Source organism: Sphaeramia orbicularis, chromosome 3 (genome assembly GCF_902148855.1).
Source record: "Sphaeramia orbicularis chromosome 3, fSphaOr1.1, whole genome shotgun sequence".
Lineage (NCBI taxonomy): Eukaryota > Metazoa > Chordata > Actinopteri > Kurtiformes > Apogonidae > Sphaeramia > Sphaeramia orbicularis.
This window is the reverse complement of record NC_043959.1, coordinates 32740905-32885083: the sequence shown is the minus strand read 5'-3', so window position 1 is coordinate 32885083 and position 144179 is coordinate 32740905. Positions and strand designations below refer to the sequence as shown.

The window sequence follows — 144179 nt, the reverse complement described above, 5'->3', positions numbered from 1 at the left end:
ATTCTTTCTTTCTATTCTTTCTTTCTTCCTTCTTTGCCAATTCAAGCTCTACATGTGACCCATCCTTGTTCACTAACAGCAGTGTTCCTAGTTTTGTGATAAAATATTAAAATGCACATCGAACTGTTAAGCCACTATCAATCTGTCCTTTCACTCAGTTTGTAAAAATACATTGGTATCTTCATGTTTTTCACAAATCCATGTTTCTTTTTATCTCTAACACGAATAAATTGCCAGTCAACCCTAAAATGGGTTGTGGAGCTTTAATGGGTTGCCACTGGTGTTGGTATTTGTCAGAGTAAAATACATAATAATAGAAGAAGAGTGTTCTCTGGAAGGGTTCAGAAAAAAGTCAGGTGAAATGCAGAGGAGAGGCTTTAGCTGTAAAAGATGTAAGACAAGATGTAACAAGACAACAAAAGCAGAAAGTGGTGTGAAACATGCAAAGATGACACAAATTGGAAAAAATTACCTAAATAATGTAAGAACATGCAACATCTTCAGGGAACACATTCCATAAAAGGCATAAAAAAGAGGCTTGTAAGGAGTATCAACTGCATAAAAGTCAGCCAGTCATGTTTGTATATGGTAAATGATAGAGCTCGACCGATATGGGATTTTTGGAGCCGAGGCTGATACCGATATTGAGGGCTAAAAAAAAAAGCCAGTATCTGATATATTGGCTGATATCTGATATATTGGTCGATATATGAAATAAGAACATTGATATACACAGGATATAATAGATGTAAGACAAGATGTAACAAGACAACAAAATTAAACAATAGTGGGCATGTGAGTTAACAGTTGCATCTTTGTTTATCTCACAAAGATAATTTACACAACTTTAAAACACTGTATGATAGTGTTACATTAGACTAGTATGAGACCCGTGGAGAACCATGGGTTGTAGATGTGGTCCGTGATTGTGTGTGTGTCTGTGTATGTGTGTGTGAGTGTGAGTGGTCCGTGATTGTCCATGGCTGCCAGTTTAACACAGGACCGACATATAAGATGCTATGGGAAGCTAAGGTGATCAATTAATATGATCAGTTAAAGTGCATGTTTTTGGGCTGTGAGAGGAAGCCGGAGTGTCCTGAGAAGAACCCACGCAGACATGAGGAGAACATACAAATCTACAGGCTATCATTACCTTTGCACCATCATACACCCCTTTTATCTATATTAACATGTGAATTGTTTTGTATGTCTGTTAGCTAGTGAAGCAATTGCTATTTATACGTGTCTTAGGTTCTGGCATTCTTCCAAGGTACATTTAATTCAACATTATTTTGATTATTGAGTCTTGAAAAGCCTTGACATTTATTTTTGGGGTCTCGAGTTTAAAAATTTGGGAACTACTAGTTTAGCAAATAAAGTTAGCAAAGTGGTCTTGTCTTGTGTGATGAATCTTCTTCAGTTTTCATCATTTTCATTATTTCGGGTTTATAATATGATTAAAATGAGTCTCTCAGAAGATTAAAAAATAAAGCTTGTGACTGCATGATACTTAGAATAAATAATGTAAACAACTAATCAGCATATTTTCACGAAAGACATTTTGATTTGTTATAAAACAGGGAAAGCACAGGTGTTTATAAATGACCCTAATTTGTTCTGGCATTCATTTTTCTTTGTTCCATGATCCTATTATGTTCTGCCTGTAAAATGTTAAAACGTCATTCTAATCTTTCTTGCTAAACAGTGTTGAATCTGTAATATACAGTGTTTTTCCAGTCAGTCTGCAGGATAGTGTGCATCCTTGGCATGTAAACAAGCATCAGGCCTGAGATGATGTCACGTCTACAGCGGTAAGAGTGTGTCATTTTGCCTCCACACTGTGAACTCAAAGAAAAAGAGAGATGAAGAGATTCAGCTGAGCAACAGAATGGCCACTCATTCAGTCCAATCAGGGCGGAAAATCGAGAGACAAGAGACCCCTTCCCCTCCTGTACACACACACACACACACGCACACACATGTACACACACACATACATACACACACACACACTTGCACATTGATGATGACTGGCTTCCTGTGGCCCTGGCAGCAGTTGAAAGTGGTCGGCGGGATCAGACGAAAAGAGTTAGGCCTCTATTGTAACAGATGACTAGAAGAGCCGTGTCACCGCTCTGAAGCTCGCCGCCACTCCGCTGTAGTGTGGGCTGGGCTTGTCAAGGATGAGCTCATGTGCGTGGTGGTTACTCTTGTTGTCATTATTTACCGTCGCTGGTGTTCGGTTGCGCTGACGTGCAGCTTCTTTGTGGACAGGAGCGCAGATCAAAAACCATGAAAAGTCTCTGATGCCACCAGTGTATCTGTCAGAGTCAAAAACGATTACTGTCAAGTCAGCCTCATCCTTTAGAAGCCGGAGGTTCCTTTTGTTTTCAGCTGAGACAGAAACACTGCCCTGACTAAGTGCATTGCAGGACATATCTGTCTGTATTCGTGATGGTTCTGAGTGAAATCATAATGGACAATGGGCCTGTTTGGGCAATTATGATGATGATGATGATGATGATGATGATGATGATGATGATTATTATTATTATTATTATTATTATTAAACATACAATGTGTCTTTAAAGGGGAACTAGGCAACATTTTTACCTTAATGAAACAGTTTCAAAGTAATTGTGATGGTTAAATGGCTTGTTAGGGGGAGAATGGAAGCCCTTTGCCTTCCCACTAGCGCCTCTAGGGCCGAATATGCCACTTGCAACTTCTCAGAGTTACTAATGTTTGTTCTTGGTAGCCCCGGGATGATAGCACGCTAATGCTGACGGGGCTGGGACACAGAGACCCTGACCCCTTTAGCAGTGGCGACTGCTTATCTGTCAGAGAGGGGAAGCTCATTGTCGGCTTACATAAATAAAAAAGTCAAGTTATTTAAACATAAATTCAGCCCTCCGTTCCTTTTTAAGAAAATGGTCAGTGACCTTATCGTACCAAGTAAACATGAAAACATTGAAATTATGTTAAATTGAAACAAGGAAGTACAATGAGTGTGTTTTATTTACAGTGCAAGAAATGAACAAATAATTTCGTAGTGGTTTCTCTCTTGATTTCACAGCAGAATGCACAACGGTATTAAACTGAACTCTGTCAGTGAAGGAGTAGATCTCAAAGTAGCTGTCAGTCAAATGGGATTCAGCCTTTCAACTGATCCTCCAATCAGCACGTGGAATCCTGGCGTCCAGCCCAGCCGAGCTCCGCCCACAGCTCCATTCACCCCCAGAGATGCCGAGTGTCCAGGGGCGGGACAACATCGTGGCATTTATCCAATTACTGTCCAGTTTTGAGGCAATGAAAAAAACTGTTCCACTCAGTCCCACTGAAGTGCACGGACGCTGAGCGTCTACAGGCAAATGCACTGAGCAGAGATTGTATGAAAAAGCAGCACAACAGGAATGTATGAGAAGTGAACAACATCGAGTCCGTCGATTTGTGATAAAGCTGATTCTGAACAAACTCGTCTGTGAGATGAACGTGTTCTAACACATTTGTAGTCAATTAATTGTCAAAACAACCGTACATATTTGACCATTTAATTTTCATAATTTTAGGGGAAGCTGAGCTTCCCTTGCAGTCTATGAGAAATCGCCTCTGCCCTTTGGAGCAGCTCCGGTTCCGTGACGTCCTCCATGAAGTGAAAACTGATGTCCGAAACTTCGATGTCCAGCTAAAGTTTCCCATTCTGCTCTGCTCCAGTAGTGTATTTGATCACTATTTTTTGCCTTCTCGTCGTCGGCTTCATTGAAAACAAATGCACATGGTCAAAGGGGGAGGGTTAACGTTGGATTTTACGACAGTAAATATGTACTTGAAACTGTAGGGGGTGCTCCACCAAGACAAATGCTACAAAAACAGCAAAGAAGAACCAAAAACAGTGAAGAAGAATCAAAACAGTAAAGTGTTTTGTAGTTTCCCTTTAAACTAAACTGAAGCGTATATCTACCTGGATGTGAAATGATTTCTATTAAAACATAAGGTCAGTGATTTTCTTCCAATGGAAAGACCTGTTTGTAATTTGAAGTCCAAATTTGGGGTACTTACACTGGATTTGACTATTTCCATCGTTATTTTTTATTACTTAGTTTTAACTTATTCTTCCGCCACAATACACATAGTTGAAGTATTTTTTGTTGGTTTTACTCTAAGGCAAGGCAAGTTTATTTGTATAACACATTTCAGCAACAAGGCAATTCAAGGTGCTTCACACAGGACATTGAAATACAATGACAAGGGAAAAAGAAACACATTTAAAATATTATAAAAGAAACATGTAAAAGGTGATTAAAAACAGCAAGTAGGACAACAACACATAAAATCCAAAAATATAAAATACACATATTTAAGTAAGAGTTGCAGTGCAGAGTTTCGAAGGAGAATATAAAATTTAAAAAATAAAAAGCCTTTTAGTCAAAGGCAGCAGTGAACAGGTGAGTCTTTAACCTTGACTTAAAAGAATTCAGACTCTCAGCAGACCTGATATTTTCTGGTAGTTTGTTCCAGATATATACGGAGCATAGAAACTGAATGCTGATTCTCCATGTTTAATGTTTAGTCTAAGGTATGTTCTTTAGCTATACTCAATTTTCACTTTAGTTTTTTATCCCTTTATCCTGTCCAGTGAAAGCTATGTATTTCAAAATGCATTCATTGTGAATGTGTAAGTAATAATTTTAATAATGTGTTACATTTCTATAGTGCTTTTCAAGGCACCCAAAGCACTTTACATTATTACTAAGTATTACGTAGTATAGTAAGTATTCCTTTATAAGTTGAGAAAGTCTCTCATAATCCAAACAGAGTCATTATGAACCCTCTACCTAATAAAGTGGCCAGTGAGTATATGTTAATGTTATAGAATATGAGACATTGCTGTTACAAGACCCACCTAAAGGCATATAAAGTAGCTGAATTGGACTTGATATTAAAGGCCTGCAGTAATAAAATGGTGGAAGACACATTATTGCAGAAGTGATACTGATCCAAATCCTTATATATGCTGATAAAACACTGACCACTGCATGCCCCTGAGGTAATTTCAGTGTGAAATTAGTTATTTTATTTGGATAAAGCATCTGAATCCTTTGGAAACTGATGAATTTGTCTTACAAAATGAACTCTATGTGTCTCTGTATTCCAATTTATCTTATTTGTCTGTGCCAAAGAGCTCCATTGTTTCACTAATATAAGCAGAAAATCACCGGCCTTATCTTGTTGCTTCTGTGTATTGTAATTCTTAAGTGTTAGCAAACAGTTGCCTGTAGAACACCACTGCCAGACAAATAATGTCTTTCGAGGTAATGTGATAGCATCTTTCATTAGATTCTTCCCTGATTCCCACTTCTTTCAAATCCTCCTCTTCCACTTGGTATCACAGGCTCTTAATTTAAAACCTGCAGTAAACAAGCCAAGACAACCCTGACGGCATCACCACAGGTCTTTTCTCAGATGTGACAAAGCCTCTTCAGAAACACAGAAAACTTTTTAAGTAGCACTCATTAAGATGCTTGTGTGAACCATTTTTGGTGTTATTTCTGGATTTAGTCTTGGCGTTTACATTGATTAAAGGTATAAAATTACACTGTTTGATTTAAAGCTGACTACAGGGTTCTTGTGGAAGCAGGAATAATGTGGCATTGTCAGACTGACAGCGTTGTTACCTTCATTAATGAAACCTGTCAACGATAGTAACGGGGGAAAGCCTCTGCTTTCTTCTGCTGACTTGGCTTCAGTGTGAATGAATGAGCCTCAGTTCTCTGTCTCTTTGATACTGATATTAAATCACTCTCAGCTTAAACCACTGGAGGGGTAAAGCCTCCCACAATGCAGAAAACTCCTAAATCTTCAAAGTTTCTCCGCAACAATAATTCACCAAAGAATCCCTGAATCCCCTTTAAATCTGAATTAAAAAGTGTCAGATTTTATGTGTAGATACTTTGTGCCGACAAAGAAAAATTCCTAAGTAATGAGAAAAAAATGGTCAACACGATGTTTTAACACTGTATTTTATAGTTTATGAGTGTGTTGGTGTCTCTGTGCTGGTGTTAAACTGGGAGTGAATTGGCTGAAGGATCTTAATTGAGAACTCATCTGTTAAATGTGCTTTTACAGCTGCCTCGGCCCGGAGCATTACTATGATTTACAGAGGAAGAGGCGATTCCTCCTGTTCTAAAGAAAGTTTTTCAGACGGGCTCTTCAATAAAAAACAAACTCCCTAAATGATATAGGGCATAGTAATCTTCCCTTACATTATAAACCATGTAAAACTTTGATAAATGCTGTAGAATTTTCACACAGAAGTTCAATATCAACAATAAATTAAACATAGAGAACTCTATTTTCATGTCAAATAGGACACACCAGGTAAAAGAGGTAAGCTGCAATTATTTGCATTATTTGCATTTAATAGTAGTTTATCAAAAAGTAAAAAAAAAAAAAAAAAAAAAAAAAAAAGCATTTACATTCCCAAAACTAGTGGGTGTTTAGCTGACAATCTGCCTTAGCTGACATGAATACGTGTCTGCACATTTGATTAGTCAAAGCATTTTACTGCAACGTGGATGTTTCATTGAAATGAAAGATGTTGGTAATGAGCAACAAGGTTAATTTTCTGTGATTAAACTGTTTACTTAATAGGAACACATCATTCTTTTCAAGGGATATGAGATTTCTAGCCAAATACATCTTAACCCAAAAAAGGTCTCAAATGAATTCAATTTTGTTTATTTTGAATCCCTGAATTTCTAAATGTAGTATGTCTTCAAAAAAAAAAAAAAAAAACAGGCAGTGCTGCCTACAAAAAGTTATAAGCAACAAAGTAGCCATCATTAGTAATGTTTTGGCTAAACCGTGGATTATATTCAGTGATGTGAACAGTATGATTGTCCAGTAAGAGCCAGAATCTGCCTGTGTTGCATCAAAATACGTTTTGACAGATTTGCAATCTGTCATCCATATGAAATATGGAGAAAAATCAATGAGACAAAATACAAAAACAGCTTTGTTGAATAAATCCAGACAGCTCAATGTCAAAACGGAGTGAAAAATGTGTTTTAGATTTTAACCATATTAATGTGAACGAGAACCTGGGCTGTTAAAACACTTGACCAACACATCAGACCTTTAGTGAGTACTTCATTCAAACGGTATGTCCTCTACAGGCCATTCTCAAACGGTCTGTAAAATAACCAACAGGTTCTCCTTATCAGCTCTGTTGGATGGAATGCAACAAAACTACAGCTCTTTAACCCACATGACACTTGACTGGCACTAATTTTGTGTTAGGACTCTTTTTTTTTTTTTTTTTTTTAAAGTAGCACAGTTATCTTTTAATGACCTGCCTTACTTCTTCTAATGGATATAATCCTTTTTACTGACAGCACTACCTGTTATTTATTGTGAACTTCTTAACCCATAAAGACTCAAACAGCCACTGGAGACCAAAATCATCAACTGATCTAAACTGTTTACTACCTGTTGATCCACTAATTCTATCAATGCATGTAAATAATTGGTGTAAAATACAGTTATGCATCGTTTCATGGTTATCAGATATGACCCATTTGGACGTCCAGAGGCTCCATAGTGAACGTGGAAACACCATCATCTTCTAAAACATTGACTGACCAGTAAAAACCATAAAATTGGATAAACGACAGTGGATGGAGACACTTGTTTTTATGTTCAGTTGTTGATATCTTTGCTGAAAAAGTAAGTTTTTCTTCAGTTTTCTCTGTTTCTGATATAATAACCCTCAAGTTGATCTACAGGGTTAATAAATTAAATATAGGAAAATATATGATTTACACTGAAAGTAACTCAAACTAAGGATAATATTACAATCAATGGTGATAAATCACTAAAGAAAGGTTAAATATAGAGAAAAATTCATTTCGGAACTGATGTAAAAGTAGCACTGGGTCTTTATGGGTTAATTCTATCTTTCATAATATCCTCAGGAAGCTATGCCCTGTTGGAATTCACTACCATTATACACAAGTGTTTTCAACAAATGCAGCATTGGGCAGTTGGATAAAGGCTTGTTGTCATGGTAGATTACTATTATTAGATACTGCTGTTTGTGAGTACTGCTAAGTGTATTGTCTTGCTGGCTGAGTGTCACTTAGTGATAAGTGTAGAAAAATCTATCGTCTACAAACAGTGATAGTCACTGTGGAGATGCTGCAGGTTGAGGATGTTGAGGATGAGTGTGTAAAGGTTTACCAAATGGTATAAATACAAATAAAGCAGGATATACAATATGCCAAGTCCTTATAGTTCAGAGTTTTTGTAAATGTGTAAAGGGCAGAGTCGGCGCTGCAGTTTTCCGTTTCAATGTAGCCGTTTCGATGAGCCGTATGGAAAATCTACCAGTCTTTATTGTTGACCATGTCGTTGGTAGTCGAACAGTTGGTGCTTTGTTTTCTTTCCAGACAAGCTTTTGATTCAGGTTGGTAATTTGCGAACACCATGTCCTTCCTGCACAAGGCAGCACTGTACCACTTGTGTTTTGGAGTCATTCTCGCTGTCAGCATCAAGCTTGAGTGGCACTTTGACCTACCACAGAAACTTCAAGTGTCACGGCATCTGCCAGCTTCGTGACATCACTCATGTTGTGCGATGCATCTCTGTTTGTTACTAGTTTGCTTAGAAAAAGCATCACTTTCTGTAACTTTTTATTCAATAAGGCACTCTGCTCTTGGATGTTGCACTGGCTCAGAGAATAGTGCTGTCATGAGGTAGTCCCATGACTGATGGTTTGATATTGTTTTATTCATATACAGTGGAACAGAACGTCTTGTTGTTAGACAGAAAAACAAACTCCTCAGATTTATGGCCTGCAGGATACAACTCACCGAACAAAAGCCAGAGACAGAGGGGTAGGGGTAGGGAGTAGGGAGTGGGGAGGGGGTTTCCTTGTATCATTGAGGTGAAGGTGAAGTGCACTTGTAGCCTAATGCTATTCTTCTACTCCCCATCTGTTCTATGATTCATTATAAAATCCCCATGGCTTCTTGTGTGTGGATGTTTTAAGTCTTTCTACTGGTCTCTCAGCAAAAAGCATCTCAGCTGCTAAACACGCACCAGTTGCCATCTTTATTTAGCATTTATCAGATAATAAACTGTACCAAAAAAAAAGCAGTGTAATTTCTAATGTTGGCTCACTTCCTCACTGACTTTAAGGGACCTTTCTGTGCTTGTCCATCCCAACAAACCTTGAGCTTTAGCTTTTGTTAACTCAGCAGGCTTCAGACCACATAGTGAAAAGACTGCATGGTGCAGCAATATCCTGCTCAGTATTGTGTAGGTTGAGTGGGGTCAGGACAATGAAGCTGGTGTATGCATGTGTGTGTATGTGTGTGTGTTTAATCCCATTTGAAATGATCTCACCTCTCTTCAGGTCACTTCATCATTGAGGCCCTCCATCTTTTGTCCTGCTCCTCTCTCTCGCTGTATTTCCTTCTGTGTTTTTCTTTTCATTGAAAAAGCAAATTGGCTTACACATACACTCACGCTGACCCGATACACACACAAACACACACCTATACACACACACACACCACACACACATCACTGAGAAAAGATTGAAAAGTCAACATCGGCAGTAATAATCCTCTGCTGTCCCCTTGGAGGACGGGGTGTCAGGGGTTTGTCTTTGCCCATTGTCCTTTCGTGGAGGCCAGAGACAGGGGAGGGTTTAGAGCTTCTGCTTCCAAACACTGGGGCCCTTGGAAGGGTCGGGACTGATGGGAGAGTGCAACAAGGGGCATGGTTCAGGTTGAAGGGGTCAGAGAGGTCACTTGACTTCACACCTCAGCAAGTTTAACACTTAGATTTGGCTGCCTGGAAGTGAACTTGCTGTGTAAATCCAGTTTAAGGCCAAGTTTCAGGCAAACTACAGAGGCTGATAGCTCTGTCAACTATGTTAGATTCTAATTTCACCGTAGAGTAGTGGAGTCATTGCAAATGTGAAATGGAAAACCAGTGAAATCATTGGAGATTTGAATGATTTTCTCCTTTCACAGTGCCCCAAAATATTCCCTCGTTTCGATTTTTTTCCCTAATACTGCACTTTAGTTTGTCATCTTTGCCAAAAAGACAGCATTTAACATAAAATAAATGACATCCCTGTGGCTCAGTATTCTCTTGTGCTCTCTGCTTCCCTTCTATTTTGTGGTGCATTCTACAAACAAGCAATACATATTTAGAAATACATCAAAGGGTGGCCCTTCCACCCCGTCTCCGTCACAGAAGCCACAAATTGAGATCCATGCCCTTGCAGAAGTCACAGGATGAGATTATGCCTTGAGAGACAGGTTCTAAATACAGAAGGCCAATGTGCCTTCCCCCCGTCGCACCCTGGTGAACCTGCTGGTTTTTCTGCTCCTGGCCGCTTGGTGTATTTTTACAAGAGATGTTTATCCTCAAAATGCCGGTTGTGCTGTAATTTTGGGTCGTCCATCCGTCTCTCTGTCTGTCTGTCGCTCTCTGGGGGAGGAAGGAGGTTGTGGCTGCTGACCACTAGCACAGACTGCGGCTCAGCTACTCATACAGCTTTTCCTCTGACTGATATGGTAACACCGATGCACTGTTTATCACCTCTGACGTGGTTAAGCCACAGCTTCTGTTTGTTACTGAAAGAAAGACAAGTACTGGCTGGTTGGAGTTTATCACTGCGTTTGCTGATTTTAGATTAACTGACATTAAGGTCTTGTCCACACAGAGTTGAAAATAATCTATTTCTATTTTATTTTGAAAAAAGGTTTCCATAAACATAGCATTGTCTCAAGAAATATGAGTGTCCACATAAAACCGCTGACAACACTGTAAGTATATATGCACCTACTGTAAGTGGTGTTGTAATGCTGCCCCAGAAATACACCAAAAACAGACAAGACATGGATATGTATAAAACTTGTGCAATATAAACAAACACAAGAAGAAGAAGATGACGGCAAATATGAATGTACAAGCATTAAAGGCGATGTTTGTGTGCATGCAGGTTAAGGGAGAGGTGGGGCTATGGCATCATCCCTTACGTTCGCATCCACATATATTGTAAACACAGCAAGAGATTGTGTATTTGAGATTTGTTCACACTGGGACCCAGTTTCAAAAATTAGTGTATTCAGGCTCCCAAAATGCAGGTTCAGTGCAGATGAAATGCTGAAGGGCTAAACAACTTTTGTGGATACATCTGACCTCATCTCCCATAAAGCATGTTTTTTTGTATCCCATACGGTAGTCCTCTTAGGTGTTCTGGCATCATTGCAGACCAACAGAATGTGTTGCATTAATATGCGACATCTATGTGTTCTACTTTTTATTTGCAGTGAGTGAATGAATCAACAAACCGTACAAATGAACATAGACACATGAACATTGTTACAAACTGTAACTTTGAATTATATTTCAGGGCACATTCTTTGTGACAAATGCACTGATTTGTGTAAGATAACATTTACTTAGGACCACTGTTGTAAATGTCAGCATTGCCTTATGCAAGAAGGTACAATAGAAAAAGATGGATTCATGTTTTATGACTGAACGGTAAAACTGCGTCCATTGCCCACATTTTGACATTTACTTGTCCATGACACAGTTTCACAATGTTGGACAAATCCCACAGCTGAAAACAGGTTTTGTTTGAGCCAAGGCTTTCAATGTGGATGTCAGGGCAGGGGTGGCTCTCAACAGCAATCATATCAATCTGTGTCTGTGGTGTAAAAAACAAACTGTGACAAGAAGCAATTAGCCCATTTTACCGTGCCATGGCAGCACAGTCACAGTTCTGGGCTCTGTCACGTTGCTGCAGGATGCGAGTGGGCCTGACTTGGCCTTCAGGAACAGGGCAGGACAGGGGGCTGTGGAGTACAAGGAGCACTGGGGCTGGCCATGGGAAACCCCAGCACGCAACGCCAAACCAGTGGTCCTGCACCCTTGACGAGCCCACAGACAGTGGACCATGTGTTGAGAGATGGGTTTGGGGTGGGTGTGGAGGAAGAGGGAGAGCAGACAGGGACATTGGCAGGCGACACATCCCAGATGGAGAGAGATGAGTGCTGCCAGTTGTCACGTTGTGTTTGTAGGACAGTGGAAAGCACAGAACCGCAAGTCTGGGGCTCCTGGCCGGACCTCATTATCCCATCAGCTCTGAAGTGACTCACTGAGGCAGACTTTGTCTGTTGATGCTGTCATAAACCTCACTTTCCTTTAGCTGCTGCACCTTCTTTCTTCTCTGTCTTTGTTTATTGAGACTAAAAATGCCACGCAGAATATTCATTTTTACAGATGAGTGACAAATTAAAAGAAAAAAAAAACATAATTGTAAATAATTTATCAATGATTGGTCTATGTGAAGTTAGAAATGCATCCAGACTAGTATACCTAGGAGACTGTAATATTTATTGCGACTTCATCTGCTGCCTGCCTTTCAAAACACAGCCCAGATCCTCACCAGAGCTGCTAATGCATTTATCTATGCCCATACCACTGCGCTGTATTTGTAAAAAATATTGAATATTGGATCCAGTAGTCAACCCATCAAAACACCAAATGAGGGAATGAGAATCTTTTGGCAGAATTCTGATCCATCGTTTCAGTAGCTCATCTCATTCATCTCACTTAAAAACCAAATAACTGATACTTCCACAAAGATAACAGATACAACCAAAGTCTGCCAAAGTGTCCTGTACCAGGGCCAGTGCTTACACACCTTGGCACACTGACGTACTAAAATATTTTGGCAACACTGCTTACAACATCATCATTAGCAGACGGCTCACAACAGGAAACAAACTCTGGAAAAAACCTTTTCTTACCTTCACATTGTACAGACTGTAGTGCATCAGGATTTATTATCAGGGGAAACATGTAGTCAGTCATAGAGCAGATGCTTTAGGTTTTCTCCAAAGGGAAAGATCTTAAGACGCATCATAAAGAGAAGATATTTTTTTTCCATGTTTAAACTGCAGACTAGTGTATTCTTCTCCATTTGTGTGGGTGTTTCTATGTATTTCTCTCAATGTCTAACATCACCCAAATCTTTTGGAAACCCTCTCCAATAGTTTATCCAACCTGTATCATTTCCATTCACAGTTTGTATCACTTCAGGTCCTCTCTTCCAGCTTAACATCTATTTTGATTAATGACTGTTTACTCTGATGGTAGATGAATGAAAAAAGAAAACAAATTTGACCAACTTGTCAAGCGTTCCTACAAAATCTCCCTTCAACTTTGTTGACTTTGAGGAGGAGCCTCACCGATATTTAGATATTTCTGGCCATCTTGCAGTGGCTTTCTTTGCTAACCACATCCGTGCAGTGCTTGGCTGCTCTCAGCTTCATTGCAGATCTGCTAAACAAACCTTTACTAAACAATGGAAAGTATTTTTCTACCACTACCTCTTCTTGTGGTAAAGTCGCTCTCTAGACCACGCTTGTTGGGACTACGGTGTGGAAGATCTGCACTGATTAACCCTCATCATGATGTGTGTCTACATGAGATGCAGCCCTCACAGTGTCAGTAGTAAACTTGGCACCTGCTGACCCCTAGTGGGTTAACCTCATACCTAGCTGGAGGTATACTGAAGTGGGTTATGTGGTTGGGGTTGTAAGACACCAACACCTTTGAGCACACCATGACTTAGAAGAGGGGTCTCAAACAAGCGGCCCAGGGGCCAAATGCAGCCCGCCAAAGGTACCAATCCGGTCCATGGGATGAATTTGCAAAGTGCAGAAAATTCCACAGTCAAGGCTGTCAAACTCATTTTAGTTCAGTTTCTACATACAGACTAATATGATCTTAAGTAAAATAATAACATAATAACCTACAAAAAAATAATGACTCCATATTTTCTTCTTGGTTTGATGTGAAAAAAAATATTACATTGTGCCTATAAATAATGACAACTTCAAAGTTTTGTCTTTGTTTTGGTACAAAAAATAACATTAAACTATGAAAATATTTACATTTACAAACTATCCTGTAACAATAAAGAGGGAATAACATGAACAAATATGAACAACCTGAAATGTCTAAAGAAAATTAAGCACAATTTTAAGCGTTTAGTGTCTTTGTAGATCCCATCCATAATGTACATGTATAAATTAGTTGAGGCCTAATATTTTAAAACTGCATTTATTTTTCTTAAGAAATTCCTGTTTTCTCAGGTTATTCACATCTTTTTCTTTTGGATAGTTTAGAAAAGTAAGCATTTTCATAATTTAATGGGGGTTTTTTTGCCCTAAAACAAAGACAACAATTTGGCGTTGTCATTATTTATAGGTTATTATGCTATTATTTTACTGGTCCGGCCCACTTGAGATCCAATCGGGCTGAATGTGGCCCCTGAAAGAAAATGATTTTGAGACCCCTGACGTAGAATTTTGAAGCAAAATAGTAAAATGCAGCTGAGTTTAGGATCAACATAAAGTGACCTGTTAGAGCTGACAGAAAGATCATACATGTTTGAAACAAGAATGTGCAACAGACGTGAGACACATGAAAAATTGTGGTAACATATGACAGGATAGTTGTCATTACTACCATAAACCTCATCATATCACATCTGCACATCTGCTTTACTCGTACTGTAGAGGCCGTAGATGACGACAAGACAGGTCCAAGTAGGTCCGGCCTATGAACACATCTGCTTTGTTTCATGTCTTTTGTACTGTACATGTCATAGGGTTATTATGCAGCTCGTATAGTTCCAGTTTAGATTTTAAACAGCCATGTTTCCAGCGAAGGTTTTGCTTGGGGTCATTGCTATTATAGTAGAGCCATAAAACGCCTGCTGTCTGTAAAGCTGTCTGTGTGCTTCAGAGACAGAGATAATACAGACTTGGCTCCTCATATATCTCTCTGACTCGTAAATGACGATAACTATTTAACACTTCTGTCTTCTTCCAGTCTTTCTTATCGTCCACTCCTTTCTTTTCACATCCATTATATGATTTGTCTTAAAGTATTAGTCAGAGGTATTGATTGCATGCCTATGTCAGACTTTCCACACATTTGGACACATTTGTCTATTCACAAATCGTGATATAAAACATGCAACAAAAGTAAACAATTCCGTCATAATCAATGACTAAACAATAGACAACAAAACACATAATACAGTTTTGAGAGTGAAGTTGCTCAATCTTAACTTCAGCCATATGTCTGTTACATATGTTGATCATTTAAATAGTAAATATCTAAAACATAAGCGAATATATCTGAGCACAAACTCTGCTCTTTCCTCTACAGATGAGTCTACTACAGATAGCAAATCCAGCTGTCCTCTGCACCGACACTTCTACATTTTTGAGATGTTTTTGTGAAATGCTGAAGTGAAGGGACACATGGATAGAGCAGTGGTTCCCAAATACTTGAAAGCCAAAAGAAAAATGTAGTGTGTCCTCAGGACCTGAACTTACAAAATACATTATGAACTATGAGATCTACATTTTTCATTCTTTCAATGTCAAAACACTGAAAGACCTCTGAACCTCTTTTAATGCCATTTTTTATGTCTCTTGCATCATTTTTATCTGATTTAATCTTTTAAAGCAATTTTACCTTTTTGCATGTTTCATATTGTTTCCAGTCTTGTTTCAACATTTTAGTCTTGACAAATCTTAATTAATTATCTTGCCTATTGTTTCAAGCAGGAAAATGGATCATATTATCTCATATTATTACCTCCGCCAGGAGGTATTGTGATCACTTTGCTTTGTGTGTGTGTGTGCGTGTTTGTTTGTTTGTTTGTTAGCAAGATAACTCAAAAAGTTATGGACGGATTTTCATGAAATTTTCAGGAAATGTTGATACTGGCACAAGGAAGAAATGATTAAATTTTGGTGGTGATCGGGGGTGGGCAGATCTGTCTTGGTGGAGGTCTGCACTCTCCGAGTGTTTTTCTTGTTTCCCTCTGTCAACTGGCCTCCCAGTAGAAACAGCTGTATGACTCATTTTGGGTCCCAACCCACAGAATTTAAGGATAAAGATCAATGTTCTTGTGTAAAAGCTTTCACACCACTGCGTTAGAGATTGGTAATTATGTAAGTAATTTCTATCGGATTAACTGTGTCTTGTCTTTGTTTAACAAAGTTAATCCAATGAAATTGGGGATCTTTCTTTGAGGTCTGTGCTAACAGAAAAAAAGGTGTAAAAAAATGTGTGAAACCAAGGAATTGTTAACACATTTGCAAGAGATGTCCACTGTGCTAAGGAGGTTTTACTCATTACATCTCCTCAAAAGAAAGATGAATAAAAGCACAGTTCTCTATATACATACAATAGACTATACATGGTCATGTATAAAGTCTAGCCAACTATATTGGACCATTCTGTTTTTAGTGTTAATGTGGACATGAGAGTTTACTGCTACACAAAAAGCATCTTGAACAACCAAAGAAAGAAACTTCTCCTGCAGTCTGATCCAGCCGTCAGCTGTTTATCAGTGTTTACAACGTTCCAAACATTTACAGGCTGGAATAACAGCGTTAGTGACATTGTTCAAGAGACACCTCATCAGGAGTGACACATGTTGGAGTGAACAGTTTCCTGATTGAAAGACTAATAACATACTTCACTGACCCAAGGCTAAGAGTGCGATTTCACTTCCTGTCATTTTCCGCCGTCAGCTCATGTTTTCTCATTGTTTACTTCTCATAGGCAGGACTGTCATTAGCAACTCTGGGGCAGGTACCATGGTGTGGTGTAACCTGAAGGCCTTTACTGTCAGCTGTCCCCGGTGCCTCACCCATTATAACAGAAGACCGTTAAAAAAAAAAAAAAAAAAAAAAAAAGGGAAAGCTGTCTGCTCCAGAGGTTCTGAAAAGACCTAGATATGAATGGAATAGTGCTGACTGGGAGGTTTTGCAAAACATTAGCTCTTTTTATCACCTGTCACCTGACGCCTGCAACTCTTTGTCTGTGTGAAACCATTAAGGAGGTATCTGAGGTCGCCCAGGCGCCGTGTGACACAAAACAAACGCCCTCTGTTATTCTTTACATGTAGTTCCTGGGGGAAATGGAATGAGGTAATGCTGCTCCATTTACATGATATACACTCAGAGATAAATGCACCACCAGTTTCATGCACAAACACGTACAATCTGGCATTTTATTTACATATTACAGATAAATAAAGTGCATCAGCTGGATAAACTTTTTCTGTTTTTTTTTTTTTTTTCCTTTTCTGAGACCAGTTCTTCTCAGTCAGTCTGCAGCTGGAGGTGCATCCACCAAATCCACCTACTCTTATCTCCGGCTCAGGCTTGCCTTTTTCTTGAGTAGCATTAAGATATCAAAAGATTACCCCTATAGTCAGACCTGTAAATATTTAGTCCAATAAGGGTTTATTAAGGGCTTCCTATTTTCACTGCAGAGCGGATGAGAAGAATGCTCGACAGCTGCTTGGATTTTGTCTCATTGGCATCATTAAACGCCTTTCAGCCACATTTTCATCCTCTTCATCTCTGGAACAATACTTGGCCACATATACTCTGGGATCAACTACTGAAAGAGTTTCTATGTCAGCCAAATTTCTGTGTGTAGGTACAGTGTGTATGTTTGTTTTTGTGTGAATGAGTTGCAATAATTTGAAGGTATTTTTAGAAATCTAATCTATGATTTTATGTCAGAAGACAGAACAGTTAGAGTCAGGGCAAAAAGTCCCAGGGTAGATATGGCTTAACTTTAACTGTCAATATGATACTCATCACATTATTGTATAAACAGGATTTCTGGGATATTTTCCTTTCCAAAGCCAAACAGTCAGTCAGACTGTGGCTTTGTGGCTGAACAGAATCAAACAAACCTCTCAAGTGTGATATACACTGTGTATACTGTACATTGTATTAATGATAACATGGGTGTAACCGGAGAGTACATTTAAAAACATGGTTTGTAAGAAGCCGTTTTAACAGACAGATGGGTTTTAATACTGGGTGGGTGGGCCTAAAAGTGTTTAGCAGGAAAATTCAGGTTGCCTTTTGAAGTTAAAGTGTAGGTTCCGATTTTTTTTGAAGTGGGGACGCATTGGCTATTATTTCACTCTCTTCAATGCCACCAATTTCCTTTGACAAAAACAGTATTTGTACATCTTAGAACATGGGAGTTGATGGACTAACACAGCTTCAGTCCCAACTAGCATTTTATCAACAAAATAAATTGTTTAACTCAAAAAAAAAAGAAAAACTTTGTTAAAAAAGAAATTAAAAAAGCCAATATCGCAAATAACACACTTCCATATTTATGCTGGATAAAGAACAAGATGAGGAAGAAAAACAGGAAGAACATGTTTTATTTGAAGAGTGGTTTTCAAAATAAACACTTCTCATTGGTTGAAAGCAGTAGAAAACAGAAAAAAATATATAATTAGATGCAAAAATGTACAACGTTTATTAAAATATCTAAATATATCTGCGCACTTCACTCCAAGGTGACACAGTGGTGCAGGGGTTCGAAGATTTTACAAAGTATTACAAAACACACAGATATACCCATCTATACTTAATAACCATATACATATTTCCTCAACTGTATATACACCCACTCATAAAAATATACCATTGCCCATGGTCACAATAGTGAATAAAAAAATAAAATATCTGTATATACACTCACACATATAAATATGCACCAACACATATGTTTACAATAACAAATGCAGACGCGCTTGCACTAATACACATACTAATATGCATACATGTCTACATACACACACACACACACACACACACACACCAAACACATATATCCAAACATACATACACTTTTCTTTTTTAATATGACAAACAGGCTTAGAAGTCTATAATATTCCATGGGACTGTAATCTATCCCAGGGTTTCATCACTGACCGGCATGGACCTATCTGTGTGGAGTTTGGATGTTCTCTCTGTGTCTGGGTGGGCAATCTCCAGATGTGCATTAATAAGTTAAATGGTCAGTCTAAATTACCCATAGGTGTGAGTGTGAGAGTGAATGGCTTTTTTGTCTCTACATGTCCGTGGTGTACCTTGCCTTTGAGAAATAATATAACATAATAAAACAGTTGACTACCTGTCTTTCTTAAAATTGATTTGGCAGCTTTTAGGAAACATTTGCATTTCATTTATATATTTCATTCACAGCTACTTTAACAGTAAACACTTCATGACCCATACAAAGCCAAAAAAATATCTTGAAATTTAACAGCTCTTTATAGTTGTTGTAGAAGTTGGCTCTAAAAGGACATTTTTCACAGGGCATTGGTTATGCAAAGAGGGGGGCAGTGGATAGTGTAGGGCGTGTGTGTGTGTGTGTGTGTGTGTGTGTGTGTGTGTGTGTGTGTGTGTGGGAAGCTTGCCACATATAGTGAGACCCCAGGGCAGCACCAGACCGTATCTAATGGGAATTAAACAGCATATTAAAACATCGCCCAGTCATCTTTCTACCCAGCCCAGTCATAACAGTTGGAAACTTCCTATGCTTGGCTACTGGACAAGCAGATGGAGATTATCATCGAAGGACAGAGGAGTGTAATCAAAATGGTATAAGTTCAGAGATGCAAAAACATAAGACTGCAGATGTGCTGACGTAGAAATATTAAAGCACATGAAATAAAAATCAGTGAACTTCTTCTGAGGAAACACTGTTCAGTTTTGTATGTATTTTTCTCTTAGCCAGTAGTTTCTGTTACTTCAATAAATAGATGGCCTTACTTCTGAAAAAGACGCAGCTCTAAAGGCAAGATATTTATATGCCTAATAAAAATGAGTATTCCACCATTATTCCTTTCAGTTCAATCCAAGGAAAAGTGAGGATCTTTGTGTCTTCCCCAGCTGAGTGTAAACTAGGGCTGCAGGTCACAACCTGTGGTAAAACATACAAATTAGATTCATTTTCCAAAAACATACATGTCTATAGAATCGTCACTGAACCATAATAACATCGGCATATCCATTGTGTTGTTCAGGACGTGCTCAATTTTGATCATGGCCTAATTCAGGCTACGTTTATATGTAGCTGGATATTTTTTTTGAAAACGGAGATTTCCCCTTCTCCATTTAAAAAAAAACAAAAAAAAAACCTTGTGCAGACGTGATCGTATTCAGAAAACTCTGTGTTTATACAGCCCTGTATATCTACACTATCAATAGCATGTCAGGGCTGTAGATAGCAGTGTAGTGGGACGATCGATTGCCAACGAAACACAATGATTCACAACAAAACATTACTTCTGCTATGTACCTATGGAGATGTAGTTTTCCTGGTTCTGCGTCCGAGATGGTAACCAATACAATGCAACGCAGATGGATGAGCTGGTGACTTTCTTTACAATCACAAACTGCTTTTCTGATGTGACAGAGGGGATGAAAAAGGGTTCGAACTCTGAGTCGAACTGTGTTAGTTCTGTAGTCGTTACCAGCTACGTCTGTTTTTAATCGTGTTTTGTCTTTAGTTCACGAAGAAGACTGTGCACGCATATAAATGATGACTTCATTTACCTTCCACTAAACTGGACAGAACAGATAAAGGATAACGTGTTTAAAGTCTGTTTTTTATTAGCCAATGCAAAAACGGAAATTTGCTGAAATCTGGCCACAGTTTTTAGAAACCTTCGTTTTCAGTGCACATGCCCATCGTTGTCGGGTAAATGAAAGGCACAAACACAGAGAAAAGTCTCTGTTTTCAAAAATCCCTGTCTATGTGTAAACAGCCTCTCAGAATATCAAGATAGTTAGATTAATGGTGTGAAGTATTTGTGTGTATGTAAATGTAGAAATGCAGTTATTGTAGATTTTCAAAACGTTGCTACTTCTGCATACCATCATTTTATCCCAGCATCACTGAAGCACATGAGTAAAGTTATTTTTGTGACTTTTGTCAAAGAAAAGACCTTGTAGAAGTTTTATCTGTGCACTTTATTTGAAGTGAGTTAACAGTTAACAGTAATTTGCCCATTCAATACTCTGGTATTCATTTACTCTTCTTAATTTAGCCGTCTTTGTTTAGTGAACACTTGTCAGAATCCTTTTACAAATTGCTTTATTAGACAAATAAAGATAGGAGTGTCAGAAACATATGCTGTTACAACATTCTTCATTATCTGACAGAAACTGGCCCGATCAATAGTTGAGCATCAGAGGACAGTGGGTCATTTTCAGAACAGTCTTTAAGAGCTTGGCTGGATTTAATTGTGCTGGTCTTTATTTAGCATTTCTATTTAGTACTAAGGCTTTTTTTGTGTTGTTGCTCTGGTGGCTATTACATCTCCTTTATACCCATTTACTTGTTTTTTTTTTTTCCTTTTCTGGTTTTCTTTAAAGCCTGAAATGGAGCATCATTTTCGTCTGAGTCCTGAAGTTGCACGTCAGTTGGCTTAGCAACATCAGCTGTTTGCAATCTGTGTGATTGGCTCCACAGCTGTGTGGATGGAAACATGCAGTCACATTCACACAGGTGTGCAGCTCATGCACTGCCATATTCAGCTACAAGTCCCTGCACCAACCAAGCCTGATTCTTATGTGGTTTCATGTTAACTACAAAGGCAGTGTGCACATTTGTTGTTGTTATTATGTAGGACTGGCTCAGATTCATTTCATTTGTTTGGAATTGCATATGGGTTCCCGCATACTATATTTAACTGTATACTATATGCATATGCTGCATATTGCACTATCTCTATAGCAGTGTTTTCAACCTTGGTGTCAGGAATTAGTAATAGTAATTGATATTACAAAAAAAAGCTTACTAATAAAAAATACATGGTGAGTTGAGAGACAGTCCCAATACATAAAAGACATGACAAACTGTGAAGCTGAAACTGAAGCACTGTGGTACTGTTTATCTTTCAAATGTTCATTGTGATCGGTTTCAGATGTTGCAGCTCTTTCATAATTCATAGTTTGAGTTATCGTTTGTTCAGTATTAATTGTCAGCCTTGTAAATCCAAGCTGGACTGACTGTACATATCCTGACCAAAGAAAATAAAATTCTCACTTTGTGCAGTAATCTACACCTGGTTTTTCTGCCTCCGTCCATAATAATATACATTATATAGACTAAATGTCATCTAAAATTAATGTTTATTTGCAACATAATATAGCAAACTATACAATGCTATACTATACTATACTATACTATACTATACTATACTATACTATACTATATACTAAAGTACTATGATCAAAAACAAATTAATTTTAGCAAAAACAAGAAGTCTTATTTTTGACTGTCTGGGGTCGCCAGAAATTTGTGATGTTAAAATGGGGTCAGGAGCCAAAAAAGGTTGGGAACCACTGATCTATAGTAATTATTTTAAGGTCCTATGTTTTGGGTGTGACAAATGTCAGCTGTTTGTGTGTATGTGCAGATATATGTCAAACTTGGAGTATGAATGACATGTACTTAATTGGAATTTCACAGTGATTTCAAGGCTCAAAGTTACAAGAAAAGTTAATGGAAAAAATATTCTGGCTTTACGCTGCAGGAACAGTAGTCTTTATTGCACCCGACAACAAACACAGACACATCAAATACCCAGTCCGGGTAGTTAGCACCTCCACTGGCACGAGCCCACTCCACGTCATCAAAGACAGAAATCCCAGGTGCTGATGGGATAGGAAATGGTCTCTCTGGCTCTCCCCCGACTCCTGGCACCTGGCTGACAACTGATGACATCTCGCTTTTCATGTAATGATCCCCTTGACTTCAAAGTGAAAGTAGGGGAATCCCACCTTCACATCCACGCACACACATGAAAACAAAGCATATGGATATGCATTTATCTAATTTTCTTCCCTATGGCGAATAGTGAAGTGATTATAACGTGGTCCCTCTTTAGATGGTTACAGGAAATGTGAGTTTAATGTCATTATGGCTACATTATATGAAGCCTGAGACAACACAGAAGAGATAAATGAAAAAACAAATTTAAAACTGAGTATGAAAGTATTGTGCATTGTATGTATTCTTAAGGCAAACATTTAGATAATTGTGGATAATTTCCATGATACACAGTTACACAAACACAAATACAATGCAGGTAACTTTTGTAGACTACTGTAAAAACAATAATGTAAATATTGCAATGAACTAAAAGCAACGTCTCTTCTTACAGACATTTTTGATCATTAGCATAACAATTCTTTTCAGCTAAGCAATAAACCTCTAAAGTCCTATTTAACCAACACTAGGCCCTAATGTTAAAGCTCTTCTTTGATTTCAGAATGACATTTCTGTTGTATTTCCATCACTGAAAGGCTTCTTGTGTGATGACATACCTTTACATCAGTGTTTTTCAATCTTGGGGTTTGGGCCTTCACATGGGGTCACCTGGAATTTGAATGGGGTCACCTGAAATTTCTAGAAATTGATAAAAAAAAAAAAAAAAGGACTAAAAAAAATATATGGTGAGTTGAGAGAGACAATCCCAATACATAAAAGGTATTACAAACTGTGAAGCTGAAACTGAAGCACTGTGGTACTGTTTATCTGTCAAATGTTCATTGTGGTCAGTTTCAGATGCTGCAGCTCTTTCATAATTCATAGTTTGAGTTATTGTTTTTTCAGTATTAATTATCAGCCTTGTAAATCCAAGCTGGACTGACTGTACATATCCTGACCAAGGAAAATTAAATTCTCCCTTTGTGCAGTAATCTACACCTGGCTTTTCTGCCTCCGTCCACAATAATTTACATTACATAGAATTATGTCGTCTAAAATTGATATTTATTTGCAGCATAGTATAGCAAACTATGACATGATCAAAAACAAATTAATTTTAGCAAAAAAAATGTCTCCGTTTTGAATGTCTGGGGTCGCCAGAAATTTGTGATGTTAAAATGGGGTCAGGAGCCAAAAAAGGTTGGGATCTAGTGCTTTACATGGTCAGCTGTTAAAGTCAATGTGTGAAAGGAGTTCTGTAACCCCTTTGTAATTGCTAATATTTTCATGCATAATGTTTATTTAATTGCAGTATTAACTTTCCTTGTAACTGCAGTTCATCACAATGATATTTAATTACATTCTCTTACATGTGACTAGTTACTCCCCAGCGCTAAATGCAGTCTAAAAAGATGTTGCATGTATAGCATAACAATTCTTCTTTTATAGATTAGTCCAAAATGTTTTTCATAGGCATGTATCCTGAGATGATAGATTCACTTCAGAGCTGTAGTGTTCTTCTCTCCAACTTCATAGATGACTGATATCACAGATGCTGTTTGAGAATTTTAGATGAACCATCTGTGAGCGTAACTATAGCATTTCACGTCTTTGATGCTGGTGGGGGGTAGAGAGAGACGCCAGAAGGCCCGACTGCAGAAGAGCTCCTCAGAAAAAGACGAGACTATCGATGACACTGACTAATACTATGTCATACAGTGTCTGCATGCATGCACATTCATCACACAATTGGCTTCGTCAAAATCAAAACTGTGGGTTTTTAGATTCCAAGGTTATCATAGTCTTACAAATACAACTATATGTGGTTGACCAGTGCTTGGTCTATTCCTACGCCCTCGGAGGAAGAGATCACAGAGGCCTGTAAAGGGCAGGATGTGAGTGACAGGCAAACAGATGCCCTCCACCGCGGCAACCGCTGACACAGCCAAAAATAATCCTGAAAGAAACAGACAGAAATTCACCCCGAAATGTCTCACAGATACAAGAGGCAAGGAAATTATAAGGTCTGAAATGAGGACCAGATACAGGCAGAGAGGAGCAGTGTCTCGAGCTGGCATTCTGGAGCTTACAATGGAAAAAGTAGTGCCACATGATGGGCAAAAACAAACAAACAAAAGCAAGGGGGAAAGGGGAGAAATCAAGAAAAGCTGACATATTCCTGAGGTAACAGCTTGCTCCTCTTAAGGCTTCACTGAAGTGTTTGACTGTTCAGTAAATAGGCCCCGCATCTGATTAGAAACAGAGTGCATCCACTTTGTCAGCCAATGCTACACCCAGCCTCGAAGAAAAGGCCTCTCCCATGGGTAAGCCTGTGGCGCAGAGCACTGAGAAACGTGTAAGTGGTGATGAGTGATGCCTGTACTCGGACCAGCGCAAACTAGTCCATGCCATCAACCAAGGACTCCTTTATGCTCCTGGGCCTTAAGGCAACTTGAAGCCTGTGAAATCGCTTCCAGAGCTGACAGTAAAATAAAAACAGCCTAATGGTGCTACATGTAGCACTTTGCCAGTAGTTAATCAATAAAGTATTAAAACATTTTGCAGCATTGTTCTGTGAAAGCCAACAGTTTGAGATGCAATTGAGTTCAGTTGTACTGCCTTAAGGCTTGAACCAAACAAACAGCTTACAACTTATATACTGATAACAAACGCTGGCACAGACAGGTGTTTGCTACTGCATCCTGTATCTGTGAAATGTGTTTATGTTCCAAACCTCAACCACAACAATTTGGCATGTTTAACCCTTATAGGGCACTCATAAAAAATACTCTGAAATTCAAAATGTCAACCTTAGTGTGTTATTGCAAGACATTATTACTTTTGTGAAATTTTTCAAAATTTTTTTATTATCTTGTAGGAAATCAAGTTTAATGGAGTTACCATATTTGGTTCCTTACTCATAAGTGGCAAAAATGAAAAAAATCAAATAAGTACGAGGGCCGTTCAATAAGTTCATGGCCTCACCCAGAACAGAACAACACAGACTGATCATTTATATTTTATTTTTCAACATAATCTCCATTTACAGCAATGCACTTGGTCCATTGATGTTCAAGCATCACTATCCCATCACGAAAGAATGTAACATCCTGTATTATAACGACCAGTATTTCTGGGTGAGGCCATGAACTTATTGAACAGCCCTCGTAAATATAAAAAATATAAGAAAAAAAAAGGAGTGAAGTCAAGGAAAGGTTAACATCTGATCAAAAAAAAATGCAATTACAATAGTCTACACCAAACTTATATTTTTGGGTAGGTAATTACTTATATTTTCAGGAAAATGTATTTAGAAATGAGAAAAAAATTAGTGAAAAAAATTGGAGTTTTATGAGTGTGAATGGTTGGAAAGCGCCGTCATTCTGGGTTGATTTTATAAACTCACAAATAAACTAAACTTATTCCAAATACATTGATATTGACTATCATATTATTTATGTCATATTCTAAACACACAGTGTTTAAAATGAATAAATGCATAAATCTATGCAAAATACATTTGAATATAATGTTAATATTATTTGTATGTTGTAAATATTGTAAAAAAAATAAATAAATAAATGTATATGATATTGATAATTGAAATAAAAAAAGTTTAATCTGATAATTACTTTTGTTGTCCATCCGTGACGCTGCCATTTGTCAAAACTCTTGCTATTTAGGTACGATAAAATATTTTTTTCCTCTAACCAATTATTAGGTTGGAAAATGGAGGGTTTAAGGTATACACTGAATACATTTTAGGATGAAAATGTCAGAGGAACTTCACTTTTGAGAACTTTGTAATTCTTGCAAAAAATAGACATAAATTTTTTGTCCATCCATGACACTGTAGTTTTTGATATTTTTCGTTAAAAAATATCTGAAACTAAATTTTTCCCTTTGAATATGTTTAAGATGGCATTTAGACCTTTACAATTATGTGTAATATTTGTCTTAAACTAGTCTGGTTCAAAAGTTATGAATTAAAAATTAGTGGGCTGTCCATCCGTGATGTCTGTAGAAATGACCAGAAATAGTCACTTGCCTGATAAACGGTCAAAGGTACAATATGTAACATACTGTTTATGAAGTCTACATGTAGTAGTTGTTTTATGTTCAATGTGTGAACAGATTGTAATACCTGTTAGAAAGGACCGTCTCAGTTGCCTACATTCATGACAACACTTTGTAGACTTTGTGATTTCTTTGTATAAAAATCCAAAATGTGAATGCTTCAGTGCCTCTTCTTCTAACTACAGTGACAGTATTAGCTAACATTAGCATAGAAATGAAGTCTGTTAATATCAGCAAACAGCCAGACTCCAACAAAGACTCATGTCAGCACAAATGCAAACTTCAACCTTCCACTTTTAATACTGTTTACCCAGAACATGCAGTATTGTAATATTTGGCATAACATTGTGAATGGGCTTTTTATTATAGTGAATAGGGTCTTTTTCAGCAGATGAGAGTCTCTGTGAGTTTATTCTGAAATGAACTGAACACAGTGAAGGTAAAAAAAAAAAAAAAAAAAAGTGGTTGCACTCGCATACTCACATTAATTGTGAATGTGCTGTATGGTATTAATTAGCACATATGATTTACTAAGCTGATTGTGCAAAACCCCTGGCACGGTGCAGACAGCATTTCCTCGGTTAACAGAGCGTGATAGATACTGCCGACTGACTGAATGACTTCTGATCTAATTCACTTCTTATTAGACCTGATTAACTTCAAAAAATCATTTCATCAGAAATCTAGGTTGTAGATTTCCACCCAAATATTCTAAGCTGTGTCACTCTAGGACAGCATTTCTGCCATGTTAGACAGAAATAATTATAACAGTGAATAAACAGATTGACTTCGCCCATAAAGACCCGTGCTACTTTTGTGGCAGTTCCCAAATTTTTTTAAATTTTATTTTACTATCACCATTTATGATAATAGTATCCTCTTGATTTTATGTTTTTCCTGTGAAAATCAGGTATTTTTGTGTATTTAATTAACTGATCATGTAGATGTTTATAAAAGCTCAGAGCAAAGTTGAGGATTATTATATCAGAAATAGAGAAAACTAAAGAAAAAGTGACTTTTTCAGCAAAGATATCAATACCTGAATGTAAAAACAATTGCCCGCATCCATTGTCATTGATCAAACTCAATGGATTTTACTGGTGAATCAATGTTGTAGAAGATGACGGTGTTTCCACATTGACTACGGACCCTCTGAATGTCCAAATAGGTCATATCTGATGACCATGAAAAGATGAAAAACTGTATTTTACACCAATTATTTACATGTATTGATAGGGTTAGTGGATCAACAGGTATTAAACAGTTTAGATCAGTAGATGGATTTGGTCGCCAGTGGGTGTGTGGGTCTTTGTGGGTTAAAATAGGTCAGAAGGAGCCTTAGAATAAATAGTATTTAGCTATACTTGAGTTTTCTTGAGCCAATGCCTTTACATTCCTATGGTCTACTTGTTGTGAGATACCATCAACTTGTCAGAGGCTTTTACTCTGGTTCCTTTCACCTCATGTTCCCAGGACAGAAGGCTCAAGGGATACATCTCATCTCAGTGTGGTCTCTAAATCTTACAATCTATTTCCATCCCCGGCCAACTGCTTATATTTCCAGCTGCAACCAGATATGTTGTATTGCTTTTGGGAAACAAACAAGAGGCCGGCCTGACAGACCCTGGTACCTCAACAACCCAACCGGGGGAGAGACATTATGAGGGAAGGGAAAGAGAGAGAGAGCACGACCGTTAAGGGCTTTAGACAGTCGGTTTAAGTGTGCTGTAAATAAGCACATCGTCTGTCAACATAGTGGCACGGTGCGACGGGTTGCGGTGTTCTCGGGTGTAACTCTGTTCAGATTTGAAAACATCTATAACCTCCGCCGGCAATACAAACTACATTTTCAGATGGAGACAAAGAACTTGCACCCATATGGAAAGAAACAGGTCAAGATAGGACAAACAAAGGGCAGGAACCACATGAGCCACTCTTGAAAATGCCTCTCAGCCCACAAATCTTTCCACTTTCCAATCTTAGTGTTGTGTATTTCTGTGTGGCTTCAGACATGGAAGCCCGAGCGGAGCAATCAGGTAGTCCGCCTAAGTGTCAAACATGACCTAGTGCAAAAACTCATAGTTTACTGGGAAATATGGAAACAGTGTGGCTGTGTTTCTTTACTAACACTACATCACACTATGTAGATGACAGTGCAATTACACTCCAAAGTACAGTGCAGGAAATTTCCCAGCAACCTCAAATCACTGACACTTACACTAACACTTAGGCCAAGTACAGGGCCACAAAAATTGCATCTTAGATCTTAATGACAACCAGACTCTGTAATGAGCCAATGAGGTATAATATAACCATAAGAGTGTCTATTCGCCTGAAGAGTTTTGTCCCATAATGAGATATCCTCAACTGGAAAAGGGGACAATGTTTTAAGTCAATAAAAGCACAGTGCTGAGCGTCCCATTATACACTGAAAACAAAAAAAGGTCGGTGATTTCTATTCCTCCGCTCCTTCAAGAATGTTTTCTTTAGGAGGTGAGGGTTTTAAATTATCCTTGTGTTTTATTGTCAGTAGAAAAGAGTAATAGCGTAATGGGACAATTTAAAGAGTTCTTATTCTCTATTGTTTGGTGCCAAAATGTTCAACTTGCCCTATTTACACAATGATGGCACTACCTGGGTTTAAGTCAGTGTTGCTCTAACTGTGTTTTCTTTGGTCTCCTCAGGCTTGCGGCTTGAAGATGTTTGGATATAGACTCTTTGGAGTCTTTGCATGAGGGCAATTTTGTAATGAATACCGTAATAAACTAATGAATAGCTGATTAGCAACTTGCCCAGAGCTGCAGCCAAAACATCTGTGCTGATTGTGTGTTGTGCATGCTTTGGCCTGCTATGTGGAATGTACAAGCTTTTGGAGATGCTTAGAGCCAACCTATCCACCAGAACAAAGTGTTTAGTTGTCATTAAACAATTCCACAAATCATGGATGTGTGTAATGCACACAATGCAGTTGTTGTTTCTAGATCTGTACATATATCAGCAGTATCATGTTATAACCTTTCATGGTTTTTGTGTTTTGAGGGAGTATTGGGCTATAGCTGGAATAAAAACAATGGCATTGTTATTATTTTTACTCTATGATAAAGTTTAAGAAATGGCAGCGCTGGGATAAGGTGAGGAAAAACTCTCACTGTAAACTAGGTTCAATAGAGGAAAAAGCCTAGAAAAATGTGATAAAAACAAAAAACACACAATGTATTTATTAATCTTTAAACCTAAACACAAAGTGTCCCTAATCTTATCAAAAGAGCTTTATCCTAAAATCTACAGGATGCAAACTACCCTCTCTGTTTTTTCTACTCTAACCACCTCCTGTCTACTGACTGAAGGAAAACAGGTAGTGGTTCCTTCAAAAACAAATCACATAGAGATTATATGTATCCATGGTTTGCAGAAACATGCAACATTTTATTCTGGCGACTGGGATTCAGCGTGTCATCTTTTTTCTTGGCACAGCTGTGTAGAGCAGATTGGCGATGAGTTTAAAATGAAATATAAGAAGCACGCAGATCCTTTACTTAGATAAAAAAAAAAGAAAAGGCATACAACAGTGCAGAAATACTCCTTTACTTTATAGAATCTGAATGTAAAATGTTACTTAATGAAAAAGAACAGAGATAGAGTCAGCTAAATGGACCAAAGTATAAGTATTCATTATGCAGAATGGGTACTTTGAAAGTGTTAGACTATTATAGAACACACTGAACAGCTGGTGCAAATCTGGAATCAGAATTTCCCCAGTACATGAGGATATCGACTTATGCGAACATGTAAAAACAGTGATTTTCTAACCTTGCACCTTATTGTGAATTCACACTATCCAGATAATATGTACTAAATTGGTCAAATTTACTTACAGAAATGAACATCAAGCCCATTAAAGAAAAAAACTAAGTATCAGAGTCCCTTGGCTTGGGTCCAAATTGATCAAAAATGTTTTAGTCACTTTTGTTGTTGGTATATATTGGATCGGGCATAACACCAAATCTTGACTTGCTGAAGAAATTCTGATTTCAGATTCAGAATCAGCATATTTGACGTAAAATTAGGTATTTTTACACACATGGTGAAATCAATGTTGACCTGTCATATATTATTCTGTTTTTTACATGTCGGGGTATTTGACATTGTAGTTTATCTGTGTCAAGCACACTTTGTAGTATATTCATTCATTCATTTTCTGAACCCGCTTTATCCTCTCTAGGATCACGGGGGTCACTTAGGAGCCTATCCCAGCAACATAGGGGCAAAGGCGGGGTACACCCTGGACAAGTCACCAGTTCATCGCAGGGCTGAACATATAGAGACAAACAATCACTCTCACATTCACACCTATGGGCAATTTAGATTAACCAATTAACCTATCAGTGCATGTCTTTGAATGGTGGGAGGAAGCTGGAGTACCCGGAGAGAACCCACGCAGACACGGGGAGAACACACAAACTCCACACAGAAAGGTCCCACCCCCCGTCGACTGGTGTTGGAATCGAACCCAGGACCTTCTTGTTGTGAGGCACGAGTGCTAACCACTGCACCACTGTGTCGCCCACTTTGAAGTATAGTACTAGATTATTTCATATAAACATATACTTTTACATGAAGGGTAACTAAACAAAGAAAGACAAACCTAGTTGAGTAAAAGTACAGTCTTTGATGATGCAGTGAATTGGAAGTATAAGGGTGTTTTCACACTGGGTATCTGAGTCTGTATCCGAGTATGTTGGACCCCAAAGTCCACTTAATTTTATCAATGTGAATGCAAATGTTCTATGCACCAGTACCATACCCGAGGCCAGCAGAGAAGGTAGTCCTGGGTATGGACTGTGTGGATTCCAGTACAGAACGTTGCCGTGTGAAAGTGATCCGTACTCAAGACCAGAAGTGACCTAATCACCACTTCGACAACAGAAATGACCTAATCACCACGAGACCATAAACGATGCTCCTGTTGTCTCCTGAAAAAGCCTTGGATCCGCACAGCACTGGCTCATCTTATCGGCTGAACCACTCAGTGATATATCAGGGACAACGAAGGTCATTCTTCTTCTCTTTGCTTCAAACAGGCTAACAGATAGAAAAGTATCGCCTGCCAACAGAACCGTCGCTCAGTTGATGATGTAAGGGTTTGTCACTTCTGCGTTTGTTGGATAGCTACAGAATTCCTTCCACACCACCACCTACTGTTTTGGCCCTGTAACACCCACTCATTCTCAGGCACCGACCACAGTACACGCTTGTGAACGCAACATCTGTGGGAAAGGTGTGAGCGTATCCAGGTACAGCATGGATCCGGATACCCAGTCTGAAAACGCCCAAAGGCAGCAGAAAATGGAAATACTACATGAAGTGCAAATATTTCAATTAATTCTTTGCTTAAACGCAGTAGTATAAAAGTAACCCTCCCATGTTGGCACCAACAAATCTTCATATTAGATCAAATTCACCAACAACTAGGAACAACTTGAGCTCAGTGTCTTGCTCAAGGACACTTCAACATGTGGACATGGGATCAGTCTGCCAACCTACCAACCTTCTGGTTTGCGTTGACCCACATAGTTAAATACTTTGCTAAATTCCACTGAGTTGACTCCACATATCCAGTATTGTGCAAGTTACTTCCAAACTGTAATCCATTACAGATTACTTGTTACTGTTATTTAAAAGTAATTTCTTACCTTACAATAATACTTTCTCAGAATTACAATGTGTTACATGACGCCTGTATTACATCTGAATTACATACAGACTCTTGACTTAAATGGCGCGTGTGAAGTAGAAACCCCCCCCCCAAATACAAAGACATAGAAGATCCTTGGGGTGCATAAATTTGTGCCCTGAAATACATGTGGACAGATTGCTCAGTAAGTAATGCTACAGTCTATATGTTTTGAATCCCAGCAGGAACGCGTGCATTTTTTTCAACATTTTACATGTTCGAACAGGGGTGTGGCACTAGTCATAGGACTGTTAGCTCACCTTGTCATTGCTGATCACAGGGATCATGCGAACTATCCTTGAAAGCAGGGTTAGGGTTAGTAATGAGCATACGTTCATGTGGCCAATGTACTGTCTTCTGCCGTCTTCACCCATTGGCTGAACACCAACAGGAAATAGATCTGTCCTGATGCATTTTTGCTCAAGGTCTCACGGTCTCCCTGTTTTTTTGTTTGTTTTTTTTTCATTTGAGCAATTAAATTATGGGTAAAAAGTGTGTTGTAAGTCAAGTGCTATTGAACATGTACCGAGTAAACTATTACTGAAAATTGATTAGTAATGCCTTACACTACTGCGTTACAGCAAAAAGTAATCTGTTACCGTAATGCATTGCTTTTGTAACATGTTACTCCCAACTCTGTACATATCAGAAATCATCAGTATCAGAACATTTATATTTATCACTTTACCTTCACAGGATTCTGTGAAAATACAGCAGCTAAGTATCCTTAGAGCTCCCTCCTCTCATGTCCTTGGTCCCTTAGACGGATTATATTAAATGCCATTAAAGGTGATTTGGTCAGTCTGCTCTGAATACACAACTAAGAACTGCAGACATTCACAAGCCCCATGAGAATATTGAGGGGTTATTAAGGTGATGTTTTATTTGGGCAGTGTTTTGTGCCCTGCCAGAAAAGCTGGCAAGAGCTGTGAGAAGCCTTATTATGCTCAGCAGAGTGTGAATATCTGTGTAGTGAGTTGGCTGTATACTTCAAATGTGTGTCTGTCGGTGCATTCCAGCAACCTATCCAGGTGTTTGCCAGCTACCGGAATGGAAAGGCCACTGCACGACCACCTGTTCATGACAATTAGGATTACACACACACTTTAACAGTGTGAGCCGTCGAAGTGTGTGCAACCTGTCACTTTAACACAGCAGGTTTAATTAAAATGACACTAAAACGCTTAAACATTAGGACTCCATTTTGGCAAGTTTAATTGCTTACTCAGTAACCAAGCGGCAAGTGGGAGGACAGAGAAAAATGGTGCCTTCACATGTTGTCAGAAAAGTTACAAACAGAAGGTTGGTGGCTCTGGAAAGTGTTATGGACCATGCTTACAGAAAACACAACGTGTCAGCTTTAATTTGAGCACAACACTAAAATATTTCAGAAAACACATGCAGACCATTTTTATTTCAAGGCCATAAGCCGTGCAGTACCATTAATTCTGTTTTTCTTGAACTATTTCTGTGTTTGTTTAATTGTTACCCTGTGCATCCATTCCCAGTTGATGTTGTTTTGGCACAGGCTATATTTGTATGTGTTGTTGTTTTGTTTTAGATGGAACATTTGTACAATCTGATGAAAGCATGATTATATTCTTAACTCCAGATAAAACATTTTGCTTACAGTTCCACATTTTTTGGATGAAACAGTGCCATAATATGGTTTGACACACTTCAGTGACTTCTGCAGATGATCATGTTACACGAGAGTAGTCACTGAGCCCTGAGCACCATTCTGGAAATCTGCATTATTTGGTTGTTCATCATAACTGTTAGTTATTTATGAACAGTCCAACCACTTCAACGAAAATTATATGACAGAAAGATGACATAGGAAATGAAATATCCTGTGAGTAAAATTTTGAGTAGACAAGTGCAAATTTGTAAGACGGTAAAAACAAAAGTTCTTTTTGCACATAGACTGTGACTAAATGTGTGGGCAAGGCACACCCTCATGGAGACTGGGTTGGAAATGGAAACACTCTGGTTTCCAGCTGGTTTCCAGTCGGTTTATATAGAATCAACAATTTACTGGGGCAAGTGTTTGGGATTATTTATGACAATATGAAGTCTAACAGTGACAGCATTTCTTTGAAATGACTCTTGTGGTTGCATTTAATTTAATTTTACAATAAAATGACACAACTGTTCAAACAGGTCTTTAACATTTTCCACTAAAATATTCTGATTTGCATTAATCGGGGTCTACAAAAGTTAAATAAAATATGCCAGAGTTCTGCAGAATAAGTTAAAATAATTGAATTCTAGAGAAGAGAGAGTTTTGCATTACAAGAGTTTGTTGTAATGATAATTTCTACCACAGGGTTGTGACTGAATGTTATATGTATATTATGAATGTTATATTTTATTTGTGGAGCGTTACGGTTTATGATGTGTAGTGCTGGTTCTGTGGTATGTACACTGTTGCCCTTAAAGTTGGAATCAAATATTTTAACCTCTTTTCATGAAATTATTGTGACAATGTGATTTATTCTTGGTAGATAGAGCGTAACTTAGACTCAGTGCGTAATCATTGCACCTGGTCAAAGATGATTACCCATGTGTAGACATAGGAATAAAAAGAGGGATGTGTCTGGAAACCGAATTATTCCAACTTTATGGACAACAGTGTATTTTGGAGTTCTGTATAATGTAGTGTTAGTATATTTGTCATTTAAAGGCTTGTTGTGATGAGTGTGCATATGTATTTTATTGGCTTGTATGGTGAAAGGTTAACATGTTGATCCTAAATTATGTGTTTATTATATTGTTTATGTAAAAGCCCAACAAGTGTTAAAATGACAGCCATAAACTCATCAACACATCAGTTGTTCTATTCTATTCTATTCTATTCTATTCTATTCTATTCTATTCTATTCTACAGAAATGTCTGTCTATGTTTATATGTCCTCCATGTCATGTCCACCTTGTTCCTCCCTATGTGTCCATGGCATGTGTGATTTAACCTGCTGTCCTCTGTGTGCCTTTAATATGTATGTCTAAATCTAATGTTACTTTCTGTTTGTCTGTCTGTCTGTCTGTCTGTCTAATATGTCTATGCAAAGTGAGATGGAGATGTATAATGATCTGTAAAGATGAATCTCCCTAAGGGGGTAATAAACAAACTAACTAAACTAACAAACTTTCTATTCTATTCTATTCTATTCTATTCTATTCTATTCTATTCTATAGAAATGTCTGTCTATGTTTATATGTCCTCCATATCATGTCCACCTTGTTCCTCCCTATGTGTCCATGATATGTGTGCTTTAACCTGCTGTCCTCTATGGGCCTTTAATATGTATGTCTAAATCGAATGTTACTTTATGTCTGTCTGTCTGTCTGTCTGTCTGTCTGTCTAATATGTATATGCAAAGTGAGATGGAGATGTATAATGATCTGTAAAGATGAATTTCCCTAAGGGGGCGATAAACAAACTAACTAAACTAACAAACATTCTATTCTATTCTATTCTATTCTATTCTATTCTATTCTATTCTATTCTATTCTATCACACAATTAACTTAAACACACGCTAAATCTGCTGCTCACTAAACTTGTAAAAGTACATATTTCCGAGCAGTCCGTGAAGGCAGCAGAGCCGTAGCCAGAGGAGAATCTCTTTCTTCTTTTATCTGCTCGTGGTAAATGATGCTGCTCGCTGATTGGCTGCTGGCCTCTGACTTGTGCTCCATCCTACGGGCCGACCCTCAGAGAGCCGGGCTGAGTGCTCAGTCAGCACTTCTCTCGGTGATCCCCGACACACACACACACACTACCTGCTGCTTCTCACACACACTCACACACTCACACACACACACTCACACACACTGATGAGTGCACGTCTCGTCTGCGCGCACCGCCGGCTCCTGCAACCTGCAGAGTTCACCTGAACGCGCAAAGTGTGGACCAGAACTACTAAACGATGCGTGCAAATTGCGTTATGCGCTACCGCAGGTTATTATTGCTACTTTTGCGCTCTTTGAGGAGGTAACGGGGAAGGTGTGAGCTTTGCATGCCAACATCATGGATTGCCTTTTCCTTCTGATATGGACTTTCCCCATCCCGCTGGTCGGATGCACTGCTTCAGTCAAGCTGCTGTCCACCTTGTTGTCCTGGAATATTATAAAGGCAGGTGCCACACTATAAGTATGTTTATAGTCTTAAAGTCAGGAACAGAACCAAATATTTACCTTTCAGTGCGATTTACATGGAAAACAAACTCAGCTGTTGTTATTACTTGTGGTAAAACTAAGACAAGTTGTTGTCATCCCAAATTAAAGTCGAATCTAAAAGCTGTGCTGACATATGTGTCTTCAGGGGACTTCATTTATCGCTTTTCTTTATTTCTTTTTCTTTTTTTCTTTTTTTGCTCCCACTCCTGTTAGAGTTTGGAACCTGTTGCTACCTGTCTATTTATGATTTTTCTGCAGACGCTGCATATTTACTGCTCCCACACCGTATCGGCCAGCCACAGCCAAGGATTAAATCACGGTGAGTGCTTGTCTTCTGACATGTACTGATGTTTCTTCCAGCTGGCATGACTGAAGACAGAGTGGGAATAAAATGAGATACATGAGAGCAGTGTGGTAAGTCATTGTACCAGAGTTACCCACAGACAATAAAAGCTCCCTAAAGAAGAAGTTAAAAATACTTCAGTGTCCTGTGTTCCTTCTTAGAGATTGTTAATAATGAAAGACATGCAAAGTTAACAACTTTTAGTCCAGATTTATCTTGCAAAATCATTAAAAACTAGAAAAAAAGAGAAAGAAATGCAAGGTCTTATCACAGCTGATCTGTTCCTGTCCCTGTTTGACTGTCAGAGTTATCAGTGACTGGAGTTTTTAGTGTTTCATTTGACCTGAACACCATGACATCTGCGTGAAATTAGGACATCATATATTTACAGCCTCTGCTTGACTTCTATCTGACATGCATGGAAGTATCATGATGGTGTTCAGCTTCTGTTAAAAACCATCTGTGATCCATATGATTTCTTGTCCTCTGAGTAACTGTTCAGATTTGGTGTCAGAGATTGTGTTTCCTGTAAGCAGTTCTGAAACATAACCTGCAAAAAAAAGAGCTGGTGCTGTATTTTTTCTTTGTCTCCAAGTTTTTATACCAAACTAAATGTAAGATGAGACCATTTTCAGTTATTTTGATTGCATTTGCAGTGTAGTTGATACTTCAAACACTTTTCAGTTGATGTGTTTTCTTGTCATGATGCACTGTATGTTTTTCACACTGAAAAGGAGGCGTCTGAAAAAACCTGAGTGTCATGTTCACTTTCCACTGACAGGTATAAAAGTAAAGCTAAATGCAAATATTCACCCTGTGGACTGGCCAAAACCATTCTGGAAAAATTGGAAGTAATTAAGTGAAGCAGTCTGAGAAGATGGAACATGAAGGGGGAACTTTCCTTTTAACTTCTTCTCCATTCTTTTTCTCTTCAGATTATGTGTTTGTGACCCCGGTTGAAGTAGACCCTGAGGGGATCTACGTGAGCCACGATGTGACCAGACGAGGCCATCGCAGCAGGAGGTCCCTCTCTACGTCTCTGCACTACCAGCTCTCCGCCTTCGGTCGGAACATGCACCTGGACCTACATCCGTCCTCCGTGGTTGGACCGGGGTTCACGGTGCAGACCTTGGGCTCAGGTGGCATCTCCACGGTGATGAATGATGCAGGATATCACAGCTGCCTGTATCAGGGATTTATCCGAAACCTGTCCTCCTCCTCGGCGGCCATATCAACATGTTCTGGGCTGGTAAGTGTTAGTCAGTAACTTCTGGTTCCCTTGGGTTCATGTTGACGTGGCAGAGATTTCCCCACTTGTATTATTAGCTTAAATAGTTGTCTCTTTAAATGCATTAGCTCATTTCACCATGGTTTCAGAAAACTGTCTCCCGTTGAGCTGATGGAACTTTTCCAACGCTTTTTAAATGACCTCAACTAATATGATACTTCTTCATTTTCTGAAAGGTTTTCAGGATATTTTGGAAATAAAAGCATTTCCACTCCTCCGCCCCTACTTAATGCACCAAGCTTTTATGCTTGTTCAAACCCTTTGTCCTCTTCACATGTAGATTGCTTGGATGCACCATTGTCTGCACCGTTTAGATTTGGTCATTTGGGTGAATTGTAAAATGACATCATTGCCCATGAGTGTAAGCATCACTTTCTAGGACTTTGTCAAACGAGTCTTTGAACATGGGGAGGGGTGGAGAAAATAATGAAAGGATAAAAAGACCTGAGGAGGAGGGAAAAGAAACCTTACACCACTGACACTACAGAACAGGAAGAAGGGCCATAATTCAGTTTAACTGTTTATTTTAGGGTCAGCAAACACAACACAAGAAGGTATTATTGATCAGAGGCCACAGCCAGGTATGAGTTATTGCGTGCATTTGTCAACTCAACTTATTTTAAAAGAAACACTTCGAGGAATTCCCATGTTCCTAAATTTGGCAACTTGTTGTCAGCCTCATGTCTGCAAGGAACACAATGATGCACGTTGGCTTGCCACAGTGTAGTTGACCCAGGTTTTTGCTGGACCACTAGTCTAGTCCAGCTGTTGACAGTGTCTGATAATTGTATGATTGTCTACAACTGGAAGACTGTGTGTGCTGCCTGCTGGAAAAGTGTCTTCATCACATTTTCCATGTCATTGCCTTTGTTTACATCTCAGTGCAATGGTTCAGTCATTGCTATTTCCAGTTCCCTCCAGTCACCACACCCGCTGATGTACCGTGCAAATGAATATTAAAGATATTAAAGTTTAGCATTGGAGGAAATTACGCTTACTTGCTCACTCTATGAGCATGAGATGAGATGATTAATATGAAACTCATTTCTGTGTCTTCTGGATTCAAGACTTGTTAGCATTACGGGTGTGCCACCGCTTTCTCTGTCAATGCTTAGACTTTGGATATTCTACTTAATTGATGATCCATATGTATTGCTGTTTTATGGATATTAAACTGTTGACCAAGTCCCTGTTTTACTGTTACCAGCGACTGGATAAATATAGAGTTATGTCTGTGTACAAACTCAAAGACAAACCAAGTTTCACACTGGTGATTTTGTCGACCGCTGCTTTGACTTTAGCCATCTCTTCACCGCCAATTCTGCTATAGATAATGCAAAGCTAGTGACTTGGAGGAACAAAATGAACTTTTTCTTTGTTGGAAGTTACCCTGCAGACATTTATAATAGGAATCAACGGTTCCTTAGAGTTTCAACACTGCCTCATGCTATTGCTATGCTGTGTATGTATGGAATATACAATATAGAACAGAACTTCATTGTCATTGTTACAATACAATGAGAAACAGTTAAGCAGCATCTATCTTCATGTATGTTAGCTCTTCCTGAAGCAACACGTAAGGTATGTCTTTTGAGCAACAGGTAAAGCTCTACCGACTCACATATCATAACACAGAATAACATACAATTGACTGGCTATTTGGGTCAGTATTGGACTGATATTAAATAATGATATCAGACTTGTCCTTCACTACTCATAAAAAAAAAAAAAAAATCCCCAAAAACTCCACTAAAACCTCTTGACTAATATTGTTCAAGTTCATCAGCTACTACATTTTGGTTCTCTTGATTGTAAAAAGTTTCCTCATGAAATTACGAACCTATTACTCATACAACTAGATAGCTCACTAAAATACAGATGTCTTAATCGAAACCATCAAAGCTACGTAAAGAACAGGTGGTCTTTTTTTAACGTGTTCTACTCTGGTAAAACTATTTTAGGCGAAACTGCATAACTAATGATGCTGACATCTGTGGTGAAGATAGAACTCAACTAGGAAACTGCTTTTAAGCCTTAAATTGTTCTTAAAAGTGATGTCTGTGTCAACACATCACGTCTGAGATGTACTGAGGATATTTTCCCCAAACCATAAGGACTCTATAATTACAACATCCCTTGCTTTGTGGTTTATGAGGTGCCTGGACCCTCTGGCCCACCAGCACATGCATCCATGACACATCCCACACCAGTCTCAACTAAATGGACATGCAACACCTCCATAAAAGCCATACCTCCATCTATCATCCAGCCTCCATACTTCTTCTTACCTCCTCCTCCTGTGCTTGCCCTGCTCTTTTGTCCCCTGTTTGCCCTGCCTCTACATCTCCTCTTGTTCATAGCAATTAAAGCCAGGGTGAAGTTTCAGCCGCCTGGCTGGCACTGCTAATCTTCGCATTGTCCCTTTCATTAGGCTAGCTCCCTCTCACAATAAAACACCACTGACCCGTTCTCTTAAAAGCGCTGCGAGAATACAATGTGATTGGGTCGTGATTGAATTTGAATGGGCCATGACGAAGGCTTTGATCTATTTTTTACTCCTCCCAAGCTTTTTCCTATCTATTTTTTCCCTTCTCCCTCTCCCAAGTATGACCTCAGGGCCGTCGTTGGTTGGATGTTCAGTCTGCCTGTTAAGTGGACTTGCGTTTTGATGTTTCTCAAGCGGATGATGTGTAATAAGAGGCAGTGTTGTTTTAAAAAAAAAATACAGACAAGGAATGAATGCATTCAAAGCAAATTCTGGCCTTTCCTTCTTCTTTTAGTCAATGTGTGTTCCGTTAGACTGCTCTAAGGCTTAGAACAACGAAGCATTTAACCCCTGCTTTTCATCTTGCCCTTTGCCTAGAATATTTGGATTAAGTACAAATGAGGGAAGAGTCATTTGGGCTTGCTTGATGCAGTGCTGGGTTTGAGAAAGAGATTAAGGTGGGATTAAAAACAACACAAGAGGGGAAGGAAGTCAGAAAAAGACAGGGAAATCCAGAGAAAATAGACAGCTCAAGAGAGAGGGAGAGAAAAGCAAAGAGGATGAAATAATGAATGAGAAGTGAAATGGGCTGAACTGAGAGCTGAGAGGGAAAGTGTTGCGTAAGAATAATGTGAATTCATTGTTTGGTGTTGAAGCTCCCAGGGAGGTTGGATGGTCTCTTTTTAAGGAGTTGGAGAGATGGACTCTGTTTCTGTCAAAGGGCTTTGGAAAAGAAATTGGGTGTGAGGAAGAGATGAGGCGAAAGAAAGAGTTAGAGCTTTCCCTTTCTTGACTTCATTGTCTCCTTTCAACAGGGACTAGGAAAGAGTAGAAGGAGGAAATGAAACTGTGAAAGAGCTCTTCAGACTTGAACTTGCTCTCTAATAGCAGCCGAGGTGTCAGCACCAGCTACTCGTCCAAACCGAGACCTCTATCCCTTCTTTTTTTTAAACATTTACCCTGGCCCGGGCCAAGCAGATGGAAGTGGGATTCAGCTGTTTAAATGAGGACTAGGACGGGATGGTATTAAGAGCAGGGCATGGCGGGATGGATGGATGGATGACTAGCAGAGAGGGATTTTCTACTGTAAATCTCCATTAATTGAACATGCTGCTATTTCTTGGTTTTTAATTACTTTCTCCGTGTCCTTATGAAGCACCACTCGTGGTTTGAGTGAAATGAAGTTGTCTGTCTCGCTTTTGCATGAGAGATGAAAGGATGTCGTTTCAGATATAATGCTCTCTGATTTGTAAGAGAGGAGAAGGGCAGGGGGTCCTCTCGCCTCTTCCTTTCTTCTTTTGAGGTTTTCTCTTCTGAGGTCACTGTGCTGGTTGACCCCAATCCTCTCTGCTCGGGTGTGGGGGTGGATGGGTAGGTGGAGGGTGTCAACCTGGACTCTCACAGGTTCTTACTATGCAGTGCAAGTTCAGAGTTGTTGCCACTCGTGTGAATGCAGAGAAGCAGTGATTTACTGTTCTTCTCTGTCCTGCCTGCCCCTTCCCAGGATAGTATTCTTCTCCCCGGGGTTACGAGGGCAGATCTGAGACCTGCTCGCCAGGAGCGCTGTGGTAGACTATATATCCTCACAAAGTTTTTTTTTTAGAATAGACTGTAAATGCAGAGGAATGAAATAGTTAAAATGCAACACATGCTTTGCAATGCAACACAGAAAATGTTGTGTATATTTGTCATACCTTGGATAAACTGCATACTTTTTATTCACTTAAACAGGACACAAAACATATAGTGTACTGAGAGGAGTACTTTTGAAATGTAATATGACACAGATTATAAAGGTAATAACAAATAACAATATACGATAATAACAAATAATCACTTAATTTTAAATAATTCAACATTTTTCCATAATTTGCCTGCCAATATTTGAAGCAAGGTAATAAACAGTATTCAACAGTAGTTGCTTTTCCATTGACCCTCAAATTGCGCAAATATGTCTTGCGCCTAAAAATGTACCTAATGTAAAAACGACAATTTCGCCAAAAGTCTCATTTTTCGATTAAAAGTTTTTGCACTGGCAAGAGGTGTTTTTTCAGGTGTAGCGCAAATGGTATATCATGCAAACTGCAATGGAAAGACCTTTTTTTGCAACTAGATTCAGGTTAATTAAAAAAAAACAAAAAAACAGATGTTGACATATGTCACAGCAAGCAAAGAAGAGGAAGAAACATGTTGCTGTATGTGTGGACACACCAGGAAACCCAATCATTTTTCAATTTAGTGTGAGATAGAGGAATAATATATAATAATAATAATGATTATATCTGTAAATCAACACCATATTTACATTCGTCGCCGTGTTTATGGAATGACTTCTTGTGTCATCTCGTGATAACAAATAAGCAAATCATCGCATGTGTGATTTAATGGAAAAACCGTCGTTACGCACTTATGTTTTTTCGACATTTAGTAAATATCAGTAAAGTTTTACGCCGATGTCCAATGGAAAAGTGACTGGTGATACAACTTAGTTCTTTAATATAACTAGTTTTATAACTGTAGCTAGTTAACATAGAAATGTGGATTTTAAAGCACAACCAACAAATAGGATGTATAGATCACAAATAATGAGAGTTATATTCTACATATACTTTTTCTCTTATTTATTGTTCTGCTAATTCCAGCTGTTTAATCTGCAGAGGTGATTAAAAATGTATCTGAATCTGTGATGGGCACAGTTAGCTGTAGTGTAGATGGGGTTAATATTTAGCAGTAATAATGGAATATACAATAATACTAGTACATATTGTATGCACTTACAACAACTAAAACTCTTTTCTCTAGTGAAACATTCAGTCAATGGATTCTCTCCTCATCAGTCAACTTGTGTCAAGCTGACCGAGACCTTTACTATGACCTTTCCCAAGCCCCTGTAGGCCAGGTCAGAGACATGTTGGGGTCTGTGGAAACTGAGCTCTTTGGTTTCAGTTATCAATCGGCACACTTTGTGGCATTAGTTTTATCCTTCTCATATCAGAACACGTGCAATGCATGGAACTCTGGAAGGTGAACAGGTTAGATAACAACCTTACAGAAATGTGTGATTGGCTTATATTAAACATACCTTCAGATATCAGTGTAATAATACTTACTTCAGATGACATTTTGACTTGTGAAGGCAGAGAACACACCCAAATGGCTGCCTCTTATTTCAGTGCTACAGTCTTAAAATAATGTTTTGAATGCCCACCTGAGGCCGGTTCTAAAAGTAAGCCAGTCTCTGTAGACAGCCCCATGGTACAAGTGTTCCCTACTCAGCAGAAATAAACATATTTACAGCCTGGCGCTATCCCCATTTTTTGTTGACTGTCATCCATTTTTACATAATTAGCACGTTATAATATCAAGGATCAATTTGCACATGATTAAGGCTATGGCTGCTGTGATTGACGGGTGCTGTCTGTGCCATATTAGGTTTTATTGACTAGCTTGGCTGCTGAGTCAGACATACTTTTTGGATGTAAATTAGGGAATATACATATTACTTACTATGCAAATAAGCCTTGCAGAGTGCTGGTGTTAAGTCTGCACAAACTCACCTCTCAGTCACTGTCTTCCAGTTTGTAAGGCTCGGATGAACATTTAATTAACATTTAAGGATATCAAGTGTGAAATCTTTAGTCAGTTATCAGAGGGATCAGTTTAGAATGCATGCTTCTGGTATTTAAATACAAACACTGATGATGACTGATGACTACTTTATTACATATCTCCATATCCTTATTATCCAGAAATCCTGGAGTGTAACATCTGCAGAATACACAACATTAATGACTATCAGATCCTCACTGATCTGCTGTTAAAGAAGTACTCACTGCTCAAATGCACACGGTCTCTTTTGGAGTTCAGAGATGCTGTAATACATATCATGCTTTGAGTACTGAATTTAACATCATTACTAGATTTTTCAGGGAAATCTCAGGCATGTTCAGTGACATATAACATTACTTAGGAGTCACACGTTAATTAAATACAGGTCAGACTGGCCTTAATTACCATAAATAGCCACAGCTTATTGTCATGGACATTTTATTAGATTATATTACAGATGTGAAGTAGTGCAGACGCGTGAAAGTTAGTTTGATTGTGGAGAGCTCTGTGTATATGTGTGTGTGTGTGTGTGTGTCTGTTGATTAGAGACATACAATCTGAGAGGTTTTGAAGTTTCTGGAGTTTTCACTTTAAAACTTTATGGGTGTGTTTGCATCAACCTCCCACTGGCACAAAATCTTTTGTGAATAGGTGCATAAAATGGAGCAGATTATAAGCACAAAAGCTGTGAAATTCCCTGTGCAATTATCAGTTGCCATCCATTCTTTGTGGATTTGGTCCTATGTGTTAACATTTATTAAGTAGCTGAAATGACTTTGTTGTTGTAACAACACAGTGTCAGTCGATGCGGTCTGTATTTTCAGTAAGTTAGTGTCAGCATGGTGAATTTCACAACTCTGTTCCCCAGCTCAATCCCCTTATCCAAATATGGTCACTTAAGAAAAAACAAAAGCAAAACAAAAACAAGATGGCAATGGCTATTTTGAGGCTTCAGAATGGGAAGTCTGACATCACAGGTTTCATCCACAATTTTATGCACAGTCTGCCAACCAGACGAGGGGATGACAGCAAATCATGCATTTTAGTGACAATGACCCTCATGAACCCTCTACAAGAAGCAGAAAGCCACTTTTTGCATCAGCCTTTATGTTGTGGTTCAGTTTTGGCTAACCTTGTCTGACTTATTAGATGCTTGTTAGATGCTGGCCATCCCACAGCACCTCCCAGATGTCGCTGCTTAAATGTGTGAGTGTTCACCCATGTGAGAGAAAACACACTCAAAAAACGTGTTAGTACACACCTCCCTTTTTGTCCCTTCCTCCTTCATCTTTTGAGGTTTAAACCTGCAGTCTGATTGCCGTCGTTGACACGGTGCCGTGTGTTGTGGTGACTGTTGTAAGAGGGGAGCATAACCTATGACCTCTGTCTGTGTCTACCGGCCTCGGGACCCCCTGTGGAGTGAAAAGACATTTGCTCTTTTCCCGAGCTGTTCTATCGCTGCTGGATCTACTTCAGTCTCTGGAGGGCTTGTGCTTGTAGAAACCGTTGTTTTGTAAACATATGAGGGATTGATTATCTGGAAATTGTGACATGTACCATAGCAAAACTGTTTCTATTACTGTATCTGTAACTTCTTCTATTCGCTGTTGTTTTGCTAGAAATTGTAAATGTATTTCAGGAATAAACAATGACTTTAAAGGATTTTCAAATGATTTATGCAGATGTCTGCAAAAAGTAAGTAAACGACATCTGGAAAATCAAAGAATTTGGCTAAAAGGCACATTACATTTAGACACCCAGTCTGAATATTTAATTTGTGTAAATGTTGTAATCCATGACACTCCTCGAGGAATTGAGACAATATATGATTACACATCTGCAGAACTGGGAAAAGAGACAGAATGTGATGTCTGTGTGTGTGTGTGTGTGTGTGTGTGTGTTTTTGTCAGTTTGCTGTAAATCCCTCAGGCTTTTGCCGAGTTAAAATGACACTTGAATGACTGATTTCCAACCAGTACTTGGGTCATTTGTACCTGTCCGTTTTCTGTAAAAGCCAACAAATTGGAACGTCTCCCTGCTACAATATGCCTCTCTGACTTGGCTATAATTCAGCCCCTGGGTTGGGCCACAGAGGAGCTCAGAGCTTGGCGCTACAAGAGGAGAGTGGCCCGGAGCCGTTCCCTGGTGGTCTAGATGCTGACAGTGATGTAGTGCCCACTGTTAGATGCCAGCGGGAGAGGGGGGTCAGGCTCTCAGCATGGGTGTGGGATGCTGTGTGTGTGAAAGAGAGAGAAAAAACAGAGTCTGTGTGTGTGTGTGTGTGTGTGTGTGTGTGTCTGTTTGCGTGAGAGTCCTTTCTAGTCTGCACAAGGTCTTTCTCACACAAGACTAATGGCTGGTGTTGAAGTCTTCAAGTGGATGCTGCAACTTCCACAAACAGAGCCCATGCGTCAAATATGACCTACTATTGTCACTGCTGCACTACATTTACCGATGCTGTGGTAAAACAGCAACCCTGTATCAGTCTTTTCTGATATGAATCTGCATGCTTTGTGTTACCGTATGAATGCTGTGGCTCAAATCTCACACATGATAAAGGAAAACACCATCCATCAGTGCTATTCTGTAAGCGCGGCTGGTGAGAACAGAGATTTTAGTCTCACACCATCAGTGCCAATATGGAGGTGAGCACTGGAATAAAATAGTGACCACAAATAGCAGCTAAAGTAGGAACATATGGAGTGTAGTTTAGAGAAACGAGTATATTTATAGAGCTCTTCTCTGTTTTTACACCTGTGCATACCTGGGCACTTCATCTTTCACATCTTACAATTAACCCATAAAGACCCAGTGTTACTTTTATGTCAGTTCCTAAATTAGTTTTTTACTCTATTTAACATTTCTTACGCAATTTATTACTGTTTCTTATACTGTTATCCTCTGTATTTTGTGTTTTTTATTTGAAAACCAGATATTTTCCTATATTTGCTTTACTGATCATGTAGATCACAGGTGTCAAACATAAGGCCCGGGGGCCAAAACCGGCCCGCCAAAGGGTCCAATCCGGCCCCTCAGATGAATTTGTGAAATGCAAATATTATAAGGAAGATATTAATAATCAAGGATGTTAAAATCATTTTAGGTCAATTCGATCTAAAGTGGGTCAGACCAGTAAAATACTATTATGACAACCTGTAAATAATGAAAAATGCTAATTTTTAATATTTGTTTTAGTGTAAAAAAAAGTAAAATTACACAAAAATGTTCATATTTACAGACTATCCTTTTACAAAAAATGTGAATAACCTGAACAAATATAAGCAATATGAAATGTCTTAAGAAACGTTTGCAGAATTTTACCAATATTCTGCCTGTTACCAAATATTTTGTATATTTGTAGATCCACTGTGATCTGTAAGTTATGATGCACATGTATAAATGATAAACTGAGGTGTAATATTGTTAAAATTGCACTTATTTTTCTTAAGAATTTTCAGGTTGTTCATATTTGATCATGTTATGTTCGAGTACAGTTTGTAGATGTAAACATTTTCATTACGGAATTTTTTTTTTCACTCAAAAACATAGAGAAAACTTTGGAGTTGACATTATTTCTAAGTTTTTATCCTATTATTTATATCATTTTACTGGTCCGGCCCACTTTAGGTCATATTAGGCTGTATGTGGCCCCTGAACCAAAATGAGTTTGACACCCCTGATGTAGATGTTCATAAAAGCTCAGATTACAGTTGAGGGTTATTATATCAAAACCATAGAAAACTGATGAAAAGGTGACTTTTTCAGTCAAATCTATCATTAATTGAACATAAAACAAGTGTGTCCATCCACTATCATCGATCTAACTCCATGGGTTTTACTGGTGAATCAATGTTGTAGAAGATGACGGTGTTTCCACGTTCACTACGAAGCCTCTGAACATATCTGATGACCATGAAAAGATGACGAACTGTATTGTGCACCAATTATTTACATGTATTGATAGGATTAGTGGATCAATAGGTATTGAACTGTTGACATCAGTAGATGGTTTTGGATGTTTGGGTCTTTAAAGGTTAAACTTACACCACTTGAATGTACGAACGTAACATCACTGTACACAATAGCCTACTTGTAGTTAGTGTTTTGTGTCTTGAAAAGCCTTTTCAAATCCTCTGGGTTGTGTTAGGGTGTGAAGAGAAATGGTAGCAGACTTCAGACTTTTTTCCCATCCACATTTCCAGCCCCAGATGACTTGTTGAAAATGGGAAGACCCTAGCGGATAACTCAAATAGTACTATCACAGGCAGTTTATTAAGCTTAAAATGTTTGCATTACAGCCACAATACATTTATAAGTGTAAAAGCATTAGAGTTGGACTGTAACCCAGTTAGAGCACAATTAACAGCACTTTGATGAAGGACATTTCCATTTGTATGGGCTGGTTCGGGAGTAGTCCTCCTGTTCCCTGCTGTGTCTACATGGGATAACAAGTGGGACCGTGCCCAAAGGCTCCATCTGACAAAAGACTCATCCAGAACCATCGGTTTCTCTCTTTGTGTGTGCCCACCTCTGCTGTGCTCCCCAGTCATGCACAGAGGGTGTCACTAGGTTGTTCAAAGACAATTAGTGATGCTAAACAAGGACAGCAGTTCTCCAGGCTGTTGACACATCACGGTCCTAATCAGTAGTACATGAAGGTCTATGCATGCGCTCATTAATAAAGTGACAGTGAATGGCCCTGCTGCAAATCACCCACCCTGTTGCATTTGAAAAAGCTATTAGAGTAATAAGTAAAGCTGGTTATCTTCAATCAAGTAATCCATTTTTTGTAGGATCTGGTATATTAACATTTTTTTAATATTGTATATTTAAAAACAATAGAACTTATGTTTCGTGCTAAATGCAAAAGTCTTCCTCTTTGTATTCAGAAGAAAATTAAGTTAAGAGAAGGAAATTATAATTTAAGAAGGATGTTTGTGCTTGAAACATATAAAGCAAGAACAAACGTTAATAAATATCACTGTGTTTCTGTTATTGGTGTCAAACTATGGAAGCAATTGAAGGATGAAGTGAAATTGTATAGCTCACTGTCGAGTTTTAAAAAAGCTTTAAGTTGTCAAATTCGTAAGAGCTATGAAAGTACAATGATCTCTAAGTGACTTAAGAAACTGAATGTAGACCAGGGGTATCAAACTTATTTTAGTTCAGGGGCCACGTACAGCCCAGTATGATCTCCAGTGGGCCGGATTAGTAAAATAATAGCAGTGAAAAAAGTAAAATTACATTATGATAATGTTTACATCTACAACGTTTTCCTTAAAAATCTGAATAACAAGAACATCTTTAAATGTCTTAAGTTAAACAAGTGAAATTTTAACAATATTCTGCCTCAGTTTACCATTTACGCGTGTGCATTACAACTTACATTACAATTACAAATACACAAAACGTTTAGTAACAGGCAGAATATTGGTAAAATTGCATTTACTTCTCAAGACATTTCGGGTTGTTCATATTTGTTCAGGTTATTCACATTTTTTTAAGAGGATAGTTTGTTGATATAAACATTTTCATGTAATTGTACTTTTTTTTACACTAAAACAAAGATAAAATCTGCAGTTTTCATTATTTATAGGTTATTATGATAATATTTTACCAGTCTGACCCAATTGAGATGTAATTGTTCTGTATGTGGAACCTGAATTAAAATTATTTTTACACTATTAATTGTTAATATCTTCAGTGTAATTTTTGTATTTCACAAATTCATCCTATGGGCCGGATTGGACCCTTTGGCGGGCCAGATTTGGCCCCCGGGCCTTATGTTTGACACCTGTGTCTTAAGACATTTCAGGTTGTTCATATTTTTTGCAAAATTATACTTTGTTTTAGTGTAAATACATGAAAATATTTACCTTTACAAAGAGAAACATTTGGAGTCGTCATTATTTATATGTTATTATGATTGTATTTTACTGGTCTGACCCACTTGAGATTGAATTGATCTGAATGTGGAACCTGAACTAAAAGGATTGTTAATATTTTAGTGTAATTTTTGCATTTCACAAATTCATCCCAAGGGCCGGACTGGACCCTTTGGCAGGCCGGATTTGGCCCCCGGGCCGTTTGTTTGACACCTGTGATGTAGACTAATTTGTGTTAATGTTTTATTTGCTGAAAATTCAGGTTTGGAGTTGGAGTAAGGATGTTAATTTGTGGTTTTTTTTTATATGTATGTGTTTTTGTACATAACTGAAATAAAAATAGTCATTCATTCATTCATTCATTCATTCATTCATTCATTCGTCTCAGCGTTACTTTTGCGCTGGTGAAATAGAGTCATTTGAAGTTAAAGGAGACGAAATTCAACTGATGTTCTGCCCTGTCATTTCTGCTTGGCTCCTGTTTACTGTGTCGTTATCCTCTGATCCACGAATCCAAAATTACCATCTCTTCTCTACCCATTTCTTACTCCATTTTAAAGACACATAATTCTCTTGAGCAAACTGTAATTATTCAGATTGTGATTCTATTGAATAAGTTGGATGCCCGAGGGGCCTCTCCGCTCCCATATGATATTTCCCCCCTTGCTCACCACACACTGTGTTCATATGATTCTCCACTGAGCTGGAGTGCAGATGTGCCTCAGAGCTCAGTAATCACCGGCTTGGGGCTTCTCACCGCTCAGCCCTAGTCTTTAACAGCATGTAAGCACTTACTCATTTGCCGTATAATGTCATGGTAGAAAACCTTAAAAGAGCCTAAAGTTTATACAGAGACAAGCTAACGATGCTGTCTCCCCTGAATTAAACCACTATGTTACCAAAGAAACAGAGGTGTTTTGTTGCTGAAGTGACTTTTGCCAAAGAAAAGCCAAAGGAGAAGTCTTGTGAGAGTATTTTGAGTTGGTTTTGTAATTGTGCTAACTGGTGATCTGTTCCAACCTGTAATCAAACTTTGTGAATAAGACCAGTTGAAATGTGTGTGAATGCTGGTGTTTAGCAGAAGGTGTTCGTCCCTTTAATCTAGCCAAGTCTTACAAGTGTTAATAGACTCAGGTAACTGGAGTTCTTCTGAAGGTTACTGATGGTACAGCTGGCTTTGTCAAAGAAAGGCGCCTGTTAAAATGTGAAACTCACTATTTACTCCAACCATTTCAGTCATTTCTTCTTCCATTCTGATAAAACAATGTCTACCTACTGAATAAACGCCAATATACAGTTGTGCTCATAAGTTTAGATCCTTAGCAGAATTTGTCATTCTTTGGCCATTTTTCAGAGAATATGAATGATTATACAAAAACTTTTCTTTTACTCGTGGTTAGTGGTTGGGTGAATCCATTTATTATCAAACAAATGTGTCTGCTCTTTTGAAATCATACCGACAACAGAAACTATCCAAATGACCCTGATCTAAAGTCGACATACCCTAGTTCTTAATCCTCTGTATTGGCCCCTTTAACATCAATAACAGTTTGAAGTCCTTTGTGGTAGTTGTGGATGAGGCACTTCATTTCCTCAGATGGTAAAGCTGCCCATTCTTCTTGGTAAAACACCTTCAGTTCCTTTAAGATTTTGGGTTTTCTTGCATGAACTGCATGTTTGAGACCTCCCCAAAGTGGCTCAATGATATTGAGGTCAGGAGACTGAGATGACCACTCCTTCACCTTCACTTTTTTCTGCTGTAGTCAATGACAGGTGGACTTGGCCTTGTGTTTTGGGTCATTGTCATGTAGGAACATCCAAGACCGTCCCATGTGCATTCTGTCAGGGTATGTAAACTTATGAACACAACTGTAAATGGTATTTAGGCTTTTACGTTTTACACATGAATTCCATGGATGGATGGACAAAGTGACAGCTCCTCAAAAGTGCAAACAAAACATCTTGATCTCCCCCTGGTGGTTAGCTACAGTATAGGACTCAATAGCATTCTACACTGTGGCAGAATGACATCGCTTTACAAAAAGTTGTTATATCTTGTTTTGTTTTTGGTCACCACTATTGAGGGTCAGACTAAACTAAGGTGATACTGAACATGAGTATGAGTCAGAGGCGATTTCTGGAAGACTGCAAGGGAAGCTCAGCTTCCCCTAAAATTATGAAAATTAAATGGTTAAATATGTACGGTTGTGTTGACATTTCATTGACTACAAATGTGTTAGAACACGTTCATCTCAAAGACGAGTTCGTTCAGAATCAGCTTTATCACAAATCAATGGACTCGATAATGTTCACTTCTCATACATTCCCGTTGCGCTGTTTTCTCATACGATCTCTGCTCAGTGCATTTGCCCGTAGACGCTCGGCATCCATGCACTTCAGTCGGACTGAGTGGAACAGTTTTTTTCATTGCCTCACAACTGGACGGTAATTGGATAAATACCACGATGTTGTCCCGCCCCCAGACGCTCGGTGTCTCTGGGGGTGAGTGGAGATGTGGGCGGAGCTCGGCTGGGCTGGATGCCGGGCTTCCACGTGCTGATTGGAGGATCAGTCGAAAGGCTGAATCCCATTTGATTGACAGCTATTTTGAGATCTACTCCTTCAATTGACAGAGTTCAGTTTAATACCGTTGCGTATTCTGCTGTGAAATCGAGAGAGAAACCACTACGAAATTACTTGTTCATTTCTTGCACTGTAAATACACAAATACACAAATCACAAGGAACGGAGGGCCGAATTTATGTTTAAATAACTTGACAATTTTTTGATGTAAGCCGACAATGAGCTTCCCCTCTCTGAAAGACGAGCAGCCGCCACTGGTATGAGTATGTACTGATATGTCAGAGTGAAATGTCACTATGAGTGTTTCATTATTATCTGAGACAGGACTGAACAATTTAGCTATTGTTAAATTGTGATGCTATATAATATAATAGTGATTATTCGTGTTTATATATCATGAATAGAACCTCATTGATATTCCTGATGTTTTAGTAGTTTCATATCATTTTTATATTTATTTAAACTATCCAACATACTTTGCCTTCATGCTTTTCTTCTTCTGCTTCTTTAATTGCACATTCTTCTTCTCAAATTATTAAGCAGACTAGGTATTACACTTGCATATCGCTGCCCTCTACTGGCTTGCGATATGTGCATTTGTGTTGTAGATTTGCCGTCCAGATGTTATCCAAACACTTAAATTATATAGAACATTTATCAAACAATTGTTACTTTTATATCAAGGAAAATTATATTGTAATAATCATCATTTTTGTTTTATCACCCAGCCCTATGCTCATGAGTAAAATGCAACCCTTGGGTAAAAACATGCACGCTCTCAGTATGTTTATTACCATCTCTGCAGATGGAATTCATTTCCTGTCATTATCATCTCAGACACTTCCATCTGCTAACTGCTGGAAAAGAAAGTTAGAGCTGGCAGATGTAGTGAAGCAGCAAAAGATAGTGAGGGAGACGTAAGGGATGTGAGTTCTAAGTTAATGAAATAACTTCAGACTGTTTGGCTTTTTAGTTTTGACATCAGAACAGAGCTTTCTTTCCAGGATTGAGGACAGTAAATAATTACAGCCCAATGTTGCAATGGCAATTTAGATGTATTATGTTCTGGATAATTTAATATTGTGTAATTTCATGTTAAGTTTTAAAAATGTAACTTATTTTTAGTCTTAAAGGTCAGTTTAGAGCAGTGATTCCCAGATTTTTTTGGCTTGTGACCCCATTTTAACATCACAAATTTCTGGTGACCCCAGACATTCAAAACGGAGACTTTTTTTTTGGCTAATAATAATAGTAATAATTTTGATCATGCAATAGTTTGCTATACTATGTTGTAAATAAATGTTAATTTTAGACTCCTTTAAGCATGAAGTTTGCCACATTGTCCCTGTCAACATTTTGGAACCATGTAGTCTTTTGGCATTTTTGAGATGCATGAATGCTCCTGCACCAGATACAGATAGTGGTACAAACATTTTTTCTTGAAATACATGTAGCTCTGTCACGTGGTACTTCACAAGTTTCACAAGGGGTTTAGAGAACGTGCTAACTTGTTATATACTGTACATGTAGATTAAATACTATAGAGAGCATGACTGAGTGCAGTGTTTCATGGAAAACAATGAACATTTTGATGTTTTGGAATTGATATACGTCAGTGTATACCAGTGGTTCCCAAACTTTTTTGGCTCATGACCCCATTATAACATCACAAATTTCTGGTGACCCCAGACATTCAAACATTTGTTTTTTGCTAAAATTAATTTGTTTTTGATCATGTAATTGTTTGCTATACTATGATGCAAATAAACATAAATTTTAGGTGACATTTAGGCTATATAATGTATATTATTATGGATGGAGGCAGAAAAGCCAGGTTGGTCAGGATATGTACAGTCAGTCCAGCTTGGATTTACAAGGCTGACAATTAATACTGAACAAACAAGAACTCAAACTATGAATTATGAAAGAGCTGCAGCATCTGAAACTGACCACAATGAACATTTGACAGATAAACAGTACCACAGTGCTTCAGTTTCAGCTTCACAGTTTGTCATGTCTTTTATGGATTGGGATTGTCTCTCTGAACCCACCATATATAATTTATTAGTAAGTTTTTATTGTTATTTATATCAGTTAGTACTAGAAATTTTAGGTGACCCCGTTTGAATTCCAGGCAACCCCACGTGGGGTCCCGACCCCCAGGTAGAAAAACATTGGTTTAGAGGATAGAGAGTATGAAATTATGTTCTAGTGTTGCAGGATAATAATAATACTATGACAGTAGGAGCTGTCAGGAGCAAATGACTTGTGTTTTACCACCCTACTGTAGGAGTATGTGATGATGATGGTGATTTTCACAGGTCAGGCCTGGTAATACACTGTTGTTAAATGCCAAATAGATGAAGACAGATGAAAAGATTGGAAAACGAGAGGAGACAGAAGTGTGGGCTGATGGGAGACACCTCCTTTGACCTCTTTGAGCTCTGTTTTGAATTCCAGCCTATTTTGACAAGCTGCAGTCCTCTTCTGCCAAGGGCCTGCTCTTTCCTAAATCATGTGTTTGATTTGGTATATTTTATTCATGGCTGAAGGGGTAAATTTTCTTTCCATGCTGCACTTGCAGGTCAAGCATTTCAGTTTTGCTGGAGCAGGTAGCAGCTGTCAAGTGTCTTGCTCAAGGTTGTTTTGGCAGATATGGATGTATTTGGGTTCAATCCATTGACACTGCATTTGGAGACCGAATCTCCCAACTGTGTGGACCGTACCAGTAGTCAAAATAATGAAGTTAGACAGTTAACTTCCTTTAAGACTTCCCATTGTGCTGTGGAAGATTGATGGAAGATGGGGATGATTAATGGTGAGATGAAAGGTGCTGGCAACTGGATTGGTAAAAGGGATGGATGGATGAATGGATGGATGTACGGATGGATGGAAGGATGGGCGGATGGATGGGACTGATGATGGCAGTCTGCCATCTATCCAAGCACTGTTTTGACAACAAAAGCCTTGCCATGGCTTCCCTTTTGTCCTGCCTCTGTTTATTTTGCCACCTGCTAGTCTGGGGGTAGAGGGGTCAGTCCAACAGGAGCAAGGCCATAGCTGACACACACACACACGCACACACACACACACTGATGGACACACACACTTCAATAGGTTGCTAGGGAAGTAGATGACACACACAAAGGTCAGGGGTTACTGTGTCACAGGGCGTGTTTATGTGTGTGCGTTTGTGATGAATCTGGTGAGAGCAGCATGTTTGGATGTATGTGTGAGAGAATATCATTGATGGCACAACTATTTTGTGTACATTTGATGGCTGGTGGGGTGAATTAGGTAGCCTTCTATGGTCAGACGGAATGTTTAAGGTTCAGTAGCTCAGTGTCTCAGTTCAGAGGGGCAGCTAAGGCCACTCCACACCATCACTTTCTTTTAAAGTATTGCGGAAGACTGCATACTAATTTATTTGATGTGGTTCATGCAAGTACTATGCAAATGTTTCTCAAATCTCAGTTTCTTTCCATTACACTGAAACGGTTAATGAAAGTAGGATCCACTTCATCTTCATCATGATTTTTCTTAATGCAGCAGCAAACCTTGTATGCATAAGCTTTGTTATTGGTTCCATGCATTTTGTCAGACTTTTTTTTTTTTTACAGTTAAAACACATTTTTTCACAGCACACAGAAATTAATTGTGATTAATTAGTAATAATGAAAGTAGTTAAAATACATATCAGGCTTGTGTAAAATTCCTCTGCAAAATGTACTTTGTAAATGCTTATAGGATCGAAGTCATGCTCTGTTATAGAAATAACAGACCGCAGAGTAATTCATCATTGGCCAATCAGCATTGAGAATTGAACAAAGCTATGCAATGATCATTCATAAAAGCTTCTTTACAAGTAAGGAGGCCAAAGGCAAATATGGAAACATAACTTGGACCATCCACAGGGAGATGACACGGAAAAATGTGGTGCGCTACAACAACAACAATGTTCATGCCAGAGAATTTCTTTGTTGTGGTGAAATTCTTTTTTATGAATGATTAGTACATAACTTTGTTCAAATCTCAATACTGATTGGCCAATGATGAATTATCACTCAATAAATATTTCAATGTGTCTACCTGCACACAAGAATAACATGAATAAGGAACAGAGTATGTCGACGGGGCATGTGAGAAAACAAAAGATACAGGTGCAGTCAAGCTGTTTTTTTTTTTTTGTTATCTCACATAAAATCATCTTTGAAGGAAAGACTACTATATACATATATATATATATATATATATATATATATATATATATATATGTATATATATATATATATATATATATATATATATATATATATATATATATATATATATATATATATATATATATAAACATATATATACAATATATATATATATAAATCTCTAGTTCTGCATTTTTGTATATCTGATGATCATAGCTTGACAGAATATATTCGTTGGACCACACTATGTCTCTCGTCATACCATTTTTCAGTGTATATAGTTAAATTTACGAGGTGCACTTGCATGTAGTGTGAATTTGCAGTGGTTATCCATATACTTTGCCTCACAAAGTGGTCTTCATTGCAAAGTTTACATGATGTCACTTAATGCATCATGAGCCTGTTTCTCTATGTGTGTCAAACTCCAACACAGAGGACAAAGACAACAAGAGGGAGCTTACTCTAATTCTACAACTATAATACCAGAACGCATTCCAGAGTGACAGGGAATAGATAAAGTTTAACTGGTTTTGTTGCTATCATGTAGTGTCCTAAAAGAAAAGAAAAGAAAAGAAAAGGTAGAGAAAGAGAGAACTTAGTGTGTTGTATTGGCCTCTAAAATAAGTCGACAGATGGTATATTTGTAGCCTTTAGAACCTACATGTTAACCCATAAAGATCCAGAACTATTTTTTTCTGTGACTTCCAAATGAATGTTTCTGTACATTATCACCATTATGTTATAATATTATGCTTTGCATTTTTTCAGTGACAGTAATCCTATATTCAATTTACTGACCATGTAGATGTTCATTAAAGCTCAAAGTAAACTCAATGCTTATTGTATCAAAACGAGAGAAAGTTGAAGAAAACATGACATTTTTTGCAACATATATCATTAATTCTACATAAAAACAAGTGTCTACAATCGCTGTCATTTGTCAAACTACATGGGTTTTATTGATGAACCAATCTCACGGAAGATAATGTTTCCATGTTCAATACAGAGACTATAGATGCATCCAAAAATGACATGTGAATTATTTCACTGTATTGATAGGATCAGCAGATGCATTTGGGCCTTTTAGGATTAAACACATATTTTATCTTGATGAACAATTCCTAATAACTTTCATATCATTTGTTTTAGGTTTACAATGCTAATTTATCTGAGCCTCACAGTTTATGAAGTCATTAATACATTGTGGTACAGTTGTGGACACCAGTTGGTGATCTCTACGCTGAGGCATGTTTGCATTGAAAAATTATGTGTTTGCTTTGTTCGTTTGTTTTTTTTTTCAGTCAGGTTTGATCCGTGTGTCTCAGGAGGAGTATTTGATCGCCCCACTGCCGCAGCATCTGGCTGAAAAACACAACTACAGCGCCCCAGCGGGACACCACCCACACGTGGTCTACAAACGCTCAGCAGAACACATGGTTCATCCTAGATCTGGCAACCCATCAAACACCAGTTCTTCCAGACCTGATAACCCATACCTTCACCAGTATCGTCAGCAGCCGCATCACCATTCCTACCTGCATGAAAAACTGCAGAGGCAACACTTCTGTGGACGCCGCAAGCAATGTATGTAAGGGAACCTTTTATGCCTTATACTGCACCAGCTCAGAATAATGAATATATGTGTAGAAGCCAATTTATTGGACTGTACCATCCCTTAAACCTATTTGTAAGACACTGAACATTAACCCTTTCATGTGCGAATTATGAGAACCTTAATTAAATTTTTTTCTTGAGTGTTTTTATTCCTCTTTAGGCATGAAAAAAACAATATGACTGAAAACTTTCTTCTGAAAAATAAATTTAAAAAATAATAATAAAATAAAAATAATTTAAAAAATAATTAAAAAATACATAAAAAAATAATAATGAAAAAAAAAAAAATCTTATGAACCTATTTTTCATGAAGTTGCAAAACTGTCCACTCAACTGGACACCATGCATTTAATTTTTGACGCACAGAAACATGTATTTACTGATAAATTGTGTGAAAACTATAGGTAACGCTTGTGATTCTGGGGGTTGATGCTCAGGAGAGATCTACAGGGTGGGGAAGCAAAATTTACAATATTTTGAGGCAGGGATTGAAAGACAGTGTATGACCAAATAGTTTATTGAAAGTCATGAGAATTTATTTGCCACAAGAAAATTGACATAATAGAAAATGTTTTTATTCTACTGTATGTGTCCTCCTCCTTTCTCAATAACTGCCTTCACATGCTTCCTGAAACTTGCGCAAGTGTTCCTCAAATATTGGGGTGACAACTTCTCCCATTCTTCTTTAATAGTATCTTCCAGACTTTCTCGTAATAGTTTTGCTCATAGTCATTTTCTTCTTTCCATTATAAACAGTCTTTATGGACACTCCAACTATTTTTGAAATCTCCTTTGGTGTGACGAGTGCATTCAGCAAATCACACACTCTTTGATGTTTGCTTTCCTGATTACTCATATGGGCAAAAGTTTCTGAAAAGGTATGGATAATAGTGTTAGGTATGATTATGACATCAATATATGTTTGGTTTGTTCATTGTAAATTTTGCTTCCCCACCCTGTACATAATGTTACCAATTCATGTTAGAAAAGATATGTAGTGTCTTAAAACTCTGATAAACATATGTGTAAAAAAAAAAACAAAAAACAATAAACGAAAAGAACAACAAAATCCATGAATATGCAAGAAAACAGCTGTAGAATAGCTGTCCACTGTAGTGACCAGTATGCATGAAAGGGTTCAAATAAGTCATGTACATTAAATAATTCAGTCCGGTCATACAATCTATGATTAATACAACATTTGTAACCTATACAGTTGTGGATAAAATTATTAGACCACCCTTGTTTTCTTCAGTTTCTTGTTCATTTTAATGCCTGGCACAACTAAAGGTACATTTGTTTGGACTAGGGATGTAACGATTACCGGTATAATGATAAATCGCGGTAAAATTCCTGATGGTTAGTATTACCGTTTAAATTCTAATTATCATGATAACAGTGTTTGATTACCGCACTTTCAACACAAACTTAATATGGAAAATGGTCAAACAATGGCTACAAGGTGCCATCTTTAATGCACATTTGTGTGTTTGATGTTTACATGTTAATATTTGAATGTTTCTGCCAACAGAAAGTGCATTGTTCCTATTATTTTTTTTTACTTTTTTTTTTTTGTTTCTTTTTTTTCAAAATACAACTTGGTTAAATTATTTCAGGTTGTGTATTAGTACTTTTTGCACATTTCGAGCACATTTCAACAATACCGTGATAATAATGATAACCGTGATAATTTTAGTCACAATAACTGTGATATGAAATTTTCATATCGTTACATCCCTAGTTTGAACAAATATAATGATAACACCAAAAATAGCTCATAAGAGTTTAATTTCAGAGCTGATATCTAACCATTTTCCATGGTTTTCTTGATAATAACTAAAATCCCTTCAGTTCTTACATCAGTAACTATGGTATTGTACTAACAAAAACAGTGCTTTTAGGCATTCCATGTTTTCTTTTCTGTCTGTTTTAGTCACATGATACACACAGGAGTTAATACTTGATTGCATAACCATTGTTTTCGATGACTTTTGATGGTCTGATAATTTTTTCCGCAACTGTATTTAATGTTTTCATTGTACACCATAGCAATGAACTTCAGTCATTAAGGTTTTTCCATTGTGCAACCAAAGCATCATAGTTCACAGAGTTGTGCATTGTCTGTAGTGAAATTTCAGAAAAATTATCATATCACAATCATACATTTTTTTAATCAATTTTCGGCTAGAGCTGCAATGAAGAATTAATTTATCAGTTGATTAGACTGAACAGGTTTCTCTAAACATGCTGTTTTGTTATTAAATGCTTCCTTGCACACAACACATTGCTGATTAGCGGAATATTAAAACATCCCACTTGTGCATATTTCTGAAAGGACAGTATTTTTGTCTCAGTATTAAATCGTATCTGACCATATCTGAGTAGGAATTCTTTTCTACCAGGTACAAAAACACCCAAACTATTAGTTTTATTTGCTTTGTTTAAGGTGTTCTGTAACATTTATCATTTTTTGTGACTATTGTGGCTTCTTGGCGGAGTAGTTGTAGTAATAGAGCTAATATTTTATAGAGCTTTTTAATCCAAAACTACAACAGCCTCTTGATATTTACATATTTATTATCAGCATTTGTATGTGTGCTGCAGTAGCCTGAGGGCATGAAACTCTTTAGGCTGGTTTATAGTTTATCTTCCTTTCTAGTGGTGAGAGGTTGGAAACAGCGTGGGGAGTGAATTTCCTGCCCTTTCAACACCTGAGCTGTACCCTTATCGTCCGGCACGAGCCAGGAAAGACGGTTCATTCATTAGACTCTCTCTGCCAAGGCCTCTCTCTGTGTCTCTGTCTTTGTCTGTCTCCCTCACACTCTCTCTGTTCTCCCCTCCCTTCCGTCCTTCCCTTTTCTCCCTTCCTAGACGCTCCCAAGCCTCCCACCGAGGACCGTTTCATCATGCCTGATGAGTTCGCCGTGCCCGAGGTCGAAGGGCCAGGAAGGGCAAAAAGATCTCCCATCAACTCCAACAGGGTGGGGGGGCTGAATGTGGAGACCCTGGTGGTGGCAGACAGGAAAATGTTGGAGAAACACGGCAGGGACAACGTCACCACTTACGTCCTCACTGTCATGAATATGGTGAGGATGGGATGTGGAAGGGAGGAGAAGTTCTTGTAATATTGTGACCTTTTTCTCTCTGTCCTCATATGATTCTTGCTTATTATCGGAGGTATTATCGCATTGTTACCCCTCAGCCAACTTCTGGCCAAATGGGTATTATCTTATTATCTATATCTTTAAAAACTTTATACTTAAATTTTTATACTTTGAACCTCCTTAGACCCAGCTATGGGTTTTCTGTCTACGTTTGTGGACAAGAGTTTCACAATTTTATACAAAAAAAAGAAAACTGTCCATCACAAAGGACATTCCATAAAAATTTTAAAAACTGCATCTGAAAAAACTATAGCATCATGATGTTTCCAATGTAGGCACTTATTTAATAAAAAACAAAAAAAGCTGGTACTTTGCTGACGTTTCCTGGGTCTTAGGAGGTTAAGCATGTTTATTTCTACCTGCCTTTCCTTTGCACTATGTGTGCATATTGCTGCTGAAACTGTTACATTTCTCCATGGTGGGATCAATAAAGTCTTATCTTATCTTATCTTATCTTATCATTTTGTCGTCTGTCTGTCCATTCAACGACATAATCACATTATCTGAAGAATACATTGAGATATCTGCACCAAATTTATACTGTGGATGCATCTTGGAATGGATCAGAGGCCCACTGAAAATAGGTGACCTTGACCTACTTTTTCAAAGTCAAATGGCTTTGTGCAGTTATAATATCTGAGTACTTTCAAATCTAAATATGGATGTAATAAGTTTCACACAAAGACAATCTAATCTAAATTATAGGGCAGTAACTGTCAACAGAATCTTACACTATATTTGGCCGAGGCGTATTAACCTCCTAAGACCCAGGAAATGTCAGCAAGGTACAAGCTTTTTTGTTTTTTTATTAAATAAGTGCCTATATTGGAAACATCATGATGCAACAGATTTTTTCAGATTCAGTTTTTAAAATTTTTATGGAATGTCCTCTGTGGCGGACAGTTTTCTTTTTTTTTTTTTGTACAAAGTTGTGAAACTCTTGTCCACAAATGTGGACAGAAAACCCATAGCTGGGTCTAAGGAGGTTGAAAGTGTGCAGCATGTCATGTTTTTTACCTTTGTCTGAGCATTGGTAGACAGCCCCCTGATCCTGAGCTACATGGCTGTCAAACATAAGGCCCGGGGGCCAAAACCAGCCTGCCAAAGGGTCCTGCCAATCTGGCCCATGGGATGAATTTGTGAAATGCAAAAATTACACTTAAAATATTAACAGTTATTCTAGTTCAGGTTCCACATACAGCCAAATTTGATCTCAGCTGGGTCAGACCAGTAAAATACTATTATAATAATCTATAAACAATGACAACTCCAAATTCTTCTCTTTGTTTTAGTGTGGAAAAGTAAAAATTACATGAAAATGCTGACATTTACAAGCTATCCTTTCACCAAAAATGTGAATAGGCTGAAATAATTTAAACATGAAATGTCTTAAGAGAAGTAAGTGAAATTTTAACAATATTCTGCCTGTTATGTAAATGTTTTGTGTATGTGTAGATCCACTGTGATCTGTAAGTTGTAATGCACATGTGCAAATGAGAAGTTGAGTCATAATACTGTTAAAATTGCACTTAAATAAATTTCAGTTTTTTCCTGGTTGTTCATGTTCTTCACATTTTTAAAGGATAGTTTGTAAATGTAAACATTTTCATAATCTAATTTTGTTTTTTTCACTCTAAAACATAGAGGAAAGTTTGGAGTTGATAATATTTATCTAGTGTTATGTTATTGTTTACTGGCGACATGTCCAGGGTGTACCCCACCTTCACCCGTAAGTAGCTGGGATAGACTCCAACGACCCCCATGACCCTAGTGAGGATAAAGCGGGTTGAGAAAATGAATGAATGACTGTTTTTGTTTAACTGGTCTGGCCCACTTCAGATCATATTGGGAGGATGTGGCCCCTGAGCTAAAATGAGCTCGACACCCCTGCTCTAGTCCCTCTCCAGTGTCTCCCTGTGCCTTATTTAAAAAAAAAAAAAAAAAGGAACTGAATACCAGTGTTTGTTCAACATTGTCCCTTTGTTTTTTTGTTGTTGTTTTTTTTATAATGCCCTGGGTTGTTCTTGCATTATTGAATTGTATGACTGCCCAGCCTACATATAGTCTAAATAAAACTACTCAAATGTATGTCATATGTCTTATGCAGCTACAGACAAATGCTTGTCATATACCCAAACCACTGCTTTTTTTTTGCAGGTTTCCAGTCTTTTCAAAGATGGCACTATTGGAACAGACATCAACATTGTGGTGGTCAGCTTGTTACTACTGGAACAGGACCCAGTGAGTGGATTTACACTGTGATGCTTTACAAATTCAGAGCTTCTCATACAACTTGCACCTCACAGAAATGTTTTGATTGAGTGGTTGTATTTTTGGATTTATTCATTTATTGAATCACCATTTTTTTTCTTCAACTTTTGTCGCAGCTGGGTCTGACTATAAATCACCATGCTGACCAGTCGCTCAACAGTTTCTGTCAGTGGCAGTCAGGTCTGGTGGGGAAAGGCGGTAAACGGCACGACCATGCTGTTCTTCTTACCGGTCTGGACATCTGTTCCTGGAAGAATGAGCCATGTGACACCTTGGGTAAGATGTTGCTCAGCTCAGCTAAATGCCAGACTAGTTATTTTTCAGGATGTGGGAAGCAGCATTTGATAGTATATGTCGTATAAGTGTCTGGCTGTATTGTGAGATGTGGAAGTGTCTGTCTGCAAACACAAAAGACCATACATGACATGAATATTGTAATTACAGAGACTGTAGACTGGTGTAACGTTGACAGTGTGGATGTAGGCATCATTGACAGACGGTTTGGAGAAAAGTGGAGAATGACATTTATTTGTCACTGGAACTGTAAGTTACATTTTACTGCAGTTTTTACTTAGTGTCAGTGTGTCAGCGCTGCCTCAGTGTGAGATGTTGGTGACACAGAAATCTGAATTGTTACAGTAGGTGCATTAAAAAGTAAAGGAAGTGCAGCTGAAATAGTTGAACTGTCAGCTCTTACATTAAGTGACACCTATTTTCATAGTCAGTTCTATTATTCATCTGCATCTAACATTTGAACAAGACATTCAGGTTTGTGATGCTGATCTTTGGAAAAGCCTAGCTGACATTTTTCCATTTGATTTGTCTATTGTGAAGACATGACTTGGTGTTTTATTTCAGATATAAAAAGCATAATTCTACCTCCAAAAGCAAATACCTGAAGCAAATTATCAATATAAGACAAGAACAAAAAAAAAGACATTTTCACTAATATACTAATATACCAAAGAAACACTTAATTACAATTTTAGTGTTATTTACACATCCAAAAAAGAGCGGAAAGAAGTAAACTATATATATATATATATATATATGTGTGTGTGTGTGTGTGTGTGTGTGTGTGTGTGTATATATATATATATATATATATATATATATATATATATATATATATATATATATAAGGTGTGTCAAAATTAATGTGTTAATGCGGATGAATCCATCATCATGATTAATCTGATTAAAAAATTTAATGCAATTAACCCATCTGTAGCACAGAATGACTCTGAACATCTCTGGCAACACATTTGGGGCAGTTTGTCCAAGTAGAGTTTGCGTCACACATGAACAAATGGGCAGTTAATCCAGTAGTGACAGGCAGCAGAACCAGCCCATAATGATGGAAGATGGTAAACAGTACGTTGGTCCTCTGAATGGAAATATGAGGACAAAAAACCAAGACGGAACAGTCGACCGACACAAAGTATTATACACACTCTGCAGAAAGGAGTTTTCTTTTCACCAAAGCACTTCCAGCTTAAAATACCACATTAATGCGAAGCATACGTTAGTCAGGGATTCTCCTAGCACTTTGGCTAACTCGTTGCCCAGCTTGCGATAAACATGTGAAATGCATAAATACTCCCTTCTTTCTGGAGTCTGATTGCTCATGCAAAATGAAATGTGATTAATATAGATTAAAAATTAATTTCATTTAATCATGATTAATCAACATTAATCCACAGCAACCCTGTGATTAATCTGATTAAAAATTGTAATCATTTGACAGCACTAATATATATATAATTCCATAATAGAATATGGAAGAAAATAATGTGATTAATTGGAAATGAAAGTGACTCTTAGTTGCAGCCTTCATTTGGAGGTAAAATGTAGCCAGTTTGGGAGAAATAAGCTAACCCTAACACTAACACCAGTAGCCTCCTAAAGAGTGTATCCAAATCTGTGGAGCGATCTTTGAATAAATACTCCGGGGTTTGTGAGGTAACACTTCGCAGCTGCTGTGAAATCCCCTTCAGTGTGTGCCTGAATGAAAACAAAGGCACATCTGACAGAAGTTTCAACATCACTGTGTTCAGAGACAGAGATTAAAAATCAATGTTTGAAAGAGATTCAAGGTTTGATTACCTGAGAATCACATCTTATCACATCTTAACACCTTCCCTCCCTCCTGTCTGCCTCTGTTCTTCCTCAGGCTTTGCTCCCATCAGTGGTATGTGCAGTAAATACAGAAGCTGCACCATCAATGAGGACACAGGGCTCGGCTTGGCTTTCACTATCGCTCATGAATCTGGACACAAGTAAGTTTAATAAAAACCACATCACAACAATAATGACTCATGTTCAATAAAAGTCCACAACCGATTTTACTGTTGAGGTCTTTTTATCGTTTTATCTGTTTTTATTTATTGGCTTCAGGTTCTGAGCGGGTGAATCCATATTAAATGAAATAAACCTGAATTAAAGATGTTATACACAGTGAAATAAAAGCATTATACCAGAGCACTGTTTCATTCACACTGTGGAAACAGCCTCAGGCTGCACAACTCTGTGTTTGTTTTTATATGTTTCCACTGAGGTAGGAGATGGCCGATTTTTTTATTTGTAGATTTGCAGATTTCATGTTGCAGTGAAACACTTCTGTTTCTTTGGTGCACTGTCAAAATAAACTAAAAAAATGTTATGTATATAGTTCAGTTAGATGATCATATAATATTTCAGTCAATAATTCAGTCAGATAAATAGAAGATACGGCCAGATCTTTAATAAAATCACTGTTTATCTTGGACAAAATGTATGACACAGTGAATGAAAACATCAGTTGTTTGACTGAATCACTTTGTAATTGATTTTATAACAATGAAACAGTTTATGAAGTGTTCAGGTCCCTTGTAAAGCCAACAAGGCAAAGTAAAAACACTTCATTCTACATACAAGTTCTGCATACAAATCTTAAAGTACAGAGGTATTTGCAGCAAGATTTATTAAAATATTGAAGTTAGATTATACACAGCCTGGCCAAACAAAGTCCCCACTTGCATTTACCAAAGCAAATTGGTAACTATTTATTGGACAGTTACTGCAGTGATTTCTTAAACAACTGTTCATTTTCTACAGAGGATAAAGATTGGACTGTGGAGCAGTGGAAGACAGTCTTGTGGTTTGATGAGTCCAGTTGGATGGAAGTGAAAGTTGTGACATTGCATGAGCTTATTGAAATAATACTGGGTGCTATAATCAAACACAGTCATCCAGAAAAATATTAGACATTTGGGGTTTGTTTGTGACCAGGCTGTGTATTTGACAAATGATTATCAATACTGAGGTATCAGTGTTGTCACAGCACGCTACCATTGTTTCTGCTGGAGGTGGAGCTGTGGTGTACTTTAGGTCCAGTTTTATGAACAGTGACACCAGATAAATATTAGAATACTGACTGAAATGCAGCTACTGTATGTTAGAAGTTTAGAGAGAAAAGGCTCTTTTTGGTGGCGCCTTCAACAGGTCAGACATCTGGAATATTAGTGTAATACAAACTGCTTTTGTAAGATGTCAGGAGGAACCACTGTTTCAATCTTTATCTTTAATCTAGAACAGTGACGTCAAACATACGGCCAGTGGGCCAAAACCGGCCCACCAGGGGTCCAATCCAGCCTGTGGGATGAGTTTGTGAAATGTAAAATAACACAGAAGATATTAACAATCAATGGTGTAAAAAATATTCTAGTTCAGGGGCCACATACAGACCAGTTCAATCTCAAGTAGGTCAGACCAGTAAAATTCTATCATAATATCATAATAATATAATAATAATAATAATAATAACTTACAAATAATGACATCTCTGTGTTCTTGTGTAAAACTCAAAATTACATGAAAATGTTTACATTTACAAACTACCCTTTAAAAAAAAATTTAATAATCTGTAAAAATATGAACATGAAATATCTCAAGAGAATTAAGTGCAATTTTAACAAGTTTTGTAGACCCGCTGTGAACTGTAAGTAAAAATACACATGTGTAAATGATAAGCAGAGACGTGATATTGCACTTATTTTTCTTTAAAAATTTCAGGTTGTTTCTGAAGGATACTTTATAGATATGATGTTTTTTATTATGTAATTTTACTCTACTTGCTTTACTTTCAATGTTAATATTTTACTGGTCTGTCCCACTTGAAATCAGATTGGACTGTGTGTCGCCCCTGAACTAAAATGTGTTTGACACCCATGATCTAGACACCTTTTATATTATCGATTTTATATACTGTATTTTTGAATGTTTAAGTAACTAGTAAATAAAGCTATGAGAGAAATGATGTTTGGATAAATAGATAAATAACTGGTAGAATGTGAAATATCAAGTATCTCACAATACTTGTGTAAAAGGACTTAGATACTTTCCATGGCTACTTAAAGGAGTGATATTTTGCTTTTTTAAATGGAATTATGCATTTTAAAACATTTTCCTGTGGTCTACATAAACTGTAAATGCTATGCTTGGGTCTGAATTCTTCATTAATTCAACTCCACAGGTCCATCTTTAACCCTATTTCTGAGTAATGACACCAGAAAGGTCGTTTTGAACGCTGGCCCTTTAAATGCACATGCTGCTCTGTCCTGTTCAGCCACTTGTGTTCGTTAATACAACCAACAATTGAACATTTTAGGTAACTGGCTCGAAGTTTGGACATATTTTCAGTTTTAACTACAACCGCTGCTGCTGATAAACAGTTATGTCATACTCGGAGAAGTGTTCATCAGAAGTCTTGACCTTATATGTGCAAATGTTGCGACGTAACTAGTTATAAAACATAACAAATTAAGCAGGATTTTGAACAGGTTGTAGAAATCCACTCGATTTTTGCCGGAATGAATATAAAGATAGCTTTGCAGCACCTGGAGGGTTCAAATTCAAACTTTTTGAACTTGTTGGAGTCCAAATATGCAAATAAATGTACCGAAGACAAATAAAAGTGGGTTTAGCAAAAATATGACCCCTTTAATGCCACAAGTTGGATTAGATTGTTCAATATGAATAAAGGAAACAAATAGTGTTCAGTAAAATGAATAAAAATCAATCAATCAAAATCAACTTTGACATTTTTTTCCACTTTTTCTCTAGTTTTGGGATGATCCATGATGGGGAGGGGAACCCTTGTCGAAAGACTGAAGGTAACATCATGTCTCCCACACTGGCTGGAAACAACGGGGTCTTCTCCTGGTCCACCTGCAGCCGACAGTACCTCAGCCGCTTCCTTGGGTAGGTGTACCGACGCAGACGCTACATGCAGATGCACACACACTGTCAGTGGTTCATTGTCACTGTCGTCTATGACTGACACGGGTGGTGTGTTCTGATCCCAGAACAGCCCAGGCCTCTTGTCTGGTGGACGAGCCCAAGCAGATCGGTCAGTATAAGTATCCTGAACAGCTCCCGGGGCAGCTGTATGATGCAGACACACAGTGCAAGTGGCAGTTCGGCTCCAAAGCCAAACTCTGCAGCCTTGATTTTGTTAAGGTAAGACATTCATTCCTCAAATTCCTATCATGGTTTTATGTTTTGACTTCTTCAAAACAAGGACTTTCACTTAAATCCACAGCAGATGAATTATGAAGGTAGATTTGTTTCTTTATTGCTTTGACTCAAAAAAATATTTTCAATCAAAAAAACCTTCACTTCAATTAAAAAAAAACTTTTCAATCAAAGAAAAAAAGTATTTAAATGCAAAAAAATATTTGAGATCCAAAAATTGCATTTGAACACTTTTTTTCCTTTAATTGAAAATATATAGAAGTGAATTTTTTTTATTGAAAATATATTTTTTTTAATGAATTTTTTTTTTTTTTTTTAAAGCAATAAAGAAGCAAATCTATCTTTATAATTCATCTGCTGTGGATTTAGGTGAAGTGATATTTTTGGGTATTGAATAATAAAGACACAAATATCCTACCCCTAATATGGCATAAATACAAAATGATGACTTCAATCAAAAAAAGTTATTTTCAATCAAAAAATAACTGACTTCAATCAAAAAAAAAACCTTTTCAATCAAGAAAAAAAGTCCTCAAATGCAATTTTTTTGGATCTCAAATATTTTTTTTGCATTCAAACACTTTTTTTCTTTGATTGAAAGGTTTTTTCTTTTGAGTGAAGAAAAGTTTTTTTTTTTTTGATTGAAAAATTTTTTGTTGGTTAAAGCAATAAAGAAAAAAATCTACCTTCATAATGAATGGCCCTGTTTTCTATGAACCCCAACTAGTGTATCTCCAATACTAACTGAGTGTCTGGCTTAATTCTGTCACCTTATTGTCCTGTATGGAGATACTTTATTTTCTGTCAGACACAAGATCCATATTTAGAAAATGAATAAATAAGAAATTAAATGTGTCTGATAAATGACACATAGAAAGGCCTTATATCTTCAATAAACTCATATCTGATTGTTTCTCTCCATATGTTAAGAACATTATTAAATTTTCAATTAAACAAGTAACAACGTATAAAATATTAATGTTTAAAAACATAGAAAATAAATATAAGACTCATCCATAGACTCACTTCATACAGTTTAACACGATGCTTGTGTAGGTGGTAATAGATTTGAGTGTTGTTTGAGTCTGTTGTGGGGGCCAGTCTGCAGCATCATTTGTAAAGTCTGATTTTCTGATCTAAGAATTCTCATAGTTAAGCTGCTGTAGCTCCTTGTGTTGTTTCAGCAGGTCAGAGTCCGTCTCCTGTTCAGTTGTTTATCATGTTCATTCTCCTTCATGTTTGTTTTTTGGCACCCTCATGCAAATTTTCTGCCTAGAGCTGTGCAGAAGAATGCAAAATGTCCAAATGGTGCAAAATATCATACTAACGCGTAGGATTTGTGACAAAATAAACAATGGAGGAAGTGAGACTATAGATCATTTTCACAAGAACAAAAAGAGAAACAACCAAAGAACATTACATACAATGTACAAAACAAAATAAATGGATTAGAACAGTATTTTTAATGTTAAATATATGCTAAAATTAGGTGTTGGTGTAATTTAAGTGTTGTGTTTGCCCACTAGAATAACCTCTGGTGATGAGATGGAGGACCCGGATCATATAGGGGTTGGAATCGTCTGCTTTACGGCGCTAATGATGCAGTGCTTAATTGGCACTTTATTAATTAGCATGATCTTTGCACAACAAATCCCCTCAACTCCCCCCACACACACACATTTGACCCTCTATTAAAATGCATTCCAGCAACTGAATGAAACCCCCCTGGTCCCTGGTCGCCCCCATTCCAAGCCTTGTGGTCTTGGCATAAGCCTTTATGTTGCTTGCATTCAGTGTCGTCGATTCACATGTAAATGCCGTTTAAGAAAAAACATGGGCTTTCTTCGTATATGCTGGGAAAATCAACTCACGACGTCTATACGTCCTTTGTCTTTTTCACTTATAGAAGATCAAATACAACATCTGCATTTCTTTGACTTTTGTGCGAGTCGGTGGGTGGTAAATTAACCTATATGCTGATGAACATTGGATTTGGGCCGACCCTGCGCGCTTTCTTCTCCTGCTCCTTGTCATGTAGAATCACGTGCAGTTTGCCCATGTGGCTGTAGAACACCTGCTCCATGTCAGAAGTATATCAGCCCAGGGACAAAGACTCAAATACACACCGGGCGCATTGGCCTCCCTCCTCTCTGGTTTTCCTCTGGTTGCCAGTTGAAATCGGGCGGGTTGCCAGACTCTGCCGCCTGTCTCTCGACCCCAGCTCTCCCTCTGTGCTCACTCGCTCGCTCCGTCTCTGTATTGTTGGGTCGGATGACACATGCAATTATAGCCCGTTTCATTAAAGAAGTACAGTGATTAGATTTGACACCGTGGCTTTGTGGGGAAGCTTATTGCCGGTTATCGGGGCGGGGGGGGGCTTACTGACCAGCGCGATGGTGGTCTTGGCAAGAAACAGGTGCTGTCAGGAGAGGGAAGAGGGAAGAAGAGGGAAGAAGAGGGAAGAAGAGGGAAGAGGGTTAGGTGAGGTGATGCCAAAACGTGTTTTTAAGCTAAATCATCACAATTATATACACATATATATTGCCTACGATAATATTGTTTGATTGATTGATTATTGATTGATTGATGTATTTTTTTCGAATATGAATATCAAAACAGATAAAAATAAACAAAACACTTAAACATAAGACATATAATACATATTCGAAAAGGAGTGAGAAGAAGTATAACTTATAAACTCCCACCCCTTCTCCTTATTTGTTTATTTATTTATTTATTTATTTGCACATAATAAAAACAGCAATGGAAAAAACAACAACATTCAAACAAGTAACAAACTTGTGCAGGAGAGGTTAGAAGCCAAAAAAAAAGGCTTATATGAATACCTCCCCTGAAATGAACAATACACAAAAAAAGAAATAAAAAATACAATATAACTGAAATAATAAACTGAAGTAAAAACAATAAAAATGTAATCCACATTACAAATCATCAAATACAAATCAAGTGATATACAGCCTTACATTTTTTCATGACTTAAAGTCCTTTTCAGATGCTTTTTAAACAATGATAAAGTAGATGTTGATTGAAGTTCAGGTCTTAGATTATTCCACAGATTTGGGCCACGATATTTCAGAGAATACTGGCAGATTGAAGTTCGGCAGTACGGAAGAGAAAATTTGCTTGAATATCGTGTCGAAAAGTTGTGAATAACAGAAGACAACATAAAGAAATTCTGAAAAACTTTAGGAAGAATATGAGTTAAGTGAACATATTTGTACATGAAGACACAGGTCTGGTAAACGTTCACATCAAAAACTGAGAGAAGATTGAATTTTTGGAAAAGAGGAGCAGATGAGTCGAGTCTCAGAAAAAGTGATCATTCTTAAAAATTTCTTTGGAATTAGGAGAATCTTATTGAGATACGTGGGACAGGTTGCCGCCCAAACAATTAATAACAATAATAACCTTCCTAGTCTAAGCATATCTATACTATGCATAATAATATGACTGATACTTATTATTATTATTATTATTATTATTATTATTATTATTATTATTATTATCGTAACTGTTGAGTTGATGATGTGCAATTTTACATTATGGAGTATTCATACTGTCTCAAAAAGAAAACAAATGGACGGTGCATAGACGGTAAAGGAGAGGTGCATGAAAGTCCTCATTGACCAAATGCGTGCCTCAGAAGCCAATCAGCAGACAGGATTCTGTCTCGTGACTCGGCGGGACCCCAAACACAACATCATCTCACATGGAGGAAATATGCAGGAGTGTCTTGTCTCAGCAGATGATTTCATAGCAGACGTGGGTCCACATCACTAGAATGGAAATGGTTTGGTTTTGACAAGACTGATGTTGGTCAAAATAATGTTATATGAAAGCTATGGTGTCTTAAAGGGGGGGGGGGGTAAACGTGATAAATTCATGTGGAGGGGGTCCAGTGGATACAGGTTAGGAGTTGTGAAAATTTCATGTAAGATCCGCTGTATAATAGAGGAATAGAAGCTGAGAGTTGGACGTTGAAAGCATGTTAAGTTTCACTTTTGTTTCACCCCAGCGTTAGTTATGTTAGTTATGGACCACACACCTACGTATATAACTACTGCCCCTACCCCACGTACATAACCACACACACACACACGTTTTGCCAAAGATGTATGAAGCACTTTAACCATTTCATGCATGAATTGTGAGAACCTTAGTCAAGATTTTTTTCTTCAGTGTTTTTATTCCTCCTTAGGCGTGAAAAAAACACTATAAAGTTTTTTTTTTCTATGGAGTTACAAAAATATCAATGCATTTAATTTTTGAAGGAAAGAAACGTGTTTAAAACCCAATATCAGACAGTGATATGAAAACAATGAAATAAAAACATTTTTAATGCAGTTAATCTGAGGTCTTCTCACATTTTAACATATTCTAATGCTAGTAATTACACACTTCATGGAGATAATATGCAAAAAAAAAACTTCTTTTCTAACAATGACAACTGATTTACACTTTAACATGTTAGTGCAGATCAGGTTTATCAAGAACAGCAAAGTTACAGTAATGGGATGAATGTCAGTGCATGGGATGGTGCGTAAGTGTCCACTGTGTTGGCTGATATGGAACTAAAACATCAAAACATATTAATATACAAGAGAACAGCTGGAGAATAACTGTCCACTGGAGTGACCTATGCATGAAAAGGTTAAAAACAATAACTATTGTTCTGAAACACGGTCTATCCATAGATGTCCTGGTAAGCAAGTAGAGTTTTACAGCATTTTTTGTAAACTAAAAAAAAAAAAGAAATTCACATTTTAAAGGGTATCATCAGATTATCGTAATCGAGAAATTTTAAAAAAATTATCGAGATATTGTTTTTTGCCCATATCGCCCACACCTAATCCCACTCCTAAGGAAACCCCTCACTCCATATCTCCTCTCCTGCACCTGTGTGTTTGATTTGTTTGACAGGACATCTGCAAGTCACTGTGGTGTCACCGCACAGGGCACCGGTGTGAGACAAAGTTCATGCCTGCTGCAGAGGGCACCAGCTGCGGTCCTGACATGGTAAGGGCTCCGTATGACAAGCAACAGCAGCCAGTTTCAACTTTGCAGAGTGTGATAAATGGAACTAAGAGTGGCATGGATAGGGTTTGCACATGAAATAGCGCAGAACATCTACACATACATAAAACAAATTACTCTGCTGATGGCAAAGAAAACAGTTATGACAGGTTTTGCGTATTTCTGTGCCGTCAAAAGAGAAACCTGTTCTATTTCAAAAAACTTGCAATAAATGACAGGTTTTCTTCATGCAAAACAGACTTGCACTGCAATCAGTCTGCTTTATTTCAGGGGACGAGTCAGGCTGTGTTCTCTGTAACCCACCGACACAGACATGAAGAGTGGCAACATACAAATAATGTTTGAAATTTAGCTTTAATTTGACAACTTTTCACTTGTAGCTATAATTTAACACAAATATCTGTATTTGCGACCCTTACATTTTCTAATCACACATTAAAACTACATTGATATGGAAATTTTTTAATATATTCTTGTTGTGCATCTGGAAAGGCCAAGAGAAAAAAATTATTACATAAAGAAGAAATAGAATGGGCTGTGAAGAATGCAGTCAACTGTTGTGGACAATGAGAAGTAATTGGCACATTGGAACAAAGTTAATGTTTCCAGTGTATATTTTTTTCATTTTATTTTATGTATGAATGATTTAATAGTCTATATGACACATGGACCACTTCACACAATAGAAATGTTCTTCAAAGACGACTTTACTCCTTTTATCTTTTGACTCCAAATCCACAGTCTGTACTTTTCATTTTGTGTGAGTGAAGACAGTGAATCAGTCCTTCTACTTTTGCCAGGCTTTTTTTCCACTAGCATCTGTACATCTGTTTAACCCATAAAGACCCAAACATCCACTGTCGACCAAAACCATCTACTGATCTCAACTGTTTAATACCTGTTGATCCATTAATCCTATCAATGCATGTAAATAATTAGTGTAAAATGCAGTTTTTCGTCTTTTCGTGGTCATCAGATATGACCCATTTGGACGTTCAGAGGCTCCATAGTTACCATGGAAACACTGTCATCTTATACAACATTGATTCACCAGTAAAACCCATAGAATTGGATCAATGACAGTGGATGGAGACACTTGGTTTTATGTTCAATTAATGACAGATTTTACTATAAAAGTCACTTTTTCTTCAGTTTTCTCATTTTTTTATGACTTTTTTCCATACGTATCACATCATCACACATCACATACTAACATTTGAGCACTGGTAAATTATGCACCCATTACCAGAAGGGGTCTTCATATCGATATAGTGGCTTTTTTTCTTGCACACATCAGCTTTGAGTATCCATGTATATAATATATACATCCACCATAAATATCTACACAGAGGCACCTAATCATAATATACACACATACAAACATAAGGTATCTTCTCAGCGTGAATCCTCTTGGCCTTTAGTCCTTGAAATCTAAAAATTCCAGGTATTTGCTCCATTTCAAAAGATATTTTTCTGTCTTGTCCCCCATCCTATATGACATTCTTTCATATGTTTTTTCTGTTTTTGATATAATAACCCTCAATTTTAATCTGAGCTTTAATCAACATTTATATGATCATTGAATTAAATATTGGAAAAAGCCTGATTTTTACAAAAAAAACCTAAAGTACAGGGGATAATATTATAATTAATGGTGATAAATCACATAAGAAAGGTTAAATAGAGAGAAAAATTAATTTGGGAACTGACTCAAAAGTAGCACTGAGTCTTTATGGGTTAAATAAAGAATATCGGGGAGGAGAAACAGATTTGTTTATTATTAAGCTGTTGTTTTTCTTTTCTTTGCTTGTGTTATTTTCTTTTTCTTTCTTTCTTTCTTTTTTTTTTTTTTTTTTTTTTTTTTTTTTTACCTTTTTTCATCACTATCATTAAGAATGTTATGTAGGACCAGGAGTGGGAGGGTGAGGGGGTGGGAAGAATGGGACATGCTTAATGCCTCTGAAATGGAATATTCAAATATTCAATGTAACTTAAATCTGCACCAAAAAATGACAACAAAAAAAAGACAAAAAAAAAAAAAAAAAAAAGAATGTCTGGGCATATTCATAATATAGGCTAAGATGTGACATGCAGTAAAGAAACATAAGCATTCAGATGATCATAAAAGTTGGAAACAAATGTATGATTATTCATAAGAGAAAACAAAGGCATATGGTAAATTCACAACATCACACTTTCAAAAGACAAAAGACTCTTTTAATTGACAAAAAAAAAAAAAGACTTCCATCAATAAATTCTCTGTGGAGTATCCATGCTGCTCATACAAGCATGTGCCTGCAGAAGCATTTTGTGCACGGATAATTCTCCCAGCAGGACACAGAACAGCTTTCAAATATCGAAAGATGATATTTAGAAAGAGAGAGAGGCGGTGTGTGTGTGTGTGTGTGTGTGTGTGTGTGCTGGGTTTGGCTTGGATCGGCTGGGTGTGGTGCACAGTGTGTGTGTGTGTATGTGTGTGTGTGTTCTGGCTGTAGCTTGTCCAGGTGTGGTGCTGGGAATTTGTCCAAGCCAGGAAACTCAGGCAAGACACCCGGGCCAGCGCTCAAGAGCCGATAAGAAAGCTATTTCTGTGTGTGTGTTTTTTCTCGTCCATGCTTTCATCGCACCTCTTTGTTTTTTCTCCAGTGGTGTCGGAGGGGACAGTGTGTAAAATACGGGGAACATGGTCCCAGGGCGGTGCACGGTCAGTGGTCCGCCTGGTCTCAGTGGTCCGACTGCTCCAGAACCTGTGGAGGAGGTGTCATGTACAGGGAGCGCTCCTGCACCAGTCCAAGGTATACACACTATTAACCCTTTATAGGACACTCATAGGAATACTCTGAAATTCAACATTTCAACCTTAGTGTGTTATTGGAGGACATAACAAGACTTCATTACTTTTGTGAAATTTTTCAAGAAGTTATTATTGTTGTGTAGAAAATCAAGGTCAATGAAGTTACCATATTTGGTTCCTTACCCATAAGTGGCAAAAATATAAAAAAATCCAAGAAGTAAATATGAAAAATTCAAGAAAAACACACGTAAGGTGAAAGGAACATGTATTTTAGAAGATTAGAACATCCCTTTTAGACCGATACAACATCATAAGTGCTGATCCAACACCTGTCAACATCCACATTATCCTTTTGAACATCATTCCTTACATTAGTACTGTAAGGTGAGGGTTCGTTGGTGGTTAATGGTTTATTACCTCCGCCAAGGAGGTTATGGGTTTTGTTTTGTTTTTTTTTAACCTTCTGTTTATTGGTTTCTGTTATTTTTTAACATATATATATAAAAAAAAACAAAAAACATAGTTCCGACGTATGATACAAAAGTCCAACACACAGACAAACAACAAGTGGAACAAATCCCCCCTCCCCTGGCACACATCCCCTCCAAATCACAGGAAAGATAAAAATAAACAAATAAATAAACAGTAAATAAATACAAAATAGAAGTACAAAATTTCCACTTTAAATGTTACAAAAAAACAAAAACAAAAAACAACTACTGCCACAACACTTCCTGACACATAACCTCACATGACCGAACCAACCAATCAGGAGCTAACAGTACTCAGATTGGTAAATGTAAGCGATTTAGAAAGGCACATTCAACAGCTTATTTTCGCTGCTTGTATACAACAAATGAAAATAATTAAATGTGTAAATAATAATTCTACAAACATAAATGTAAATATTTATTTGGGTAAACACTGTGAATATATTTTTTAACAAATACATGAATTAACTTATTCCGTGTAATTTATTCCACTGTTAAACCTTACAGGGTGGGGAAGCAAAATTTACAATATTTTGAGGGAGGGATTGAAAGACAGTGTATGACCAATTAGTTTATTGAAAGTCATGACAATTTATTTGCCACAAGAAAATTGACATAATAGAAAATGTTTTTATTCTATGTGTCCTCCTTCTTTCTCAATAACTGCCTTCACACGCTTCCTGAAACTTGCGCAAGTGTTCCTCAAATATTCGGGTGACAACTTCTCCCATTCTTCTTTAATAGTATCTTCCAGACTTTCTCGTAATAGTTTTGCTCATAGTCATTCTCTTCTTTACATTATAAACAGTCTTTATGGACACTCCAACTATTTTCGAAATCTCCTTTGGTGTGACGAGTGCATTCAGCAAATCACACACTCTTTGACGTTTGCTTTCCTGATTACTCATATGGGCAAAAGTTTCTGAAAAGGTATGGATAATAGTGTTAGGTATGATTATGACATCAATATATGTTTGGTTTCAAAACAATTGACGTAGTGCCTGCTGAGAAAAAACAACTAAATGTTCATTGTAAATTTTGCTTCCTCACCCTGTAAATGTAAATAGTTATTTGGGTAAACACTGTGAATATATTTTGTAACAAATACATGAATTAACTTATTCCGTGTAATTTATTCCACTGTTAAACCTTACAGTTCTTCAACATAAATTATTTTGACTTCTGAGCCTTACAGTACCATTACTTCATGGTACCTAACAAAGCAGGTACACTCACTGTTCATGCAGAGGTGGACCTTACAGACCCTGTAGACCCCACTGGACCTGAGATTGTTGCCTCACTGTCATGTAATGCATGCAGAAATGACCAAAAATAGTCACTTGGTCGACAAAGGGTTAATGTAATTCATCACCTCGTTTTTAGTGTTATTAGATAGACTGAAGTAGCCAAACAGATGACAAAATGATTCATGTTGTCATTCGGCTCTCTCTACAATGAAAATCGGAGTTGCAGTTTGGGCCAGAAAGCAATTCTTGAAAGTCTGGTGTCCTGAAATCCTTCCTTTCTGAACACCTGAAAGCAGCGTCTGCCAGGTAGCTGTCAGCACAGACGTGCACACTCTTATGGTACATGCACACACACATGTGCCTGATAACCACTCTCATCAGTCAGGCTGACAGTCCAGACAGACAGACAGACAATCTCTCCCCATACTCCAGACTGAGAAAACCTCCTAATAGCAAACTCTTTTCTCTAAAAGCTGCCAAGACAGTCAGCGAACGTCCCCCATTGCTGCTCACTCAAACAAACATAATTCTACATAATTCTGCAGACCTAGATCCCACAGTGCATATCTCTTTGTTAGTCGAATGCTCTGTGCCTGTCTTTACACGCATGTGAGCGATTCTCTGTTTTTATAAACTGTTTTATAACAGACATACAATCCCTCGCAGAATACTTGTGATTTATTCCATCCTTAAGGCCTTTACTTCTTATCCAATATATCTCACGGTTGATTGTTGATGTTCTGTCACTATGGTGCGATCACTTCATTGAGTTTCCCCAAATGGAGAAAATGAGTTTGAAGGTAGTTTGAGTGTGTTTGCTTTGTTAAGGGTTTTATTATGAGCTTGAAATGGTGATGGGACGACTGTGTGTTTATACTTGCAATTTCCTCCATACTGTAATGCAGCAACAGTCGTGGTGCAATGGTGGAACCAATTAACGGCAACAGCCAGCATGCAACACTAATTCCCCGGCTGTGCTTCTAATGCTTTCCCCAGTTGTGTTTTCAGCCATCTGTGAACTTAACATTAGACATTTTACATTATTTCACAGATTTGTTGAATTCTCAATTCTGACTTGTCATAGTGATGGCATTATCTGGTCTATTATTTGTTTTACCAGACCACTACTATGCTATCTATTACCAACTATAAAATCTAACAGACTTTTTTTTGTTCACTTAAAGGTAGGGTAGAAGATGTTTTCCTGGAGCATTTTTTACTATATTGCTTAAAATCCCCTTCATACCCCAACTGCAACCAATTAATTAAATGCTCTAACACAAAAATAAAAAATTTTTTAGTCACCTGTGGAACAGACAAGACTGAAAAAACACCATCCAATGATTTTAAACGGCCCATTGAAATGATTGAATGATGATATGTCTATCAAACTCAATTGCCATTTGCCCCCTCCCCCACCCCCACGAGTACTCTGGAGGAATTGTGTATTTTCAAAATGTAGCTTGCTTTAACCATTTTTCCAGGATCGCCTACCCTACCTTTAAGTTTTTATAGAAATTTTATAAAGACATAGTCACCAAAAACAACAAAAAACAAACAATCAAACCTTGCTTGGGTACACTACACGACACTACATTCACATTATTCAGTCCTTCCACCATTCTGGCTTCTGTAATCAGTCCATTTATTCCATTTTTTTGTCCATTTGTACTTCTTGTAGTTGCAGTTTGTGAGTTATTCTTTCCATTGTATGTATTCCTTCAATAATTGTGATCCATTGGTCCTTTGTCGGTGGTTCTGACTTTCCCCAGTTCCTTGTAATAGCTTTTTTGCAAGCCACTAAAAGTACCTTAAACAAATTGTTTCCCACTACATTATAAAATCTAACAGACAATTTTATTTATAAGACAGTATAAAATAATTGCTAATCAAATAACTGTTATATCCTCCGGAGACCCAGTAAATAAACATTTTTGCCATTTTACATTAAATAATTGCCCTAATTGGAAACATTATGAAGCTGCATTTTTTCAGATACATTTTGATTTTTATCTATCTATCTATCTATCTATCTATCTATCTATCTATCTATCTATCTATCTATCTATCTATCTATCTATCTATCTATCTATCTATCTATCTATCTATCTATCTATCTATCTATCTATCTATCTATCTATCTATCTATCTAACTGTCTGTCTGTCTGTCTGTCTGTCTGTCTGTCTGTCTGTCTGTCTGTCTGTCTGTCTGTCTGTCTATCGATCGTGTCCTTTTCAGTGGACATTTTAATTTTTTTTTTTTTTTTGTAAGTAGAGCTGTGAAAATCTTGTCCACCACAGAGGACAAAAATGCATTGCTGGGTCAGTACTTTTGGTAAATAATGTGAAGAATGTGCGGGGAACTTGCCATTATTGTACTGTAAATCCAATTATTAGCAATAGCAATATTAAAATTAATATTTCTCCCACTGTATAGTTAATGTTTGATGGCTAGCATTAAAAATACTCCATGTTTTCTACCTAATTTTATCATTAGGGGTCTGTCAAGACTTGTCCTGGTTATCATTGTGAGCTATGTAGACACAGTTACTTGCACACATTTTGTCATGGTTTCTAACAGAACACTTATGGGAAAAATTAAATATATCGTTCTTTCCGGTCTATAAGCTGCTACTTTTTTCCGCACACTGTGAACCTGCGGCTCTAAAATGATGCAGGTAATTTATGTTTTCTGGGCTAACGATCGATCCGGCTGACGAAGAAGGAAATAGAGCTGTTGCACGTAAGCTTGGCATCAACGAATCGATGGTGAGATGTTGGAGACGGGGTGGGTGCGGCTTATAGTCCAGAAAGTACGGTACTCAGCAGTTTAAGGAAAAAGCATTGAAATGTTGACCTATTCAGCTTTGTTGTAAATCAGTAAGCAGTCATATTAATTTGAGAGTTACAGAAAAATTACAAATGATCTTTTCGATGACCTAGTTTGTGTTGTAAATATCACAGGCGTCTGCATAAACAGCACCCAGACATCAGACCCTTGGCCACTAGTGTATACCATGTGTACTGCATGGAGACAGAGTTAAACAGATTGCTCTTTCCAGATAAATGTCATGTCCCAAATGTGATCAAAACAGGCACAAACGTCATAATTACCAGAGTGCTGATACACATGTAAACGCAATCCTAGCCGACTTGTTAGTCATCTACAGGACATTCATATTCATGGAACACATACATCCACACATGCACTATTACCACTCAAACATTTAGTTATACATATCCAGTAGAACCCCTGACAAGAGGCTAACTTCCAAGGTCACTGCACCACCTTGATTGGTGGATGGGTTGCTAACTTCATCTTTCACAAATGGGTTACTGATTGGTTTGTTCTCTCAGTGATTGCCATCATGTAGGAATTAGTCATAGCAGGTTAGATCATAGTAGCATGTCACATTCAATCCCACATGTATGCGCACAGAGTTTTGTGTTTCCATGTGTTTAAGAGCAAGTGTGACGGTGGTGCAGTTCCATCTTAATGACTGCCTCCTCTGTACTGTATACTGTCTCCAAGAGTAACTTAAATATGAGCATGACATCATACTGTCGTCTCGGCATCTCTCAAAGTCACTCACACAATTGCCATGGCTGTCAGTCCAATACATGCACAGGTGAACCAGAGAAACCTAAAGCAATTCATTGGAAATGTTGCATTTGCTGTTGGGCCAACTTATTAGATTGCATTATGTCGTGCAGGTGCTTCTTTCACTCTGCAAACCTATAGCCCCTTTTACACAGCACTTCTGTTCTAGGAATATTTCACCTTTATTCCGGAACAACGTCTGTGTAAACGAAATGGTGGAATCATTTTGTCTCTCCTTTATCACGGCTTTGTAACACCTCTGGACAGGGGCGCTGCTACACAATTATAGGCCCCATGAAAGCATAATCGTGGCGGACCCTATAGAAATGGACTATCTTATCAATCTGCTGGATTGGGGGGTGGGGGTAGCGTGAAAGTGAAACCAAAAATTCCCATGCTTTCAACGTTCGCCTCCCATACACCTCTCTCATACAGCAGATCTTCCACGAAATTTTCACAACTTCTATATCCACTGGGCCCCCTCCACTGCTCTATGGGTCTCCCACAAATACTGGGCCCCATGAATTTGTCATATTAACCCCCCCCTTATCGGCGCCCCAGCCTCTGGAGGTAGTAACAGAGCCGTGATAAAGGTGGACTCATGATTCTGGAACACTGTGTAAAAGGAACACCTCTTGTTCTGCAACCAACTTGTGATGGTGTATTGCCTGTGTGACCCCAGTGCTGGGGGGATTTAAAAATGAGTGCGGGCTGTGTACAGTAAACAAACACATCAACATGACCAGAAAGATGTCGAACTGGGGAGGTGCCGAGATCCACGAGCTGCTGTCACTTTGGGCGGAGGACTCTATCCATGTTAACATTTGTGGAACGGTGAAAGACAGGCCGACTCTGGAGAGGTTAGCAACATGGCTATGCACGGGGTATTCCCGACGCGCAAGTTATATGTCACACTACACAGTGTGCTGCGTCACCGCCCCTTTGATTCTGGAACGCAGGTCCTCTGTGTAAAAGTCCAGCCTGTCTCACCTCTGTTACTCCTTTGGCTGGAATGTGGAAATCAGTCAATGGTGGAAAAAAAGTGGGATCACCATCTCACCTTTTTTCCCAGATCTCTGTGTAAAAGTGTCTACTGATTACCTCAAATAAAATTAAGTGAATACATCACTTTAAACACTGTTGTGTAACTTTAAAAGGAGTATAACCAAGCACACACTTCCTTCTGCTCTGTTTGAGTCTGATTGACAGGTCTGTGTCAGAAACGGAGGACAGACAGATCTATGTTTGCTTTGCCCAAAATTTTGTCTCTCAGGCTGTGTGGGAGACAAACAGAACACAAAACAAGGAGAAAATTGAGGATACAGGTAAAGAGCAGGGTTTCTGTAGGTACATACATCACCACACACAGACGGAGGGCCAGAAGTTAGTAGAAGTGAATATATTTTGCTAATAATACTTACACATATAGTACTTTCTTTTATCTTTTGGTGTGTGGTATTAGAACTTCTACTTAGGTAAAGGATCTGAATCTGATCTAGATCTATCATTTGTATTATTGGAGGTTTTTTGCTAAATTGTGCAACCACTGAGACTTCCTTAGTTGCCTTTTGTTTATTTGCTTCAAGTCTGTAAACTCTTAAAAATCAACTCCTTTCCCATGTTACATTCTAAATATCCTATTAACAAGTTAGTCCACATATTCGCAGAGGTACTGAATCACCCTCTCACTCTTCTGGCCTCGACCCTATTTACTTAACAGTAGCCGTTCTGTCCATCACAGCCAACTCGTCTCTTAATCCTTGAGAGGGATCAAAGATTTTTTTTCGGGGGCAGCCCTCATATGATACACATTATACATACACCATGACTGGCAGAGCAAAAAGGGCCGCAGAGCCTTTTAAACCAGGTTAACTGTCAGCTTCATTTATCATTCCTGTGGCACTAAAGAGTGCTTTGTAGCAGCAGCTGCTGAAAAATGGGTTGATGCCGCTAAACTGTGAATTATGGGGTCAGTGGGGAGGGGTTGAGGGGTGGCAAGAGCTAAACATTAAATCCAATAATGCCAAGTCATGATATTATTATCAAAATACACGCAGGAAGAAAAGATGTTGCGATCCTGCAGCACTTTTGAAATAAAATTCTACTTTAACGCATCATCTTTTTTACTTTATCAACATCTAGAACACTTGCATCAGTAACTATTACACACACTTGGAGTCCATTCTGAAAACATTTATCCCTGAGTCATGTTGGATTCCGATTCATGAGTTTGAGAGTGATCATGTATGTGAGTCTCTTCGGTAATCTCTGTGATTATTTTGTCCTGGACCCTCTGCTCCTAATCTGAACAGAACAAGAAGGATTACCCTGAATCTTGTCTCTAATGTCATGTTCACCCCCAAACTGAACTGTCTGGACAGGCTGAACTCTGAACCCGTATACATGTCATCACCAAATCTGACAATAATCCTTTGTTGTGCGGAACCTCATAGACGTGACATTATTTTGTACATTTTCACGTTTCCTGCTCTTGCTACAAAATCTTCACTCAGCAGGAGTAGCAGTCTTAAAAATGTTTATTTGACTCCAGAAGCAACTCTTCCATTTTACAAGGGAAGCGTGTATCTTTTGCTCCGTCCTGTAAAAGCGTTTTCTTGGATCGGCCGAATGAAGCCTTTCCTTTTCAGGGGAAGGGAAATGAATCTTCTCCCCTTTCCTCCCTCCACACCCCTCCTCACTCCTCCATTCCCTGTAGACCACCTGCCAGATCAAACGCAGTCAACCTAATCCTCACCAACAAGCCTGAGAGATTAAGTTCACGATCTTGACCTGGATTTGTACGGAGCACATTTTGTCACACACTCAATTTAAAGGGAATTTGGGTGAATGTCCCCGTAGACTTGTAAAGGTGTTTTACAGAAGTAAGACCTGCGGCGGACTGTGCGGATACATTTGCATGTGTGATTATGCAAAAGGGCCAGTGAGTCTTGAGAGGTGCAGGTGTTTTAAGAAAAAGAAGAAGAAGACATGGCTAGACAAGGTGACCTCTGACCTACAGGAGTTCAGACTCGGCTCCTGGTGCCGGGCAGATTTAGCGAACTCCAGGGACACTTAAGCATCCTTAAGGGTCCTGAGGGCTGCGTTGGAGTCAGGGTGTAGAGAGACAAGAGGAATGGCTGAAACACAAACCGAAACATTGTCATATCTGGTTCGTGTCTTGTGTTGGAAGTAGATTTACAGCCGCAATCGTACTGGATACCGGAGAAGAGAGGAAACGGGGAAGGGAGGGGAGAGGAGAATAGAAGGAATCACAAGTGTTGTGAAACCCTGGGACAGCACATTCAGAAGCCCCATGATAAAAATCTATGAATTCAGCTTCATTTCTATCTCCTTTGATCCACAGGCCTTGACTGACCGAGTATACAGTGCAGTCCCCCGCTGGGTTGCTGTAAGCACATTACCATATGGGCTGTTTGTCTGCTGCTAAATCTTAATAGGATCAGGTCTGCAGAAACCTGGGCCAAATCCCTGCAAAGGGGAGCGAGGTCGGTCCTATAGCAGATTTACACACATACATGTACACGTCCATCACTTTTGGCAGATAAGTCTGTGCAAGGTTGAGTCCAGGTCTGAAGGGAAGGGATAAACGGTGGATGAAGCAACATGCATTTCTGCTTGTGAATATTGCTGACATTCATTTCACACAGACATTTTCAATATTGTTGCACTAGTGAAAGAAACTGTGAAAAGAACTTGTCTTAAGTGATTTCTTATACAGTGTGTTTGATCAGCATGGTTCCGCAGTTCGTGTGTGTCCAGGCCACGTTGGTAATGAGTGTAAATAGCTCAACTCAATTTTCTCTGCTGGTGGTTGAAATGCCTGGAATCAGTTTAAAAAGCCTGGGAAGTCAGATGTGGCATCCTGATTTTCATTAAAAGTCAAGACTCTGCTTGTCTTAAGCAAACAAGTGGTGACTGCTTTTATTGTTTAACAGAACATAAGCATAAGTTACACTGACACACTGACACAGATATTATAGTCATGGTATGAATTGAAGTTGAATGTGTTGAGATAAAAGAGTCCAAAGCTGACCCGAGACGCTTTAAGTGAACTTTTCTGGAAATGTACTTGTTTGCTTTATAGCTACGAGTTAATGTGATATCATGTCTTCAGGTTAAGCATGAAGCTACAGCAGGAGAAAGCAGGAATTATCTTAGCATAAGGAATAGAGACAAATGTAAACAGCCTGCCTCATTCATTCCAAAGGTAACAAAAGATAATGAGCAAGTTATGTCTTGGTTGTTCAATCTAAACTATACTTTAAGTAAGTGGTTTTACAGGGATTATGTGCAAGACTTGGCTGGTGTGGTGGCTTTCTGGAAACACCATGGTGAGCTTGACTAGACACTGGAATTAAAAGACTGATACAGTGACTCAAACATTTTCAAAAGCCTATTGTGTATAAAGTGGACAGTTTAATGATATGACGATTTATTGTGACCAAACAAATATAAAATGTGCAGGTATTGGCCTTTTGGAGTCTTGCAAACACTATACACCAGCGTTTTTCAACCTTGGGGTCAGGATCCCATGTGGGATCGCCTGGAATTCAAATGGGATCACCTGAAATTAATTGATAAAAATATAAAAAACTTATTAAAAAATATATGTTGACTTGAGAAAGACAATCATAACACATATAAGACATGACAAACTGTGAAGCTGAAACTGAAGCACTGTGGTACTGTTTATCTTTCAAATGTTCATTGTGGTCAGTTTCAGATGCTGCAGCTCTTTCATAATTCATAGTTTGAGTTCTTGTTTGTTCAGTATTAATTGTCAGTCTTGTAAATCCAAGCTGGACTGACTGTACATATCCTGACCAACCTGGCTTTTCTGCCTCCATCCATAATAATATACATTATATAGCCTAAATGTCACCTAAAATGTATGTTTATTAGCAACATAGTATAGCAAACAATTACATGACCAAAAACAAATTAATTTTAGCAAAAAAAATTGTTTGAATGTCTGGGGTCACCAGAAATTTGTGATGTTATAATGGGGTCATGAGCCAAAAAAGTTTGGGAACCACTGGTATACACTGACATATATCACTTCCAAAAAATCAAAATGTTCATTGTTTTCCATGAAACACTGCACTCAGTCATGCTCTCTACAGTATTTAATCTACATGTACAGTATATAACAAGTTAGCACATTCTCTAAACCCCTTGTGAAACTTGTGAAGTACCATGTGACAGAGCTACATGTATTTCAAGAAAAAATGTTTTTACCAATATCGGTATCTGGTGCAGGAGCATTCATGCATCTCAAAAATGCCAAAAGACTACATGGTTCCAAAATGTTGACAGGGACAATGTGACAAACGTCATGTTTAAAGGAGTGATATTTTGCTGTTTTAAGTTGAGTTATGCATTTTAAAACATTTCCCTGCAGTCTACATAAACTGTAAATGCTATGCTTGGGTTTGAATTCTTCATTAATTTAACTCCACAGGTCCATCTTCAACCCTATTTCTGAGTAATGACACCAGAAAGGTTGTTTTGAGCACTGACCCTTTAAATGCAAATGAGCCACTTCATGCCCCACCCCCTCCAGGTTTTTGACCATGCTGCTCTGTCTCGTTCAGCCACTTGTGTTCGTTAATACAACCAACAATTGGACATTTTAGGTAATCGGCTCGAATTTTGGACATATTTTCAGTTTTTACTATAACCGCTGCTGCTGGTAAACAATTATGGCGTCCTCGGAGAAATGTTCATTGGAAGTCTTGACCTTACATGTGCAAATTTCATGACGTATTTAGTTATAGATGTAACAAATTAACCAGGAATTGAAATAGGCTGTAGAAATTCACTTGATTTTTGCCGGAATTAATATAAAGATAGCTTTGCAGCACCTGGAGGGTTCAAATTCAAACTTTTTGAACTATTAGGGTCCAAATACACAAATAAATGAACCAAAGACTAATAAAAGTGGGTTTAGCAAAATATGACCCCTTTAACTGGATAGGTTGATCTCATTCTTTACAACTGCTGGAGTCACAACAAAACAAATCGGTAGACTGCATTCTGCAATGAATTTGTGTGTACTGTTCCATTAAAAACCACATGAATAATGAGGCTTAAACGATTGTAAAGATGTCGATTGATCAACTTTTGCATCAGTAAGAGTTAAGTGGAACTCAAACTAACCATTTAAGTCACCTCTCTTCTTCTTTTTCTCTCTTCCTTTGTCTAGGCCACAGAACAATGGTAAATTTTGCCCTGGCTCCAGCCGTCTTAACCAGCTGTGTAATACCCGGCCGTGCCCCCTCAATGCTGTGGACTTTCGGGCTCAGCAGTGTGCCGAATACAACAGCAAGCCCTTCAGAGGCTGGTACTATAAATGGAAGCCCTACACTAAAGTGGACGGTAAGGTGATCCTATGATTACAGACACAAGAAGTCCTGCAGCACATTAAAGTTATGGATTTACATATATATCTGCTAGGAGAACTGTGGAAATGTGAAAGAATTGTTTTCTTAAAATTATACTGTAATTCCTAGAGGATTATCCAGTGGTTTACTGTATTCTTGGCACTTAAAAGCATGTGAAAAGAAATCACATTGTGCCTTTAAATAAACATAGAATCGCAGAGTGCTCAAGGCAAGCTTTTTCTTGTCTTAATTCAGTAGGTGCGTTCTATTCTGCGCCCCACTGTACTCTGTTAGTCCAAATCTCTTTTATAATGTGTTTCTGTAATGCCAGCCTCTATTTACTCCTGCAGTGATTGGGGCCAAAAACCTGGAGGAAACTATCACTTTGTGTAATGTGCATGGAAGACATGTAGCCACCTGCACCCTCTGACACAGTGGGGATAGATTTAAAGAGGAAGCCTGCGGGCCAGCTTTGTTACATAGAGAGAGAGAGTGCAGCGAAGGAGAGCAGTGTGTTTGGCCGTCTTCCCAGGCCTGTTTAAGCTGTTGATGAATGGGAGGTGATGTAGAGAGGAACAGATTCTGAACTGCCTTCTGGGACCTTGGGCCAAGTCACCTTCACCGTCATTTATTTTAATCAAAGGCGGCTGTAGAGACTTGTCTGTGATAACTGATCTGAACTACAAAATAAACCTGTTGCCCCACATGAATACCCCTGGGTGCATTCATAGTCCGTTGCTGTCTTATCCAATTGAGTCTCAGCTGGAGCTGTACATACTGTATGTTTAGCTGGTCACATTAGCTACTGCCACTTTAAATGAACCACATCACAGAAGAGCTCATGTCAGTTACTTTTACATTCAATATTTGACCTACACTGCCTGTTTTTTTTGTGTGTGTGTGTGTGTGTGTGTTCATCTTCCATATGCAGATGAGGACATATGTAAGCTGTATTGCATTGCAGAGGACTATGACTTCTTTTTTGCCATGTCCAGCAAAGTCAAAGATGGAACTTCCTGCTCTGATCACAGAGAAGATGTCTGCATCGATGGAATGTGTGAGGTAAATTGTGTGTTTATGTGCATTCAAATCTAAGAGGATTATTCAAGCTGCATAATATCACCCTAGGGCAGGGCGATCTATCAAATTAAATTAATTCAGGTTTTTGCTTTTGAGCAATGTGAAAAATGCCTAAATCAGAAAGCTCAGATTAGTGCTTCCTAATCTCCATCGCTGTTTCTTTGGAGACATCTGGACATGTGAGCTTTGCCGGTCAACAGCAACCTTCAGTAATGGCAAGATGACAAAGTGATTCCTACCTGATGTAGAAAATGCAGGGTTTTACAAAGTCCGACACTGAACAGACCACTATGCTATGAAAAGTTTTATTAAAAGGTCAATTAAAACTAAAAATAGTCGTGTGAGAAAGCTTTTTCTGCACCTGAAACCAAATCCTCTTTGAGTCTCTTTGAGACTCCCAATACTAAAACCACAGCTGAAAAGCAGTATACTTGTTCAGTTTCCAGTGTTTTTTTTGTGTTTTTAGGGTGTGGGCTGTGACCAGATTCTGGGTTCCAAGGCCTCTTTAGATGCCTGCGGAGTCTGTAAGGGAGACAACTCCACTTGCAAGTTCTTCAAGGGCCAATACACCCTCCAGCACAGAGCTAATGGTAAGTTTGTGGTAAACAGTAAGTACTATACAAACCTTAAAAAACAAACAGTGAGCTACATGAATCTTATCCCACCTCATAATGGACTGACTCATTTTATACATGTGCCAATGCACTGACTATTTTGAGTGTAAGATGAAGTAAAGCAAGGACGTGGGACTGTCAGCCTACAGAAATCTAAGCATTTTTTATATTTTAATTTCACTTCTTTTTTTTGTTCAGAGTATTACTCCATGGTCACAGTCCCCGCTGGAGCTCGAAGCATTCGAGTTCAAGAGATGGAGGTTTCCACCAGCTACCTGGCTGCCCGCTCACTAAAGAGGAAGTACTACCTGACGGGTGACTGGACCGTGGACTGGCCAGGGAAGTTCCACTTTGGTGGGACTGTGTTCGACTACCAGCGTTCTTTCAACAAACCGGAGAGCCTGTATGCTGCTGGACCTACTAATGAGACGCTGGTGTTTGAAGTAAGCCGCCACTGCTGTGTGACGTCCGTTGACTGCAATCGAAAATGACAGGGTCCCTGGCAGAGCTGCCGCGCCTCTTTTTTATGTCTCGATGTGACGAGACTTAGACGCAGAAAGAGGTTTTGACGGTGGGGAGGAACAGGGTGCTTGTGGTTATCTGTCATTCTTTTGTGAAGGATTGATTGTGAGCGCTGATTGGTTACATCACAGAAGTGGTAGGGCTAGATAGGCTTTAATCTGAACCAGGCAGAATCTCAACCTTTTCCAGAGCTGTAAACCAATAAAGAACGGGAGAAAAGATGAGTTAAAGAAGATAGAAGACTAGTTTGTTGAATCTTTTGTGGCAGAACACAGATTGAATTTCCACCTGACTTTATTTGAACAAAGTTGATGGTTTGAGAAACTTGTTACTAACTTGCAAACTGCACTAAAATGTAGCTCAGGCTCTGCTAATCACATGATTTATCAAGAACTACAGGTAAATACATAGTAATTTATGCTACTAGGAGTCTCTCAATCAAAACAACAACAAAATAATGAATCATTGTTGCAAAATAGTGTGGGCCAGTGAAAATCTGACATATATTCATGTGTCATTTTATTCTAATGAAATAGCTGTAAATAATGTTAGTACGGTTGTTGCATTGAATAAAATTACATATACCTCCTATTTTGATCATTTATTGTGAGTACTAATTAGGAAAATGTAGACATAGATCAAGTTATATTTAGATGTTTTAAATTTGAATGTTACTAAGAGTGATATGATGGGGCAATAGAGGGTCCTGGAACCCAGTGCCCAGGGGTGGCTATTGGGGAATCATGGATCCCCCCTCCCCCCTCCCTCTCTCCCTCCAGTGAGTTTCTTGTACCAATGGCCCAATCTGATTATGTTTCAGGGAGCCCAAATTGGTAGTGGCGCCCCAGGGTGATAGTAATGCACCCTAACGCTAGAAGCCACCAGCCATAAAACAGAATAAAGACGACGAAGAAGTCCGTTCTGAACCGTTGTAGAAACATGGCAGTGTTTCTGTCCCATTCATTATTTAAAAGCAGATTCAGCTATTTACTGCAGAAATGTCATATTTATTTCCTTTCTGCTATCAATATTGATACCAGTATTGATGTGTTGCATGGCTGCGGTAGTCAAATAATCAGGTTACAGCTCAAAATTGTACTTTGGTATCACTAAATAAATCGGAATCAATCAATTAATACTGAATCGAATCATGATTAATTGATTCAGAACCTAATGAATCAAAATCAGATTGATTGAGGAAATAGGCCATGATACCCAACCCTATTTCTAGGTCCTCTTGCTTCCTTCCATTGTCCAAAAACATGATCTTGATAGGTTAGTTGGTCTGTCTAAATCGCCCATTAGTGTGAATGTGAGAGATTGGTTGTTAGTTTCTATGTGTCAGCTCTGTGATGAACTGGAGGCATCTGGACATGTTGCATGGGTAGAAAATGAATGAATGAGTATTATTAAAGGTATAGTATTTATACCTTTAATACAAAAAAGACAGTTAAGAATGAACTTACATCTGATTTTTTTTCCTGTTGCTTTTTTGGAATTGCAGTGACGATAAACACACCATCACCTGGACTCTGTACATTGAATTTATATGTTACTATAGGATGTATCAGAAAAAGCAGACTCGAAAAAACAACATAAAACCAAAATGCAAAGACCTTTTGATAATCTGGTAATCTGGAAAATCGGGGGGTTAACATGTAATTATTTTTTTCTTGTTTTATGTATGCAAGTAAAAAACCAATGGAACTTGTCATCCATGGCGACAGATCTCATATTAACCCTTACACTTCCATGTGCAAAGACTTATTTTGTACAGTTCAAATTAGCGTTGTTCACTGAAGCATGAAAACTGACCGAGGACACTGGTGTCAATCAAGGGAGAATAAACACATATGACCAGATTTTCAAAATGTCTTTGCATTTTGGTTTTATGTTATTTTTTGGAGAGTCTATTTTTTTCCAATACACTGAGTATAGTGCTTTTGAGCCATCACTATTCTGTTGCTTTCCCTGGAGTTAATTTTTGGCAGAATTATTCTAATCAAAAGTGTAAGGATGGAGTTTGTACTGTACTGTTTGTAAAGACTATTTCTTGACTTGAAGCACCACAAACACATTTCCATTGTCTTGTGCTGAAAGCAGAAATCTCAAATCTCTAAAAGGCTGAAGCAGTAAAACCAAAACTATTCGCATGGTTTGATACCACTGGGTGAATTTAAAGGAAAAAGAAAAGTCTTGTTATTTGAGTAAAAAGACTGCTTGTGCAGAGGGCAAATAATGTGGACATGAGGCAGAGGGACACGTGGCACAATTAGACTAAACCAGCCTTTGTGCCATGTCCATAATGCAGATGGCACAGAACTGCCCCTTTCGTATGTGCAGCCCAGTCTTTTGTTGGTGGTAGCACCAGAGTAAACACACGATCACGTGTTTGTACATGAATTCCACATACTCAAAAGCTTCGGACCCCGCAGCCACTGACCTCAAAAGTGTCTCGTTGTAGCCATGTGATTCCCAGCCAACAAAGCTAGAAAAAAATCTCTTAAGTCGCCTGCACTTAAGGATGAGAACCTAAGAATCTGACGCTTCCTGAAAGTGAGATGCTTTGCATAGCAGAGCAGGTGATTTATGAGCTGAAGGTACTTTTCTGCCTGTTTGTAATCAGTGTCAGAAGCCAGAGGTTCGAAAGCGAGTCACTACCCATCCCGAAGCAGGAGAATGTGATGCTGGACAGGCTTATCCTCCTGACGGCAAAACTAATATTGGACAAGTAGCCGAGTCACCCTCCTGACGGTTGTGAAGGTTTAAGTGAACGGCAGAAGGACACTTGGGATGTTCTCATCTCATAACTTTGTCAGCGAAAGTCTTTTTTTCTCTGTGCACTTTGAACCCAAGCTGTGGAAACAGAAGTGGAAACCAGGTGAAGACTAGATACCCCCCACACACACACTCATACACTGCTCTAGTTGAAGTGATAGTCATGAAAAAGCTCTCTCACAGTCCCTTGGGCTATTGAAATACTGCGGTTACACCAAGAATATTGGCCTGTAAATCTAGGAGGAATACCACTGTGATATTTCCGAGTGCTTCACTGGTGACTGGTGTTTGACCGTCAGGAAATGTCTGTGTGTTTTTGTAGCTATTTCAGAACACAGGCTTCATCTTGTGGGCAGTTGAGAAGAGGAGCTACTGTAACTGGCATTCAGGCAGCCCATTGTTCTTTTCTTCTGCAAGATGAATGCTGGCAGGGATGCATCTTAGAAATAACAAGCTAGCTTTCTCACAGATACAGATTTCTCATGCAACTGGAGATCATTACCAACTTCTCAGCTGGTGGAGTTTAGAAAATCTAAATGGTTTATAATGTTACATGGACCTCTGATGGGCCAGTTTGCAATATATCTGCTTTTATATACATGTAAAGTGACTTTCGAGTGCATTTTCTGAAATAACACAAAAATGTGTGAATTAAGCTGTGACATGCAACATTAGTTAGCATCATGATATGACGTACAGTGAATAAAGAAAACTTCATAGTCAAAATGGCAACATTTAATGTGAGGTTAGCTAGCAGGTTTGGGTTTTTTTATTTGTCTTTTTTGATGACACAAATGAGGCTCACTGGTCCACTAGTCCACACATACATTAGTCTGTGCAAAGTGAATATATTCGAAGTTGGAAGAAACAGCTTCTTCTCTGAAAACAGAAATATCTTAATAGAAAAAACTTAGAGCTGAAACGATTAGTCGACTCAAAGTGATGCAAAAAAAGTCATTCAACCACAATTCTCCTGAATCAAAGCTTTGTTTCCTTCATTTCTCTGCTGTTTAACATTGGTTCCTCTGTTATGTTTCACACGGACACTTATTGTGATGCACAAAGAAGCTTCAATTCAGGAAAACTGAAAGAGAATATTTCCTTTCAGTCCAAGTCGATTAATCGAATTGTGAATTTTTGCATTCGCTTCAAGTGCCTAATCGATTAATCAGTTTCAGCTCTAGAAAAAATACATTATACATGCATGCATCATACATCTGAGTTAAATGTTTGCATTGCTATAAAAAAAAAACCTATAGAAAGGATGATGTTTTTTGCTTTCCAGATGCAATACTTCAAAATGTACATAAAATATATTAATAGGTAAATAGGTAATGTCATCTTAACTCAGAATATTGAGACTTCAGTTGGAATCTAGTTTAACTGTCCTTGAAAAACAGGAGCTTACTAAGTCTGACAGAGGTTCTCCTGTCTTGTCTGTGTGGGTTATACTGTACATCTGTCCAGCAGAGCACTCAGTGGCAGCATGCTGCTGATCTGCAGATGACACAAGCATAATCTCTCTAAGTATGTCCTGTAATTACAAAAAGGAGACAGAAGTTGATAGAGAGAGGGAGAGAGGGAGATTAAAAGATTAAGAATTCTGCAATTGAACTCTTTGGATGTGAGAAGTTAAGGTCAGGGCATAGGGACTTCAGCTACAAATGAAAAGAACCAATATGAGGTTTTCTCTTTTTTTTTTGTGATTGTTGAATTTCATCTGTTTCACATATAAAACTAAAACAGAGGAAGCAGATGGGAGGTGGTATCCGCACCGTTCACTCCCAGACCCTTACTCAGCTTGAAGCACTCAAAGAAAAACAAATGTTGAGGAGTGTGAGCGTAAACTCTGACAAGGTGTGCACATGTGCGCTGCCTCTCAGCTGTTTGAAAGGAGAAGGAGGAGGAGGGGGGGGGGGGGGGGGGCGCATAGTTAACAAGAGGAGAAGGAGGAGGAAGGGGCAGACATAACATATGGCTATGTCCTATGAGGCTCTCGATGGAAACCAAGCAGGATTATTCCTCCTTAATTGACATTCTTGTGGTATAGAGCTGCGAGGTCATGCCAGTCCAGGGCAAAGAATTGTGGGACTACAACTGAGGCACATATCTGCGTTCCCACATTGTAATTCATCTTCATCTCATTTGACTTGATGAGAGATGTGGTGAAAACCAAGACACTGTGGGCTGATGCTGCACTGTTTGGCAGACAGACGGCTATCAGTCACACGCTGAACTTTTCATGGGGAAATCAATGTTTCCTTCAACACATATGATTTTTTTTTTAGCCTTTGGAACAGAAGAACATAGCTGTAGCTTTATTACTAAAGTCAATCATGAGTGCAAACCAAAGTGCTAAAATTATAATGAGACGGTCCCGAAATAGTTTCTGAGCGGATACAAAATGATCATTGAAAAGCGTTAAGGAAGAATATATTCATTGTTTAGAAGTTCAGTAAAGTTCAATATGTTTCCATTAAGACACTGTGGGGGCAGACATTAAAACACAAAATATCCAGCAATGCATTTATTTATTTATTTGTTCAGTAGCAAAAATGTATATATTTATGGGATAGAGTGTATATTATCTGTCATGTATGGTTATATGTAGTATCAGGCATGCCTACAGACCTGAATTCTGAGGTACGCACGGATCGTAGGGATGGGGTGTGTGTGAATGAATCCTAAGACAGGGGGTGCAGTCCGTGGAACTTAAGACGCTTTATTGGACTTTAGACTTAGACTTTATTTGTCCCAGAAAGGATATTTGTTTCCACCTGACTGTACATAGAATTTGTCACAAAAGCACACACATTGACATCAGATAGAAAAGACAAGCACACAAAAAAAGGCACACATATCACAAAAACACTTAGTTGTGGTGGACATGGCAACTGAAATGGGAGGAGGAGAATGTCAGTAGGGTCTGCTGTTCATTAATTACATTCTGTTGTTGGCTCTGTTTATTAATTATTAATTCCTCTAACAATCGTAAGATGGGGGAGAGATAAATAAAACAGGGGAAATAATGCGTAAGAGTGGGGGCAATAATTCATATGGGGTACCGCGACGTTCTCTCTCTCTCTCTCTCTCTCTCTCTCTCTCTCAAATTTCACTCTGTATGCATGAGGTGCATACAAGACGCACGGACGTACACCTGCAGGCGTCAATTTATAGTATTTACTGCTGTAAGACAGCTTGTAAATGATCATAGAGGTACCTGGGACCTAAGATATGGAATATTTGCATACATATTTAAATAAATCTATTTCTAAAGGGATGCAATATTGATATGATTTTAATGATAGTGACAGAACAAGTGAGGAGTGACATATGTTGACCTGTGTATTTAAAATAAGACAATGCTAAATGCTCTTGTTTCAACTATCGTAACCATTTGAGTATTGATTTCTGGAAGGTACACATGAACTTTTGTCTGCGTCCACATATGTTGCAGTATAAATTGTGGTCATTGAATGCACCATCACCAACAATCAGTATTTCTCAGACAACAGAGAGCACAGCAAGGAATAACACAAATATACAAATATAACCGCAAAATGTAGAGGATTTGCAGAAAATACCAAAGTGGGTTTGATGCTGTTCTATAAATGGTGTTGCAAAATCACACTCATGTGCTGTAATTTGAATTATAAAGATAGAACTAGTTTTCTGATATAATTCATTGTGAAACTCTGAAACTACCCAGCGGTGTTTAAACATATTATTAGGTTACATGCACGCTCACTGTTTGACTGAAATTACTTTTGCGATCCACTTCTTTGTTTATAATCTATGTCGTCAGTCCAGATGAATCTGTTTTGCTGACTGTCTGACTGCAGAGCTCATAGATTTATGTGTTGTGACAAATGTCAAGACGATGTTCGTTTGCTTTGACTACCGAGAGGTTTGACTTGAGTCCATGGTGAGGTATGATGGGGTTTTTGAGAAATGGGAACAAACATGAAGTCATTGTTGCTGTTGTGCCTGATTGCAACAGTTTGTGGACTTTTGGTTTTAGTGGTTCGAATTGTATGGGCAGGTAGGGTATTTTGCTTTGTCTTTCTCTTTGGTTCTGGTGTTTAGTTGTCAGTCAGGGAATAAGCTTTGGCTGTAGACTGATCAAGAGGAGAGGAGACAGGTTTGGATACGTCTGAGTTGATTGTTTGAAGGTTAACGTGTCTGCTGGCAGACAGTGTTACGCTGTGGTTGGTTGGGTGGAAGCAGTGTTGTGAATGGCTTTGGAAAGGGAGATTAGTTATTTAGAAGGAAAAGTGCGCTGTAGTTGTTTGACTGATGAAGGAGCAGAAGTGTTGGTGAGAGTCGGTTTGCTTGGATAAGCATGAAGTCCACTGTGGTTAGTGGTGGCAGTTGTTTCATTGTAGTGGGTTTGGGCTGGTCTGGATGGGTGTCATCAGCAAAGGAAGTGAGGGTGTTAAACTGTCGCTGGCTTTAATTCAGTTTAATAGAGGCCACAGCCACAATTAGTCATGGAGATCTTCCTTTCAGGCCTGTGTGGAAAGGTGTCATCATGTTTAGGAAGGTCACGGTGAAGGCTGAGGGCGCAGATGTTAGACTGTGGTTTGGCCCAGACATGTTTGTAGTGTCGTTTAGAGATGAGAACGGCAGGTTGGAAGTTCTCAGATAAGACTGTGAGTGTTTTCTTTTGATCTGGATATATAATTTATCTCCTTGTGGTTTGAGGTAATGTTTTTATTTTCATTAAACATAAGCAAAAACATTATGATGATGAACAGATCTGGATTTGAGCTAATTGTAGCTGGTGATGAGTGAAAATGACAGGACAATGACAGTGAGTTCTGTATTAGTCTAACGTAAGATAGTAAAAATGGATTAGGTTTCTATAGCGCTTTTTAAGGGACTTTAGCACTTTACATTATTGATCCATCACAATGGTCAACAACAAATTTATTGTTTAAGTTTTTTGAGCTGATTTAGGATAATTTTGGTGTGCTGAATCCAAAAATCACATTAATTTTGCTGAATCAGGTCAACTTTCTGAACTATGTTACATATTGGCTTTTTAACATTTTTGCTTACATTTATGGGCATTTTCACATCATATGATACAAAATTCTTTCATATTTCTTGCAATAAAGGAGTTCTGAAGATTTTACTTTTGCCAATTTATGATTAATGGTTTTTTTTAATATTACAGGTGAGTGAAATGGCTTCGACTAGAAGATCTTGCAAAAATAAGCCTGACGTATTCTGCTACATCTGCGGTGAATACACCATTGTACCTAACAGGAATCAAGTCACAAGTTTCATAAAGTGTGCTTACCAATCTTATTTTGGTATTAATTATTATATTTTGTGAGAAGATCAAATTTTTCAAAATCAAATTAGCAAAAAAACCTGACCTGATTGAGAAAAATAGATGTCATTTTTTGATTTAGCAGTGCAAAATGGTCCTAATTCAGTTGAAAAAACCTAGACAACTTGCAAAAAACATTTTTTTTTTAACTCACTGTTATTCATTCACTCACACTCTGGTGGTGGTAAACTACATTTGTTGGCTGACCGATGCGTGGCTGCCAATTCATGCCCAACGGTCCCTCTGACCACCACCAAACATTCATACACATTCATACACCAGTGTGAGTGACACTGGAGGCAAGGATTCGAACCACCAACCCTTCAGTTATTGGACGATCTGCTCGACCTTCTAAGCCATGGCCGCCCTAAATGAACCTACAGTAGATGAAGATGAAGCAAATGTATAGCTCGTGGGTTATTTTATGATAGTAGTGCTGACCAGTAACTCATATTTTCATCATCACTATGATGTGAATGAATGAGAAAAACTATTTTATTTACACATACCAAGGTATGGTTCACAAATTTACTAGTACCACCTGCTATTCCCTAACTTCAGTACTGGTTCAGTATAATACTTTCTTAATATCAATTTCCCATGTCAACAAAGAGGAAACTACAACACATTAACCCATAAAGACCCAGTGCTACTCAGACGTATACTTTTAACCTTTAAGTGATTTATCGCCATTTATTGTAATATTATCCTTCGTATTTTGCATTTGTCAGTGTAAATCATGCATTTTTCCCGACATTTATTTTGCTGATCATGTAGATGTTCATGAAAACTCAGAGTAAATTCAAAGATTATTGAAGAGAAAGTGACTTTTTCAGCAAATCTGTCAATAACTGAACATAAAACAAGTGTCTCCATCTATTGTTATTTATCAAACGCCATTGGTTTTACTGGTGAATCAATGTTGTAGAAGATGATGGTGTTTCCACGTTCACTACGGAGCCTCTGAATATCCAGATGGGTCATATCTGATGACCATGAAAAGATGACAAACTTCATTTTACGCCAATTATTTACATGTATTCATAGGATTAATGGATCAACAGGTATTTAATATTTTAGATCAGTAGATGCTTTTGGTCGCCAGTGGTTGTTTAGGTCTTTATGGGTTAATCTACCAATTTTTGCTTTTGTTTTTGTAGTCATTTGTGTGTTTTTTCTTCATGTTTTTGCTCAAAGCAGTTTTATACCATAAGAACTATATGTATGTAACACAATTGAAGTTAACCTAACCTAAGAACAGAAATTCCATCAAACAATACAAGGTGTTTTGATGGTATCTAAGCAGTTTTGTCAGCGCAAATATTGATGTTTTATCCACACTATGCGCTCAGTCATCATGCAGACATTTGACCTGTCAGATGAAACCACAATGAGCTGTCAGCCAAAGTTAAAGTTTATTTATGTGTTGGAAGACATATCGTCAGCTAAATATTGAACGACGTCATCACACATTGCCGATTTTCGTCAAATGATGTGGGCCGATTTGATAATGTAAGCAAAATCAAAGATCAGTCTGTTTGTGCATATTAACATAAAACGCCACAACATGCACAGCAGTTTTCAGCCTGCAAGCCTAAATCAGAGTAAATAAACACACATTTGACATATTATAGATAATTCTGTTTTAATGCATTTTAGCGCTGCATGGTTTCATCCTTCCAGCTGTTCACAAAACTGTCTGTATTTCATTGCATATGCTGATGTTTTTGTCTGATATTCGACATCTCTGCTCCACTCCAGCTCTCCTTTTGCCTTCTGTCTGGCACTGGACCATGCGTACACAGTTAACTAGCAGCAGAAGGAGATTGGTCCAGTCAGGGAAAGTGCCCCCGGGACTGTTGAATGTGGATCAAACCCAGGAGGTGCTTGGCTTTCTGAGCTGAATGGTTGATGGTAGATTCCTTTGTATTTTAGGAAGAGCTCCAAAGAAAATACACTTGTCAAAACTCATTACTACAAATATTGATAGACTGATATGTTTGTCATGCATTGGAATGGATGCTGACAGTTGGATTTAATGTATTTTACCAAATGGATGAAGGATTAATACCTGATGAACTTGAACTAAACCAAGGTGGGCTGTGAAAGAGACATCAGTGAAAATGGTTTAAAATAACTGAGGCGGCTCAAACTAAATTCTACGCTATGGCAACAAGTTTTCCCAGGAGTGCAAAAATGATCACCCTGTTCTTCTCCATTCTGTAACGGACATGTCTGTATTCACTCATTCATTAGTTCAGGGTGCGATTTGTTGGTCAGGTTTTTTACATCCCTTCTTCTGCTCAGTGAATTTCATCCTGGGGGGGGGGCAACTAATCAATTGAAATAACAGGCAGGTTGTGACAGTTTTCTTACACCTATATCCTACATTACTGGTACTAACATTCACCTAAACCGAACTGTCAGCAGTCTCAGAATTCGCAAACGTCCCCATGCACTGGGGCGCCATAAAGTGGGGGTAAACATGACAAATTCATGGGGCCCAGCATTTGTGGGGGGGCCGTAGAGCAGTGGAGGAGGTCCAGTGGATACATGTTAGAGCAGTGTTTTTCAACCTTGGGGTCGGGACCCTACATGGGGTCACCTGGAATTCAAACGGGGTTGCCTGAAATTTCAAGTAATTGATAAAAAAAAAACAATAAAAATGTACTAATAAAAAATATATGGTGAGTTGAGAAAGGCAATCACAATATATAAAAGACAAACTGTGAAGCTGAAACTGAAGCACTGTGGTACTGTTTATTTTTCAAATGTTCATTGTTGTCAGTTTCAGATGCTGCAGCTCTTTCATAATTCATAGTTTGAGTTCTTGTTTGTTCAGTATTCATTGTCAGCCTTGGAAATTCAAGCTGGACTGACTGTACATATCCTGACCAAGGAAAATAAAATTCTCTCAACCTGGCTTTTCTGCCTTCGTACATAATAATATACATTATATAGACTAAATATTGTCTAAAATTAACCTTTATTTGAAACATAGTATGGCAAACTATTACATGATCAAAAACAAATAAATTTTAGCAAAACAAATAATAATAATAATAATAATAATAGCTTTATTTATATAGCACCTTTAAAAATGAAAATGTCTCAGTTTCGAGTGTCTGGGGTCGCCAGAAATTTGTGATGTTAAAATGGGGTCATGAGACAAAAAAGGTTGGAAACCACTGGGTTAGAAGTTGTGAAAATTTCATATAAGATCCGCTAAATAATAGAGGAATAGAACTTGGGAGTTGGACGTTGAAAGTATGTAAATTTTCACTTTCATTTCACGTCAGCCTTAGTTACGTTAGTTATGGGCCGCACCCTCACGTATATAACTGCTGCCCCCCCACTCCGACAAATAAAAAAGTATCCCCCCCTTCTGTTTTTTTGACAAATCGCACCCTGCATTAGTCTACGCTTGGCTTGAACGTTCTCGATTTCCCTTGCAGAAAAGGTAACACAGACTCATCAGCCAGCTCAGAACATGTGGTAAAGAGGAGCAAAGTCTCAAAAGGAAAGTGGAAATTTTCTCTCATGTGTGAACTGCACTGTCCAAATAGATTGGCCTTGTAATAGTGTGGTCAGGCAGTTCGGAGTGGAGTGGGAGCAAGGCCTTCATTAATGTTTCTAGAGTTTTCTGGTCAGTCGGTTGAGCTTATAACAGCTTGTTGAGACCAGAATGGCTTAATCAGGCTGCCACGTTGTGCACCCTTCAACTGATGGACCATTTTATCCACAGTTTATTTTGATGCTTTTACTTCTTTCATGTGGCTTTTTGTTCACTGTATATGACTGGTGTGCATACATGTGTATATATGGGGGTGCTTCTATGAAACTGGTACCTAAAAACAGGACATGGAGGCTAAAAATTCAAATAAGATGTAGACTAATGTTATGAAGCAAGTTTGAAGTACTTTGGGTCTATTTTAAAAACAAATACTTACTGAGATAAAAGAGAAACTATTTTTCAGATGAAACACATTTTTATATTATTTTACATTAGATTTAATACAAAAATCCGCATGTAACGTGTAACATGTAACATGAAAATTATGTGCTGTTATTTTTTGGAATATCTCTTTATTCTTTCACAGGTACATTTTGGGAATCGAACTAATTAGGCAAGGCAGAGTTTTACAGAAATGACTGCTGTTGCAAAAATCATTCGTGATTTATATCCATGTAACAGGGCAGGTTCTGCATGTAAGGCGAATGGACATGATGGGTTACACATAAAACCTGGAATGAGACTGAGATTCATGAAAAACCCACGTATGGATCAGAAAAAACACTAGGATCCTCAAATTTAACACGTAGCTGTATACAAGACCATTTCAAGCCACGTTTTCAAAATAAAATGCACTGACACCTAGGTAGCTTTTCATGTCCCAATTTTGGTCCTATTTTTGACCCTAATATTTTATTAAAAATTCCTTAATTTTGGGATGGCTCAGAGTAAGAGTATTTGCATTTATCTGAGGTCATCATTAGGTATATCTTGGGGGGAAATATGTCTAAATTTCTCTTTTATTATCGGGTCTAAAAAAGCTGGTAAAATGCCAGATACAAAAATGTACCCAGTTTGATAGAAGCACTCATAGATAAATAAAACTTTTCTGACTTGTTGTTTTGCTGCTGTTCAGATCCTTCTGCAGGGGAAGAACCCGGGTGTGGTTTGGGAGTACACCATGCCTCGCACCGAGAGGAAACCTGACTACAGCTGGGGTGTGGTTCGCTCTGACTGCTCTGCTCCCTGTGCTGGAGGTGAGATCCACTGTGTGTCTGTTTCAACATGTGTGGCTGTTTTTTTAGGAGGGATGCAACCAGAAGAATTCTCTGTTTCCATGGATCAGACTCAATAATATAACAGTATAATAACACAATAAAGCACAGTCAGAAATATGTGTGTACAGAAAACAAGAGTGAGTGAGTTGTTGATATGCTTGATTTTATCTGTATTTGTGTGTGCTGTGTGTGTGTTTTGTGTTCTTTACAATCCCTTTCTCCTACAGCGTGGTCCAAGAAGTGTGTTACAGCTAATGAAAAGCACCTTTGTCAGCTGAGAAGTTGAGACTCTGTTGGTCCCAAAAGCCTTCCAGCTATCCCCCCTTGCTCACTTGTCAGTACATGGCTGTATGTGTATTGTGTCCATCTGTGGACACAATGCACTCGTTCTTTGTTTTAAAGATCCAGTGTGTAGGATTTGGAGGGATCTGTTTACAGAAATGGAATATAATAATTGTAATTATGTTTTCATTAGTTTATAATCACCTGAAAATAACAGTTGTTGTGTTTTCATTACTTTAGACAGAACACAAATTAGACACACAAGATGAATTTACACATTTCTTCAGACAAAACGTGAAAGGATAAAAATGATGATACCAAACAGCGAATGTATTCTAGAGTTTCTATTGTCACCTGAAGTGTTTGTTGGAAATTCATAGCAACTGTGGGTGTAAAAGTAGAGCCATTATAGTTGTAAATCCATTAAATTAGCGTAGTGATAAATTTGCAAGAAAAACACCTTTTTTGTGAAGCTTTGCTGTCGCTTTGATGTGTATTTCACTAGAATTAAACCTGATGCAACAGTCTTCTCTGCTGTTGCACTTCCTCACTAATGTGTGTATGTGGCATTCCCTGTTTACTAGTGACATCTGTGGTGTGATGAAGAAGAGCCATGATCTTTAACACCCAAACAAAAAGGGGGAAAAAACCCTTTTCTGAGTTTTTAAGAAACTTACCTACAGTGGCTTTAATATGATTATTACTCAGCAGTGATCTAACGTACCCATGCTAAAGGGGTGGTAATATATACAGTCGCGGAAAAAATTATTAGACCACCCCTTGTTTTCTTCAATTTCTTGTTCATTTTAATGCCTGGTACAACTAAAGGTACATTTGTTTGGACAAATGTAATGATAACAACAAAAATAGCTGATAAGAGTTTAATTTCAGAGCTGATATCTATCCATTTTCCATGTTTTTTGATAATAACAAAATCATTTAAGTTCTTACATCAACAGCTATGGCAGTGGTTCCCAAAAGTTTTTGGCTCATGACCCCATTTTAGCATCACAAATTTCTGGCGACATCAGACATTCAAAACAGAGATTTTTTTTTTTTTGCTAAAATTAATTTGTTTTTAATCATGTAATAGTTTGCTATGCTATTTTGCATATAAATGTAAATTTTAGATGACATTTAGTCTATATAATGTATATTATTATGGACGGAGGCAGAAAAGCCAGGTGTAGATTACTGCACAAAGACAGAATTTTATTTTCCTTGGTCAGGATATGTACAGTCAGTCCAGCTTGGATTTACAAGGTTGACGATTAATACTGAACAAACAAGAACTCAAACTATGAATTATGAAAGCGCTGCAGCATCTGAAACTGACCACAATGAACATTTGAAAGATAAACAGTACCACAGTGCTTCAGTTTCAGCTTCACAGTTTGTCATGTCTTTAATGTATGGTGATTGTCTCTGTCAACTCAACATATAATTTTTATTAGTAAGCTTTTATTTTTATTTTTATCAATTACTAGAAATTTCATGTGACCCCATTTGAATTCCAGGCGACCCCACATGGGGTTCCAACCCCAAGGTTGAAAAACACTGAGCTATGGCATCATACTGCCAAAAACAGTGCTTTCTTGGTCATTTTAATGCCTGGTACAACTAAAGGTACATTTGTTTGGACAAATATAATGATAACAACAAAATATAGCTCATAAGAATTTTGTTACAGAGCTGATATCTAGACATTTTCCATGTTTTCTTGATAATAACCAAAATCCCTTCAGTTCTTACATCAGTAGCTATGGTATTGTACTGACAAAACCAGTGCTTTTAGGCATTCCATGTTTTCTTTTCTGTCTGTTTAGTCACATGATACATACAGGAGTTGGTACTTGATTGCATAACCATTGTTTTTGATGACTTGTTGATCTAGTATTTTTTTCCTCAACTGTACTATAGCATTTTTAGTTGATATGTGATATGAGAACAGAAAAAATTATAAGACCAAAGATGCCAAATTTCATATAAAATGCATCTGTGTGTGTTTTCCTTCGTCTCTGCCAGGTCGAATCTCCACTAAGGCTATCTGTCTGCAGGACCAAAAGGTTCAAGTCAATTCCACTATGTGTAATCCCCACACCAGACCAACACTGGGCTCACATCTCTGCAACACTCAGCCCTGCCCCGCATAGTAAGTACTGCTCTGTGTGTGGCTCAGTGCATTTCTTCATGTACAGTCGGCTGTGGTAATATGTGGCCTGTATCTTCATGTTGCCAAATTTTCAGCAACAAGGTGCTGCTTTTACTGCAGACACACACACATACACACAGGCTGCGGTTGAGCAGTCTAGAGGTTGCCTGTGGTCTATTTTCTGTGGTTAGCCACCACTCGGCTCAGCCTGTGTTCTCTCCGTCCTCTTCTCTTCTCTGCCCGCTCTTTAATTTTTCAGTTTTTTTCAGTTTTCCTTTTTAAGAAAACACTTGAAAAGCCCTCGCTCTATCGCCTGTCTTTTCGCATCAGTCCTCTGCGTGGTTCCATCCAGCTGTATTTCCATTTGAGTGTCACGCAGAGTTTAATCTCGCTGTCATGTAATGTCTGATTTCTTGGCGTCATGTCTGCAATGTCCATCTTTGTTCCACTTAGAGTAAACAGCCTCCAAAGTTAATGACAAGTGCTTTAACATCTCTTGTTTCAACTGTTTGGCTTCCAGGTTTCACTGTAGTCATGTCCTCCGTAAGTCGTCTGGAAATTAAAAGTGTTAAAATCACATTAGGAGTGTGGGGGAGTTGACATTTTGGTACCAGTTCTGTAATATCAGGGTGTTGCTTTCTTACTTACTGTAAGAAAAACTGGGATATATTCATGTTACAAGCATCTACTTGTGATTTTTGTGAAACACTAGCAGTACCAGTAGCTGGCTTAGCAAAAACAAATATCTTAAAGAGTGAATTCAATTGAAAAATGTGTGTGATTTTTTTATTTAAATCTGTAGAGAATCATAGACTGAGTTTGGTCAGTAGTTATTCAGAAATTCCTGAGCGGTTGGCTGCTTTCGCCATGAAGTAAACAGAGGATAAGTATCCAAGCCTGGAACCTTTATTGAGCACTTGAGAATAAGAAAGAATGAGACAAAATCAAGAAAGACAAGGCTAACAAGATGGAGAGAGGCATGAAAGCCAACTCGAAATGATTGCTGCTGTCCAAGCATGTCATCCCTTTCATACGTTGTCGGCTCAGATGGAGAGAAAAAAAGAAACGTTTTCTGACTTTGTTAGTAGCAAAATAATGCCTGTGTTTTATCCCCGCCGTCTAGACACTGTGCTTAATGGCATGCATTATTAAAGGAAGCTGTGCACTAAGGGACCAGTGCACTAAGCAATGGAGGAAACTGGGCTGAAGTGCAGTGGAGTAACAAGTTGAAACAGCACTGAATAAATGGCCTATCTCCTATGTAGGCCTTTGGCTGAGGGAACTGGAGCTAGCTTGATTTACAGCGCTGCTCCAAAGAACAGGCAGGGAACCGTGTCTTGGGTTCAGAGGGAGTACACACACACATAGACACACTCAGAAATATACACACATGTGGCGGTATGTACATTCACGGGTCACACAGACACACTTTTTCCAATCATATGATGCTAAAATAATTGGAGACCGACTCATTATGTTAAAAAAGTAATATAAGCTGCGTCTGTTGGACAGTACTGATGTCATTTTGTCCGGCGTCAGCCATGCCGCAACAAGTCCAGACTGAACTTTCTCCTGTGTCAGGGGGTTGACCAAGCCAGACAGCTATCGGTTACACCTCCAACATACAGCCTCTGTTTCTCGCTAAGTTTCCCACCACCCGAGAGGGCATTTCCTGCCCCTAATCTTGGGCATACCATTTCTGTTTGCCTGGCGAAAGGTATTAAACAGCCTTGTTGTGGGTCTTAACCCCCACCCCCTTTTGTTTGAGAGAAGAAAGTGGTATAGTCCAGATAAATAGCATCAGTGCAGGTTGTCTATTCAGTGTTTGACAGCCAAGGATCTTATTATACAGTAGCTGACACCATTTCTCAGCTGGTTGTTTGTAAGAGCCAATTTATAGGCGCAGCACAGGAAGAAAGTTGAGTTGAGTGAGCAGCATGAAAGCTTAAATGACTGCATTAAGACCTCCAGGACGTATGGGCGCGCATTCAAAGAGCCAAGCAGAGCAAAGAAAAATTGACAAAGAGGTGGGATGCATGTGTGTTCTCCATGTGTGTGTCTGACGGGAGGAGGGAATGTAAAAGTGGCTGCTTATCTCTGCGGCGTGTATCTCGGGTGCTGACAGGCCTATCCATGTTTTATTGTGCAGAGACGGCAGGATTCCCACGGGGCCCGGCCAGTCTAGCCATGCAGAGCCAGTCAAACTCCCCCCTACACCTCACCCTCCTACTCCCATCTAACTCTGCTCCGTTTAAAAGCTTCCCTCCCTGTATTGCTTCTGCCAGTATTTTAGGAAGGAAAAAAAAATGCATGCTTGACTGTTGTGTTTTTGGACATAAAAGGTGGATGCCAGGTGAATTTTAATAAGTCACTTCAATCTCAAAACCTAGTGTGTAGCCAGGATGCTGTATCTCCTAGACTCTTATTAAAAGTTTGTATGTAGTCGTGCCTTCTCCACATCCCCACCTACCTCTGGCACTCCGTCTTCTTCTCCTCTGTAGTTCTATTCCTTTGCCTTTTCAAGTTATTTTGTTCATTGCCTTGGCAGAGGCCATCTGTAGAGTCGCTTACCATATACTGGGGATTTCACCGTGTACATATCGCAGGGGCATATGTGCACAAATCAAAGTGTGACATGTTGAACCTATTCAAAGGAAAGAGAGACAAAGACTGTATCTGTAGACAGAATGTTTATTCAAGTACAAATCTCTAAGGATTATGTACACTAAGGAAAGTATTAGTGGTCATTATGCAGTAAAATGGTCTTACTTTTACTGCTGCATTAATGTGTGTGCTGTATTTTAATGATGTACATGTTTAAGGTTTAACAACATTATGTACTGTTGGGTAGTTTATTCTAAAGCACCATATTCTCTGTACACAGCAAATTCTGGTCTGTGGAATAAACTCCATGGGAGTTAAAATCAACTCGATTTAAGTGTACATGTGAGACCATGGAATACACTCTAGAGAAGGGTTAAAGTAACTCTTTTCAGAGAGTTGATCTTTTAACTCTTTTCAGGAGTTAAAATTTAACTCTTCTGGGAGTTACAAAAACTAATCTCATGTAGAGTAAAACATAACTCTCGCCAGGAATTCATTTTATGTGAACTCTGGCATGGAGTTAAAATGTTAACACTTAATGGGGGTTAATATTCAACACTTAATGGAGTTAATATTTCGATTAAATTTTTTCAGGGGGTGAAAATGATTCCAAAAACAAAAAACACCCTCTAATGACTAGTTGTTTTGTTTGTTTGTTTGTTTTTAAAGTGTGCTCAAACGCATACTATATAGATGCTTATAAAGTGCTCTTGCATGAAGTGCTTTCTTTCAACAATATAAATAGCCCAGGAGACAATCCATGAATTTGTTTGAGGTGCCTGAACAAAAGTAAAACAAAGGAAACAGCTCAACATTGTTGCTGTTTGAGTCAGTTACTGTCACGACTGAGTGAAAGATCGAACTCATACACACGGTGCTGAAAGGAGAAAATGGGTTTATTAACATAAAATAATACATGAGAACGAGACAAAATCTGGGTTTGAAAACATCAGATTCCACGGGAAGACAGGATCAGGTCGGTGAGAGTCCGGGTTATGGCTCTGAGGTGAAATGGGATGAATGTCTATGGAGGTCTGAAGCAGTGACAGCAGCAGCAGCAATGATCTGGCACCGTACCAGAGCAGAGGAGCTGCTTCTATGGGCTTCTAATGGAGATCTGCTCCAGGTGTGACAGGTGCCAGCAGGTGAAGCTGATAATGAGTCTGAGGGAGGGGTCTGTGGCAACGCAGGACTGCACCATGACATGCACTATTTGTTCAATAGCTTTGCTCTCAACTCTTGTATGAATTGTATGAATTACCTCAGACTACAATGCAAGAAGCCATCGAGCTAAAATTAGCTTGTTCGACGTTTTAAATTTTCAGCAAGAGCTAATTTTAGCAGCTGGTTAGCAAGTTGGTCCGAACAGAAATATACACATTGGGTACGGTAACATGACGTTTTTTTAAATCCGATTTATTTTTTCAGAAGAAATTAATTCGGAACTAATGTATTTTCTCTTCTGTTTACATGGAAATGTGAAAACCCGAATAAAGGTTTACATGAGGTATTAATGAGGTAGATAAGTGAGCAAAAGGGTTTTCGCTGCAGTGCTCACGTTGCCTTGTTCTCGCAGCCCTTCTGTTAGCTTAGCTTAGCATAGTCACTGCATTTCCATGGTCACACATAGCCAGTTTTTGTAAGTGATTTTGTGAAATCCAATTCTCCCTAATTATTTCTTTAGATCCACGACTTACTGCACTCATACAATCTTGGGACTGTTGTGTTGACGGAAGTTGGAAAATCTTTTTGTTGGAAGGGATGCATGCGCTACTTTAGCTTTGCTTTACCGTTTTAGCTTTGTAGTAGTTTTTATTTGCCCAGATTTTATTACTGCAGTAAGTCGCATCGCCATGAGTTGAGCCTCAATTTGTGATCATATTGACCCCACCGGACTAAAGTAATGATTAGGGAGAATTGAATTTCACAAAATCACTCATAAAATACTACAAATCACCTGTAAAAGCCTGGCTACGTCTGACCATAGGAATGAAGCAATTATGCTAAACTAGGCTAAGCTAAGCTAATGGAAGGGCTGCGAGAACAAGGCAATCGGTGCACTGCAGTGCAAACTGATTTGCCCACTTATCGAACTCATTAGTGCATGACAAATGAATGAATGAATAAAAAACAGGTGATGAACTATTCCTTCAGGGTTTTATAGGCTGGTAGATCCCATCAGAATAGCCCACTGGAATGGTTTGGGTTGACTAGACTGCATTGCATATTCTTCCGCCAGCGCAGAATGTGTGCGTCATCGCGACAGGACAAGACAACGAGCATGTGCAGAATGGAAGGAATAAAGTTCAAACGGAATAAAGGGTTTACATGTCCGAGGAATAATTTAGTTTGGAATTAAAAGGGGATTAAACCAGTGACTTTATTCGGGTTTAAATTTAATCCAAACTATTCTTTTTCAACTGGAATAAAGTGTTTACATGGGCATCTGAAATAGGATCTAACCTTTAATCAGATTAAACCAGGAATAAAAGTTGTCATGTAAACGCACGGATTATGATACTGACAGAAAAGTTACTTTCAGCCTAATAAATAGCCTTGTTTCAGAAGTAAAATGGTACTCATACGACACCTCATATGACGTTCATAAGCACACTGGTCTTCTCTGTTGGTCTGTCCAGAAATCACCACCCATTATGGTGTTCAGTCATGCTCCTCAACACCTGGTAAATGTACCCTGAAAATGACACCATCAAAGACACAAGCTGGAGTTAAACTTACAGAATGAACTTCAGAAACTGAACTCTTTCACTCTTTTTTACCTTACTCTAGATTATTTGCTCCACAAATTTGCGGTGTAGTTTTTACAAAAGAATTTCAGAAAATCTGTTTTCAAATGATTGCAATGGATTTTTCAGATATTTCACAAGAGCTTATAAAAGTTTTAGCTCAGGAAGGAGGTGAATTTTCTCATCACCTAAAGGAACACTTCATCCTTCAGTTTATCACCAATATTAAAAATCAATCATCCGTGATTTTCAACACACAGAAGGGGTATGAAAAGTTATCACTTGAAAAGTAACTAAAGCAGTCACATGAAAATAGTGAAGTAAAAATATGTTTACATCTGAGGTTTAGCAGAGTAGGAGTATAAAGTTGCACAAAATGGGAAGTACTTAAGAATTCAAGTGGAACTATACTATATAATTACATTGCCACCGCTGCCTGAAGAGTCAGAATACAGAGACTGTATATGCAGAGAAACCTTGAGTGCAGCATAACATTTTAAGAATTAAAAGACATGAATGAAAATGTCAGGGCTTGTGAGAACAAATTATGATATTCAAGCTAATTGCACATAAAAGAAACCATGCTTGGATGTAAGAAGAGAGCAAAATCACTGCAGACAAATGAACAAACCACATTCATAAAAAAAAAAAAAAACATCTCAAAACCTCAGAAATCAGGCTATTACAGTAAAGTGTTTGGCAGAAGTAGACATGTAGTCATATATGATTTTGCTGAAAAACTTGAAGGACCTAAGAAAACCTCTTGGTGCTGCTCAAACTCAATATTAGGGTTAAGAATAAATGTCCATTGGTGGAAACTGGTCTGCAGCCATATAAGTAGGTTAACTTATAAATGCATTGGGGAGCTTGTCAAAACCCTGCAGTATTGCACTCATATGTCTGAAAATATGTCACTTATTGAAACATTTCAGTGATACAAATTACAGCTAGGTCAGTGGTGGTTTGCAGCGAAGCGGAGTGGCTCTTCAGCTACTTTTCCCCAATGATATATTGTTATTTATAAGCCAGGGAAAACAGAAGGGGAGAAAAAAAAAAAAAAAGCAAACGGTTTTTCAAGCCAAAAATCCAAACTGATGCTTTCAGACCCAATGGTTCACATCTTTCCCATTTCTAAATTGCAGTTTAGTCCTGCTTCTTCATTTGTCTGCGGGGTTTGAAAGGGAATGAAAGCATTTTTCTTCCCCTGGAGCAGGTCGGCGGCGTGGAGGAATGGTCTTTGCGGTGGCATGTAGTCTCAGAACTGGACTGAGCCATCTGCCCATCTCTCCATCTCCCTCTTCTAAGCCTGTGGTTGTCAGACCACTCATTTGCTGTAATCTCCCCTTTCAGCCCTGATGCCAAGACAGAAACTATTTTAGAAGCAGCAGTAGGCTTTCATCAGTGGCAAAAGCAGGATGTCAAAGATACTTAAAGACAAGACATGAGAGGCAAAAACACAGCGGACAAAAAAGGGATCAGAAAGAAGAGAAAAGAACACAGGTGAGCAGAGAAATGAAAATAGAGATAAAGAAACCAGAGAGGACAAAAGATGGGAGGGAAGAGTCCACATCTGTCTTACTGTACTATATTGCGGTTGGCCTCTGGAGACCCAAGAAAGATGTAATGGAGAGTCATATATAGATATATATACAATATGGGTTTCGTGTTTAGTTTTCAGATACGCACAGTATGGATAGAGATGAATGGAGGAATACACTGTTTATCTAGCCTTGTGTGTTTTCTTTGTCCTTGACTACCACTTTGTGCAATGACAAAGATCAATGTGTGAAAATATTGTGAGTCGGTCAAAACCCGCAGGTCTGAGAGTTCATCTGTCCCAGTTTTATAACTTTTTAGAAAAATATGAAGTAGCCTGCGGGTTTTCCAGTCGAAGCTTTTAATATGTGGTTTTCTGAGGTACTGACTGGTAGTTCAGGGTGAAATTGTGTTTTTTTGTGTGTGTTTGGGTCTAAAATAAGTGCAGCAGATTACAGTTGGGATGTGCGGTTGGTTGTCCTGATTAGGAGCTCAGTCATGTGGTGGGTTCTCTGATGACAGAGGCTGGACTGGCTGTATGCTCCATATAGCATGTGTGCATGTGCAGATGCATGGACTGTACGTGAGGTTTAGCATTCCACCCAAACATTAATAAATGCAGCCTTTTCGTTATTACTGTCTTAACCCTGGCGACGAATCTTCTATGTTTTTTGCACAGTTGGTCGACCGGAGACTGGGGATCCTGCAGTCGCTCATGTGGAGGAGGTCAGCAGACCAGGACGCTGCGGTGCTTCAGGAAAGTGACGTACCAGAGGGAGGAGGTGGTGGCGCACTCCCTCTGCCCCGTCATCTCTCCTGCTCAGATTCAGCCCTGCCACACCCAGGTCTGCCCACCTGAGTGGAGCACCGGATCCTGGTCACAGGTGAGTTTGGCACGAGAATAGAGCTGAAAGGACACAACAGGGACTGGGATGGTCGTGGATTCAAGGGGCTTTAACCACAGCTTGAAACTGCATAATATGGAAGCAACTGAAGATAAGATAAGATAAGATAAGATAAGATAAGATAAGATAAGATAACTGGCTTGCTACAGACCCCCCTAGATACAAACAATGGTTAGATATACAGGGGTTGGACAAAATAATGGAAACACCTTCACCTCAAGATGATAATGCCCCAATCCATACAGCTAGAATTGTTAAAGAATGGCATGAGGAACATTCTAATGAAGTTGAGCATCTCGTATGGCCGGCACAGTCCCCAGACCTCAACATTATTGAGCATTTATGGTCAGTTTTAGAGATTCAAGTAAGACGTCGATTTCCACTGCCATTGTCTCTAAAAGAGTTGGAGGGTATTCTAACTGAAGAATGGCTTAAAATTCCTTTGGAAACAATTCACAAGTTGTATGAATCAATACCTCGGAGAATTGAGGCTGTAATTGCCGCAAAAGGCGGACCTACACCATATTAAATTATATTTTGTTGATTTTTTAAGGTGTTTCCATTATTTTGTCCAACCCCTGTAGTTCAGGAAATATGGGTGATGGAAAAAATGACTTATACTTCAAGATTAAAAAAAGATGAGTTTGATACAAAATGGGACAAATGGATTGGATTTAAAAACAAAGACATCAGCATTCAAATGATAATGTGATGCCCTTGTTTTCCTTTTATTGTATTATTTATAGATATCTTTTGGTGAATACTGTCACCCTCAAATGGCCTTGCTGTACTGTTTGTTGTATTTTATGATCATGGACATGTGAAAAAGAAAAAAAAAGGCTAATGCCACGTTCACATGGCAGGTCTTTATCTTCAATTCCGATTTCTTGATGGAATGAGATTTTTTACTTTTTATTATAATTTAAATGCGACCGCCATCAGACTCGTGTGAACAATCTATAGTCCTGAAGTGACCTGCATGTGCAGAAGATGATGTGACGTCACATGCAGCACACCGTGTTTACAGGAGTAAATATGGATCTTGCCATGTCCCTCCTGGCCGCCTCCTCTAGTGCAGAATTGTGACGTCTGTCGCACATTTCAATTCAATTTCAATTCAGCTTTATTTATAGAGGACATTTCATGCACAAGGAAGACTCAATGTGCTTCACAACAATAACATAAAAACTAAATAAATAAATAAATAAATAAATTTTATAAAAGCGTTCATACTTAAGTCACTTACATATTTGATATAGGACCACATATGAAAGTCGCCTGGGTTTAACTAAAAAAAAAAAAAAAAAAAAGTCAGATATGTATTATATAGACTGTCATAAAAAATTGGAAATGGGCACGTTTGGGCAAAAAGTCAGATATTGGTCACTTTTAACTGAAGTGTAAGTCTATATTTTTTTTCCACATATCATTCCTGTCTCATGTACTTTACTCAGCACCTCTGAGTGTACTGGTGGTGCTTTTGTAGATCCTTGTTTAACATAAAAAAAAAAAAAAGACTAATAGAAGTGTTTGCTGTTGGATGACCGGTGATTAACATGTATCCTGCTGATTTGGACTTTCATAGCTTTTGTTTATTGGACAAAACACTTTTTTTTCATGACAAAATGTTGAAAGTCTTTTTTGTTAAATTGCACTGGTCCTTAGTTCTAATATGGGGCCCGTTTGCGTAAGTTGGTTCAGTATTAGATTACATAGTCTGTCAGCGAACAAATAGTGTGCTCATACATTAACATGACCTTTTTCATACAAATGTAGCTCAGAATACTTGTACTCTTCATCTTTCATCCACCTCCACTCTTTCGTTCAAAAATGGTCGCACCTGGTTTTATAAAGTTCAAAATGTACTTTTAAGACTCCAACATATTCCACATATTTTTTTCTGCATTTTTGTGGACTTTAGTGATGACAAATCAGCTGAGAATATACTTAATGACCTTCAATAACATGCAGTCACATGCCTATTTAAAGCCTTAGTTAGTGTCTTTCAGAGCAGTACCGCTGACCTTCTGTAGCCTTCATCACACGCGACTCTGCTTTGATGCAAAAACATTCTTTAATGTGGGAAACGTTGCATTCCAACATGTCATGATCTGATTTATTGAATTGCAGCAGTTTCTTTTACAGTCAGTCAAGAACATACTCAGTTTATTCCCTGGGTTTATGAACTTCAAACAGATGATGACGGTATCTTGTCTCTCCTCTTTGTTTATTTTGAAGTCATTGTTCTTGCTGTAGGGGTTGACATGAATGTGTATGTTCTGTGCCAATTTATTTTCAGAGCGACGTTTAACCATTCTTCAGGTAAAACACAACAACACAGTACGTTCGCATGACAGAGTAACATGTGTGGGAAGGAGAGGTGGACACACACACACACACACACACACACACACACACACACTTCCCTGTATGAGCTAAAACAAACACTCTGCTGCCCTCTGTTGGACATAAAGACAAAAAAAACAGTACTGAAATACAAATGTTTGGTTAAAAATGAAAGACTGAATTGGAATTTTCATATCAGACTGAAAAATTCTGCTCAGAAATCCTGTAAAAAGGTGATTTCTACTGTTTAGATCAGTGGATTTCCCCTTCAGCTGCTCAGATGTCTTCTCTTTGACCCTGTTGTTTGTTCCTGTTTGTGTCGCGGTTGAGTCAGTTGATATACAAAGCAGCCACACAAAAAGTGGACGTAAATTATGATGGTTTGTCTGTGACCTCTGTGGAACAATCAGTATATTTGATGAGGCTTTTGAACTCTGTGGATATTCACCAAGTCTGAGATTTTTGGGTGTTTCCTCATAACCAAATTTATAATGGTTTTGGATTTTTCATTATAGTTGAGTTTTATTTAGTTTTGACTTTTTTCCCTCTAGTTCAGTTAGTTTTGGTTAGTTTTCAGAGCAGCTTTGCTAGTTCTTATTAGTTTCAGTTTTTTTTAAATGCTTAGTTCTAGTATTAGTTTTAGTTTTTTGATGTTTTTTTTTATCTTCCTCGCCGTCGTATTCAAATAAATCCCATACAGGACTCTGCTGCTTTCTCCCAACTTTTGTCTCCATGTTTCCAGGTAGAGTAGGAACGAGAAAAAGATTCTAAACTACAAGTGACGAGAAGTGACAGACTGTGAAGTTCTGTGTGGTGCTGCTAGCTAAAATTGCTCAAACGAAATAAATCGATTTCATATGAATCTGACATCGACAAAGGCGAAAACAAAGGAAATTTTATCCATAGTTTTTATACGTTTTAGGTAGTTTTTTAAGCATGCAATATAGTTTCAGTTAGTTGTCATTTTGGCTTTTAATTATAGTCTTTATTTATTTCAGTTAACGAAAATGTTTTTTTTCAATTCTAGTTTTTGTCATTTTGTTACTTGTCGTTAATGATAATAATCTTGCTCATAACCACAGCTTTTTTTTTTTTTTTTTTTTGATTGAAATCTTTATTTTGAACATGTAGACAGTGAAATCAAAACAAAACCAACCAGTAAAATATCAGTAATGATACATAAAAGGTTGATAAGTAAACAGAATAAAAAATAAAATAAATAAAATAAAATAAATGAAGTTAAATATGCTTGAAAAGGAGTAGGAAGAAGTAAAAACTTATATATACTTATATATACTCCTACCCCCAATCTCTATTTCTTATGATCTCTATATAGCAATTATTATTTTATGTGAATATCAGTATAATAATAATAATAATAATAATAATAATAATAATAATATAACACATCCTTATTCCTACATACACTAATATAATAATACCCGTTTACAAATTATCATACTAGTATTAGCACTCTCAAATATTAATAAAAACTAAAAAACAAACAAAAACCAAAAACACATATAAATATATAATATAAATACATATAATATTCTGTGTTGTCCAATATAGTAATATAGTAAGAGTATATTCATATATCCATATTTCAACTAGATATTATCAACACATATGTGGCAAAGCCCCACTCTGAGCTCATCACACATCAGATGTTATCTGCTTATTTTCCTGTACATCAGACAGGCCTCGTCTGTGTCTGTTTTTAAATCTCTTCTTAAAACCCATCTCCTTGGCTTTTGAAACCACGTGAGATGTTTGAATGTATTATTTTTATTCAGTTGTTTTATTTGGCATCGGTTTATTGTTCTTATTTGTTGTTGTTTTTAATTGTACAGTTTTTTATGTTTTAATCTATTCTTTTATTTTATTCTTGTATTTAGGTTTTATCTATTCTTCTGTATTTTTTTTTTATTTATTTAATTTTATTTTTTTAAATTTTATTTTACAGTTTCTCAGTGTCTTTTTATCTATTCTTGTATTTTATTCTTTTATTTAAGTTGTATCTATTCTTCTGTATTTTTAGTTATTTATTTATTTTCATTTTATTTTACAGTTGTTCTATGTCTTTTTATCTATTCTTTATTTTATTCTTCTAGTTAGGTTTTATCTGTTCTTCTGTATTTTTATTTACTTATTTATTTATTTTTTTAAATTTTATTTTACAGTTGCTCTGTCTTTTAATCTATTCTTGTATTTTATTCTTTTATTTAAGTTGTATCTATTCTTCTGTATTTTTTTATTTATTTATTTATTTATTTCATTTAATTTTACAGTTGTTCTATGTCTTTTTATCTATCCTTGTATTTTATTCTTCTATTTAGGTTTTATCTATTCTTCTGCATTTTTATTTATTTATTTATTTATTTATTTTCATTTTATTTTACAGTTGTTCTATGTCTTTTAGTCTATTCTTGCATTTTGCTCTGTTATTTTGTTTTTTTATTTATTTATCTGTATAGCACTTTGGTCCACTGTGGTTGTTTTAAAGTGCTTTACAAATAAAGTTGGATTGGATTGGACTGTATACAGTACTACCAGGCTGACCGTAGATCTGATGCTCTGTCACAGTTAGCACCACTCCACATTTAGCTGTCCTTTAGCCATCATTCTTTAAGACAGCTATGTTTTGCTGTGTGCTGTATTGTCGCACCAGTCCGAGTTCAGTCCACGGTCAACCACAGACAATGCCAGTCTCTCAGATAAGATCAATCGGACATCCCGGTGACAAAAGGACAACCGGGACGAAGCGGTGTGTTGTGCGTACATGCATGGATGTGTATGCAAACGGATAAGCACAGATGTGTCCGTGTCTTTTGACTAATAAATTAATGCGATGCGGCTGTGGTGGTCATTCCCAGTGGAGCAGTTTGACTCTGTTGTCCAGCTCTGTGCAGTTCATATGGAGTTTACAGCAGCTCTGCTAGTGTATACGCCGACAGGTTGGGAGGTCACATTCATCTCTGAGTTATTGGTTTATTGTGTTTAATGTTAGGCCGTAATGGGCTGTCATCAAACTGGTGACCTTCTGTTTACTTGTCCACAGTGCAGGGAATAATAAATGCATATGTGATGTCCGTGCCAAGGATTTAACCTCTGTTAATATCCCCAAGTACTTAAACCTGATGAATGCTGAAGGTTAAAACAATCATAATAAATTAAAAGCTAAGTTATAGTAAATGTGCTGCATTTATGGTAATTAAGCCTGTAGGTGTTAAATCACTGACTTTTAAAAGATGTACAAAGTATCTGTGACACTGTGTCTTTGACATTGAGTCCGTAGCAGAGTTATTATAGCTTTGGCTTTTATTTATATTATAGCGTTGATTTTTTATTTATTTATTTTCTATTTACATATCCTCCTGTGATCCAGGAAAGTAAAAGTTCTGGCTTTTTTACATTAAATTATTGTCTTGATGGGAAACTAAACAGCATAATGCAATGGTTTTTTTTTTCAGGTACTGTACATTTTTTATTTATTTATTTTTTATGGAATGTCCTTTGCAATGGACATGTTTTTCTTTCTTTTTTTTTTTTAAAGTAAAACTGTGACACCTTTATAAAGGGCAAAAATGCATTGCTGGGTCTCAAGAAGTTAAAGGATGATTATTTTAATTTCACTTTAGTTTGAGGTAGCTTTGAGTGTAAAAGTGGCATCAGTGTTACTTTGAGAAATTGCCTACATTTTTTTAACTTTATTTTTATTGTTTGAATTCTGTACAATACAAACATAAAAGACATTTGGGATACACTGACCATAAAAAAAAAAACCTTTGTGACTAACAATTGGTTTTAGTAATGTGATGTTGAAATGAAAACTGTCCATTTCTCCCATTTATCAATAAATTGCTCTTCGTGAGTCCTGAATCTATGGGTCAGAACGTCCATCTCAAATATTCCATTCACAATTTGTAGTCAGTCGTTAGTTGTAGGTGGTTCTAATCGGCACCATTTTTTGTTAATACCCTTTTTACAGGAGGAATTGCTTACATTTAGTGTTTTTGATAAACCTTTAATGTCTAGCGAAAAATAAAACAAAGCTGACTTTTCTTACATTTATAAGTTCAAGGGTTCGTACGGGTGTTTGAAATCCTTGATGTTTGAATTTCAATGTTGTGTTTTTAAGGTCTGAAAAGTGCTTGAATGTTAGTTTAAGTGCTTGGAATTATAACTCTGTGATGTGATTTATTTATTTATTTTTGATATTAACTATGCCAGGTTAGATTTCAAGCCAAAGCTACGTACAGAGAAGCGAAAATAAAACTTTATGTCAAAAAAGAAAATTAGCTTCTGTCCTCAGGTCGATTCTAGGTACATTTTTATGTCAATCATTGGTTTGGTGTGAGTGAAGAACATGAAGTGGCATCCCTTTTTTTGGATAAAACTTTGTGTTCTGTAATTTCTAAACTTTTTTGCTATTATAAAACATAATTTTAGATGATTATAGCACAACACAATGTACATCATTATGATAAAAGTAAAAAAATAAAAGATCATCAGTATGTAGACAGGGTGCAATTTGTTGGGGGTGGTGTTTATGGGGTTTTTACATCTCTACTTCTGCTCAATGAATTTCATCCTCGGGGTGGGGTGGACGGACAGACGGACGATGACAACCAACCAATGTAAATAACAGGCAGGTTGTGACCGTTTTCTTACACCTCTATCCTACATTACTGGCACTAACGTTCACCTGAGCCGAACTGTCGGTGGTCTCAGAATTCGCAAACATTCCCATACACTGGGGCGCTGTAAAGGGGGGGTAAACGTGACAAATTCATGGGGCCCAGCATTTGTTGGGGGGGTCCAGTGGATACAGGTTAGACGTTGTGAAAATTTCATGTAAGATCCACTGAATAGTAGAGGAAAAGAACCCGGGGGTTGGACATTGAAAGTATGTAAAGTTTCACTTTTGTTTGAGACCAGTGTTAGTTGCGTTAGTTATGGGCCGCACCCCCACGGATATAACTGCACCCCCCCCCCCACTCTGGCAAAAAAAAAAAAACTAAAAAAAACCACACACACCCTCTGTTTTTTGACAAATCGCACCATGCGTTAGTCTATGCTTAACTTGAGTGTTCTCAATTTCCAGTATTTGTCGGGGGGGCATAGAGCAGTGGAGGGGGTCCAGTGGATATAGGGTAGAAGTTGTGAAAATTTCATGTAAGATCCACTGAATAATAGAGAAATAGAACAGGGAGTTGGACGTTAGTTATGGACTGCATCCCCATATATATAACTGCTGCCACCCCACCCCACACCCACCGACAAAAAAAAAACAAAACAAAAAAAAAACACCCCCCCTTCTCTGTTTTTTTGACAAATTGCATCCAGCCTATAGATTTGTGTTTTACCCCAGCGATAAGGTACTGTGCTGGACAAAAATCTGAAAGTGACCCTTAAAAGGGCTGGAATTTGACCTTGAAATATGTATACGAACCCTATACAGGGTGGGGAAGCAAAATTTACAATGAACATTTAGTTGTTTTTTCTCAGCAGGCACTACGTCAATTGTTTTGAAACCAAACATATATTGATGTCATAATCATACCTAACACTATTATCCATACCTTTTCAGAAACTTTTGCCCATATGAGTAATCAGGAAAGCAAACGTCAAAGAGTGTGTGATTTGCTGAATGCACTCGTCACACCAAAGGAGATTTCAAAAATAGTTGGAGTGTCCATAAAGACTGTTTATAATGGAAAGAAGAGAATGACTATGAGCAAAACTATTACGAGAAAGTCTGGAAGATACTATTAAAGAAGAATGGGAGAAGTTGTCACCCCAATATTTGAGGAACACTTGCGCAAGTTTCAGGAAGCGTGTGAAGGCAGTTATTGAGAAAGAAGGAGGACACATAGAATAAAAACATTTTCTATTATGTAAATTTTCTTGAGGCAAATAAATTCTCATGACTTTCAATAAACTCATTGGTCATACACTGTCTTTCAATCCCTGCCTCAAAATATTGTAGATTTTGCTTCCCCACCCTATAAGTTTTAGTGCTTTTTAAGTTAAGTTATATTAAGTTATAATGCTAATCCAGTCCTTCCTCCTTCCTGATTCACAGTGTTCCAAGACCTGTGGCCGTGGTCTGAGGAAGCGGAGTGTGTTTTGCCGCAGCACTGATCCTGGAGCCAAAGCTGTAGTGGTGCCTGACAGCATGTGCAGACAGCATCACAGACCCAAAGCCCAGGAGACGTGCGTCCTGCGGCGCTGCCCGAAGAACGAAAGGCTGCAGTGGATCCCCACTCCCTGGGGAGAGGTAGGAGAAAAGACACGTGGAACTGAACGAGCAGCAGCATTAGAAGTCAAGCGTGGTGTGCTCAGTTTGATCATTACGAGGGAAAATCCACCATAAAGCATTTCTAGTGAAACAGCTTGCATTTTCAGGCTCCGTTTTATTGTTTGGTGGAGTGTGGCCAAATGTAGAATGCATAACGTCACACTGAAACATTTACTGTGAAGCCAACATTTCTAAAGCTTTAGTGTCTTAGAATCAGGAAAACAAAGCTTCTCTCTGGAGCTTCCAAGCAATCATACAGGGAAAAATCCATCATAGAACAGAGAGAGCAGTGTCACCTCAATAGATCAGAATGCAGTGCAACAAAAAGGCTTCTTCACTACAAGGGAGATTTTTTTTCATTAATCTTACTCAAGTTCTCATCACAGAATAACTTTTCTCTGGTGTGAATGCCTCAAACCTCACAGATTCCAAATGAAAATGTATGTTACACTCAGAAACAGCAGCTAGCAGTCTCCAGAACTACATATGGAGATATTCATTTTAATAAAACAGATACAGAAAAAGATAGAATTTACAACATTCAGCCTCAGCTAAGTCAATAACAGGACTCAATATGCTAAACCACCTTGTTAACCTCACATTGTTTTTTTTTTTTTTTATCTATATGAAGGGGATACAGGTTAATTATTATTTTACCAGCATTGTTCAGCACTTGCCAGTAAAATCCTGGGATTATGTGGTCAATTAATTATGTCATAATCGGCTATTGTATATCAGGGATTTGCAAAATTGCACAGCTTTAAAAATTTTATTACATTTGTTTTTTTATGCTGGATCAACACCAGAATTATCAGTATTTTCAGAACATATAGGTGGGGGTTTTTTTTGGAGAAAATATCATTGGGGAGTGAAGTTAGTCTGCAAAAGTATTTAGCAAATATTCATCATATTAAGTAAACAGTCAGTATGTGTCTTATTTTCTGTGTCAGGTATTTAATTTTATTTTTATTTTATTTATTTGCACATCATAAAACAGCAAGAGAAAAATTGAAAAAAACAAAAACATTCAAACAAGTATTATCATTGTGCAGGAGAGGATAGAAGCCAAAAAAGGCTTATGTGAATAAATCCCCGGAAATAAACAATACACAAGGAAAAAAAAAAGAATTCAAAATGTGATATAACTGAAATAATAAACTAAAGTAAAAACAATAAAAATACAAATCAAACTACAAATCTTGAAATACAAATTAAATGATATACAGCCTTACATTTTTTCATGAATGATAGTCTTTTTCAGATGCTTTTTAAATAACGATAAAGAAGCTGTTGATTGAAGTTCAGGTCATAGATTTATCCTAAGTTACAATACTTTATCACATCAATAGTTGTTTAGAGGTTCTTTATTGTAATGTAGGGTTTTTCAATGAGTTCTTCCCAACAGTGTACAACACCAGCATAAATAGTTCAGCATAACCAACCCCCAGTACATCCCAGGCTGCAACCCCACATAAGCGCATCATGTATGGTAAATGTTGCATATTGTACACTTAACGTCCCCTTTAAAGCACATCTGTATAAGTGGGCCGTAGGACAAGGCTAGAATGTTTTTTTGTTTTTTGTTTTTTTTGAATATGTGGTTCAGAAGAAAGACCAGGCTCAGAAATGTACACATGAACTATCTGCACATCAGAAATATTAACTGGATCATAGTCTGAAAATTTATCTATCTACAGTAATAAGTGACTTTAACCCATAAAAACATCCACTGGCTACCAAAATAATTTACTGTTATAAAAAAATAAATAAACAACAGTTGACCCACTAATCCTATCAATACATGTAAATAATTGGTGTAAAATGCAGTTTGTCATCTTTTCATGGTCATCAGATATGACCCATTTGGACGTTCAGAGGCTCTGTAGTTACCACGGAAACACCGTCATCTTCTACAACTTTGATTCACCAGTGAAACCCGTAGAGTTTGATCAGTGACAGTGGATGGACACACTGGGTTTATGTTCAGTTAACGATATATTTTACTGAAAAAAGACACTTTTTCCTCCATTTTGTGTTTTTTATATAATAACATTCAACTTTAATTTGAGCTTTTATCGACATCAGTCATTATCTGTATATTAAATATAGGAAAATACTGGATTTTTACTTAAGAATGCAAAATACTGAGCATAATATTAGAATAAATGGTGATAAATCACTCAAGAAAAGTTAAAAATATAGAAAAAAATCATTTGGGTGCTGCCATAAAAGTAGCATTGGGTCTTTATGGGTTAAGATGCCTGCTGCTTTGGGAATGCATCACACGCACACAAAGTTCTTTTTCTTAAATGGTTCCCCCTGCCTACCGTCTGTTTCAGTGCTCCAGGTCTTGTGGCTCCGGCGTCCAGAGGAGAGAGCTCCGCTGTGGGGAGAGGGATTCACAGGGAGGGTTAGTACCTGCAACTACACACCAAAACATCCGACACCACTTACATCCACAGAAGCATTTAAGATCCCACTGTGTCATCTGTTTACCATCCTCTCAGTCAAGATTTCAATGTTTTGCAAAATTGTGTGCCCTGCTGGAGTACTTATTTTGAACCCTCATGCACAGATATGTGGAGTTCCCTGTGCGGAGATGCAGGAATATGGCTAAACCTTTGGTGGACCTCCAGCAGGCCTGCAACCGAGGCCCCTGCCCAGAGCTCCCGCGGGTCATTCCTGGCAGAACCACTTCCAGTGCTGTGGTCTTAGGCTGGTATTCATCTCCCTGGCAACAGGTACACATTTCTGTTCAGACTTACCTACTGGTAAGGGCGAAAACACACCAACCCGACTGCCAATCATCACTCCCTTCTCCCTGACACAGTCAAAACAGTGTGAAGAACACACCAAATCAACTAAGCGTACGTTCTGCGTTTGCACGAGACGTAAAACAGGAAATGACGGAACATCACTCTAGACGAAAACACAGATCTCGCTATTGTCAGTGGTTGCTGTCAGCAGAGTTTTGAGTAGTCCAGAAGGGTTGTTGTTGTACTTGTTGAACGAATTGCTAGTAATAAGAAGATACTGGTGTTGTCAGCTCTCGGGCTTCTTCTTGTGGAAGAAGAAAGATGTTGCAGGCAAAAACTACTGAGAAATTGCACTATGCTAACAATGCTAACAGGGTTCACTTCATGGAATGAATGAAGTCCATAGTCAACACTGACTGGCACTCATTCAGATACGATATGAGCAGTGAATGGTCTATTATAGAAGACGATAATAGTGTGAAGTACCTTGGTATAGCTGTATTCACATGTGCACTTCTCGTTCACTGTTTCACTAGTCAGGGGCTGTCCCTCCACCAATCAGATTGGCCTGACTGAACAACGATTAGTGGCCGATTACACATGTTGAATTGGCCGAAAAGAACAGCGACAGCATTAATGACGGCCAATCACACAGAATACACCGAGCAGACTCATGTCACCAACTTTGCCAAACTGCCCGATGACGTGTGACTGTCGAAAAATGGGATGGTGTGTCTTCGCCTTAACATTTAATCTACCGGTGTGTACCTGAATTTATCCATTAAATTTATATTATTCATTTCATAGCAAATATGTCCTGTATGGGCTACAGATGAAAATGCAATTGGAAAAAATGTGTGAATATAATTAAATTGATGCAAGTATTTTGGCAAGATCAGTTTTTGCTGCAGTTGGCTTAAAGATACAGTTCAGCGTTGGTTTTCTTAAATAATACATCAATACATTTTAAGTCCAAAAAGGTTTCAGATTTATTCAAGTTTTTTCAAACAACAACTTTAAGGCTCCTACAGACTGTAGGTTCTCAGAAGTTTTATAATTTTATTGCCAGTGACATGGCTACGATGTTCATGCAGAATGTGGAATAAAATCTATTGAATTCCGGGCTAAGATGCAAGTAAAGATACAAGAATTAGATGTCATGTCTTCTTTAGGGTTTTTGAATCTCCTTCACAGTGTGACATAATAGTACTATTTATCGCCACGACTAAAGATATTGGTATGTTTTTTTCATCTTATGTCTATGACAGAACAAAGTTGCACAGTGTATACCTGGCTTTACTTGTTTGGTTCAAAAAGGCACTCATATGCTGCTATAGATAAGTGTCCAAGTCAAGGTAAGTCGATTTTTGATGAAATAGTCCAATAAAGAGCCCAATGTTACAATCACAAACTTGCCTTAAAGGGCTTTACCATCCATCCAATTTACAGCCCCCCTCTGCCCTCAGCCTTTTTCATGTTAACAACTAATACAATTCTCTTTATGTTTGACCTGTTTCTCCTTGACTAAAAAATCTACTGAAAACATTTTCTCAGATTCTAAACATTTATTCTCCCACCCAGCCATTGATTTTTGTGTACCTGGCTCTCTTCTCTCTGAGGCCCTAGCATCAGAAATATAACACAATGTTCCTCCAAACTGTTATCAATACAAGACATATGAACAGGGTGGCTTTTGAGTTTCAATATCTGTGTTTCTCCAGAAAGCTCAGAGCAAACAGTACAGTGTAGGTGGTAGGTGGTAGTTCACAGACGTGGCTTTTTTCTCGCCCCATTGTAGCTGTGTGAGTGTGCAGTGAGTTTCAGATGCAATCCAAAAGCTCGACTCTGCTACAGAGCCTATCGGGGCAGGTAGTGTAGGCTACGTGATATAACATCTTTTATGCAAAGAGTCTTAAGGGCAGGTTCTTACAGAACAGTGTCTTATTCTGCTTGATGTGGAGCTTGTGATCCCTCCATGTTTGCACCAGAGAAGATCTCTCCTGACAACTCGCTGGAGGGCGAGTACATGCTGTATGGGATGTTTGTTGTCTTCAAGAGTTCTTTGTCTAGACTTTTCCTCCATCTTTTCCCCTTCCTCATCTGCTGCTTTTATGATGATCCTTTTTTTCCATGTGCTTCAATGTTTGATCTCCGGCTCCTATTTTTAACTGTATGCCCCCTCGGTCTCTTCGATCCCACCCCTTTTCCTTTATTTTTCTTTTGTTCATCTTTGGTTCGTGCCTCCGTTTCAGTGCTCGGTGTCATGTGGCGGGGGGGTCCAGACTCGCTCCATCCAGTGTCTCCGTCAGGGTCGCCCTGCAGCTGGCTGCTTACCCCACCAGAGACCTGTCACTTCGAGGGCGTGCAACACACACTTCTGCCCCCCTGCCCCCCCGGCCCCGGCCCAGCGTCCTGGATGGATCACAGCTCCTGGACTGCCACGGAAAGGTAAAGTCTTTAGAGGCGAAAATGACAACTCCATCTACTTTCTATCAATTATAACCCTGAAATCACTCATCTATGGGGAATTTATATTCTGTATCCTACAGTCATGGAAAAAATTATGAGACCATCAAAAGTCATCAAAAACAATGGTTATGCAATCAAGTACTAACTCCTGTGTGTATCATGTGACTAAAACAGACCGAAAAGAAAACATGGAATGCCTAAAAGCACTGGTTTTGTCAGTACAGTGCCATAGATATTGATATAAGAATTGAAGTGATTTTGGTTATTATCGAGAAAACATGGAAAATGTCTAGATATCAGCTCTGAAATTAAACTCTTATGAGATATTTTGTTTTCATTATATTTGTCCAAACAAATGTACCTTTAGTTGTACCAGACATTAAAATGACCAAAAAACTGAAGAAAACAAGGGGTGCTCTAATACATTTTTCCACGACTGTATATTATGAAAGGAAAGTGGACTCCTGAAAGAGCTGACTGCTGCAGTTTGGCATACTTATGTATTTTTGGTCAAGAGACTAGTGAAAACGGCAAGTTGATAGGTCCATATATTAGTAATTTTGGAATACAATGGCCTCCTAATGGCCAATCACGTTGTTATGCCCAGAATCATAGAATCATCATTGAAGTGGGTTACCTAGCAGCAGATAAACAATAAGGCCACGTTGCCATGGTGTCATATTTCATGTGCGGAAACCGACATGCCCGCTGAGAGGTTATTCAACTGAAAATGCCAGTGGAATTTACCAAGAAAGTAAAAGAATAAACTGCATCAGAGGATCTAGGTCAGTGTTTTTCAACCTTGGGGTCGGGACCCCACGTGGGGTTGCCTGGAATTCAAATGGGGTCACCTGAAATTTCTAGTAATTGATAAAACAAATGTAAAAAAAAAAATACTTTTTTAATGATTCAATCTATATTTCATTATAATTAAAACACTACACATTTTTCCTAATAAAAATCAAGTTCAAATAAAATGCAGGATATGGTATCTGAAAGGGCATATCTTGACTGACCCGATCATGTGACCGCATGCATCATTACGCTTCAACATGCCCGGACACAGTTGCAGTCAGACAACTGGACCGACAGAGAATGGAAAGGTTTCTCTACCCACCTGGCACCGCTAAGACATCTCCAAGAGAAAAATGTCTTCGTTTTGAATGTTTGGGGTCGCCAGAAATTTTTGATGTTAACCCTGTAAAGCCTGAACCATTAAATTATTGACAGAAAATTCCAGTTCTTTGAAACTAGAGCCTTTATTGGTCCTTCTGAACTACCCAATTTTTTTTTTTTCAAATGTCAGTTTCCATGTATGAGTTTCAATTTTGTATCATATTTGATACATTGGGTCTCAATGCTCAAATATTATTATTTTTGAACAAACAAAAACATAATATAACACAAACATGTCTAATAAATTGGTAATTCCTTTTCAGAATTGGCAAAATTCTGCCTCTTTCCTCATCAGTGGCAATCTTGTAGTGTCACTGGAAAGGCCTCTGGTGAACGAATTCCTCCCCGCTGGTGGATTATCCATAAATTACATGTATCTAATTGTGTACAAGTTTTTCAAGCAAAAAAAAATCAAACTGATCATGTAGAGCGCTTCAAAACTCATGTATCAAATATGATACGTTTGGCGTTATAGGGTTAAAATCGGATCACAAGCCAAAAAGGGTTGGGAACCACTGATCTAGGTCAACGCGCTAGTTTAAGTATATTCTGATGATAGGCACCTTTCTATCAAAACAAATACAGATGACGTCAGTTACTATGCTTTGCAAAGCTTTAACTATGCAATCCCATATACACGCAACATATACAGTATGTGAACTCCACTCATCACATTCTGTTAAGAGGCAATTCAATAATAGAACTTACAGAACTCACATTAACGAAATTCATCCCTGTGGAAAAAAAAGTAATGTTAATGTTAGCTTAATAAAGGGGATACAACACCACTGACAGCCAGCCAAATGAAACATGCTGTTACAGAAAATCCACTGGAAATGCAAATATGCAGTAATATCTTATGTGCCTGCAGTAATAATTATAATAATTCTACCATCATCCACTGATTGTGAATTCAAAGACTATTGCTGTTTGGGACCAATGTATTAAGAAAAGACGTCTTTATTATATGCAGTATATCTATTGATTGTTGCCTCAAGAGAATGTTTAACACCTACAGTCTTGAGAAATGCTCTAAACAGAAAAATTACCTCTTTCTAATATGTTTGCTAGTTGTTATGAATGAATGAGACACTCAGCTTGGATATCTCATATGCATTTTTACTATTTCAATCCAAATTTCCTGAGGCTTTTAGCAGAAATTGCATGACGGAGACTCTGTTCCACCATGTAAACAGTACTAATGATTAAAAGTCACTGCTGGAATTATTACTTTATTGACAAAGATACAATCAATATGTCCAGTCAATAGGTCAAAATACTTCCATTCCACCCTCTCAAAAATGACATCATATATTAACTCATCAAACATAAAATCATTAAACAGAAACTGATCCACAGATGATTTGGATGGTGAAGATAATTGGGCGCTTCTATGAAACTGGTCCCTAAAAACAGGGCATGAGGGCTTAAAATTCAAACCAAATGTAAATTAATATTATGACACAAGTTTGGAAGCACTTTGGGTGTATTTTAATGAAATAAATATTTACTGAGATAAAAGAGAAACTATTTTTCAGATAAAACACATTTTTATATTTTTTGTATTATTTTCCATACAAAAATCCATGTGTAACGCGGTAAAAAGGACACGAAAATTACGCATTACTATTTTTTTGAATATCTTTTTATTCTCTCACAGGTACATTTTTGGGAATCAAAGTAAATATGCAAGGCTGTCTCACAAAAATGACTGCTGTTGCAAAATCACTCACAATTTATGCATTTAAATGGGCAGGTTCTGCATGTAACACCAGTGGATACGATGGGTTACACGCAAAACCTTGAATGAGACTGCCGATTTATGAAAAACCCACATGTCTGGATTAAAAAAACTACTCGGATCGACAAATTTAACAAAGTGTTCTAATTTTGGATCTATTTTTGGCCCCAATATTTAATAAAAAAATAATTAATTTTGGGATGGCTCAGAGCAAAAGTATGATTTTTTTGCATTTATCTAAAGTCATCATTAGGTACATCATGGGGGGAAATATGTCTAAATTTCTCTTTTATTATTGGGTCTAAAAAGCTGGTAAAGTACCAGATACCAAAATGTACCCAGTTTCACTGAAGCACCCAACTGGAAGTGACTGTTTGTTTTATTTAATGCTAAGTAGCCTTGTATGTGGTTTCTTCTTGCACAGATGAACACTGTGTGGACCATTTCAGCTGGTGCCACCTGGTCCCACAGCACGGCGTTTGCAACCACAAGTTTTATGGACAGCAATGTTGCAAGTCCTGCTCCGGTAAAAGGCCGTAGAATTCTACCCCCCCACCCCATCCCCGCGTCTGCAGTGACGGGCTACATCGAAGGAAAGAGACCACACGGACCGCTCACGATGGTCGTTACCCACAACACACAGAACTGCAGAACTGCACTCCATGCCGTGTGTTTTGTCCTGGAGTACTTGACTAATGAATTTTATAAAGAAGGACAGACAACCCACTGACTTTTCTATTGCGGAAAGCAATGTGGATGCTGGTGCTCACCATCCATGTGATTGATGTCACTGGAATGGGAAAGACTGGAAAAAAAAAAGCACCCACAGATTTGTTGGTGAAATATATATATATATATATATATATATATATATATATATATATATATATATATATATATATATATATATATAGTTGAGTGTTTTCCTTGAAACCTCTAAAACTACAAGCCATCAAAAGAACAGTTAAGGACAATAGCGTTTTTAGCTTGCTTATATGTTATATATTTAAAGGCATCTGGTATCATATGCCTTTATTTAAGTTATTATGGTCGTTAATGTATAATTTTACATTTTGTCAGTGCATCTGTGACATGTTATTTCTATGTTTGGATTGTGCCATTCACCCTTGGGTCCATATTATGAGATTTTACATGAGGTGTTAGTAATCGGTGGTGTTCTACACTTCTCCCTAAACACACGCTCCGCTTGTCATGTTTGCTGCTGCTGAATCAAACCGGGTCACTTTTTCCCTGTGCATTCCATTCATGTTAACTCTATGAAAACATAAATGTATGTAAAGACATTTTATTCAGTCACATTGTAAGTCGTTGTTTTCTTATACCCTTTTATGTCTCTGAATTCTCTCTGTGTTACTGACGATCAATTGCAGCCGAATGAGCTGAACCGTGTTGTCTGCAGAGGTGAATGGGGTGAAGTAGAGGAGAGAACAGAATGAGTGGAGGCTTCAGTGATGTTTTTTTTGCTACAGAAATTTAAGCAGTCGACCTAACTCACAAAACAAACAAACCCTGGCCCACGCATGTATTTCGCCCATTATAAGTAAATGACAAGATTTTTAAAAATCATAAAAAAGTGAACTTTGGCCTACTTTTCCCAAAATGTAATGAGATTTATTCTGGGTCACTGGCAATCTATAAACCCAAATTGGTATGAATTGAACCAGTAGTTTTGCTGCTAAAGTGTTAACAAACAAACAAACAAACAAACCACACCAAAAACAATACCCCTTGCCTCCCCTTCGGGGAGGGGGGGGGATAACTACTGCATGTCTTTCTGAAACAGGCCGGTATAATTTGGCACATATAGACATTGACATGCTATTGAAAAATAACTTTATATAACCTAGACAAAGAAAAAGAAAAGCCTCTTTCTCTTCAACTTGATTTTTTCCCCCCGTGGTAACTTTAGTATCTATGTTTTATTTAACTTGAATCAATACTGGCCTGGCTCTGTTGGTGATAAAAACACATGAGCAGTGTAGTTGAGTAGAGGTGTAAAGGCTCAATTACTCTTTCCCTGATATTAAATTCTAAATAACATAAACTAGAATATACAGGGCCAAAGAAGGGCTTCCAAAAATACCATTTTTGCCCTACTTTCTGTGCATTCTTGGCATGTTCACCACTAATTGTGACCTAACATTTTTCCCTGTAACCTTCTATTCTCTGTGTTCACTTTATAAAAGGCAAAAGAGACTATAGCAACCAGTGTTCAGCTATCTAAATATGGGTCTTTTTGCTTCACGTTATGTGAAACAAAACTCCTTTGAAATTGAGGTTGTTATTTATGGTGTTATTTTTATTGTTTATTATTTATCAGGTTTTACCCATAGATTGTATTTAAAGATGGACGTATGCCGTTTCTTCTCACTGTATAAAAGTGACGCCATTTGACATCGTTATTGGTCACCCATTTTTTTGTGACATTAATTTATTTTTTAAAATGATCAAACAACAGAAACATGATGATTTGAATACAAAACGCCTTGAAGAAATCAACCTAAAAAAGGGTGAAATCACCTTTGGGAAAAATATTGGAAGCGTATATGGAGTTATTATTTTGGCCAAAGTCCCACTGAATAAGATGGAGGGGGTTGGATTTATGCAGCTACTTACTAGGGACCATCAAGACGTTGTTGCTGCACATTTATTTGCACAGGATCGATATCAATGGTGATGTTAATATACTTTCTTTAAAACTTTCATAACCTTCATGTCTTATTTACACCCGAGTGAATTAAAACATGGGCAACAACAAACTACAAATGCAGCACTGATGATCATTTTAAAAATACAAATATAAAAAAAATATTGATTAGAGCATTGGCAGTGTTTGCTGAAACATTAGTGAAGACTCCACAGGACTTCCCTGTGTATAAACAGATTATTCTTCCTGGTTACTCAATGACTGGCCTTTGTTAGCTTGGCTGCACAGTGGGCTCTTCACACACTATCACTGGCCTCTCATGTACCTTTAGACATTTGATAACTTTTCCCGCCCTCAAAACTTTCAGAACTTGAACCGTGCTGAGATTTATGTTACCAAACTGTGTTTTTCTTACGGTGATTATGCCACCCTTTCCTGCACTGCGGGGGCTGCGATTGCTCTTTAATCAACCCGTCTGCATGAATCATGCAGCCTGGAGTCCCCACATCTTCTCGACTGCACGCTGTTTACTTGCATGCTGAGAGCCAGACACCGCAAGCTGGGGCCCACGCACATACACACAAATATGCTGGCTTGGCTAACATACATAAATATAACATGTTCACTGAACGGCGAGCTAGCTGTGAAGGTGTGTAAATGTTGCGCTCTTTGAATGTGTGTGGGTGAAGGCGCGCTTGTGCAATAATGCAAGTTTTGCATGCTTCTGAGATGCACGCCTGTACCGACTTTACTTTACTTTTCATGCATTTCCAAGTGTGTGTGTGTGTGTGTGTTTGTATGTGTGTGTCTGAAAGGCAGAGGGTGTTTGTACAACATATGTATGCGCCTACAACTCGGCTTATGATGTCTACCTCTCAGTGGGGTAGCAATTTTACTGCTGAGCTGATGTGAGAATTTCTATTTCTCAGTCCTGCTTTCAGTTCCAGATGGGACTCAATTTTCCCCGTCCGTATTGGTTCATAATGACATATTTTGATTATCTTAGCATGGGGAGCCACATCAACCCTCAGCATTACTGCAGCAGAGAAATAAAGAGACCAGGCCTCAAATAAAGAGACAGCAAAGGAGTGTGTGTGTGTGTGTGTGTGTGTGTGTGTGTGTGTGTGTGTGTGTGTGTGTGTGTAGGGGGGGTTATTTAGTAGTCTTGCATAGATTTTGCTGTTTACCTGTGAGGGGCCAAGTTTGGATGCTTTTTCCCTCCCACAGAAACGTGCTTGGAGCAGTAATTTGTCAAGTGTTGTTTACTGTGACAAGTCTTTGCTCTTTTTTATTTAGATGAATTTCTTTAATGGCTGCTATTGCATTTACTTGCACCTTTAATTCTGAATTTGTGTTTTTAGATAGATAGATAGATAGATAGATAGATAGATAGATAGATAGATAGATAGATAGATAGATAGATAGATAGATAGATAGATAGATAGATAGATAGATAGATAGATAGATAGATAGATAGATAGATAGATAGATAGATAGATAGATAGATAGATGATCTTACCACCAGCTGAATATCTTTGTTTTGCTGATCTCAAGTGGTTCAGCTTTTCGTGTTTTTCCATTAGCACATGTCAAGTTACTTTAGCTGCATCTCAAGGCAATCTAATCATACAATTATTGAATAATAGTTGGCAAACATAGTATGGCCTTGCAAATGCAAATCACCATTAAATGAAAAGAATGCGATAGAAATTGCTCAGATGGATTTGTTGTCTGAGCAATGAAGCTCACATTATGCTGTGACTTGTGTACAGTTTTTACCCCTTGGCCAAGTCGTATTGTAATCGTCTTATTGTCTGTCTCTCTGTCAATTCAGTGACATAATAAGCATTATCTGAAGAATGCTTTGATATCTGCACCAAATTTATACTGTGGATGCATCTAGGCATGGACCACAAGTCTATTGAAATAGGTGACCTTGACCTACTTTTTCAAGGTCAAATGGCCTTGTACAGTTATAATATCTGAGTACTCTCAAATATAAATATGTAATAAGTTTTGCACAAAGGCAATCTAATCTAAATTATTGTTATTGCCTTTAATAATAAATCATACAGTGCATATGTGTGTGTATCCAAACCCCAAACCATAAACCAGAACATTTAAAGTGACTGACAGAATCCAGCTGGCTTGCTTCAGAGAAAAGGGACGTCTCATTTCTCTAAAAGCATATTTCCTTGGCGTGACATCAGATAGTTAACAGTCTGGACAGTCTGGATTGGTTTATGAATGTGTTGTCATTGTAGTGACAAGTGGGTCACAATGGTGAGTCACAATGTACAGAAGCAAGAAGAAAGTTTGGGAAAACTTTAGAATTTCTGTGATGGACAGACATGAAAAAGATCTGATTTTCATGTAAAACTCATTTAGGTCCAAACATTACATAAGAAGAATCCAAATCCAAACACTTCAAACTGTATCCTTTTTTTTAATTTTGGAAAACTACCCAATTTTTAATATTTGTATGTGGTATAAGTACCTGATTATTTAGTAACTTGTGTGAGTCTTCATTTTCAGATCACTTTAGAACGATTTTAGTCTTTTCTTCCTCAAAGAACAGATTTACCTCTGAGATGCTGGTTGTCTTTCTTCTTTTCAAGGTCTCCTACAGCATTTGTATAGGATTCAGGTTGTTAAGCATTCCTTGGTAGAGCGATTTGTGGTTGTATGGTTGTTTTTGTGCTGCTTGATCCACTTTCACTGGAGTTTCAGTTCACGGTTGGATAGATGTGGTCATGCATAGGCTGACTGTATTTTCTTCCTATCTCATCACATCTATTTTTTTGCAGGATGTGATAGCTGTTTCTCTTTAAGAAAGTTGTGTCCGGAGTGAAATAAGTGCAGCAGTTTGCCCTCTTTGGAAACAGGTATACTGTGCACACGCTGAGCCAAAGTATAGATGCCCTGGTCTGTCAACTCCAAAATAGGCCTGTCTCTGCTAACACCTTCCCCTTTCCCAGCCTGATCGATGCAGGTATTTCTTTCCTGTTTTCAACATGCTCTCCAGGTCCATCTTTTTTTTTTTTTTTTCCAGTTGGCAAAGCACCAGCCGTTGTCGGTCCAGCTGTAAGTCAGGGCCGGCTGTTATTTCCAGCTTCAACATTCCTCCACTAGCGGACTGTCAGCAGCCCGGCTAAGATGGTCGTTTGTGTGCGCTCGGCGTGCACTGAACCTTGATAGGACCCCTCACAACTGACAGTCAGCCTAATCACATCTTAACAGAGTTCCATCTGTGTGTGTGTGTGTGTGTGTTTGTGTGTGTGGACTGAGAGAAAGTGAGAGTGATCTCTCTATTTCTTACAGGGCTTACTCCGAGGGCAGGCTTCAGAACAAGTGAAAGCTGTCATATTTCAACGCCACCTCTCCCATCAGTAGCTCTGTATCAGGCAGAGTTCACTGAGCGTGTGCCCACACATCCAAGATAACACACACACACACACACACACACATACATACACACTCTTACCTCTTTCTTCACTTTTCCCCTGTTTTCTTTCCATCCCTCTCTCTTTCTTTTTCTGTCTCTTGCACACACACACACACATACACACACTCAGAGTGGCTGCCTGCACTGGGGAGCGCCTGGTATTTGCTGCAGGGTGATTGCAGGTGGATCACGGCATTGGCAGGGCTTTAGAGGTGTGCGATTGCGTGGGAGTCGCAGTGTGGGGCTCATTTGTTGCTGCCAGACATCTCCTCCAATGTTAAGAGATCTGCCCCTCTGCAGATCTCCGTGATTAACAGCTCAAAAGACAACTGACAGCTCTGCGTCAAGCAAAGCCTTTGTGTCTCTGTCACGCTGGATGATTTAAAAGTCGGATAAAGACCCCTGGATATCTCACTCGCGCCGGGCTAAACCTCCACAGCTCTCCCTCAGCCTCAACCCGAACCCTGCCCATCACATGCTCTCAGCTTCCCTCATTAGCCTGCTTTTTTTTTTTTTTGTTTGTTTGGTTTTTTTTTTACAGCATCTCCTTCACCTCCTCACTCCCTTTCCCTCCCCTCTATCATAACATTATAGCATCATTGTCATAGCCTTCATCACCTTTTTCTGACTCCCTCTGACTCACTGTGCTTTTGTAAACTCTGAAAAGTTTGTGTGCTTTAACTCGGAGTACGCAAATCACTTCATAACCCCTCCTGCTGAGTGTTTTCCATCTGCAGCGGGTGTCATCTGGGAATCAGTCACATCTGGTACCTGAACAAGTCTTCAACAAGTCTTGTCTAAAAGGAAAAGCCTTCTGAAAAAGAGCAGTTATAGGTGTTTTTCTTAAAATATGAGTTTTAGATCCTGCTTTGTGTGAGTTTTAATTGATTTATGACATTTTTAAAATGAAAATAAAACAAAATCTAGAATGGCTTTTTTTTGGGGGGGGGGGAGTTGCGGAATCAATGTTCTTACAAAATGCATTCTGCTTGGTTCTTTTTTTTTTTTTTTTAATCCAGCACACACTTATGTATATAATAGCCTGTCCTTACACTAGGGTATATTTATGTCTTAGAACCTTGACACTGGGTTATGCCTTTAGTTTTGGTCTTCAAATACACTCCTTCTCCTTCTCTAGGGTTTAACCATGGACATAGCAGCAGATTTTTGTGCATCCATGCCCAGATCCATCAAGTAAAAAGCTTTTACTTAACGTATTTTCTCCTTGAGGCTATGAATATTATTGATCTGTGTGTTTGCTGCAACTCTCTCTCATCTATCTTCCTTTGAGCGCCTGGTTTCTCATCATTTTCCCCTGAAAAGTAAGAATTGATTAGGGACCTCGTGGGCCCTGTAGGCACCAGCTGTAGCGGTGCCCACCTGCCTGTTAACCCTCTAACCTTGAGGAAACAGTGTTCAAGTCCCTATGAAAGGATTCTGCCTTTTAGTTGTGTCTTTTCCCTCTTATCTGTCCTGCTTATCTTTTATGTGCCTCCTTGATGAAGATTTACACTTGTTTGTTCAATACGTGTGTTTATGAATTAATCAGTGCAAAGCATACGGTAGTGCCTTACATCCTCTCAGAGCTGCTGATGTTTGTATCACCACCCTGCCCCCTTCTCCTCCTCCTGTTCCTCCTTCTCCCTAGAGATACATTGCTTTAACATCAGTTTGTTCATATAGACCCTTATACATGACATGCACACACACACACACACACACACACACACACACACACGTATGTATAACAGAATGCCTGTGAAATGTATTCAGTGTCTGACTGAAAAACAGCTTCAAGCTGCCACACGGAGCCAAAGGAGAGACGGAGGAAACGCATGTGGCAGATATTCCACTGCTCACATGCTCGTTTGACCACCAGAGGGCAATGCATACCTAATAATTTATAATGCTGTTTTTTTTTTTTCTTTTGTCTTTCTCTCCCTCCACATTTTAAATGCAAATTACAAACAACAACGTAAACAAAGAACAACAACAGCAAAATAAATCATACTCTCTCACACCTAAGATGGTAGATGTATGCAAAGAGTTTTTCCTTGATTTTCTTGTACCACAAAAAAAGCTTTGACTCCTCTGACCTTTGTCGTCTACTTAACCAGTGTAACACTACTACTGTATGCACATTCCCAAACTTCATTTCTGATAGGCGTCATTTCAGTATTTGGTGCTCAGACGTTCATATTTTATTGATGAACTGTGTGCATGCTGGCCACAGGGAATACAATTGCACAACAGATATGTAAATTCCAAACCTATCAATTTTTCAGACTTTTGGTTGGGATGCCAGCTGAATCTCTGAGGCGATTCTTCATTTCTGCCCCTTGTGGATAAAAAGATGAATAGGCGAAAACAAGCCGGGCTTGATTTTAGACCACCAGTGATTTCCTAAGTAAATGAAGTGCTCCGCGGCACGTGGAGGGCAAAGCTGAATTACAAATAATCAGGGGGAAACATCATCAGACGGAAAAGAAACAAGGTCAGAACTATTAGCAATTAACTATTACTTTTTGTGCAAGGTAAGCAACAAAAGTGTTGTGCTAAAGAAGAGGGAGGTGTGAAGTGTTCTCCTTCACTGTACAAAAACAGCCACGGTGTGTTTGTAGGTAATTGGCCAAGGTTACAAACCTCGATAAATCAAAGCCATGCTAGTGCTTCAAACAAGGACACAGCAGTGGTCACATTACAGTGGATGCATTATTTTCACACACATACTTTGGTTTCCGACATCCTCATACATAATGACTGCACTTCTCTTCACCAGCTCGCAGCACTTTCCATTACTTGACCTCCTACTGTATGTTCTGTTGTATTGAGCGGCACATGTAACAGATGAGGAGGCTCCACGTCTGGCTCAGCTATAAAAGGACATTCCCCACACTGAGGCCTTTATGAGACTGAACAGATTACATTTTCAAAGGTCTTGAACAAAATGACTCAGAAGTACTTTTTAGATGGATCTGTGTTTTAGTTGAGCTCTTTTCTAACTCACTAGATACATTTTGGTGGGTGCTCCAAATCAGACATATTCAGCATCTGTGGAGGATAGTGTTGATCTTTCTGATCTGGTTGGCCAGGTCAAAAAAGCATGATGATGCCTTCAAATGTTGCTGATATCACATCCCAGATGTTTGGACAAAGCTCAGGCTGCTGTGTCTCATCCTACCTCAGACTCACACTGTTCTTCAGCTACTGTATGTCTGCATGGGGCTGGTGTTCCTTTAATCCTGTAGAACAGAACCCTGGAATATTTCCATAATGCTTCAGAGAATTGTTTAAAAGTCCCCCGCTATTCAAAAACAAGTATTTTTTGATGCTTGTTCACTATCGTCTTTGCTTTTGACTGTACAGAGCAATATCTATGCAGACTTCGACACTTTGAAGGTTTTTTTTAGATTCATCTGTTGAAGGGAGACTGTTCCTCTGTGCTGCTCTGTGAAAATCTGAATTTTGGGGGGCGGGCTTAACAGCAGGGTTTGTGATGTCATGAAAAGGTCATGATCCAGTATAGAAGTTTTACATGGGTTAGTTCTAGAATCATAGACATCCATCCATCCATCCATCCATCCATCCATCCATCCATCCATCCATCCATCCATCCATCCATCCATCCATCAGTTCTGCTGCTTGTCCTGGTCTCATTCACAGGGGCAACAGCCTAAGTAGAGAAGTCCAGAATTCCCTTTCAATAGCCACCTCCTCCTGATAGTCCTCCATCCTGGTCTTCCCTGTTGTCCCCTCTGGTTCTGACATGCTGAAAACATTTCCCCAAGGAGGCATCTTAACCAGATGCCTTAACCACCTCAACTGGCTCCTCTTGATATAGAGGAGCAATGGTGAGGGGAGCAGCAAGAAGGCCTGACTGCCAGATGCTCAATGAGGAGACCCTCCACGAAACATGGCTCCATGTTGAGGCCCTGGTAACCTCAATCCTGGCAAAGGTAACTGAATCTAAGTTGTTGTATCACCTTATGAGTATTTTAGAATCACACTTGGTTTGACCTATCACTAGCATAGCTCCTAGGATCACATCATGGCAAGACGGTCATTTAAAGGTTGATGAGATGTCAATTTCACAACTATTTAACTAGGTCTTACATCTTTTTGTTGAAAAAAATTTAAAAATTGTTATTCAGTGCAAAGTATTTCTTATAATGTCATAGAATGTCATAGAATGTCATAGAATGTCATAGAATGTCATAGAATAGAATAGAATAGAATAGAATAGAATAGAATAGAATAGAATAGAATAGAATACAGTAGAATCTTTATTTGTCACGACATTGACAAAGACAATGACAGTGAAATGGGAGCTGCAACAGGCACCGATTGTGCAAAAAACAGGTGTAAATAATATAAAAATAAAAATTGCCATCTCAAATATAAATAATAGTAAAAATAACAATAGAAAAAGAGAAAAAAGAATACAATATGCAATAAAACAACATACATCACCTAGTCAAAGCTAAAACTTTTCTATGATGTGGCTGAAGGGGATCCATAAGAAGATTTTTGAAGATGATGCACTAAAAACAGCACATCCAGTTGGATTAGAGTACATAGCAAAGACTAATCCCTCAAATTATCTTAAAAACAATGATGGAGGTGCTTTGTGTTTCTTGCAGTCTGCGCTGTATATAGTATATACTTTTGCCTCCCTTGAACATGAGTTCATGTGTGTGCACTCAGCAAAGTTGCGCAGGAATAAATCACAACTTTTCCTAAGACATTAGTGACAATTGCAAGTAGCTCTCGACCGCTGAAGCGTCTGTGGCTGTCAGAAGAGCTCTGAAATGAAAAGATTTTGCTCTGTGTATGCAGAAAGAGGGAGAGAATGAGCGAGACAGACAGAGACTGAGTGAGAGAGAGGAGTCTGACAGATTTCACTGACAATGTGCCTTACAGCCACTTCCGCAGTGCTTTTTTACCCAGCGCCTGTGGTGAAGTACACGCATGAAAGTGAAAGAGGCATTGCAAAGAGCCAAAACGGCGAACGGCACGATTACAGATACAAAACAACTGTCACCTGAAGCTGGAGTCAGTCGACGTGATGGGTTACCTCACCTTACCCTCAGCAGTTTGTTTACAGTGAACTTAAAGGATGGAAATATTGCAAGCATAACACCCAAAAAGAGACTGACACATGTTCATGCAGCCTTAATATCAACACAATAAACACATACCATATTGTACATTGCTCTTTTTAATAGGTGTGGTGCATGTAGAAGTCTGGAGTGATCTTGAAATATATCCTCACCCTTCGTTTGTGCTCGGAGGGGTTGTTTGAACTTCTGTCAAAAGCAATCATAACTGCAATAGATATGCATCCAAATGAAGCAAATCAATCAAACTGCTGCACCCGCGCCCCCCTCTTCCAACTTCTCCCACCCACCTACTACCAGCAGACAAAGCAGCTGCTGCTAAAGTGGAGCTAAAATGGGAAAGTTTGCTTCCATTTAGGTCGGGTTTCCTTCGGAGAGCAGTGGGGTACGAGTAGGGAAGCAGAGAGAGGTGGGCAGGTGTGTCTGGCTGTGCCGTCGAGGTTCAGTTTCCTAGTTACCTTTGCTACACCTCAGCTAATCATCTAACTCAGTGGTCGGTCCACCCTGCAGGAGCTTCAAATACCTCGTCCCTCCCTCCGCCCTCCCCATGTTGGCCTCAATTAGTGGGGAATTAAAGTCCTGCTTCATGGATGGGATTCACGTGGGATGCTGCTCCTTAATTACAGCAGCTCTCCATGTGCTGCTGGGGACTGATTGCAAAGCAAGACATCCCCCAACCCAGCAGCACCCCAGCCCTGTTTGGGAGAGTCTGGAATGCAGCACTGTTGAAATCAGCAGGCAGATGCAGATTAGTTATTCAGCTGATACAATAGCACCGAGCTACAAGTGTCACTGTAATTTTTTCCCCATTTTCTTATCCTGCTGCCTACAACAAGCCCAGGGAGAGAAAACGTATTTTCTTCTTTAACAGCGAAGCAGTCAACAGTACAGCTGTGAAACAACTTTTGTTTAACGTCTGTTTTGTTGGAGTTTTACACTTGCCAGCAGTTGTTAGCTAACTTTTAGAGAGTGGGGGTTTTTTTCACTTCAGTTTCAGTTGGGATGTTTTCTCCTCTCTTGTTGAACTTAACTTTAACTTTTCCCTGTTATATTTTCTGTCTAGATAAAAACTTGGAGATATTACTCACTCACCTTGTCATTTTCACACTCCTCTTCACTTAATTCCAAATCAAAATCAAAATAAAAGTCTGTTTGTGGTCTCCAGTTCAGTAAAATTGATTATCGATCATTTATATTAAAATTGCCAACCCAATTATGTAAATGCCAAAAAAGTCTTAATGACGAATACATGTTTTAATCGCATTTTCAGAACCGTTACACTTAAAGTCTGATAGCATGTCATGTATGTTGACACCGATGTTCAATTTCAGCTCACCACTTCTAATGAGATCTTGTGCTTGCATGTCATGCTGCGGCCTCATGCCACTGAGTATAAAATGGATTTTACATCAGTCATGTCAAGTCTGAAATAGTACGTTGATTATATGCAAACAAGAGTACAAAATCCTAATTCGTGCGAGTGCATTTAAAGGGGACCAAAATTAGAAAATCTGAAATGCTGGAGAGAGCTTCATTGAAAGCTGCAACTTATCCCACACTTTACTGGTTTCTTTACCAATTTACTAAATAAATTCTTTACTTTTACA

At 38.2% G+C, this 144179-nt stretch overlaps 1 protein-coding gene across 1 annotated transcript; it reads left to right on the top strand.

Annotated features, from left to right (window-relative positions):
• Nucleotides 1-36194: 36194 nt before the first annotated feature.
• Nucleotides 36195-132657, top strand: adamts18 (ADAM metallopeptidase with thrombospondin type 1 motif, 18). The gene is made up of 24 exons (XM_030129385.1): nucleotides 36195-36607; nucleotides 36910-36970; nucleotides 37930-38243; nucleotides 58348-58630; nucleotides 61532-61746; nucleotides 63982-64065; nucleotides 64212-64371; nucleotides 66269-66374; nucleotides 69199-69336; nucleotides 69441-69594; nucleotides 74551-74646; nucleotides 77311-77459; nucleotides 89024-89196; nucleotides 90133-90263; nucleotides 90748-90871; nucleotides 91094-91338; nucleotides 104183-104303; nucleotides 106632-106758; nucleotides 114325-114529; nucleotides 122985-123179; nucleotides 125540-125610; nucleotides 125776-125941; nucleotides 128209-128404; nucleotides 131767-132657. Exons 1-24 carry the CDS (start codon nucleotides 36503-36505, stop codon nucleotides 131880-131882), a joined length of 3735 nt encoding a protein of 1244 aa, XP_029985245.1. The 5' UTR covers nucleotides 36195-36502; the 3' UTR covers nucleotides 131883-132657.
• The last annotated feature ends 11522 nt before the right edge of the window (nucleotides 132658-144179 follow it).

Bases quoted from the DNA above. Each gene is read 5' to 3' on its own strand.
- adamts18 (XM_030129385.1), top strand. From the start codon at position 36,503: ATGGATTGCCTTTTCCTTCTGATATGGACTTTCCCCATCCCGCTGGTC. The intron at 69,595-74,550 runs GTAAGACATTCA...TTTGTTTGACAG, and splicing joins GCAGCCTTGATTTTGTTAAG to GACATCTGCAAGTCACTGTG. The intron at 90,264-90,747 runs GTAAATTGTGTG...TTGTGTTTTTAG, and splicing joins GCATCGATGGAATGTGTGAG to GGTGTGGGCTGTGACCAGAT.